At 47.4% G+C, this 140,971-nt stretch overlaps 4 protein-coding genes, 11 non-coding genes and 1 pseudogene across 17 annotated transcripts; 11 read left to right on the top strand and 5 right to left on the bottom strand.

The window, feature by feature from the left end:
• The first annotated feature begins 55,224 nt into the window (after positions 1-55,224).
• On the top strand, positions 55,225-59,436 carry TRIM52 (tripartite motif containing 52). 2 transcript variants are annotated; one of them, XM_065875560.1, is made up of 2 exons: positions 55,225-56,025; positions 59,368-59,436. In XM_065875560.1, exons 1-2 carry the CDS (start codon positions 55,225-55,227, stop codon positions 59,434-59,436), a joined length of 870 nt encoding a protein of 289 aa, XP_065731632.1. The 2 variants fall into 2 exon arrangements, with proteins under 2 accessions (XP_065731632.1, XP_065731633.1); XM_065875561.1 differs by lacking the exon at positions 59,368-59,436 and adding an exon at positions 59,163-59,213.
• Positions 59,437-68,937: 9,501 nt separating this feature from the next.
• RACK1 (receptor for activated C kinase 1) lies at positions 68,938-73,561 on the top strand. The gene is made up of 8 exons (XM_065875559.1): positions 68,938-69,175; positions 70,184-70,355; positions 70,880-71,027; positions 71,278-71,373; positions 71,795-71,905; positions 72,344-72,484; positions 72,988-73,098; positions 73,459-73,561. The coding sequence occupies exons 1-8, from the start codon at positions 69,067-69,069 to the stop codon at positions 73,522-73,524; spliced, it is 954 nt and encodes a 317-aa protein (XP_065731631.1). The 5' UTR covers positions 68,938-69,066; the 3' UTR covers positions 73,525-73,561.
• LOC136121768 (small nucleolar RNA SNORD95) lies at positions 69,438-69,505 on the top strand. Its single transcript, XR_010655779.1, has one exon. It is a non-coding gene; the product is annotated as a small nucleolar RNA SNORD95 (small nucleolar RNA).
• On the top strand, positions 70,641-70,719 carry LOC136121760 (small nucleolar RNA SNORD96 family). Its single transcript, XR_010655772.1, has one exon. It is a non-coding gene; the product is annotated as a small nucleolar RNA SNORD96 family (small nucleolar RNA).
• Positions 73,562-75,232: 1,671 nt separating the features above from the next.
• On the bottom strand, positions 75,233-84,201 carry TRIM41 (tripartite motif containing 41). 2 transcript variants are annotated; one of them, XM_065875553.1, is made up of 7 exons: positions 83,392-84,201; positions 79,320-79,415; positions 77,339-77,569; positions 76,763-76,785; positions 76,438-76,565; positions 75,837-76,012; positions 75,233-75,253 (listed from the first exon to the last, which is right to left on the bottom strand). In XM_065875553.1, the coding sequence occupies exons 1-7, from the start codon at positions 84,199-84,201 to the stop codon at positions 75,233-75,235; spliced, it is 1,485 nt and encodes a 494-aa protein (XP_065731625.1). The 2 variants fall into 2 exon arrangements, with proteins under 2 accessions (XP_065731625.1, XP_065731624.1); XM_065875552.1 differs by lacking the exon at positions 75,233-75,253 and having other exon boundaries at positions 75,408-76,012.
• A 2,140-nt stretch (positions 84,202-86,341) lies between these two features.
• Positions 86,342-86,414, top strand: TRNAV-CAC (transfer RNA valine (anticodon CAC)). Its single transcript has one exon. It is a non-coding gene; the product is annotated as a tRNA-Val (tRNA).
• Positions 86,415-86,802: 388 nt separating this feature from the next.
• TRNAK-CUU (transfer RNA lysine (anticodon CUU)) lies at positions 86,803-86,875 on the top strand. Its single transcript has one exon. It is a non-coding gene; the product is annotated as a tRNA-Lys (tRNA).
• A 3,258-nt stretch (positions 86,876-90,133) lies between these two features.
• On the top strand, positions 90,134-90,206 carry TRNAV-AAC (transfer RNA valine (anticodon AAC)). Its single transcript has one exon. It is a non-coding gene; the product is annotated as a tRNA-Val (tRNA).
• Positions 90,207-97,426: 7,220 nt separating this feature from the next.
• On the bottom strand, positions 97,427-97,499 carry TRNAK-CUU (transfer RNA lysine (anticodon CUU)). The gene has a single exon. It is a non-coding gene; the product is annotated as a tRNA-Lys (tRNA).
• Positions 97,500-97,959: 460 nt separating this feature from the next.
• Positions 97,960-98,031, bottom strand: TRNAA-UGC (transfer RNA alanine (anticodon UGC)). Its single transcript has one exon. It is a non-coding gene; the product is annotated as a tRNA-Ala (tRNA).
• Positions 98,032-100,552: 2,521 nt separating this feature from the next.
• On the top strand, positions 100,553-111,761 carry TRIM7 (tripartite motif containing 7). Its single transcript, XM_065875558.1, has 7 exons — positions 100,553-101,089; positions 101,979-102,074; positions 106,243-106,473; positions 107,298-107,320; positions 107,610-107,725; positions 108,225-108,260; positions 110,164-111,761. Exons 1-7 carry the CDS (start codon positions 100,583-100,585, stop codon positions 110,673-110,675), a joined length of 1,521 nt encoding a protein of 506 aa, XP_065731630.1. The 5' UTR covers positions 100,553-100,582; the 3' UTR covers positions 110,676-111,761.
• Positions 111,762-113,954: 2,193 nt separating this feature from the next.
• Positions 113,955-114,027, top strand: TRNAT-UGU (transfer RNA threonine (anticodon UGU)). The gene has a single exon. It is a non-coding gene; the product is annotated as a tRNA-Thr (tRNA).
• Positions 114,028-114,836: 809 nt separating this feature from the next.
• On the bottom strand, positions 114,837-120,016 carry LOC136120359 (EP300-interacting inhibitor of differentiation 1-like; annotated as a pseudogene).
• TRNAP-UGG (transfer RNA proline (anticodon UGG)) lies at positions 116,523-116,594 on the top strand. Its single transcript has one exon. It is a non-coding gene; the product is annotated as a tRNA-Pro (tRNA).
• On the top strand, positions 116,892-116,964 carry TRNAV-AAC (transfer RNA valine (anticodon AAC)). Its single transcript has one exon. It is a non-coding gene; the product is annotated as a tRNA-Val (tRNA).
• On the bottom strand, positions 117,298-117,379 carry TRNAL-AAG (transfer RNA leucine (anticodon AAG)). The gene has a single exon. It is a non-coding gene; the product is annotated as a tRNA-Leu (tRNA).
• Positions 120,017-140,971: the final 20,955 nt, after the last annotated feature.

Genomic DNA, 140,971 nt, shown 5'->3' on the forward strand with positions numbered 1-140,971 from the left:
CTCCTGTGTGATCCTCCTTCCCTTCCTCTTCCCCTTGGTCCCATGGACCCCATGCTCTCCACGTTCCCAACCTCCCAGGTAGTCAGATCACAGACTTTTGCAGGGGGTTCTCATTGCTCCAAAAAGGACATTTATGCTCCAAGGCTGCAAAGGCCACAAGCATTAGTGCCTGGGTGGGGACCAGAACTGGAGTTCCTGTCTCCTGGTCACATTCCTGACCCTTTGGTTCCCTCCACATGGCCTCCTCCCTCAACACCCACTAACCCCACGTGGGTAGAACTAACATTTCAGAAGATCCCGTGTTAACCGTGGGGAGTTTCCAGGGGGGGAAGCTGTGAGTAAGAGATAAAGGAGGAATCTGGGAGAGGAAGAGCTGAGGATATAGGAACCAGATGTGAGATCAGAAGAGCATTTTATAGCCCAAACCCACCCTTGCCTTGGAAGGGGCCTGGGGTAACAGAGGGGTGGTCAGTGGGAATGTCCCCTCTGAGAATGCTGAAGGAAAGCCCATGTGCCCAGGCTCTTGGTTTCATGTCTGGTTGGCATGGCAGTTGACAATCCCACTGGCCACCTCACAGAGAAATCCTCCCAGCTCATAGCAAGGGTTTGGATGCAGCCACCACTGGGCTTCACAGCCCCAGATAATCCTCTCCCTCCCTAACTTTTAAGCTTATTTTTTTTCTTTCTTTTAAAACTGTTACCAAATTAGGACATATGGACCCCCCACTCAGCCATAGACTTGCCAAGGCCCCCTGTCTCTCAGTGGAGAACGTACTTTTTCCATGTGAGTTTGCACAGCCAAAAACGAAGCCAAAGCTTAGATTGGAGTAGCGCAAGCTTTATTCAACAGCCAGAGAATGGAGAATTGGGAACTTAGTTCACAAATCGACTTCTCACCTTAGTGGCAAAGGGGATTTGCTTTTAAGCTGTAAGAACAATGAGGGGTGAGACTAAAGATGGGAAGGCACAGGCATTAGTTTTCTGGGAAAGAGGCAGGACTTTCCTGGAGCTGGGATGCCACTCCTTTTCTGTCCTTTTTTTGGCCTACGACTTCATGGCCCCCTGTAGGTGTGTCACTTAGCGGCTAATGCAGTAAAATCAGCGTATAATGAGACTCAGGGTCTGTTGAAGGTCAGATTTGGCCCCATCTTGGTTTCAGCTGGTTCCATCTGGTTTTTGTCTTTCTCTTGCTATGGCTTCCTTTCTCTGTGTTCTGACCTTATGACTTAAAGATATATGTTAGTTCTTGTTCAACGGAGGTGTTGGTGGGTTTTTAGCAAGGGTCTGTGGCGACTCTGGTAACCAAATCAATCAACTCTTTTGGGCCTGCTGTCCAGATTAAATTGGCCCTGCTGTCCAGATTAAATTGGCCCTGCTGTCCAGATTAAATTGGGCCTGCTGTCCAGATTAAATTGGCCCTGCTGTCCAGATTAAATTGGCCCTGCTGTCCAGATTAAATTGGCCCTGCTGTCCAGATTAAATTGGCCCTGCTGTCCAGATCATGGCAAGCCCTGTCTTTGTTTTGTGCACAGCACACCTGTTGTTTTTAATATTAGCTCATTAGTGAATCAGGTCCCATTCCCGTCCCATGCCCTCATTCTGCTTCTCTCCCACACAACGGCAATCGCTTCCTTTGATAAAAATTGTTGAATTCAATTTCATCTTTAAAAATTCTGTGCTGTGTTTTTATTTTAAATGTACACAACTAGTGCTATCCTCTGCAACAGATGGTTTCTTACTTTTTCCTCACAGCATTGTGTCCACCTTGCCGTGGGGACAACTACATGATAATCCGCAGCGGGTTCTTGCAGCGTCCTACTCACATCACATCCCTCTCCCGTCCCCCCGGGCTGCCTCCCAATCTCCGCCACCAACTCTGCTGCAACGCACATTTGGGCCATGTTCCCGCCTGGGCCTGTGTGAGAAATTCTGGCACTGATGACTTCGCCTGACTGCTCTCCAGAAAAACTGCGCTACCTGCCCTGGGGCCAGCAGAACCAAGATCTTGCTTCCCTCTATCTCCCCCCACACGTGGCCCTCCTCTGATTTCTCATAGTTGATAGGCATGGAGGGGTGTCTCTCTTTTGTCTTCATTGCCATTTTTACTCATGACACTTGATTTTGAGCAACCTTTCACCTATCTGTTGGCCGTTCATTTTTCAATTTCTATAAATTACCTCTTCACAATTTTATTTTTCCGTAGTGATTCCTGTCCATTTCTTCTCAGGTTGTAGAAGTTGTTGGTATATGCTGGCCATTGACAGCTGTTGTAAATGTATTTTTTCATCGGTTCTCTTCTGTGATGTATGTGGTGACAACCTTTGAAGAGGTATCTTCCTTTTTGCTGTCATCAAAGCTAACGATTTTCTTCCTAGGTTTCTGCTTTAGAGATTTTTTAAAAAAATAATATCACTTATTCTTTTCATAAGACTTTTTTATTGGTAACATCTTATGGAAAAATGCGAACGAACTTTTTGGCCAGCCTAATATTTTGAGATAATGGTATATTCACATACACAGGTTTTTTTACTTGTCACTTTTTTAAATGTAGCAGTGTGTACATGTCAACCCCAAATCTATCCCAAATACCAGTCTATCCATTCCCCACACCCTTTCCCCCCGGTAAGTCCGATCTTTAAGTCTGTGAGTCTGTTTCTGTTTTCTAAATAAGTTCATTTGTATCATTTTTTTTAGATTCTACATGTAAGTGATATCATATAATATTTGTCTGACTTACTTCACTTAGTATAATAATCTGCAGGTCCATCCATATTGCTGCAAATGGCATTATTTCATTCTTTTTTATGGCTGAGTAATATTCCATTGTATATATATGCCACATCTTCTTTATCCATTCCTCTGTCAGTGGACATATAGATTGTTTCCATGTCTTGGCTATTGTAAACAGCACTACAGTGAACATTGGGGTGCATGTATCTTTTCAAACCATGTTTTTCTCTGGATATATGCCCAGAAGTGGGGTTGCTGGATCATATGGTAGCTCTATTTTTCATTTTTTAAGGAACCTCCATACTGTTCTCTATAGTGACTGCACCAATTGACATTCCCATCAACAGTGTAGGAGGGTTTCCTTTTCTCCACACCCTCTCCAGCATTTATATATTTATTTAATTATTTATGGCTGTGTTGTGTCTTTGTTGCTGCATGCGGGCTTTCTCTCTAGTTGCAGCAAGCGGGGACTACTCTTCGTTGTGCTGCGCAGGCTTCTCATTGTGGTGGCTTCTCTTGTTGCAGAGCATGGGCTCTAGGCATGCAGGTTTCTGTAGTTGTGGCACGTGGGCTCAGTAGTTGTGGCTTGCGGACTCTAGAGCACAGGATCGGTAGTTGTGGCACATGAGCTTTGTTGCTCCACGGCATATGGGATCTTCCCAGACCAGGGCTCGAACCCTTGTCCTCTGCATTGGCAGGTGGATTTTTAACCACTGTGCCACAAGGGAAGTCCCCTCTCCAGCATTTATTGTTTGTAGATTTTTTGATGATGGCCATTCTGACTGATGTGAGGTGATACCTCATTGCAGTCTTGGTTTGCATTTCTCTAATAATTAGTGATGTTGAGCATCTTTTCATGTGCCACTTGGCCATCTGTATGTCTGCTTTGGAGCAATGTCTATTTAGATCTTCTACCCATTTTTTGATTGGATTTTCTGTTTTTTGGATATTGAGCCACATGACCTGTTTGTAAATTTTCGAGACTAATCCACTGTGGGCCATATCGTTCGCAAATATTTTCTCCCATTCTGTAGGTTGTCTTTTCATTTTGTGGTTTCCTTTGCTGTGCAAAAGCTTTTGAGTTTAATTAGGTCCCATATGTTTATTTTTTTTCCATTACCCTGGGAGACAGATTTAAAAAGATATTGCTGCAATTTATCTCAGGGAGTTTTCTCCCTATGTTTTCCTCTAAGAGTTTTGTAGTATCCGGTCTTACATTTAGGTCTTTAATCCATTTTGTGTTTATTTTTGTATGGTGTTAAAGAATGTTCCAGTTTCTTTTTTTTTACATGTAGTTGTCCAGTTTTCCCAGCACCATTTATTGAAGACACTGTCTTTTCTCCATTGTATAGTCTTGCCTCCTTTGTTTGTAGATTAATTGACCATAGGTGCATGGGTTTATTTCTGGGTTTTCTATCCAGTTCCTTTGATCAATATTTCTTTTTTTGTGTCAGTACCATACTGTTTTGATTATGGTAGCTTTGTGGTATACTCTGAAGTCTGGGAGCCTGATTCCTCTAGCTCTGTTTTTCTTTCTCAAGATTGTTTTGGCTATTCGGGGTCTTTTTTGTCTCCATATAAATTTTATTTATTGTGGTAAAATAAGTGTAACACCAAACTTACCATCTTCTAAGAAAACTGAGGTATAATTGACTGACAATATTATATCACTTTCAGGTGTACAACAAAATGAGTCAGTGTTTTTATACATTACACAATAATCACCATGATAAGTCTAGGTAACTTCTATCACCATACAAAGTTATTACAACATTATTGACTATATTCCCTATGCTTTACATTACATCCCTCTGACTTCTTTATTTTATCAGCCAAAGTTTGTATCTTAGTCTCACTTACCTATTTCATTCATTCCCCTACCCCCTCCTTCTGGCAGTCATGAGTCTATTCTCTGCAGTATCTATGAGTCTCTTTCTGTTTTGTCATGTTTCTTCATTCATTTTGTTTTCTAGATTCCACACATAAGTAAAATCATATGGTGTTTGTGTTTCTCTATCTGACTTTCACTTAGGACAATACCCTCTAGGTCCATCCACATTGTCACAGATGGTAAGATTTCATTTTTTCTTATGGCTAATATTCCATTATGTGTGTTTGTGTGTGTATATATATATATATATATATATATACACATACACATATATGTAGACATATATAGGTATATATATATATATATATATGCCACATTTTCTTCATCCATTCACCTGTCAATGGAGACTTAGGTTGCTTCCATATTTTGGCTATTGTAAATAAGGAAGCAAAGAATTTTGGGGTGCATATATCTTTTCAAATTAGTGTTTTTATTTTCTTTGGAAAAATACCCAAAAGTAGAATTGCTGGATTGTATGATAGTCCTATTTTTAATATTTTGAGGAACTTCCATACTCTTTTCCATATTGGCTGCACCAATTTACGTTTCAACTCACAGTGTACAAGTGTTCCCTTTCTCCACATCCTCGCCAATACTTTTTATTTGTTGTCTTTTTGATAAAAGCCATTCTGACAGGTGTGAGGTGATAGCTCATTGTGGTTTTGGTTTGCATCTCCCTGATGATTACTGATGTGGAGGATCTTTTGAGGTGTTTTTTGTCCACTTATATGTCTTTGGGAAATGTCTCTTTAAGTCCTCTGTCCTCTTTTTTTTTTTGGTGGTATGCAGGCCTCTCACTGTTGTGGCCTCTCCTGTTGCGGAGCACAGGCTCCGGACACGCAGGCCCAGCACCCACGGCCCACAGGCCCATCTGCTCCGCGGCATGTGGGATCCTCCCGGACTGGGGCACGAACCTGCGTCCCCTGCATCGGCAGGCAGACTCTCAACCACTGCGCCACCAGGGAAGCCCCCTCTGCCCATTTTTAATCGGATTGTTTGTTTTTTTTGATGTTGATGTGTATATTTTGAATATTAAGCTTTTATCAGATATATGGTTTGCAAATATCTTCTCCCATTCAGTAGGCTGCCTTTTTGTTCTGTTGACAGTTTCCTTCACTGTGCAAAAGGTTTTTAGTTTGATGTAGTCCCATTTGGTTTTTTTTTCTTTTCTTTCCCTTGCATGAAAAGACATATTCCCCCCCAAATTGCTAAGATTGATGCCAAAGAGCTTATTGCCTATGTTTTCTTCTAGGTGTTTTATTGGTTCAGGCCTCCATTTAAGTCTTTAAATCTTTTTAAATATCTTTAAACTAAAAAATTATCTACTTTCTAGTTTATTTCTGTATATGATGTGAGAAAGTAGTCCAGTTTGATCGTTTTGCATATAGTTGTCCAGATTTGCAAACATCATCTATTGAAGAGTCTGTCTTTTCCCCACTGTATATTCTTGCCTCCTTTTTTGTAGATTGACAATAGAAGAAAGTGTTCATTTCTGGGCTATCTGTTCCGTTGATCTATGTATCTATTGTACAAGTACAATACTGTTTTTATTACTGTAGCTTTATAGTAGAGTTTGAAACCAAAGAATGTGATATCTCCAGGTTTGTTCTTCTTTTTCAAGGATGTTTTGTTTATTTTGGGTCTTTGTGTTTCCATATGCATTTAGAATTATTTGTTTTAATTCTGTGAAAAATGACATTGGTATTTTGATAGGGATTGTTTTGAATCTGCAGTTTGCCTTGAGGAGTATGGTATGTTAACAACATTTATTCTGTCAATCTATATGTATAGTATATTTTTCCATTTGTTTGTGTCATCTTCAACTTCTTTCCTCAATATCTTAAAATTTTACAAGTCTCTTACCTCCTTGATTTTATGTATTCCTAGGTGTTTTATTCTTTTTGATGCAATTTTAAAATGGGATTGTTTTCTTAATTTCTCCTTTGTATAGTTCCCTGTTAGGTATAGAACACAACAGATTCTGCATATTAATTTTGTATCCTGCAACTTTACTAAATTCATATATTAGTTCTAATAGATTTTTTGTGGTGTCTTTAGGATTTTCTATATAGAGTATCATGTCATCTGAAAACCTTCCAGTTTTACTTCTTCCTTTCCCATTTGAATTCTTTTTTCTTTTCATTTTGTTTGATTGCTGTGGCTAAGACTTCCAATACTATGTTGAATAAAAGTGATAATTGTGGATGTCTTCATTTTGTTTCTGATCTTAGAGGAAATGCTTTCAGCTGTTCCCCACTGAGTATGATGTTGGCTGTACATTCTTCATATGCAGCCTTTATTATGTTGAAGTATGTTCCCTCTATATCCTCTTTGTTGAGAATTTTTATTATAAATATATGTTAAATTTTGTCAAAAGCATTTTCTGCAGTTATTGAGATTATATGATGTTTACCCTTCAATTTGATAATGTGTGTTTCACTTGATTGATCTGCAGATATTGAACAATCCTTGCATTTATGGGATAAATCCCAATTGATGATCCTGCATGATTCCTTTTTTTTTTTTTTTTTGCGGTATGCGGGCCTCTCACTGTTGTGGCCTCTCCCGTTGCGGAGCACAGGCTCCGGACACGCAGGCTCAGTGGCCATGGCTCACGGGCCCAGCCGCTCCGCGGCATGTGGGATCTTCCCGGACCAGGGCACGAACCCATGTCCCCTGCATCTGCAGGCAGGCTCTCAATCACTGTGCCACCAGGGAAGCCCAATCCTGTATGATTCTTTTAATACAGCGGTCCCCAACCTTTTTGACACCAGGGACTGGTTTCATGGAAGACAATTTTTCCACGAACCAGGAGTGGGGGATTGTTCAGGTGGTAATGTAAGTGATGGGGAGCTATGTGGAGTGATAGATGAAGCTTCACTCACTCGCCCATCACTCACCTCCTGCTGTAAGACCTGGTTCCTAACATGCCATGCACCAATACAGGTCCACGGCCTGGGGGTTGGGGACCCCTGTTTTAATGTATTGCTGAATTCGGTTTACTAATATTTTGTTGCAGATTTTTGCATCTATGTTCATCAGTTACATTGGCCTGTAATTTTACTTTTTTGAGTGTCTTTGTCTAATTTTGGTACCAGGGTAATATTGGCCTCATAGAATGAGTTCAGAAGCATTCCTCCCTGTTCAACTTTTTGTAATAGCTTGAGAAGAGTGGGTGTTAACTCTTCTTTAAATGTTTGGTAGAATTCAAGAGTGAAGCCTCCTGGTTCTGAAATTCTGTTTGTTTGGAGTTTTTTGATTACTGATTCAATTTCAATAGTAGTACTCAATCTGTTCATATTTTCTATTTCTTCCTGATACATTCTTGGGAGATTGTACATTTCTAGGGATTCATCCATTTCTTCTAGGTTGTTCATTTTCTTGGTGTATAACTGTTCATGGTAATCTATTATTCTTTGTATTTCTGTGATGTCCCTGTCTTATTGTGTGGGCCCATCCCTTTCCTGAAGTTGATTGATAACTTCCCCCTGTCATTTGCTGCCTGTGGCACATCTATCTGAATGGAATGATTGAGAAGAGCCGTCTGCTGATTCCTGGTTCTTCCCACATTCTGTGATTACTGGTTTTCCACTGAGTGTGGGCAGGAGGGAAAGAGGAGAGATTTTGAGGGAGAAATATGAAGAAGACTTTACATCATATAGTGCACTATACCTTAATGAAGTAATTTTTGTGTGTTTTCTTATTGAGTTGTATCAAGACCCTTTGGAGACTGTATCGTGATTACTTCCTCCCTAGAGATAACGCTAGCTCTGAGGTGGCCACACGGTGTGTCAGTGTCGGAGCCGGTTTTCAGATGGATTCTAGGGTTGTGAAATAATAGAAAATATGTATTGTCCTCTGCCCACTAGTTCCTGGAACAGAGTTTCTGAAATCCTTGTAATTTCCTACGTAATAAGAGCACCAGGAGCAACTCTTGTTCTAATATTTGTCTTTGACCCCATCCCTGACACAGAACTCCTAAATACTTGGAATTTCCTGGGTAATAGCAGCGTCTTTTCTTCTGATGAAGCAGCTCTGGGTGGGTTCCTGGATGGCTCCAGGATGGGGGCTGGTCACCAGAAAGTCCAGGACATGATTAATTTTTCAGTCTCTTTCCTCATCCTCCAGAGAGAGGAGATGGGCTGGAAATATAGTTCATAATTGATTATGCCTACATGAAGGTAGCCTCCATAAAAGTCCCAAAATAATACAGTTTGGAGAGCTCTCAGGTTGATGATCACATCCAAACTGGAGAGCTCCCATTAGTAATCTGTCAGTCATCTTGACTCTCTCCAACACAGGCTTTCTTCCTGCCTCAGTCATCTGCAGACGTGGCAGTTGAATATCTTCCAGGGTTCTAATATGGAAGATCCCCAGGCTACATTCCTGCCAAGGACATTCTCCTTTCTCACATTACCTTAGTTGCAGGCTTTCCCTTGGCTCTGTTTCCTCTTTCACTTCCTCTGACCTTATGTCCTGCTCATGTTTATGTTGCGGAGGCTTCTAGAATAACATGATAATTTTAGAAGGCAGCCAGAAGAAGCATCAGATGGGCACATCATGAGGGACCATCAGGAATGGCCTCTATTGACTGTGGATATGTGCAGACATCAAACACTTACTGAGCACCTACTAGGTGCCAGACATTGAGCACAGCAATTTGCCAGTATGATAACTTCAGTGAGATCAGCCCTGGACACAGAATAGCTGTGTCACAGAGAGATGGTCTCTATTCTCAGCATAGAATTCCTGATCCCCTTCCTTTTTTGTCCCCCTTAGGTAGATTTTAAGTGAGTCTTTAAGACTGATCCCATGTTTTATAAAATGCTAGTCACTGAGGTGGAGGTTGTCCAGGAGTGGGAGCATGGAAATATCTGGGGTCCTTGCTTGGGGCAGTGGTTCAGGCCTGCTTAGAGCAACTCCACCATCAGGCCAGCTACCAAGGCCATCTTTTCTGTGAAAAGCTTTTCTTTTTTAAGGAGAGCTTTAGCATCAAGCATCACTCACGACAATATCAAGGAAGTGATTTTGCAAATAGAAGGTCTTTCTAAATAAGGCCCCCCCAGTGACTGAGCAATGTTTCTCAATATATGTAGCAATTTTTCCCCTAAGGACTCATCACCCTTTTCAGCAGATAACAGGGAGACATAAGTTTGCCTTGCATTTCTCTGCTGACACAAGCAAATCCTTGGCTATGATTTCCAGGGATTTGTCAACTAGCCCAAAGCAAACCTATAGAGGGTTAAAACTTCCTTCAGCTTCTCCACACTATTATCACTGGTCAAGATCACAAAAGGGATGGTGGCCAATGCTTTCGCATTCAGAGCCTCCAGTCAGAACTTCTGCTTCAGAGAATCCCTCTTCCTGTCAATGGCAGCTTCAGTAATACTGGGAAGGCATTGCATGAAGATGTGCTGCTTGTGGGTTGGGAGCTCTCATGGAAGAGTGATATCAAGGTTTGGGAAATTCTAGTCAGACACTTTTATGTTGATGACTATTAAGACCCAACGGTCCCTCACATTGGCCTCCAGTATTTTCTCCAGAGTGTTGTCTCAGGGCTCTTGTAGGATTCTCTCTTTATCCATGGTCTTAGTCTTATGTCTTTGTTCACTGTCTAAACCACTATCTACCTTGGTTCAAGCAAAACAGAAATTCTTTCTCATTTTTCCAATTACTCTGGCCAGTTGGGCATCATTTTCTTTGAAGTGTGTAGCAGAGATAATAATAAAGTCTCTCTCCTCTCAACCTCGTTGTGTGGCCCTGCATATGCTGTGTGTAATCCTCAAGGATCTGTGAATAATTAACCTTGTTTTTTCAAATTTCCCTGAGGGTTGTTATTGAAATGTGTCTTGTGATCATGATAAGAACCCCCAAGGGCCAGTCCAGCCACAACATTAGCTCCAACTGGGGAAATATCCATAGCCTCAGCATATATCCTACTTTTTTTTAACATACTAAAATGCTTCCTTTATTATTCTTTACAATATATTAATATTGTAATTACAATAATAATTACATATATATTATCAATAACACCAGTAATTACATAGATAGTACCAATAATTACATATATATTACACTTTTTAAGCCTAAAAACATTAATCTCTAGTGAAAACCAAGAAGCAAGTAATTGTGAACTATTTGTCAGAGAAGCATTTTGTGATTGGCAAACTTATGAACATACTTTGTAACCTCTGAAAACATACATTGTCTCATAGGGTAATTTCTTTCTTCAGTGTAGTACAAGACATGTGTATAATAAATCCAAACATCTCTAGTTTTCCTCTCATAAGAGGAAAAACATAGGTAAAATTAGACTTGTCTAGGAATCAATGTTTCCATATTTTATCTTATTTTAAAATTATCTAGACATTCAATGAATTCTCATTTAATTGAGAAAAACTCTAAAGTTTCAAGTAACTAAAAATTAATAGACTGTAACTGTGCAGGACCCTGTGGAGCCTTCTGGGAACAGACCCTTCCCCCCACGTCCTCTACTTGCCTCTGGTCTGTAGAAAAACTTTCACCTCCTAGGCCTTCCCTGAGCTCCAAAGAATAAATTTAATCAGAAAAGTGAGAAAAGACTGAAAGAAAGGAAAAGAGTCAAGCAAGACAAAATAATAGTTTAGCCATTAAACAAAGTCAAGGACCCTGAGTTCCTCCTCAAGGGCTGTAGATAATATTCTGAGCCATCTCCTTTGAGCTGTTTTTCTGAGATTGAAACTCCCACCAGGTGGAAGAAGTTTTAACTGCATGATGCCCACAAGCATGCAGACCCAGAACGGTTGGAACCAGAAGGTTGACTCCTGATTACCTCACCACCAACCAATCAGCAGCATGTCCACAAGCTGATCATGTATGCCACAACACCCCTCCCACACCCTGGCTTTAAAAACCTTTCCCTGAAAACCATCAGGGAATTCAGGCCTTTTGAGCACTAGCTACCTGGATTCTTTGCTCAGTGCACTGCAATAAATGCTGCACTTTCTTTTACCACAACCCTGTGTCAGTAGATTGGCTGTCCTGCACGTAGGTGAGCAGATCCAAGTGTGGTTTGGTAACAAGACTATTATTAAGTAGACTTTCCAAAAACATAATTATTCCCAAAGAGTTCACCCCAAAACTCTTCCCTCATTTAGATTTAATTTTTCATCATATCAAGTTATTTTTCTTGCTGATAAATTAGCAAAAAAAAATAAATGAACTTGTTTGACTTTCAATAAACCTAGGTAAAATTAAAGGATTATACTTAACATTGTTGACCCTAAAAACATGTCCATATGAATTAAACCTACAATTTTTTTTTTTTTCCGGTACGTGGGCCTCTCACTGTTGTGGCCTCTCCCGTTGCGGAGCACAGGCTCTGGACGCGCAGGCTCAGCGGCCATGGCTCACGGGCCTAGCCGCTGCGCGGCATGTGGGATCTTCCCGGACCGGGGCACGGACCCGTGTCCCCTGCATCGGCAGGCGGACTTTCAACCACTGCGCCACCAGGGAAGCCCGAGACTTCCCCCTTCTCCTTTCTAACACCCTTGGGGAAATGGAAGTGAATATACAAGGAGAAACAATTAAAGCCTTAATAGATACAGGAACAATCTTTTCAATTTTAAACCCAATCAAAATCAAAGGCTCCCTCCCTCGGAGTAACACTTTAATACAAATGCCGGGGGTTTACAATGAGTCTACTAAGGCTTTTAAACCATTACTTTTAGAATTTTACTTAGGAGAACTTAAAGGAAGGCACTCCTTTTTCCTAGTAGAAAGTGCCCTTATTCACCTGATAGGTAGAGATTTGTTAAAAACTTATGAAGCCCAGATTTCTTTTACTCCTAAGGGAGAAAGGTTTTTTGACCTAAAAGATTTCTTTCATCATAAAATGTTTGCGGCCCATGGTAAAGGTGATGGAGAACAAGAAAAATTGCTAGGCTTAGTATTTAAAAACTTATGGGGACTTAATCCTACTGACATAGGGAGAATACATTCTGCATCACCCATTAATTTACCATACACCCCAATAAACCCCGCCCAATATTAGTCAATATCCATTGAGGCAGGAAGGTATAGAGGGAATAAAACCCTTGCTATTGAGATAGGAGATAGATGGGTCCCTGGGCTGGACAGCTGGTGTTTGTCAAGTGGAGTAAAATTGAAGCTTTGTTCTCACCCAGACACTCCAAAGACAAAGCTGGTGGCAGAAACTGAGCTCTGTTGAAGTAAAGACATAAGAGGCCCACTCCTGAGGTCAAGGAAAGCTTCCCTGTCTGCACATGCTCAGGAAGGCTCCTTGGGGGTCAAAAAGGGAGGGGCCCCCACCCTATAATAAGTGTGGACATGCACCCACAGGCCTCTACAGTGAGATCCATCTTAGCAAAAAGTTACGCAGACATATTGAGGAGGGTCCTGCGACCAGCCAGTTGTGAAAAAAGAAACACGATAATCGGCCAAAGGTAAACAAAGACCTGGAAGGACTGTCCTATCTAAGTGATTTAAATCACCTCTTCACTGCGCTTCTCATTCAGGACGCCTGCACTCCTCTCAAGGTGTGTATTTCTGCCTAGCTTCTAACTTAAATAAACAAATTACTTCTCTGTGTTCTCTCCCATACATTGTGCTGTGTCTCTAATAATAAACTTTGTACCTGTTTTTACAGCTTTTGCCTCCTTAAAACACTCTTGCTTTCAAACAGGGGAAAGAGCTAGGGCCACTTTGCTTCTAGCCTCTGGCCCCTGGTGGTCTAGCAGCTAGGATTCCTGGTTTTCACCCAGGCTACCCAGGTCCAATTCCTGGGCAGGGAACTAAGATCTCTCTTCAGGACGGCTCACTGCTGTCTTTCTGAGATCGCTATCAGCCTACATTAAGAAAGAGCTCATCATGCCTTGCACCAGACCTTGTAACACTCCCATTTTGCCAGTTAGAAAACCTAATGGCAAAGGTTGGAGATTCATACAAGATTTGAGATCTATCAACGCTATTATTATTCCTCGTCATTCTGTGGTACCTATCCTCCAAACCTTACTGTCCCATATCCCTAAAAATAGTGACTTCTTTTCTGTGATAGATCTCTGCAGTGCATTCTTCAGTATCCCTGTACACCCTGATAATCAGTATCGTTTTTTGGTTTTTTGGGGGTTTTTTTGCGGTACGCGGGCCTCTCACTGCTGCGGCCTCTCCCGTTGCAGAGCACAGGCTCCGGACGTGCAGGCTCAGCGGCCATGGCTCACAGGCCCAGCCGCTCCGCGGCATGTGGGATCCTCCCGGACCGGGGCACAAACCCGTGTCCCCTGCATCGGCAGGCGGACTCTCAACCACTGCGCCACCAGGGAAACCCTATGATCAGTATCTTTTTGCCTTCACTTGGAATGAACGGCAATATACATGGACTGTGATACCACAGGGCTACACTGAAAGCCCCACTTACTCTTCTCAGATATTAAAAGCAGATTTAGATGATCTAGTTTTTCCTCATAAATCAGTCTTGATACAATATGTAGATAACTTGCTATTGTGTTCAAATTCCTTAATGAATAAGCAGCAAGACACCCTGTACTTGCTTCAGAAGTTAACTTCAAAAGGACATACAGTGTCCAAAGAGAAAATACAATTTTGTAAAGCTAATGTAAAGTATTTAGGATATATGATATCCAAGGACAGGCTTTTAGTTGATCTAGACAGAGTAAAGAGGATTTTTAGGTCTTGCAGGCTACTGCAGGAGCTGGATTCTGAATTTTTCTTTAGTAGCTCAACCATTATATGATTTATTTAAACAAAACCAAACTCAACCTCTTTGCAGGGAAACAGAACATTCTAAAGCCATGGAGACCATAAAGGGCCTCCTGGCAAAGGCCCCAGACTTAGGTCATCCAAATTATCATTTACCCATTTTCCTATTTGTCCACGAAAACAAGGGTGCTGCACTAGGATAATTAACCCAACAGCGTGGCAGCTACTACCAACCAACAGGATATTACAACCAGCAGCTAGATATAGTAGCCAAGGGCCTTCCTCCTTGTCTCCAAGTTGTCCCTACAACAGCTATGATATGTCAGACCACAGAGGAGATAGTCATGAGTCATCCTCTGTCTTTGTTCCTCACTCTGTGGAAGCCTTACTAAACTCTCTTCACACACATTATTCTACAAGTTGATTAACTTCTTATGAGATTGTTTTGCTCTCACCAAACATAACTCTCCACAGGTGTAACAAACTTAATCCAGCCACCTTGCTCCCAGAAAAATCAGATAATGAAAAGCATGATTGTATTGGGTTTTTTTGTTTGTTCACTTTTGGTTTTTTGTTTTTTAATAAATTTATTTATTTAGGGCTGCATTGGGTCTTCATTGCTGCACACGGGCTTTCTCTAGTTGCGGTGAGCGGGGGCTACTCTTTGTGCCGGTACGAGGCTTCTCATGGCTTCTCATGTTACGGAGCATGGGCTCTAGACACACAGGCTTCAGTAGTTGTGGCTCACGGGCTCAGTAGTTTTGGTGCACGGGTTTAGTTACTCCTTGGCATATGGGATCTTCCCGGACCAGGGCTTGAACCTATGTCCCCTGCGTTGGCAGGTGGATTCTTAACCACTGTGCCACCAGGGAAGTCCCATGATTGTAGTGTCTTAACAATCTTTTATATCCTAAGACTGACCTTCAAGAAAGCCCAATGGCTTTCTTTACTGATTTTATATTATTCACTGATGGTTCATATTTACAAGGACCTCATGGAAAGTACCAGGCTGGCTGTGCTATTGTTTTTCCAGGGTCTACCGTTGAAAATGGTCCCTTGCCTAATGTCTCTTCCACCCAACAGGCTGAATTAATAGCACTCACAAGAGCCTGTCAGTTGGCAAAAGGAAAATCTGCTAATGTTTACACAGACAGCCACTAGGCTTTTGGAATGGCACATGACTTTGGTATGCTTTGGAAACAAAATAGGATTTCTAACATCCTCAGGACAGGCTACCAAAAACAGGAAAAAAGTAGTAGAGTTATTAGATACAATTCTGCTACCAAGTGCAATTGCTATTATTAAGGTATCAGGTCGTTCAAAGGCTGACACTACAGAGACAAAAGAAAACTCTTTAGCTGATCACACCGCCAAGGCAGCAGTCCCACAAATTATCAGCGACCAGCTAACTACTGCCTTTCCCTTTCAGCCTCCCAGTAACCTTAATTAACATGATGTTAAGGTTCTAGAGAATAGCACCAGACAAAGAAAAAGACACCTGGATACAGAAGGGAGAAAGATTCAACTCTAACGGAGAGCTGTGGATAGGCCCAAACGGAAAGCCTATTATTCTGTTTGGAGCTCAATATCCTGGTTTACAATATATTCATGACTTAACTCATTGGAACCCAGATAAGATGGTGTTATGGGGTAAACAGTATTTTTGGAAACCTTCCTTTCTTATAGCTCAGAAGGTCTATTCAGGATGCAAAACGTGTCCAAAATACAACCCAGGAAGGCCATTACATAGTTCTCAGGGAAGTTTTCCATTACCTGCAGGTCCTTTTAAGATATGGCAGATTGATTTTATACAGATGCCTCCCTTTCGAGGTTAGCAATATGTTCTTGTTATGACTTGTATGTTTTCACACTGGGCTGAGGCATTCCCATGCAGAAGGGCCACGGCACAATCAGTAGGGAAGCTGCTTTTAGAAAGAGTGATTCCCATCAGGGGAATCCCCTCAGAGCTACCTAGTAACAGAGGAATTCATTTTACTGGACAAGTTGTTAAGGAAATTTGTAAAATTTGGCCGATTATGCAACATTTCCACTGTGCCTATCATCCCCAGTCTTCTGGGTTAGTGGAAAGGTCAAATGGAACAATTAAAACTCAGTTGGCTAAAGTTATGGATGCTTATTCCTTACCCTGGCCTAAGGCTCTTCCATTGGTTCTCCTCAACCTCAGATCCTTCTGGCAAACATCGTTTGTCTCCCTTCAAGATTATTACAGGGAGACCATTGAGATTGGATAAAGGATTATATCGACCAATATTACTAAAGGGAAATATATTACATTATTGGAAAGGTTTAATTAAATTGTTGGCAGGACATTCTAAGCTTGTTTCTGAAGCTCATCACAGTAATCTATCCTCAGATGAGGATCACAGGGCTTCCCTGGTGGCGCAGTGGTTGAGAATCTGCCTGCCAATGCAGGGGACACAGGTTCGAGCCCTGGTCTGGGAAGATCCCACATGCTGCAGAGCAACTAGCCCCGTGAGCCACAATTACTGAGCCTGCGTGTCTGGAGCCCGTGCTCCGCAACAAGAGAGGCCGCGATAGTGAGGGGCCCGCGCACCGCGATGAGGAGTGGCCCCCACTTGCCGCAATTAGGAGAAAGCCCACGCACATAAAAGAAGACCCAACACAGCAAAAATAAATAAATTAATTTAAAAAAAAAAATGAGGATCAGATGCCCCATGACTTACAACCAGGAGATTATGTATACTGGATGAGCCATCATTTAAAAGACTCCCTCCAATCTAGATGGAAGGGCCCTTATCAGGTTTTTTTTACTAGCTCATGCCCAGCAAAACTGAATGGAAGTGACTCTTGGATTCATATTTCCCACCCAAAAAGGGCTCCTGCACCAGACTGGTCTATAGAGAGAACTGCTGACCTCAAACTCACCTTCCAGCAATGCTCTAATAAGAAAAAAACTCCAGCGCCAGGATGAGAAGAAAACAACATCAGAAATAAGCAGCAGTTTTCCCTGGTGGCGCAGTGGTTGAGAGTCCGCTTGCCGATGCAGGGAACACGGGTTCGTGCCCCGATCCAGGAGGATCCCACATGTCGCGGAGCGATTGGGCCCGTGAGCCATGGCCGCTGAGCCTGTGCATCCAGAGCCTGTGCTCCGCAACGGGAGAGGCCGCAACAATGAGCGGCCCCCGTACCGCAAAAAAGGAAAAAAAAAAGAAGTAGACAGCTATCCCAAGATGCTGGACCTGACCTGTATGATGATTCATAACGTTTTCTTCTTGGTTTCTTGGACTCTTGTGCACAAATCAAATGTTTTTCTATCATGGGCACGATCCTATGCAAATTTTAGAAATCAATCCAATTGTTGGGCTTGCGGTCAATTACCTGCATCTAGTACTTCTGGTTTACCTTTTTGGGTTTCTCCCCTCCAAGGCTCTGATTGGATGGCCCTTAGAAAGTTTATTTTAGAAAAAAGAAATTATAGTTCTCTCTGAGTCACTACAGATATTACTAGATGAGACCCCGTCACTTAGCCAATCAAGCATACTTATTCTGACCCTGGCCAGAAATATGAATTTACCTTAAGGTTACTCAGGCTCAATCAGAACAAGCTAAATTTCAATCAAAAAATGTAAACTCTCGACTATTAGGAAGGACCCTTCCTCAGTTATGGGATGGATATATATGGCTAACATCAGGCTATGGTCGTCTAAGTTTAAAGGATCCCCTACGCTGGGAACAATTAAATCATACTAAAGATAGTCTAATAACACTAGAAAATTAGGCTGGGTACCTTATGAAAAATGCCAATATATCATTTCCCTTAAAGATAGTGATTGGTATGAAACAAATTGGGTCAAGTGACCAGAGATATACTGGTGGCACCTAATGGGACTCAATGGCTTTGTGGGTCCAATCTATGGCCCTGGGTTCCGCCAGGATGGATAGGAAGGTGTACATTAGGATTCCCTTGGGCTCAAGACCACTTACGTACAAATCTAGATGCAACATCAGCAGATTTACCATCAATACGAGCCTGATGGACCAAGAGTGTATTTCACTGGTATGATCACTTGGCAGCTATTTTTGTGTCTTCATTAAGTCTGGAAGATGTAATATCCCACCTTGAAGCCTTAACAGAATTCACTCAAAAGGCCTTAAATGATAGTAATTGTAAGGCCAACTGGCCCGAGGCAGGGGAACACAATCAGATTCACAGGTTGCATCAGACCGAAATTCTCCGGACCACCCAGTTCCAGAAACTGACCTGGGGACTTTGAACCCGGCCCAGCCTTCCCCCGCCTTTCGAGGGGCGGGACTAACGGTCCCCCAGGATACCCAAAAAGACCACCAAATAAGGAATGCCCTGCGCCCTCCCAGATTCACCACACCCCTTTCCCTTCTTCCCCTATAAAATCTTGCCCAACCCTCACCCGGGTGCGACTTCTCTGGCCCCTTTCTCTCGGACCAGTGAACCTCGCTCGGCAGCGCTCCCTAATAAAGCTCACTTGAAGCTTTCCTCTGTTTCGCGGTGCCGTTTAAGATCTGACCTTACAGTAACCAGGCGATTAGCCTACTAAATTCTGAGGTCTCTGTGATGAGGAAAGCTGTGTTACAAAACCACATGGCCCTTGATAACCTTACAACATCTCAAGGAGGCACCTGTACTATAATTCAAACTAAATGTTGTGTTTATATACCAGATGAATCCTCCAGTGTAACACATTTAATGACTCACATGAAAAATAAGATTGCTGCCTTAGATGATCCACTTCCTAGCCTTGGTGATCTTTTGGGAAGATGGTTTGGTTCTGGAAGCTACGGCTTAAATCCCTACTTGTAACTTTATTACCGTTACTAGCTGTATCACTTGTGACTTCTCTATTTTATAGGATTGTTGTCTCTTACATTACCCAATGTGTAACCAGGTCCCTGGCCAAATTAATGATGGCTAAACATCTTTAAGAAATAGATCACATTTATAACATAGAATAATTGTAATAGTGTGATTCTAGGTATGGGAAGAAACAACAAGGGAAATATCTCCTGGATCATAATAGGTTAGTGAGACAGAGGATCCAGATAATCTTTAATTATCAATAGGGTCTAATCCAAAAATTAGTACCTGGAGTGACATATCAACAGGAACTTTCACCTGATCTGGGATGAGCCTCCCAGCGCCATATGACAAAAATTGGTCACGAAATATCTCCCAAATATTGGTCGAATTCTGGACCAAGAGGAGGATCTGAGAAATAGAATATTTCCTGCCATATCAGTAAAAAAAAAGGATGTCACAGCCATCAGCAAATGCAGCCACCACAGAGGGTGAGCAGTGAGCCCTGAGGGAACTCAGGAAGGGAAGAATACCTGCCATCTAGCAGCCGTCAGACTGCAGCCACTCCCCACGGTGAGCCCTGAGGAAACTCAGCATGTGAAAACACAGGATATTGGCCCCAGATGGCTCAGGTGCATATCAAAGGAATGATTTCAGCGAGCCCAGACTCTTGCATCTTCCCATACATAGAAAAGCACTAAATTCCTTAATTTGGGATATCTGGTTTTCTTTAATTAACAATAATCTTTTGATGTTCAGACTACCTCCTCAGAGTAGTCCTCTCAGGGTTATATGAGATGCTGCCTCATGGGCTTAAGTCCTAAAAATTTCCACCGAATAAAACATAACTCTCAACTTTTAGGTTGCACGTATTTTTTCAGTCTACACAGTCAACAAGGGAAACATCCCAAGTTCTATCCTCAGCATTTCCAGGGACAAGAATGTTATAAACAACATCTGTTATAAACAACATCTGTTATAAACAAGTTATAAACAACATCTGATAAATAGCAAGCAAATGCAGTCTCTTTCCATTACAACGATTATTAGGAAACAGAAAGCAAAAGTAGACTCTAGAGCTCATTTCCATGAGAAGAAAATACCATGAGAAGGAGTCCCTAGTATTGTTACTGAACACAAGTTCATGTGCCCCGATGCACAGTGAGGCTAAACAAACTGAAACATCGGAGTTTGGAGCAGAGAAAGGTTTATTGCAGGACCATGCAAGGAGAATGGGTGGCTCATGCTCTAAAAAACCCTGAACTCCCTGATGGTTTGGGGGGAGAAGTTTTTATAGGTAAAATTCGGGCGTGAGGGCTGCAGGGTTGTTTCTTCTGATTGGTTGGTGGTGAGGTAACAGGGCGGTGCTCCAGGAATCTTGTGCTCAGCCTGAAGTTACCATCCTCCAACTGGGTGGGGGCCTTAGTTCCTGAAGAAGGACTCAAAGATACTGTTATGTATATTCCTTTTTTTTTTTTCTTAATTTATTTTTGGCTACACTGGGTCTTCGTTGCTGCACATGGGCTTTCTCTAGTTGTGGCATGTGGGGGTTACCCTTCGTTGCAGTGCGCGGACTTCTCACTGTGGTGGCTTCTCTTGTTGCGGAGCACGGGCCCTAGGCGTGCAGGCTTCAGTAGTTGTGGTGCATGGGCTCAGTAGTTGTGGCTCGCGGGCTCTAGAGCGCAGGCTCAGTAGTTGTGGTGCACAGGCTTAGTTGCTCTGTGACATGTGGGATCTTCCCAGACCAGGGCTCAAAACCGTGTCCCCTGCATTGGCAGGCAGATTCTTAACCACTGCGCTAGCAGGGAAGCCCTGTTATGTATGTTCCATGAGGAGGAACCAGGATCCTGCTTTAATCGCTACACTACAGTTTCTTGACTGTTCGGCAAATGCCTTTGTTTCGGCATTCCCTATTTCCCTGATTAGTAGCTGTTTGAATCTGCCCTTTGGAACTCAGGAAAGGTCTAGGATGCTTAAGTCCTTTCCCGAAAATAAGAAATGGGGGACCTGGAAAGGCTTTTGTGCCCAGGAGGGCCCCACAGGACTCTGCTCAGTTTCAGCATGGAGGTAGATACAGAAGCGGTCTGAATGGGCCTTATTTACATCCTGATTCCAAAAACGTGCTCTAAAAGACATATTTATGGGAGATACAAAATACTGGGTGTAAGATGGGCTGCAAGGATGTATTGTACAACACGGAATATAGCCAATATTTTGTAATAAGTGTAAATGATATGTGACCTTTAAAAATTGTATAAATTTATAAATAAATAAATGCTTTTATAAAAAAAGACATATTTACATCCATTATGAAAATTAAATTATGCATCTGGCATTAAGCAATATGAAGGATAACTGTTAATTTTGTTTAATGTGACAAGGTCCTGTAACCAAGCAGGACTCTGAGGGGCTCCTGGGCATAAAAGCCATTCTGTGTTCCCCATTTCTTGTTTGTAGGAAATAGGCTCCATTCAGCCTCCATGACCTTCCCTGAGTTTCAAAGGGCAGGATCAAACAGTTGTTAATCAGAGAACCGGTTGGGGTGGGGGTTGGGGGGGTGGGGGGGGGTGGGGGGTGGGGATGGGGGTGGGGGGTGGGGGGTGGGGGGGTGGGGTGGGGGTGGGGGGGTGGGGGGTGGGGGTGGGTTGGGGGGGTGGGGTGGGGGTGGTGGGGGGGTGGGGGTGGGGGTGCTGGTGGGGGGGTGGGGGGTAGGGGGGTGGGGGGGTGGGGGTTGGGGGGGTGAGGGGTGGGGGGCTGGGGGGGTTTCCTGAGACAAGGGAGGAGCAGTCAAGAAACAACAGTGCAGCCTTGGGGCAGGGTCCTCATTCCCCATCAAGGGCTATACATAACAATATCTTTAATCTGTTCTGCCAAAAACCCCCACCAAATGGAAGATGTTAACTACTTGATGAAGTATTCTTCACTCCAGAGAGAAGGTCACAGTTTGATAACCTCAAGAACCACAGAAGCTTGTCAAGAGATTACCTGAGACCAGATTAAAGGAGTGCAGGCCCTGCATACACCTTAATCTTATCAGCAACCCCCCCCTTGAACCATTGCTATAAAAACTCCTCACCAGATCCTCCCAGGTTGGGACACACAGTTTTGAGGGGCATGAGCCCGCTGTGCCCCCCTTTGCCTGACAAAGCAATAAAGCTATTCTTTTCTACTTCACCCAAAACTCTGTCTCTGAGATTCGATTCAGCACTGGTGCACAGAGGCCAAGTTTTCGGCATCAGGGTGAAGTAAATGTGGTAGTTATGCAACCTGGGTGATGGGTGTAAGGAGAGGTCATTATATTCTTCTTTCTACTTTAATGTGTTCTTGAAATGTTTCTAAATACAAATGCTTTTGACAAGCAAATGTAGTTTTTAGGAAGGCAGGCCTAGGGCAACTACACAAGTGATTTCTATTTCAAGCTGTAATAAGTTGTTATTCTTCTGCCTCCGGTGCTTCCAGCTGCTCAAAGGATGCAGTTAACACTCTTAAGGAAGTATGATCTGATCCCCTCCCCCGCTAGCCTTGTATTTGTCTCACAGCCCCCAGGGGTTCTGCACCCAGTAGGGCAGGCTCTGGGCCTGGCCTCAGCACACGGTTGAGAAGTGAGGGTGGCCCAGTTTCCTCTAAGATCTTGTCCATTAATACTACAGCAGTACCTGTAGGTCAGTGATAGTCTAGTGTAGTGGGATCAGGTCTGCACGTGGTCTGCCCAGCTCTCTGGGAAGGATTTCAGTCTCAGTCTCTGTCCTCATTAGCTAAAGCAATTCCCATACACAGTGTATTAAAGTAGTAAAATAGTCCTTGCAGTCACAACTGTCATCTCAGGCAGTTGCTCTTACAGTTATTACTGCAGTCACCCACATTCCCCAGGATCCCCTCTACCAGTAGCAATAAAGCTGAACTAGAGGATGGTAAATCCGACCTTGTGTTTGTGTATGTAACATTGTGCCACTTACATTAGCAGAGAGTAGGTTCTTGTCTCATCGCAGAAAGAATTCAGAGGCAAGACATGGAGGCCAAGAAAGCAAAGTGAGGATTTATTAAGTGAAGGTGTAATAGAGCGCTGCAGTGCACAGCCATTGCTGCATGCTGTTACCCACCCCCCTACCCCGTTACCAGGCAACGGTTACTGGGAGACTAATGGCCGATGGTTAGAGCAGTATTAGAGGTCCTGCTCAGCCATTGGTCAGCGCCATTCAGCCATTGGTCAGCGCTGCAGTGGGCTCCGCCCCCAAGTGAGCAATTGTCAATGAGCGACTGTTAGAGAGGGGCATTGAGCAAATGGTCTGGGGAGTGGTTGGTAGGTGGAGAGTGAGGTAAGAGGCAGATCCCAACCTTCTTCCCCAGGGCCCTCCAGCTCACCCAGCCTCCAGCCAGCCCAGTGAGCTGGAGGGCCCAGAGAACAGGCTGTGGGTGTGTCCTGCAGGCCTCCAGAGCCCCTGCCAAGACTGTCCACTGCCTGGGCTGAGGCCCTGAGGCGGCGGTGAACCTCTCCTCCATTCATGTCTCTGTGACCTAATGGCAGTGGCAGTTTGCATGGGACACAGTCTGGGGGACCTGGCACTGTTTGGGTGGCCTGAGGAGGCTGAGGGCCAGTTGGGTCCTGGACACCTGGCTCGCTCAGTGATGACAGCTGGGCAGGGTCTGGGGACCTGGCCCTGAGGGAGCCTCCAACTGAGATCTGCCTCTCCAGCCAGGCCTGGGTGATGGTGGGAAGACCCAGACTGGGTGCTGGACAAATTCTCTGGGGCAGGGTAACCACTGCCCCTGCCCCCCGCAGGGACCTCCTTCTCTTAGCCACGCCTGGATCTCGGAGGATGAGAGGTTGTGCCTTGGGACCTTGCCCTTTCCTGTCAGAACAGAAAGCAACATTTGTTTGGTGGAGATTTACAGGAACATCCTTACCTGACCATAACCTGACCTTAAGAACAAAGGAGCTGGGCTTCCCTGGTGGCGCAGTGGTTGAGAGTCCGCCTGCCGATGCAGGGGACACAGGTTCGTGCCCCAGTCCGGGAGGATCCCACATGCCGCGGAGCGGCTAGGCCCGTGAGCCATGGCCGCTGAGCCTGCGCGTCCGGAGCCTGTGCTCCGCAACGGGAAAGACCACAACAGTGAGAGGCCCGCGTACCACAAAAAAAAAAAAAAAAAAGAACAAAGGAGCCAACACCAAGAAGCTTGCAACAACTAACCACACCTCTCCCTCACCTTTCCTATAAAAGTACTTTGCTGAAAGCTTTCGGGGAGTTTGGGGTTTTTCAGGCATGAGCCACCCATCTCCTTGCATGGCCCTGCAATAAACCTTTCTCTGTTCCAAACTCTGGTGTTTTGGGATTGTTTGGCCTCACCATGAGTCGGGCACACGGACTTGAGTTTCGGTAAGAATCCTACACTCTCAGAAGGGAGAGCAGGCAGGCTCATGTGAATAGCTGCCCTGAATTCCTTCCGCAAACTGGTTCTATGATGTGTAAAAATGTTTGGGCAGAATATTCATTGAGGAGGGGAGGGGGTTTATTGTATCGATACTTCCTGATTTTCATCCCAGCTCCACCTTCCCAAGTGGAGGAGGGATTTTAGTTCTTATTTGGTCTTGATCAGAAGTGTCATGGTTTCAGTGCATGAAGGGAACTTCTTATCTGCAAGGCTAATTTTACTGTAATGAGGGCACAATGAGCAAAAGGTTACATTCTGACCCCCAGAGATTCCCACCTTTGCCACCTTTCTTTGTCTGCCTCTAGGACCCCTGTCACCACAAGATGTATGGTTTCCTGCCACCTGGCCCATGACCGCCCTTTTCTCTGCTCATATCTAGCAATCTGCCTGCTCTAACTTAGAAAACTCTTGCTTACACACTTGCTGCATTCCCTACACCAGCTGCTACCCCTGTTGCATCTACAGCTCAAAGCAGAGACCAGCTAGAAGCAACTTCTTAACAACACCAAGCAAGGAGGGTGATGCTGTTCCTGCTTTTGCCTCATTTACACCACCACCTGGAAGACATGACAGAGGATCCAGTGGAGAAAAGAGGTCTTTTGTAAACCAGAGTAGTGCCTCCCTTACTCCATCCTGGGCTCCTGCCTCCTCTGGCCAGTAACTAGTCTCCGGGGCTCTCTCCAAAATCCCACCACTCTGTCAACACCTGTTCCTAGGTCTCCAGGACACCCCCTGTGGGGAAAAGACTCTTTCCCAGTGTGGATGGATCTGTTACAGAACCGTTGACTGAAACCTCCCTCCTTGGCCAGGAACAGTGATAACCGCTTGCATGAGTTGTCTCGCAACAAGAGGTCCCGATAATGAATGCCGTGCTACCACTGAAAACTAACCAGAAGAATCTGGGAGCGGCCGAAAGGAGGGAGGAGACACCAGTCCCTGTGTCCTACCGACCTCCCAGAATCCTCCTCACTGGAATCCATCTTGACTGAGAGATGTGTGCCACCAGGAAGGACCCTGAGTCAAACCAAATATGGGCCAAGCAAGATGATTGTCCAGAGACAACCCAAAACCTAACCCCATTACCATGCAACCCAAGACTGTAAGCCACGTGGCAGAGCAGCTCTCCTAGGTTCCCTTACCCTGCTGCTCTCAACCCAGGTGCCACTTCCCAATAATGTCTTTTGCTTCGTCAGTACGTGTGTCTCCTCAGGTAATTCATTTCCGAGTGTTAGACAAGAGCCCACTCTTGGGCCCTGGAAGGGGGTCCCCCTTCCTGCAACAGATCTGTCCCTAGAATGCATTTCTAAAGAAGCCTGGCTATTCCCTGACCCTGCTTCTCCTCCCAAGTATAACTCACCTCAGTTAGGTTTCCCGGGCTACCCCTTTTTCGTCACCTCCTGAGGGTTGACAGCACTGCGCACACTGGGAGGTGGAGGACTGAGCAGCTGAAATCAGTTCAAGAGTAGATGGTGGCCTCCGAGAAGGGGCCACCTCTAGGGAAGGAACCTGGATAGACCCCTGTCCTCTGCTTCCCCTTGTCCAAACCCTCCCAGTGTGGTTTCTGTTCCCCTCCCTGTCTGCTTTCCTTCTTACCGGATTTTAGGTGCAGTAAGACGTAGAGGGATACGGAGTCCCGTGTGATTCCCCAGGACTCCTAGTTCCTGGGGAAGCCCCAGAGCCCAGCTCTGCTGCTGGTGACACATCTCCCATTGTACAGCTCTGTGTATACCCATGTCTTCCGGTCCCCAGCCAGCCCTTCACCCAAGTCACTGCCCACCCACCTGCCTCAAAAAGAAAAGAGATTTAGTATTTCAGAGACTGTTGTCCAAGTTACACAGTTAGCAAGGACCAACCCAGGGCTGGACCCCAGGGCTTCTGAGTCCTTGAGGGGTGGAAGTGTGGCGGCAAGATCACTGCGGTTTCCCTCCAGGTTTGCAGGGATCCTCTGTGTGCTCTGAAACCTCATGGCCTGGCTTCTAACCCAGCACTACTGCTTCCCAGCTCTGAGATCATGAGCAGGGGCCTAACCTCTCTGTGCCTCTGTGTCCTCATCTCTAAAGCGGGGATCACGCAAAGGGCTTGAACCAGTGATGTCAGAACCGTTCAGGTCACTTGTGACCTAGAGATGGGACCCTCTGCCCTTCCCTGTGTTCCACTCCCTGTTGTTCCTTGCACATGTGGCATCAGAGGCTCAGCCCAGCATACCTGGGTACATTGCCTTCATGTGCCTGGAGGACCGGATGGTCACCTAGTCTGACACTGAGCCTCAGAACGTGGAGTCCTTGATGCCATGGTTCCGAGACAGGAGGGAGCCTCCTGGGAGTAGAATTGACCTGGGTGCTGGGCTGGCAGTGCTTGTTCCAGGACTACCTGCATGCCATGATGGGCTACCTCAGTGACAACCCAGGTGAGTGATTCACGAGACGGCACAGTGTCCCGCTGCAGAGACCCCAGGCCTGAGGTCCAGGAACTCTCACCTCACCCAGCAGGTCCAGGGGCAGCAATGCGGCCCCTGCTTGGCTGGCCAGTGCCAGTACCCTTGGGAGGGATAGGCTGTCAAGGTTGGGGTGGGGGAAGCAGCCCTGAAAAATGGGCAATTCACCTAAAAGCACTGTGTAGAGGGGAGGATCATAAAACAGACTCAGAGGGCTTCCAGTCAACCACGTTCAATGTCCCCGAAAAGCACAAATACAAAGTGCACGTTTTGAAAAGTTCCTCAGGCATTTTTTTTTTACACTTTAACATTTATTTTGCATATTAAATATACATAAAACCTTTTCAAATAGTAAATATTCTCAATAACAAAATTTTAATAGTGACAATGTGTTTGAATATGCATCATTATTTTTGTTTTTTTAATCTTTATTGGAGTATAGTTGATTTACAGTGTTGTGTTAGTTTCAAGCTTACAGCAAAGTGAATCAGTTATACATATACATATATCCACTCTTTTTTTTTTTTCCAGATTCTTTTCCCATATAGGCCATTACAGAGTATTTAGTGGAATTCCCTGTGCTATACAGCAGGGTTTTATTAGTTATCTATTTTATATATAGTAGTGTATATATGCCAGTCCCAATCTCCCAATTTATCCCTCCCCCACCCCTTATCCCCTGGTAACCGTAAGTTTGTTTTCTACACCATGCCTCTATTACTGAGTTGTAAATAAGTTCGTTGGTACCTGAAAGGGTCCTCAGGCTTTGAGCAGAAAACCAGTGTGTGAGGCAGCCTGCGTGACCCCTGGGTTCTCACCTGCCCCCCACCTCCCACCCCAGAGCACCCTTGATGAGGCTGGGGCCTTCCAGGGTTCACATTTTCCAGCTCATGGCCAGATTCAAGGTCCCGGCTGATGGCGGCGTCCAAGGGTTTTGTCAGTTTGCTCTGATGTGTAGGACTACATCACTTGGAGACTGATGGCTGCCATCATGTCACCCTCAACACCAAGTGCAACTGGGAGGCAGTGTGGCCATTGAAAAGCAAAGGAAGTCTGGTCTGGGGCATGAGTGTGTCTACCTCCTGAAGAGGTTCCTAAAGGACCAGAGCAAGCCCGTGGGTCAGACAGGTACCTGTCCCTCCAGCCTCTCATCCCAGCAGCTCACCGTGTCCACGGTCCCACCAGGTATAACAGCAGGGTTTGGGACCATCAGTGTTTAAGCGGTGCCCAGTAGAGCTGATGGCCAAGCTGTGCTGCTTACTGCTTCTCCCGTGATTAGAGACTATGCATCCACAGTATCAACACCTCATTCAGCAAAGGCGGAAGCACTACCCCGTGCCTGTCTTCTGGGGCTACGAGGCTAAGAACATCCCAGTGCCCACCCTGGGGCTTTACCATCTCCTGGACAGAGGCTGTCCTCCTATAGAGAGGGCTGAAAATTAATTAATTTTGAAATTAACGTTGAGCAAGTGCACATGGCACGAGTCTTGATTCCACATCTAGCAGCACCTGTCTACATCTTTATCTCTTCACTTGGAAAACGGGAAAATTGCATGCACCTCCACACTGGTACAAGGACCACATGAAATTTCGAAAGTGTTCAGTAAGGTGCGAAACACCGTTCACAGGTAAAGTGACGTCATTATTGTCAATGGATGTAGCAGGACACAGGGGCTCTCTGGGGGCATCTTCCTCCCCCTCGAGCGTACAGGCACACCTGAGTTTACCTGAGTGCCAGTGTGAGTGTACAAGAGAGGCTGTGAGGAACTGTCTTTCTCTTGTGTCTCCTTTCAAAATGAGGCTGTGGCGCTGGGTGACCAGAACTCAATGGATTGGAGAGCAAGCTGAGAGATGCTGCCAGAACCTGCCCTGGAGGTGCAAACGCACCCCCTTGTCTCACTTATGGACAAGATGCTTCTGTTTACAAAATGCCTCCTTGACTGGAAGAACAGAAACATGGTGGATTTTGCTAACCCAGCTGGGCTCCATGCTGCCTCTCTCAACCTGCCTCCTCCGATGTGAGTCCCAGTCCCTCCTCCATTTCCCATCCTGTTGCTGGAGGCAGGTGGCATAGAGCAGCCTTAACTCAGGTCTTGTCCTGGGACTAGTAAGGGGGGGTGGGAGGGAGGTCCAACAGGGAGGGGATATATGTATACATATAGCTGATTCACTTTGCTGTACAACAGAAGCTAACACAACATTGTAGAGCAACTATACCCCAATTTAAAATAAACAAACAAAACAAAACAAAAAACAGCTCCAAACATGATGGAACACCTGCTGTGTACCTGCACTCTCAAATGTGTGTCATCTCAGCTAATCAGCCTTCCTTCATTTCCTTGTCTTTTTTTAACATCTTCTAAGCAAAACTCTTTGCTAAACTCTCGGTAGATTACAGTTTACCTCTGTGGTTAGTGAATTTCCAGAACTTCAAAGATCAGATGTATAGAAGAGTCATTTTACCAGCAGTAGAGGCTACCGGGGTGAGCAGATGTAAAGGTGGTCCTCAACTCACAGAAATCTGGGGCTCTAAGGGGAGGGTGCTGGTGAGTGTGAAAACCCAGGTGCTCTGGGTTCCCAGAGCAGAAGTCCTGGGGTGCAAGTATTCGCTGCTCGGGGTTTGCCCCCAGAAACCGGGGTGGGGGCAGGGACAGGGAATGCACCCTCTCATCCTGGAAGGGATCAAAGGCTGGGTACCTTTGATCAAAGCTGGGTACCCCGTGTGGCTCCTCCTGGTCCAAGGTGTGGATGGAAAGACTCTCTGGCAGGAAGCTCCAGCACCCCACATCCCCCCTGTAGCTCTCTCTTCCCCTCCATTAACACCCTCTTCTTGGGTTTGCTGCCATAAGGCAGGTTTCTCAGGATAAGGTTGCCGGGACCATGGTCACTTTAGCTTCACATCCTCACTGGCCAGGAGCCCTCATCCACTTCAACTCCTCTCTCCTTCCACACCACACACGCCCCAGTGTCCTTCCTGACGGTGGACCTGGACCTGGACCTGGACCTGGACAACTTTTAGTATTTCTTCTCTTGCCTTGTCTTTCTCTGAAGGTGAGCTAAGCAGACCTTGGAAGGTGGGGGAAGTGTGAGAGAGGGCAAGGGCTCCAGCTCAGAGAACTTTGTGGTTCCTTCCTGCTCTTAGGTGATGGTAGTCAGCACTCCCCCACAGAAGGAGCCCTGTTTACCATCTTCCTTCCTCCTTCCTCCCCTCAAAGCTCTCAGGCCAGAGCAGTGAAGACTTTATTGGTAGATGAAGCTTACCCAAAGGTTGTGAAGGGTGAGAATTTTTTTCTCATAAATTTATTTATTTTTGGCTGCATTGGGTCTTTGTTGCTGTGTGCGGGCTTTCTCTAGTTGTGGCAAGCGGGGGCTACTCTTCATTGCAGTGCACGGGCTTATTGCATTGTCTTGTTGCAGAGCACGGGCTCTAGGTGCCCGGGCTTCAGTAGTTGTGACACGTGGGCTCAGTAGTTGTGGCTCACAGGCTCAGTAGTTGTGGCGCACGGGCTTAGTTACTCCGCAGCATGTGGGATCTTCCTGGACCAGGGCTCGAACCCGTGTTCCCTGCATTGGCAGGCAAATTCTTCACCACTGTGCCACCAGGGAAGTCCCTCGATTAACTAGATTTTTCTGATGCCCAACTTCCTCTATTATTTCCCCTCCTTGTGTTCTTTTGACAATATTAAAACTCAACAAACGTTGTGCTCTAGACTCAGATCGTTACAATCCAGCTTCTCTCCTGTTGGCCTGGCAGGACACCATGTGTGTGGTGGCCCCAAGACAGCGCAAAGCTGTACTTCTGGCCTTTCCCTCTGTTGTGTAAATTGCTCCCCTCACTCGCCCCAATCAGGATCACCAAAGCTCTTCCTATGAATTTTCAAATATCAGAAAAGGCCCAGCTGAAAACTATTATCCTGAACATGGGAATCCCTGGTCAGAATTCAGGGGGTCTGTGAACCCAGATGGGGAAAATAACCTTTATTTTCACTAACTTCTAGCTGAAATTTAGCCATTCATCCCGTGATGAGTAGAGGTAGCAAAGCTCAGTGGTGTTAGCAGGACCGTTGCCTCGGTCCCAACAGAAACCACAGGTGTTTCCGAATCACATGACAGTTGTCTCAGACACCGCCCGACTTTCCAAATGGCTGTAACTTGAGCTTCACTGCCTGGTCTCGTGGTCTCGTTTAGTGAGGCAGCAAAGAAGCATATGTGCTATATTTCACAATTACCGCAAACAATTGGGGTTTTTTCATGTTTTCTTTTCCCGAGCCCACCAGAGGGCGCCATCAAGGACCTGCGGGCGGGCCCCAGGGTGCGTGCGGTGGAGCCACAGCCAGAGCCCGGCCGGAGCCTGAACCTGAGCCATGGCGGGGTCGCAGCTGCCGCGGCCCTGGGGACACTGAGCGCTCTCCCGCCCGGACCCCGGCGAGGGACGCGTCCTACTGTCGGACGGCGGCCGGCGTTGGCATGAGGCCCCTGCCCCACAGCTGAAGACGGACTCCACCGGGACCGGCACCCTGGGGCAGCGCGTGAGGCTGCCGATCAGGCGGCCGCAGAGTCCCGGGAGTGCGCGGGACCGGCGGTCGCCGCCGCCACCACCGCTGCTGCTGCTGCTGCTGCTGCTGTCGGGACTGGTGCGGGAGGGCGCAGCAGGTAACCGAGCGGAGAGGTGTGGGAGCCGGGGCGGACCCCCAGTCGTCCCCCGGCCTCGCGCCTGTGGCGGTGCTAGGGAGAGATCCACCAAGAACGCGGAAGCTATTCTGGGTTTGGGGGAGGGGGCCGGATGGTGAATTGGAGAGCTGATCCAAGATCGCAGGGGTCGCTGAGCCCCGGGCTAGGCAGGGCCCTTGTTTTGCCGCCTCCCATTTCAGACCCCTGATCGGACTGAGCGGTCAGGAGGGTGGGGACCCTGGGGGACCCAGCCGACGCCACAGCTTCCTGGGGGTCCCTTGGCCTCTCTGGAGGACGCCGCTCGCGCTCAGCTCCCAGGGCTGGGTCCTCCAGGAAGGCCCTGGGGAAGCTCCGTGGAGGCAGGAACCTGAGCGCCGCCTGCACAGCCTCTGCCTGCTAGCTCGGCGAGGCACCTGCCCATCGCTATAGGTCTCCCTGGCTCCTTGGCGAGGTTCTCTCGGGTTGCCCGGGCAACCCCTTGTTGAGGTGGCGGGTGATGCGGAGCAACAAGGATTTTTCTGACCTAGCGGGAAATTTCCATCCTTTAGCCATTTCCGTTCTGCGCGCAGAACTGCAGGGCCGGACCTCCCCCGGGATTCCCGACCGCTCCCACCGAGCACCGCCCACCCTGACCGCACAGATGCCCGAAAGTTTATTAGCACAGGCGGGAAGTGTCCACCATCATGGCAGTAATAATAGCTGATGTCCTTTATTCCAGGCTCTGTTCCAAGGGCTTCATGTCCAAGAAGCCATTTCGGCTCTTAGAACATACAAAATTTACAATTTACAGATTTAAAATAGGGCCCAGAGCGGGTGCTAGGTGGCAGCACTGGGATCCAGAGTCAGAGTTCTTAGCTTTTTTGTGCTTGGACCCTGTCTCAGAATGTTTTTAACACAAAAAATGAAATACATAGGATTCCAAAGGAACCCAATTATGTTTTTATAAAGCTACTAAAAATTTAAATAGAAATATAAGTTTGTGATATGTAATATATGTGCTTCTAAGTTAGCACATTAAAGAATGCATTAGATAGCAACAATTCCCAGAATTTGGAAGTAGTGAGGGTAAAGCATATTTCCAGGTGTCTGCAACAACGGTCACGTGATTCGAAAACATCTGTGGCTTCTATCAGAGACCAAAGCACAGGTTCTGCAAATCCTGCTGAGCTCTGTTGCCTCCATTCAGCATGGAAGAAAGGCCAAACTTCAGCTAGAGGTTAGTGAAAATAAAGAGATTATTTTTTCCCTCCAAGTTGAGGCTCCTGAATGCGATAGGATGCATCTCCAGGAGGATTCAACCCTCAGCTCCCCATGGGAAACACTTGAAGGAGAATCACCCTGGATGTCTGGGCAGGAGATCAGTGGAGAGAATGGCGCCAGGGATGGGGACGAGTTTGGCCAGTGTCCCTGGAACAGGGACCCCAGGGGAGTGGGGCTGTGAACCTGAAAACCAGGACTGGTTACACTGTGTCTCTCGGCCAAGACTAACCAGTCCTGTTCTCAGGTCCACACAGCCCCTGAGGATCCTTCTTACAGCTCCCCCCAGGGGTGATACAGGGGCGCATAGGCGATTCCAGTTCTGCATGGCAGGGATGGTCATGGGTGTGTGTGCATAGACCCTGTAGCCTTGTGAGGGGAATGGTCAAGGCTGGCCCAGGGGGACAGGTCCCCAAGCCAAGGGGGAGGGAAGGAATGGAGGGTGACCCTGGTGCATGCCAAACTGTAGGAAAGAGATGGCACATGGCAGGGAGGTAGCTAGGCATCTCCAGCAAGCCCCCTCAAACACTCCTGGGTGCCAGGCTTTCCCTGCAGGAGGTGGGGAATGAAGAAGTGGATTTCAAGGGGCAGATGTCATGAGTCATGCAGCAGGGAGTTCTAAGCCTCGTAGCAGCACCCTATGACAAGGATTCAATTATTATCCCCATGGTAAAGATAGGGACACTGAGGCTCAGAGAGGTTAACTGGCTACCCAGGGTCTCACAGAGTCTCACGGCACGTTAGGATTTGGGTTCCAGGCTGGCTCTGGAGCCCATGCTGCCTCAGGCAAAAGCTGAGGCAGGGAGTCCTGGCCCGGTGAGAGGAGATGGCAGAACTAATCTGTGGCCCTTGGGATCAAAACTGTGAGAGACAGATTAAGTAGAGATAAATGATTACAAAGCTGGTTACTACAGCAAAGCTGGAATTAGGGCCTGGGGAGTGGGGGTGAGAGCAGGGTAAGGGCCGTCCTCTTGGGTATCTGGCCTGGGCAACCAGCGGGCACCGAGACAGGAGCAGCATCGAGGGCAGGCTAGGGGAGGGACTGCAGAGGCCAGTCCTATAGAACTTCAAGGGCCACGACCACTGAGACTGCTTCTGGTCTCCCTCTTCCCTTTTCCACCCTCCTCCTCATGTGCCCTTGTTACTCTGCCTCCCGCTTCCTGCACTCCATCTCAGGTTCATCTAAGCCAGGGATTCAGGGTCCCCTCCCTGCTGTCCACAGCCACACCCTTTCTCTGGCCCAGACCTTGCCCTTGAACTCCAGCCCATAGGACCTGACCCAATTTGGCCTCAAGGAGAAACTGAGGCACGAAGAGGCAATCTAGCCCTTTTTTTTTCCTCCCCAGACTCACCTCTTGCATTTGTAGTCGTCCCTTGACCTTGGTTTTCCTGAACACACCACACTCTTTTTCATTCCAGGCATTCCCTTGTGCTAGTGCTTTTGCCTAGAGCAGTTCTTAAACCTTAGAATCACCCGGAGGGCTTGCTGAACTACAGAAAGCTAGGACCCCCCCCCAGAGCTTCTGACTCAGTAGGGCTGGGGCCCAAGAATTTGCATTTCCCCAGGTGGGGCTGATGCAGCAAGTTCTGAAACTACACTAGACTCACACGAGCCCAAAATTTCCTTCCCTCCTCACCCACCCTACTGCCTGGTAACTCACACTGGTGAGGTCTCCTCCAGGTTTCAGCCTACAAGACCCCTGACCTCAGCACCCTCCTGCCCCAGGACGCCCCCGGCACCTGGTACTTCTGCTCCCCGACACTTGTCAGCCCCCACTGGCCTTACTGGATCTGCTTGTGTAATTGCTCAGTTGTCCCCTTCCCTGCCGGACCTGAGCTCCCTGGGGGCTATGTCTGTCTCTCTGTCCCCACACACACCCCCACCTGGCTCAGTGCCTGGCTTGTAGTAGGTGCTCAATAGATGTTTGTCAAATGAGTAATATTGCAAGCGGAGAGAGGTCAGGGCTGGCACAGCTGAGCAGGTGGGCAGGGCAGAGCCAGGTAGAGCCAGGAGTACCTGGGCAGCACATGAGTGCTGGGAGTTTTCAACGCCCGCAAGTGTGCAGCCCTCCGTTACCCCCAAATCCTCTAAATCCATATCAATGGCAGGATAGTCAAAGCAGCGTTGGGCAGCCGGATCCTGGTTTCCCTCCTCTCTAAGTGGGAACAATCAAGACCTGCCTTACAGGAATGCGGGGAAAACACCACGAATCAATACTTGGAAAGCTCAGGAACCACACCTGGCACCAAGGCCCAGACCTCAGCCCTGCTGGCTTTGTGCCTGGGTGCTGGGGGGAGCTTCCAGCCACTCCTGTGGCAAAGGCCCCACGTCCCTCTTCCCTTTCAACGTGCCTCTCATTGTCATTCCGTACTCTCTCTCCCAGCAAACATAAGGATGCGTAGGATGTTTATACCTTGAGATTCATACTTCCCTTTTCCATTTCTCCCTTGCAGAGAGTCCCTGGGGGCTGCCCTTGGTGGCCGATAGCCCGGCGGCCAGGGCAAAGGTGGTGATGGCAGAACTGGAACACCTGAAGTTGGAAAAGAAGCCATGGCCTACAAGTAAGATTGTGCCTATCTGCTGAACAAGGAGTAGGATGGCGGAGGCCAGGAGCCCCCAGTCTGCAGGAGGCCGTGTGCACAGTCTGGGAATCTGGTGGACTGTCTTGGGGTGGGGGAACTCTGCCAGGGTAGAGGACACAGAGGCCAGAGCCTTTGGAGGGTGTCCCAGGGGATGAGACCTGACCTCCAGTGAGCTGGCCCCTCACTCAGTCATCTTTCCCCGCCCCCGACTCCAGCTCTCTCCTTCCCACGGCCACCTCTCCCTTCAGAATAGGAAAGCTCTAAGACTAAGAAGATGAGGTCTCCGTGCCTGTACTTCTTCCTTATTTTCATTATCTCACCGAATGCTCTAGCACCCTGGAGCAGGTCAGTTAATTGCACCCACTTACAGATGAGGACCCCAAGGCTTGGAGCTGTGAAATAACTTCCTCAAGGCCACGCAGCTAGGAACTGGCAGTGCTACGTGGATTGTGGGGGAAGTGAGGCAGACGCACAAAAGTCTCCTGGGCAGAGCGGGAAAGGGGCTGGCCTCCTCCCTCCTCCACCACAGTCAGAGGAGAAGGTAAAAGGCTGGGCCAAAGCGGGTGCAGGACTGCTCCTTGTTGGGGGCTGGCCACATGGCCCAGTGACCAGGAAGTGGCAGTGGAGGGGGTCGGGGGTGGGAAGCTGATGATACAGACAGGCCCTGAAGCAACGATGGGCATGTAGCCACTTCCTTAGGCCGTGTCACAGCAGGAGCAGATCCCCCTGGACGCCTGCTGTGTGTCCCCCACTTCCTCCTGCCATGGTCCCACAGTGCGTGGCACTGACCCCCCAGCCTGGCAGCTGGTATCACCTCCAAAGCCAGGAGGTGGCCTCCTTCGGCTTCTTTTGCCACACTCTGGGCTGCAGCCCAAGGCACGATGATCCCCCCTGAGCCCAGTTAGCAAGTGGGAGTCTAGTCCCAGCTGAGACGGTCCTCCTGGGGAAAAGATGGGAATGGGCAGGGTGTGAGCCCCTGCAGAGAGCCGGCTGGGCTCTCAAGACCATCTGGCAGGCAGAGCAGAGAGCAGTGGGATTTTCAGAGAGGAAGGGATGGCAGGCCCCTCCCTGGATACATGGGAGGCGGTACCTGGAAGTCAGCTGAGGGGGGTCACAATCACGAACTTGCCCTAAAAGCAGGTCCTTGACTCTCAGGATGGGTACCAGATGCCAGGATGTAGGCCATGGTGAAGCAGTCCAGGGCAGAGCAGATGCCAGGAACCAGAGCCCTCGTGGCAGGGAGGGCTAGGCCAGAGGGCTATATCCAGGCCATTCCAGACACCATCTGGACAAGCCTGGGAAGGATTCAGAATTCAGCCCCTTCTTTCACCCCTTCACCTACTACACTGAATCACACCACCATTTTATTTTCCCCCTGCATTCCTGCAGCAGCCTCAGAACACCCCAAGCATGCCCCTGCCTCAGGACCTTTGCACTGACTTTTCCCTCTGCAGACCTGGAATTCTGTCTCCCAGATCTTTACGTGCTGGTTCCTTGAGTTCTTTAATAGTTTCCTTTCTGGGAAGGCCTTCCCTGCCCATTCGATCTAAAATTTTCAACTCCTCCCCTGACATTTTGTATGTCTCTTGCTTTATTTTTTTCCCTCAGCACTTATCACTATCCAGCCTACCATACCTTTTACTCCTTTATCTTGCTTATCCTACATTCATGTAAGCTTCCTGACAGCAGGCACTTGGGGCTCTTTGGGTTATCCCAGCATCCCCAAGACCTCGGAGGTAGCCAAACGGTAGGTGCTCAGAAAGTACTTGCTGAGTGGGGTGGCAGCGTGGGCCCTGCTGGGCCATATGATCTAGGCTGCCAGGATAAGCAGAGCTGAGCCATCTTAAATTGCAGCCAGGATGGTGTCTTGGGAGGGCAGAGGGTGGAGAGATGCCATGGGGAGGGGCCTTCTCATGTGTCCCCAGCCACTCAGTGTCACCCAGAAGTGGGTTCACTAAAGGGCGGGTGCAAGCCAAGGATCACCTTGAGAATCTGGGTGCTCAATCTGTTCCTGCCTTTCACTACTGGTGTGAGCTTTGCAGGTGGCTTTGCCTCCCTGTGGCTCAGTTTCCCCATATGTCATAGATAGGTACAAGAGTACCCCCCTGATAAAGTTGTTATGAGGGCGACCTGGCCAACATCTTATAAAGTGCTCAGGACAGGGCCAGCCCCTAAGTGCTTTAAAAGTGTTTCGTAAATTTTAAAATATATGTATACATATTGATCGACTTCCCTTCATTTTAACCACAAATAACTGGCCACTAAAGCAGCTAACATTAATAAATAGTAACATTACATAGTAAGCAAGGTCGTGCACCTACCCTAACAGAACGACCAGGTGTGTGTTGCTCCCTTTCCCATCAGGCCTGACCTCAGGATCGCTTGCTCTTTCCTGCATTTTCCACACCTGGGGAAGAGCACATCAGCCCCTTCACGGCCTCTTTGCTTAGGTGATGGGAGCACCAGGGTTCCTGGGCCTCTACTTCTGTGTCCCTCAGTCTTTGGCACAGCTTTCAGAGGATGTCCTTGCTCCCAGATGGTGCATTCTCCTCCCTCTCTCTCTCCCTCCCCCCTCCACTACCCTCCCCCGGCCCCAGGACTCACTGGCCACCAAACTCTCAGGACCTAATGGGCTTCAGTCGAATACTATGTGTTTCCTGTAGCTGCTGTAACAGATGACCACAGCTTGGTGGCTACGAGCTACACATTTATTCTATTTCAGTTCTGGAGGTCAGAAGTCCAAAATGGGTTTCACTGGGCTGAAATCAAGGTGTTGGCGGGGCCAGCTCCCTAAAGAGGCTGTAGCGGAGAATCTGTTTCCTTGCCTCTTCCAGCTTCTAGAGCTGCATTTCTTGGCACGTGGTGTCTTCCTGCATCTTTCTCTTCTCCATCTTCACATCACCTTCTCCTCTGACGTCATGGACTCTCCCTCCGCCTCCCTCTTCTGAGGACACATTAGGGCCCGCCTAGACAATCCAGGATAATCTCTCCATCTCAAGATCCTTAATTTCATCTGCAAAACTCCTGTTACCATATAAGGTAACGTTCAAAGGTTCCAGGGATATCTTGGGGGGCCATTATTCAGCCTACCACACTATGCTTCCTGAGCTGTGGAGACAGAGGCAGGACAGGAAGCCCAGCTGGCATGGCTTCCTCACCACCCAGGAGGCCAGCAGCTACCCAAAGACACAGGATCTTTGCCCTCCCTCACTTCCAGGGCAGGTAGAGCTGCTGCAGATCAGAGCCAAGGAGTGGGTGGGTCACCTTGACACAGAGAAACCGTAGCCTCTGTTCTCCCCAACGCCTTTGTGCCTGTTCACAGCTGCCAGCCAAGGAGCACCCCACACTGATCTTAACTCAATGGTGTGCAAGCAAACAGCACCGTGAGAGGCCCACACCAGCCCAGACCCGATGTTAACCCTTCACTCAAACACTCCTAACACGGACCCCTCTTGCCTCCCATGAGGAGGTTTCTCCAGCCGTGAGAAGAGAACACCTCTTTCCTCAGCTTAGAAAAAGGCAGCGAACCCTGGGGAGAGAATCTGGGCTGCCCTCTTTCTAGTGCATGCCTTTGAGTGCTATACGTGGCCTCCCCTGGACCTCGGTTCCTTTATCTGTAAAATGGGGCCAACCACACTGACCTCTTAGGTTTATTGTAAAGATCAACTGAGATAGTGAGTGAGGAGCCGTTAAACCAGTGCACACAGTGGTCATTCCAAAAATGGCAGCTGTGATTATTGTCACTGCGATTCATGTTCTTATTTTTTGTCCAGTTCAACAAAGGCCAGAAGTAAGTGCTCACTGTGTGCCAGCTGTGCTGCTAGGCCCTGGGGAAACAGCGATGACAGAGACATATGTATTGCCCACCCTCATGGAGTCCACAGTTTCACAGGGAGCACAGGACACTATTGAGACCCCTCTGAGGGACATCAGGCTGAAATCAGGAGGACTTCCTGGAGGAGGGGACACCTTACTGCAACCTGAGTAATGAGGAAACTGGCTGAGAGAAAACAGAGAGGGGAGTGCCCAGGGCAGAAGAAACAGCAGGTGCAGAGGGCCTGGGCGGAGTTTGGTGTGGCCTGAAATAACAAGAAGGCAGTAAAAAAAGAGCTGTGAGTGGGGAGATGTGTTTGACTTCTTTCTCACTTGAATGTTCAACCATCGACCACCTACTGTGTGCCAGAAGCTAATCTAGGTGCTGGGGAAACAGAACAATCCATACAGGAATCGCTGCCCTTAGGGAGCTGACATGGCAGAGGAGAGACAGACCATTAACAAGACAAACAAAGTGCATATTCTCTAGGAAGTGTAGTGCTATGGAGAAAAATAACAGACAGGAGTGTTGAGGGATAAAAACTTCTGAGCAAGAAGTTTTTAAAAAATTAGGTAAGAGAGTAAGCCAGAGATATCTCTGAGAAATGTGGCCTGAGTTTCTTAAGATACAGCATTTGTTTTAATAGCTTGAGTCAGGACTGGCTGCTAAGTAGATTTCATCTCCAGCACCAAGTTTAATTGATGAGTTGGCGCTTTTGGAGACATAGTAGAGAGGCAGCATTTGGACTCAAAGAGAAAAGAGATTGACTAGTAACGTCTGCTGTGGGAGCAGGAGGGAGTGGGGGATGGAGTCAAGATGCCACCAGCTTGGCAGCAGTGATTCAAGCTAAGAATGATGGCCAACCTTTCCCTGGTATGTCTGGGCAGTGAATAATTCCACATACATTAAGCTTCCAAACAACCAACTCTTAAAAAGAAATCTTTTTAATTTGAAATGGGAAACCAGACAATCATACTTATTAGAGATGAGTATAAAGTATGAGTAAGTAGGCCCTGAGTGAAGAGCTGAGAAACTTTCTGGGAAGAAAATCCATAAGCCTTAATGCATGAACTTCGTTCTCAGTGTTTGACTGATTCTGTCTATATTTAAACTCTTTGGATGCCCTTATTTTTTCCACTGAAATTCCCAGTTCTTGCTGATAACGAATTCTCTGGATACATTTCCACTGCCAACCCTACCCAGCACACTGACCACACCCCCTCCCCGACCCCCACCCAGTGCAGACCCAGGCAGTCCATGTGAGCCTGAGACCGGCCTGTGTTTCCACAGGGACACACTCGCTCCACTACTACTACCTGACCCTATCAGAGCCAGGCCCAAGCCTCCCTAAGTTTCTGGCTGTAGGCTACGTGGACGACCAGCCCTTCATCCGGTTTGACAGTCGTGTGGGCAAGGCTGAGCCCCAGGCCCCATGGATGACGCCAATGGATGCCCAGTACTGGGAGACGGAGACCAGGAAGCAGGAGAAATGGGCGGAGGTGCAGCAGGTGGAGATGTGGACGGTGATGGGCTACCACAACCACAGCAGCGGTGCGTTGGGCGGACTCCCCGTGCTTCACGCTCTGCACGCTGACCCTCGAGGCAGCCATGCCTGTCATAGGGTGTGGGACAAGCTTCTGATACTTGGCTCTTCTCAGTCTCCTTCCCCCACAGGCCAGTGCAGCAAGCATCCACAGGAGCAGAGGGCCCATGATATCTCCCCCTCTCCCCTTGGCTACCCAGGGTTCTGGACCTCAGCATTCTGGGAGAGGCTTTTCCCTGCCTCACGCACCACCCTCAAATCACACCTGCCCACCCCAGGTCCTCAAGATGCCATCTCAGCTTCCCCATCTCAGCGACAGCGAGCTTACAGCTACCACCAAGGCTGCTGCTAATTCTCCATAAAGCGCTTGTGGAGCACAGCTCGTTCACACAACACCCTCCTGCTCTGTGGCCAGACACACCCAAATGACCAGACTAAAAGCCTCGGGTCCCCAGAGGCCTCAGAAAGAGTAGATATAGGGCTTCCCTGGTGGCGCAGTGGTTGAGAGTCCGCCTGCCGATGCAGGGGACACGGGTTCGTGCCCCGGTCTGGGAAGATCCCACATGCCGCGGAGCGGCTGGGCCCGTGAGCCATGGCCGCTGAGCCTGCGCGTCCGGAGCCTGTGCTCCGCAACGGGAGAGGCCACAGCAGTGAGAGGCCCGCGTATCGCAAAAAAAAAAAAAAGAAAGAGTAGATATAAAGGACTGAGCCTGGGAAGGGCTGTGCACCAGCCCAGGGCCCCCGGGATAAGCATGGCATGACATAGTCTTAGCACTGAGGACATTATACACCCATAAGTAGTGTGGGATATGAAATAAGGATGCGTCTAAACTTGAACTTGAGTGTTCGTCCCACATGAGAGGCCCAGCAGGTTTCTCAGCCCAGGCTGCTTATCAAAATTACCCGGGAGATTTTTTTAAATAAACTTATTTATTTTATTTATTTATTTTTGGCTGCATTGGGTCTTCGGTTCTGCGCGTGGGCTTTCTCTAGTTGCGGTGAGCGGGGGCTACTCTTCACTGCGGTGCACGGGCTTCTCACTGCGGTGGCTTCTCTTGTTGCAGAGCACGGGCTCTAGGCGCACGGGCTTCAGTAGTTGTGGCTCACGGGCTCTGGAGTGCAGGCTCAGTAGTTGTGGTGCACGGGCTTCGTTGCTCCGTGGCATGCGGGAGCTTCCCAGACCAGGGTTAGAACCCGTGTCCCCTGCACTGGTAAACGGATTTTTAACCACTGCGCCACAGGGAAGCCCCAGTTTTTGTTTTTGTTTTTTAAATGCTGACACCCTGTCCCTCCACCCTTTGGAGGCCCCTCTGGGTGGTGGGCTTCTCCGTGCCTCTCAGGGACTTGACACCCCCGGCCACCACTAACCAAAGCCTTCTTACCTGCACACACAGGGATGCACAGCGCTCAGCGCATGTTCGGCTGTGAGATCCAGGAAGACGGCCGCTACAGGGGCTTCTGGCAGTTTGGCTACGATGGGCAGGACCACCTGTCGCTGGACCTGGAAACCCTGAGCTGGGTGTCAGCTGAGCCCGTGGCCATGCGGACCAAGCACTGGTGGGAGACAGAGCGCTGCTACGCAGAGTACGACAAGGCCTACCTGGAAGGCCCCTGCCTTGCCTCTCTGCACAGATACCTGGAGCTGGGAGGCCAGAGATTCAGCCGGAGAGGTAAGGCCCACCCTGTGGCAATGCAGAATGGCCCCATGCTCCCATTCTCGAGAGCCATCCCATTTGACAGAGAAGCCTTTGGGGGGGGGTTGGTGAGGAAGCAGGCAGTGTCCCCCTGGTCCCAGACAAGCCCACTGGGACCCAGAAAGATGGCCAGCTAGCCAACAGCTTTTTCCTGCAGAGGAGGAAGAAAGCCCAGACCACAGGCCTTCAAGTGAGGTGGAGTGGGGAGTTCTGGAGTCTCCACTGTCCCAGTGTGGTCTTGGAGAATAAACCCCCTTATTCTGGGCCTCATTTTGTTCATCTACAGAGCGAGTGGGTTAAACTAGGTGCTGATAAAATCCTTTTGGGGTTTAACATCCTTTGGCTCTGCTCCTTGGGAAACAGACCCCAGGCCCCAGGGGATAGCATCCCTCACCACTCCCTGGACCACTGGGGACTGCCAGGGAAACTGAAGCCCTCTGCCCCTCTCCTCCCTCATACCCCTCATGCTAAACATGCTCCCCAGACTCCAGGTGCATCGCAAACTTCTCCTGAACCCAGTCAGCAGGGCTGGTGACACAAGGGCTGGGATGGACACTAGGGAAGGTGGGTGCTTTGGGGTGCCGAGGGTGAAAGCCTTGCGGCTGTGGTGGTCAGGGAGGCTGCTGGGGGTGGGGCTGATCAGAGCACCCAGCACACCGTCTGGTGATTGAGCAGTGGGATGTGAATCAGTTGAGGTAATGGGGAGGATATTCCTCAAAGGGAGGACAGGACAGGTAACATCAGGAGCAGAAGATGTGATTATGAGAGCAGAGCGTGGTGGTTCAGGGCTCAGGCACTGGAGCCTAGCCTCTAGATACACAGCTCAGCTCCAGGATTTGCTGGCTGTGTGACCTTGGGCAAGTTACTTGCCCTCTCTGTGCCTCAGTTTCCTCATCAGTATCATGAGGATGGTAATAATACCTGCTGCCTCCCCAAAGCAAACATATTGGTGTGCGTTAAATAAGTAGTGTGGAACTCTCGTTCAGCACCAGGTGTTGTCCTATGTCCTTCACCTGGTAGATTAGTCAGGATTCTCCACAGAAACAGAACCCACAGGATGCACAGAGAGAGGAAAAAAGAGATGTGTTCTAAGGAGTTGGGTCACATGACTATGGAGGTAGAAAAGTTCCAAGATCTGCGGTCAGGAAGCTGGAGACCCAGGAAGAGCTGATGTTGCAGTTCCAGTCTGAGACCAAAGGCCTGAGAACCAGGAGAACCAATGTGTAGTTCCCGTCCGAATGCTGGAAAGTTCAAGACCCAAGAAGAGTCAGTGTTTCTTTTTTTTTTGCGGTACGCGGGCCTCTCACTGTTGTGGCCTCTCCCATTGAGGAGCTCAGGCTCCGGATGCACAGGCTCAGCGGCCATGGCTCACGGGCCCAGCCGCTCCGCGGCATGTGGGATCTTCCCGGACCGGGGCACGAACCCGTGTCCCCTGCATCGGCAGGCAGACCCTCAACCACTGCGCCACCAGGGAAGCCCAGTGTTTCATTTTTTGAGTCTCAAGGCAGGAGAGACCCGTGTTCCAGCTCAGTAGTCAGGCTAGAGGAGCTCCCTATTACTCAGCCTCCTTGTCCCGTTCAGATCTTCAGCTCAGTGAATGGGCTCACGCACATTGCAGAAGGCAATCTGCTTTACTGAGTCCACTGATTCAAATGTTAATACCACCCAGAAACACCATCACACACCCAGAAAGATGTTTGACCAAATGCTTGGGCATCCCGTGGCCCAGGGAAGTGGATACAGAAAATGAACTATCAACCCTGAATTACGTCATTTGGAACTCGAACTCTGAGCGGAAGGAATGATGAAGGAAGGCCCTGAGCGCTGGCAGAGGGCTGTGGACCAGAGTCAGACTGGGCTTCACGGCCAGGATGTCCAGCTCCGGAGCCCACAGTCATAACCATTCTCATTATAGGGTCAGAGAAGTATCATCCTTCTTGCCCTCATTTAACAAAGTCTTATTAGGCACCTCCTGTATGCAGGAAGTCACAGGGGGAAGTATGTCAAGCCTCTGAGAAAACCCTAGAGTCTCTGTAGGGAGAAGGGGGAGGGTCAGTCTAGGGCCCAACAGCCCCACCCAGGACCCTCCTTGGAGGTTGGGGGCAGGAAGTCATATCCCCCTCATGGAAGTTCCCGGGACAGTGCCCCTCTGGAATGGTGGGCAATGGGTTGTCCCTGCTTGCAGCAGTAATTGGGTGCCTCCCCTGGAGAGAGACCCTGTCCCTATTTCCTTGTCCTCCACCCTGGAGGATGCGGGAGGAGCCCGGGATTAAACATGAGGGATGGGCAGAGCGCAGGCACTCACCAGCCTTCCTCGCTCCCCCTCTCCCTGCAGAGCCACCCACAGTGCGGATAACAGAGCACTCGGCCAAGGATGGCGGCACCATCCTGAGGTGCTGGGCCCTGGGCTTCTATCCACACAACATCTTGCTGAGCTGGTGGCTGGGGGAGAAGGAACTGGACTCCGAGTATGCGGAGACACGCCCCAGTGGGGACGGCACCTATCAGACGTGGGCGGCTGCGTGGGTGCCGGCGGGGAAAAAGGCCCAGTACACCTGCCGCGTGCAGCACTCCAGCCTGAACCACACGTTCACTGTGTCCTGGGGTGAGGAGCTGGGGCTTGGCCCGGAGCGGGTGAGGAGGGGCTGGGGAGGGCCCAGGGCACCTGGAGACAGTCCCATGGACTGGGGGTGGGGGGGCCCCTTTTCTCTGTCTTCTCTTAGAGTCCTCTCATCCTGGACTTACTGCCATGGTTATCTCCCTCGTCCTGGTCTTGCTGGTGGTGGTTGGTGGTGTGACCTTGACCAAGTGCATTCAAGGTAGGTGGGGAAGAAACAAAGGAGTGGGAGGCCCTCTGGCTGGTCCAGCCTTATGGGGGGGAAGAATACTGTGCTCCCATCCCTGCAGCTAGAACCGTTCCCTCCTGGGGAGCAGCAACTACTGCTGAGGTCCTGCCCCCTGTCCCCCACCTGTGGAAAAGCTCAAACGTCCCCACCCCACAGCTGCACACCACTCCGAGGACCCTGCAGATCCCACAGTCAGGGGAGACCACTGGGCCTGACTTTGGGAAGGGCCCAGGGCGGGAGCGGGAGGGAGAAGGTGGGGACACACCACCCACCTCCTCTCTTGTGTTCTCTTTCCCCACAGCCAGGAATAAGGAATCTTACGAGCAAGCCCCAGGTGACTGTGGGATGGACCGGTTGGGGAGAGAAGTCCCAGGTGTTCTCAAGCATGGCGGGGATGCCTTGGAATTCAGGATGGGGGCGGGGCATGGGGTGGGTGCTTTCCCTGGCCTCAGCCTCCTGCCCTATCCCACCATCCTGGAGCCGGGGTCACCTCCCTCCTTTCTCCCTGCAGGTGGAGAGGACCCCCATAATTCCCAAAGCCCAGCAAGAGCAGGGGCTACTCCACTCATCTGCTGACAGAAGGTCACCGCCACAGATCAAGGAGGTGTTTTGTGGGGTGTTTGGGGACCTGAAGGCCCCCGGCACTGGCTGGCTGGTATGAAATCTGACTGTGAAGGGCCCACCCCACCCCAAAACTGAGGCGTCCTCACCCCTATCAGTCTTGTTACAAGTGGTCTGTACCACTAGGATGGCTTTGCCATCTTCCTGAAGTCCTTTTAAAAGTCTAATTATTTCCTGTTTAGGGGATGGGGAGAAGGGCAGTAGTAATTCCTCAGATTGTTTTACACTTGACAATTTGCAAAATGGTTTCATGTTAAGTGTAAATCCCACTTGAGCTTCTCAGGCACCCTATGAGAGTCTGGCTATGTTATTCTCATTCCCACTTCCCGAACGTGAAAACCAAGGGTCTGGGCAGTCAGGGAAGAACCAGAATAGTCAAAGAGTTACAGGGGCAGCGTCCTTCATGCACCTGCTAGCGTCAGGAAGAAATGGCTGAATGCCTGCCTCATTTATAAGTGTGTTCTTTTATGTATGTCTGATCCGCTTTTGGGAAGATTAGAGTGTTGGGGCTGTGAGGGTGTAGGGGAGGCGGCAAGGGTGGGAACATGTGTATGTGAGGGTGTGTGGGTGTGTATGTGTGAGGGTGAGAGGATATAGGGTGTATGTGAGGGTGAGTGTATATGTGGTGTGTGGGTGTCCTTGTGTATATGAGGAGAAGCTCAGAGAGACAGGTGCCTGGGGGCCTGTTCGTTGGTCCCAGGCAGCTGGAGGATGAGAAACAACACAGGCCATATTTTCCATTATTTCCTGTCCTTTTGAATGATTTGAATTTTTACAATAAGCACGTGTTACTTTTACAAGAAGGGAAAGACCCCTTTTCGCTGTGTCCCGTGGAAATGCTTGTGAAGGATATGTCTGGAGAAGGCCCAGCCTCACCTTTGCATCTTCAGTGGAGCAGAAACCCCATGTCTCCTCTGTGAACAAGAATCCAGTCTCACGGCCATTTGATGTGCTAAGGGGCTGGGACTCCAGAGCCCTGGCAGAGAGAGGGAGTGCTCATAAAGGACACAAGGCCAGACCCCTCCCAGGGCACCCTCTGCCTCCCCTTCAGCTGACCCCAAGGTGTGACAGAGCCTCCCGTGGGGACTTTTGAAACCTCCGTGTCTGCAGCCCTGGGAGGCTCCGAGCCTGAGGATGTGAACGACTGTAATACTAGAAAAAGATTCAGCCTGCGCTGGTGGCCTGCAGGGCCTCAGCAGTGAGCTTGTAATTATCCGATTGTCCTGAAGACGTGTCTTAAATGTCTGTCCTTCTCCGTGATGATGTCATGTTCCATATATGCTGAGCAAACCACATGCTAAGCAGGGTGCTAAGCACTGCACTGTATACTAAGCTGTTTAAGCCTCAAAGCGCACCTGTGCGGGATAATTAATGCTCCTGTGCTACAGGTGAGGAAACTGAGGCCCAGGGTCCCACAGCTGGTTCATGCCAGAGCTGGGATGTGAGGCCAGGTAGTCTGGCCAGTGCACCAAAAGTCTCAATGACAACTGTGCTATTCTGTAAATAGGCAAGCAAGTACAGGTCTGCAATCCTTTATCCGCAATTCTGAAATCCAAAAAAAAACCTGCCAAAAGCCAGAAGTTTCTTCCTAACTTTGTCGTCGTAACCTGACCTGGGGGACTTCCCTGGTGGTCCAGTGGTTAAGAATCTGCCTTCCAATGCAGGGGACGGACATAGGCTCGATCCCCGGTCGGGGAACTAAGATCCCACATGCCGCGGGGTAACTAAGCCCATGAGCCGCAACTACTGAGACCGTGTGCCACAACTAGAGAGCCTGTGCGCCACAACTACTGAGTCTGCTCGCTCTGGAACCTGCGCACCACAACTAGAGAGAAGCCTGTGTGCCACGAGGAAAGACCCCATGTGCCGCAACTAAGACCCAACGCAGCCAAAAATAAATAAATAAACATTAAACTAAAACTAAAAAAAAAAAAAAAAAACTGACCTGGGTGAGAGGTGGGAAGAAAAACAAACAAAAAAACCTTAAAGTGAAGTCAGGTTCTGTGCTTCCACTGCAGGGGGCGTGGGTTGGATCCCTGGTCGGGGAACTAAGATCCCATATGTCGTGTGGTGTGGCCCCCCAAAAAAAGTGTTATTCATGTTCATTTATTCCTCTAGTGCGCCTTTTCACAATTTTCCACAGAAATATTGATCTGGGGGATTATGGGGTGTCACCCCAGACCCCTCTGGTAGTATTATGTAATATTCAGCATCCATACCTGGGTAGCTTTCTAAAGCCCAAAGAATTCTAAATTCTGAAATACATCTGGCCCTAAGGGTTTCAGGTAAGAGATTATGGACCTGTATTAATAAGGTTTTGCAGCAATAAACATGTTTTATTTTTACAGTTGTCTGACTGGTGAGACAAGTTAGGAAACAGGGCAGGTCTGGCCCCTACAGATAAGAGGCACAAGTGCCCAGGTGGACCCTCAAGGTTCCCTCAGGTTCCCTCAGCCCTGGATGCACTTAGGTCCTCCTGAGCAGAAGTGAAACATTCTTCCCTGGGGAAGGGGTAGAGGCAGAGTGTGTTTGGGGAGAAGCAGATTGGAGGAGGCTTCTGGCCATTCTCTCTGAATTGGTACAGCTGTGTCACCTTTCTGTACCCTACACATATCGCCAAGGCTTCAGGCTCCTCTACACACCTCCCAGACCCACCTCCTCAGCTTTGGTCCTGCCCAGCCAAGTGTAGACCTTAAGACTGGCAATTTGCATGGCTTCTTTTTTTTTTTTTTTTTTTTTGTGGTACGCGGGCCTTTCACTGTTGTGGCCTCTCGCGTTGCGGTGCACAGGCTCCGGACGCGCAGGCTCAGCGGCCATGGCTCACGGGCCTAGCTGCTCGGCGGCATGTGGGATCTTCCCGGACCGGGGCACGAACCCGTGTCCCCTGCATCGGCAGGCGGACTCCCAACCACTGCGCCACCAGGGAAGCCCTGCATGGCTTCTTTGACGCAAGGGCATTGAATATTCAGGGAGCCTTAGATAGAGGGTCCGGCTTCTATTAAGTGCAAGCCCTGGGCAGAATGGGCCGGAAGTTCCTGTCCAGGTCTGTGCTTCTCTGTGTCTAGGACCCTGAATACCTCTGGGGCCGCGGGATTATAGGACCATCCCTCCAGATGAGGAAAAGGGGCAGAGAGGCCATGGACTGGAACAGTCCCACAACAGCCCCCTCTAGGACAGTAGCAGGGCCCCAGGCACCTGCCACCCAAAGGCTACAGTCATTTCGCTCTTCCATTAGCCTCATTGGCTACTTGGTTTAGAAACTACCAGAGGGCAAAGGCCGAGCGGTCAATATCTGTCCTGGATATCCATCAGCAAACCCTAGTTTTTGCACCTCACGGCCTTTTCCTGCTGGCTTTCCTCACCCTCTGTCCACACGGCCTCCTGCCTTCTCACCAGAACACGACATCTGCAAGAAGTCCTGGAGCTCCGGGCCCAGGGGACTGGTAGACGGAAGTGCCTGAGGTGAAGAGACAGCCGCTATGCCTACCCTGGCCTGGGGCCCCTTCCTCCCCCTTCCTAACCCTTCCCTGCTGAAGCAGCCCTCACCGCAACTTCGCACCCCAGGCAGAACCTACCAGCCTTTATGCTGCCAATGGCACCACCGTCCTGACGTTCAGGAAGTGCCTGCCTCATAACTGGATTATGAGATCCTTGGCAACTGAGCAACTTCAACTTTATTTTGTTTTAATCATCTTTCCCTTAGAGGCTAGTTCAGTGTTTTGCCCATGGAACCATAAAATACATTTTAGGGGAAAGAAACAAAAAGTATATAAAAATAAAAAATAAAATAATAGATTTAAGACCTAAAGGGATCCTAAAGCATCTCTAGGAGCCCCTGATAATTTGACACTCTCACTAACTACCCCACCCCGTCATGTGACTCCCCTCTGCTGAGGTCTTGAGGCCTCTCACATTAGAGTCCTTCCTGTCCAGGCTGTGAGCTCTCTCAAGTGTGTCTCTCTCTTACCTCCCACCCCCTCCCCAACACAGATTGGTCTAAGTCTGGTGCACCTGCAAAAACTGAAGCAAAGGCAGATGCTTCAACTAGCACCCGCCAACCAGGTAGGAGGTGAACCTAGGGGTCCTGAGTCTGATTCCACAGAGGAATGAACAGGCCCAGAGAGCATGGCAGTTTCCCCTCACCCAGGCTTTACTCCACCCTCATTTTTGTTTCTCTGCGTAGTAGCAGCTTGTCAGTGGTTTCAACCAAAGTCCGGGGCTATGGGCCCAACTGGACCAGCCCGGATGCTGGCCTCTCTCCTGGGTTCCTTCCTCAGCCACCCCTACCAGGTGAGAAACTTGTCAGCAGGGCACTGACTTTGTGTCCTGAGGGTACTGCCACAGACCTCTCCTGGGAACTGCTTCCCTCTGTCAGCCAGACCGGGCTGGCTGGGGCTCAGAATTGTGGGATCTCCACCCGAAGACCCACCCCTCGCTCACCCCGTGGGTAGAGTCCAGACTTCAAGGCCTCAGGCCACCCTGATATCCTCCGCACCCGCCTTTGCACAAATCTCACATGCTGACCACTCACTCGGGAGTCCTGCCCCAAACCACAACTTTTCAGGGGCCGCTACATTCAGAGCAGAATCTCTGGCTGCTCAGTGTGGCCTGGTGCTTTGTGATTATGTGTCAAATGAATGAGGGAATTCATTAATGAATAATAATGAATTATGGGTATTCAGTGAATGCCATTAGAATCCAAACTCACCGAATGGCAAGCCTTTCTTACAAGCCATCTTCGATGCAGCCTCACTCCCCCAGTTACCCTCACTGTCCCAGCCATGCCTGCCCTCCCCCAGGGCCTTCCAGAATCCTGGAGACCTGGCCATCCCTGCCATGAGTACCATGATGAATAATGCAGGACGTATCCAGGGAGCCAGGGCCTGGCCAGATGGGAACATACGGCAAAGGCCAACAGGAAGGCCCAGCCCTGGGCTGGTCGTTTTTTTCTCCTCTAATTTCCTAGCCCCTCCAGGCACCTTTGCTCCACAGTGACAGAGCCAGGACAGGGAAGAGACCCAGGAAGCCAGAGCTATCTGCACTACAGCAGGGGCAGAGGAGAAGCTGGGCCTGAGTTTAAGGAAAAGCAAGGCTGACCCACTGGTCATACTCACTCTGTCCAGCCAGGACCTCTGGAATCTGACTGGGAGGAGAGAGTGCTAGGGTGCTGGGGACGAGCCTGAGTCTTGAACCCAGAGGGGAGAAACAAGCCAGAATTGTAACATCAGAAGGCATTCTGGAGGTCCTCCATTCCAGCCTCCTAGCACAGGGGTCAGTAAACTTTTCCTGTAAAGTGTCAGATAGGAGATATTTTGGACTCTTGTGGCCACATACAGTCTCTGTCCTAATATTCACCTTTGTTTTCTATTTTTACAACCCCTTTAAAATTTAAAAATTGTTCCTTGCTCTTGGGCCTTACAAAAAGAAACCGAGGGCCAGATTTGCCAACCCCTGTGTGACCAAGCCCGTGCTAGACCGCCTCTCTGATACCTCTGATAAGTGGTCCCCAGTGTCTGTGTGACAGGTACCTGCCTCCTCACCGTAAACTGGAATTTAATCATCTGCAGTTGTGTGGGGTTCTTCAGCCTGAAAAGGCTGATGTAAGTTTCCATGGATACATTTTCTGAAATCAGAGTCCTGAGAAAAATGCACTGGCAGCCACCACCGTTGCTGAGCCCTCATTCCTGAGTGCCCTCCGCTGTAGCTGTTTTCCCAGTGCCCCTGGGACGATGGCACCTGAGGTCCTGTGTGTGCCGAATGGTCTACTCCAACAGCCCACAGCTCCCAGCTGAGTTCAGGAGAAGGCTAGCAGTCTTCCTATGAATAGAAGAGTGTGCCTCGTTGCCGAGGATGCGGAATTTGCAAGAGGGCTTAAAACCAAGCCTCCCGTATACCCTGATAAATAGCAGCTAAGCCTCACAGCCAGAGGGAATCTAAACAAAACCCCTCTCCCAGCTGTCACTTGGATTTGAGGAGAAGTAATTCAGAGGAAAAAGAAGATAAAATAGGTATTGAACTTTACAGGTCTTTATTCACCTAGGTATTCTTGATAATGGGTGTCCACTCTATGTTCCTTTTAAGTCTCAACAGTTCCTTCAGGATGATCCCACAAGCCTTCTCTCACCATCTTCTTCCACCCATTCCCCCTTGCTCTTTCTCCAGCTCTCCTTCCCACCTGGGCTCTGCTCCCTGGGGCAAGCAGGAACTTGCTTTTATAAGCAGCCCCCTCTTCCCTTGGTCTGCTCCCCAGCTCTTTGCCCACCCTCTTCCATGTGCAGGGGAGAACCTGCATTCAGAGATGGGGAAGTATTCCAGTCTTGAAACTCAGTTCCAGTTTTCATGGCTCATTTTCCCCGTGGCCTCTCAGGGTCAGTCATGACCTCCAGGATGGTTCCCAGATTGTATATGGGAGTTTACTTGCTAGTTTTCTAACAAACACCACCAATAGGTGTCCCACCTTAGGCAGGTCAGACCTGGGTTTCAACTCCCTCCCTCTCCAGACAAAAGGCTCTCAGAACCACTAGCATGACAGGGAATTCCCTGGCGGTCCAGTGGTTAAGACTCCGAGCTTCTACTACAGGGGGCACGGGTTCGATCCCTGGCCAGGGAACTAAGATCCCGAGCACTATGGCCAGGAAGAAAAAAAAAAGCCTAGGATGACAGATGGCATATTATTTTTCCCCTCAGCATTCAAATCACTTGACCCTACTCAAAGTGGGAGAGAATAGGAGATAAGGGAGAGTTTCTTCTAAGGCTTATCTACTACAGGAAAGGAATATAGTGGCAGGTGATGAGGATAAAAAGATAACTCCAGGGCTTCCCTGGTGGCGCAGTGGTTGAGAGTCTGCCTGCCGATGCAGGGGGCGTGGGTTCGTGCCCCGGTCCGGGAGGATCCCACATGCCGCAGAGCGGCTGGGCCCGTGAGCCACGGCCGCTGAGCCTGTGCGTCCGGAGCCTGTGCTCCGCAACGGGAGAGGCCACAACAGTGAGAGGCCCCCGCACCGCAAAAAAAAAAAAAAAAAAAAAAAAAAGATAACTCCAGTGGGCACTGTTCAAACCATTTTACAATTAATCCAACTTCACAACAACCCATGACGTGTGTGCTACTATCATCTTTATGTTGCAGATAGGGAAACTGAAGCACAGGGATGTTAAGAAACTAATCCAAGGTCATACAGAGAGTGACAGAGTTGGGATGTGAACACAGCCTGGTGCCAGCCTCAGGGAAGAGTCTCCTTCAGGAGATTATGCCTGGGCAGAGACTTGAAGGTTAATTAGGGATTATATCCAAGTGAAGCAGTGAGGTGAGAGCCTTCTAGGTGAGTGAACAACATGCCCAAAGACATAGAGGCAACAGCTTGGCTTGAGTGTCAGAATTTCATCTCAGGTGAATGGTACTGGTGGCTGAAAGATGGACTTAAATGAGGCCAAGTGACCCTTCAGGAAACTTCTTGTCCATTTGGAAGCTATGGGGTCAGATGTAGGCTGGAAGGAACAGAGATAGAGAAGACCTAGATCTGAGGAGATAAAAACCAGCAGGACTTGATGGTAGCAATTTGTTGGGTTCCATTTATTTACTCAGCAGATATGTAGGGAGTACCTCCTATATGTTCAGCACTATGACAGAGGAGCTATGTGTACAATGTTGAATAGCACGTTTACCATTCTTGCTCTGTGGGACTTAAGAGTCCAAGCTTGGGCCCAGAGAGGGAAAGGAAGGGATCCAGGGCTCGTTGAAGTTTCCATTAGGGCAGGTGGAGTTCCTCAAACCAAAGTGACCAATTATTGAGGGGTGCAATCACTCCAACGGGTGTTGAACAGCATCTTATTGAAGCAAAACAGAACATATCAGAGTGACTTGAACGCCCTAAGGAAAAGAACAATTTCCCCCAATTTTGTTTCTGTCATATATGTGCAAGTCTATATTGGATCAGTACGTGCAATGTAATTCTTACTGAGGGTCAAGTTAAAAAAAGAAAAAAATAAACCTTGTGAACGTTGGGTGAAGGATGACCGCTCGCCTATAACTCTATACTCCTTGAAGGAACAATCATGCCTTACTCATTTTTTTGTTCCTATAACGTGGATAGATGAAAATGGATGGATAAATGGATTGATGGGTTATGCATGCCTATGATGGATGGATGGAGAGATAGAGGGATGGATGAAAAATGAATGGTTATTTGGGTGGATGGATGCATGCATGCATGCATGGTGAGTGGATGGTGAATGGAAGGATTATAAATGGAGGTAAAAGGATCCACAGGCGAAGCTGGTGTCTGCTGAGGGCAGGCAGCAAGAAAGGGGTGAGTTGGTCTGAGGAAAGTTGGAAGCACCCAAGTCTTCGCGCGAGATTCTTTGATCGTGATCACCGCCACCCAACTGCGCAGTGAGCTCGATCCCGCCAGGTTGCTACAGACCACGCCCTCGAGCGCTGCAGCAGTGCAGACAGAATCCTCCCTACCACAAAGGCCTCTGGTTAGAGGGGCCGGAAGTGCACGAGAGTACCAGAGGTCAGCCACCGCAGTCCCCACCCTTTTGGGTCCATCTGGGGACGGGCTTTCCTGAGCGGCTGTTGGACCCTCTGCGTCTGGCTGATTAGAGCGCTCAGTGGCTTAAACTGATTCTCTCGCCGCCTCCACCCATTCTGACTAGGCCCTCTTTCCTGTCTGGGGCAGCTGGATGGGCTGCAGGGGTTTCCGGGGGTCGCGTCTCCGGCTTCCGGGGGAAACCATAGAGAGGTGGCCCTCCGTCCGCCCAGTGCGCCCCCTCCTGAGTGTGGATTAACGTGCTTACGTCATTTTCGGTCACCTCTGGCTGGGTGAGGAGCGCCGGCTTCTGAGGCGGAAGCTGCCAGGTCAGGCAAACCGGAAGGGAGGCGAGAAACGTGAAGGGATCCGAGTTTGCACGCTGAGTCTCAAAGGGAGGTGGGGGCCGCATCCTGGTTGCGCCCCCACTGCCTTCCGAGGTCAGCTGTGAGTTCGGGCCTGGGGCTTTCGCGCTTAAAGCTGGAGAGAGTCAGAGAGGGGCGCAAGGCTTCTCTGAGAGCCCGAGTAGGCAGAGCAGGGTTGCGGACAGCTTTGGATCACCAGCGTCGCTTGGAGGTAGGCCTGCCGGTGTGTCCCCCGCTTCTCAGCTGTGAGCGGACGCATCCATACCAACCGGCAGCGCGTTAAGATGGCTGGCTATGCCGCTGCTCCCAACGCCTCACAGACCCTTCAGGAGGAAGCGGTATGTGCCGCCTGCCTGGATTACTCCAAGGATCCCGTATCCATCGGCTGCGGGCATAACTTCTGCCGTGGGAGTGTGACGCAGCTGTGGGGCAAGGAAGATGATGAGGAAGTCAGGGACGAAGAGGAAGGTGAATGGGAGGAGGACGGCGAGGCGGTGGGGGCCATCGGTGGATGGGGCAACTCCATTCGAGAGGTTTTATACCAGGGGAATGCTGACGAGGAGTTGTGCCAGGACCAAGAGGATGATGAACTCTGGGACGGTGACGGTGGTGTAAGGGATTGGGACAACGTGGATTATGTGTGGGACCAGGAGGAAGAAGAGGAGGATACGGACTATTACCTGGGAGGCGTGAGACATGACCTGAGAACTGACGTCTACCCAGAAGAGGAGATATTGGAAGAATACGATGAGGACGACCAAGAGCTGTATCCTGACACTCACCTGCCTCCTCCCCCAGCCCCTCCACCGCAGTTCATCTGCCCCCAATGTCAAAAGAGCTTTACGCGTCGCAGCTTTCGTCCCAACTTGCAGCTGGCCAACATGGTCCAGATAATTCGCCAGATGTGCCCCACTCCTAATCGAGGGAGCCAGGGGAATGATCAGGACATCTGCTCCAAACACCAAGAAGCTCTGAAACTATTCTGTGAGGTGGACAAAGAGGCCGTCTGTGTGGTGTGTCGAGAATCCAGGAGCCAAAAACAGCACAGCGTGGTGCCAATGGAGGAAGTGGTTCATGAGTACAAGGTGAGCGGCGTGAGGGAATGTGGGGATTTGAAGGGAGTGGAGGAGAAACCAGGGGAGCTGGGGACTTGGCAGTTGAGCCTCTTCTTTTGTGACAGATGGGGCACAGGGTGGAGAGAGATGGGTATATGTGGACGAAGGAGACATTGGCTGAGGCTGACTGGCTTCCCCAGAGGAAACTGACAAAGACAGTAACTGGGAGCTGACCATTGTTGTTACTCCCTTTCAATCTACCGAAGTATATAAGGGGGTAAGAGTGACAGGACCCCCCCACCCCCAGTACTTAATTTCCCTCTGATGTGAGTCCTGAGTCTATACCTGACCAAGACTCGGGGATCCTTAATATATAGGAATGGAAAGCCACAGTACTTGTAGATAACAGACATTCAGGACGTCAGCACAAGCAGTGTCAAAACAGAGGACTAATACCGGTTAGACCAAAAATCCAGGTGTGATTCCTGGACTAATAGAGCAACTGGACACACCCACCCTCCCAAAGTCTGGGGTCACTTTCCCACCTTCAGTAGGGCCCATTTTCCCTGTAGAGAAAGGCAGAGGGCATAAACATCTTTGATGGTTCAGAATAAACCTCTTGGCCTGATCACTTTCCTTACCTGGTATTTTATCAGAGTGGAAGAAGTGAAGGATTTAGGATCAGATGACCTGGCTCTGCAATTGACTGTCTAATCTTGGGCAAGTCTCAACCTCTTAGCTTTACTTTTCCCTTAGGCTTGTTAAGATTAAAAGAGATCATATATGTGAAAGTATTTTATAAACCATGAAGCGCTGAACAAATGTTTCTTTAGTTTGACTTTCCTCTAGTTTCCTTTCATTTCTTTGGGTTCTGATTTGGTTAATACCTTGCTTTCTAGGCCTGATCTGAGTATTAGAAAATTGTCTCAATGACAGCATGAATACTGTCAAAAAGCCTAGATGGATGTGACTGCTAGCAGTACCCAAGGAGGGAGAGGTTGCCTTCAAGTCCATAAGTCTTATAATCAATAGCAACTGCTCACGTCTTAGTAGTGCTTTAGTTTATAAAATGTATTTCCTCATGTTCTTCTACAGCAGTGACTTTCAAACCATAGATTTTGACCAATTAGTGGGTCTTAAAATAAATGGATTATGCCCAGCATTATTTTTAAATGAAACAGAAGAGAAAATATCAGAGTGCATGGGAGCACAGTAAGTATTGTTTTATGAAACTTTTAAATTATATGTACACAGGTGTATACTTGGTTTCAAAACACAAACATAACACTGCCCTACAGGCATTACATATTAGATAATATCATCACCCCCCATTTCACAGTAACTATTGGCAAGTGCACAGTTAAGACTCAAATCTTCACTACAAACCACTGCTAGTTCCATCATCATATTAATATGATTTAAGGATAAACCCTACTACCATGCTTTCCCCCCAGGGTAATAATTAAGTTTGCTTATAGAAGAAACTATGTCCTATATTTCTGGGTTTTGGTACATTGAAGCTGAGGAGAGGAGGTAACCTTTCATTCCTCTGCTAGGATTCTCTAGAAAGGATTTTGAAACCGAAATTTTAATTGAAAGCCAATTTAGACAAGAGAAAAGAGGTGGTCTTTTCATCTGGGGAGACCAGCTAACACTCATTTGAAACCTCAGAAGTTATTTATAAAGCACCTTAGTAAGTATAAACAGCAAAACCAAGTTAAACAAATAGGAGATAATCCCTTTCAAATTATGTAATATTTTTTTAAAAAATAAAACTTATTTTCAAACATATACCAGAACTTAGGTTGATGGTGTTACCAAACATAGGAGTTACACTGAAGACGTAAAAATTATGTAGGCTATGTGTAAACTGATATTAACTGACATAGTCTTTCATTCTTTATACAGTTTATAGTTTTGTCACTTCCTTTCATTGGTAAACATGCACCTTACAGTAGCATGATTTAGAACCATAGTATACAAAACTCTCACAATACTCTCACAATAGTTAACATTATATGGAACTTTTTTTTTTTTTTTTTTGCGGTATGCGGGCCTTTACTGCTGTGGCCTCTCCCGTTGCGGAGCGCAGGCTCCGGACGCGCAGGCTCAGTGACCATGGCTCATGGGCCCAGCCGCTCCGCGGCATGTGGGATCTTCCCGGACCGGGGCACGAACCCGCATCCCCTGCATCGGCAGGCGGACTCTCAACCACTGCGCCACCAGGGAAGCCCAGAACTATTTTTATATAATGGTTTATTTAGTATGCTATACATTAGCCACCACATAGTTCTGGTTACGTTAAATTCTCTGTTGTTGCCTACTAATTCAACAAGATTTTAATCTTACTTTGGAGGTGATCAAGCTTTTTTAGCTTTAGGGGCTATGAGTCGGGAGTTGTTACTCATAGACTCAAGGAATAGGTCAGTGATTTTCAGGAATAGAAAAGAAAGGCATTCTCGCCCCCTCCCTTCACACATAGCAGCATTGCAGGGTATGGGGAGAGTTATCATTTATAAAATCATATTTAGTATTATAATGTTAAAAAGAAAAAAAGATTTAATTTTTCATAATATAAGAAATAAATTGGAAAGAACTCCTTGGCTGGTGGGAATACAAAGATGGAGCAAGAATCATTCAGAGTAAGGCCTATTGTCAGTGGGGTGCATAACTAGTTGGATACCCAGAGATGTTTGTTGTGGATATGGTGCCATTTATACTGCTATTCCTTAAAGTTTAATTTTGTATAAGAAGAGGCTTTTTAGCTCTGAAAAGTTTACTTATTTACATCTTCCATTTTGTCCATCCCATGAGTTAGAGTTCGTCTTGACTCTTCAAGCTAGAATCAGAGGATTATGAAAATAAGATCATTTAGATTGACCAAGGGCACCATTAAATGGTGTCAGGTTTTAGGCGGCAGACGGGTGTATAAAAAGAAAATGAACAAAGATTGCACTTGTTGAGGCTCAGGCATAACTGGATGCCTGTAATTGCCCTGCCACCCAGCTGCCGCTGATAAAGTCATTCATTCATCACTCTGCAAGAGGGACCAGATGCTTCCATCATCAGTACTCCTTGTTTTTCTGTTTTCTCCTTTGAGGTAGCTAAAGATGGCAGCCAAAAATTTTTTGAGGCTTTTATCAAGTATGGATTCATGTATTATGCAGAAGATAGGGTCAACTTCTTCGGCTGAGTTATCTGAAAGTGTTGGGCAGTGAAACATGCCAAACACTGTTAAAGTTATGCCACTAAAAACAGTATTCTGCAGAGCACAATTCTCTGCAGTTTTAAGATTGGACAGTATTGGAATATTAACAGGAATCTTCAAAGGCAATGAAAGCTTACTATTAAATAGCCCTTTTAACTGCAAAGGAGAAAAAAATGGAGAAACCTGTGAAACCTTGCATTCCGAATGCTGCCACAACTTTGAGAGGAAATTGAGGAATTCCAGAATTTCTTCATCGACTTCTGCGTCTGAACTCTGAATTCACTGACTGAGCATATCAAACGTCAGGTTTTAAAAAAAACAGCTCATCCTTCTTTGCTATTAGTTGAGATTAATCTACTGATGAAGAAAATTGTGCTTTGTTTATGTTCAGAATAAGGCTTTAAAAACTGTGGATGTGCTATTTTCACTAAGCGAGCACTAAAGACAATATTTTTGAAGTTGTATGAAATGAACTTAGTTGGAAGAAAAAAATGATAGGAGTATATGTTGGTAGTGCTACAGCAATGACATGTTTTAGATATGGGTCTTTGTCAAAAATTCAAGAAAACTGGCATTCAAGATGTACTGCAGGGCTTCCCTGGTGGCGCAGTGGCTAAGAATCCACCTGCCAATGCAGGGAACACGGGTTCGAACCCTGGTCCAGGGAGATCCCACATGCTGCGGAGCAACTAAGCCTGTGCGCCACAACTACTGAGCCTGCGCTCTACAGCCCGTGAGCCACAACTACTGAGCCCGCATGCCACAACTACTGAAGCCCTGCGCCTAGAGCCTGTGCTCTGCAACAAGAGAAGCCACCACAGTGAGAAACCTGCACACCACAATGAAGAAGAGTAGCCCCCGCTCACCGCAACTAGAGAAGGCCCATGCACAGCAACAAAGACCCAACACAGCCATAAATAAATAAATAAATAAATTTATTTTGAAAGAAAGAAAGAAAGATGTACTGCAGCAGTCACCATCAAGCATCGACTTCCATCAGTCTGCCCATAATCTACTGGAAATCTTAAGCCTTGCTGTCAGCATAACTGTTGTGAAAAATAGTACATTTGATCCCAGTTTGCCTTGGTTTTCGAAGATCTGAATGCTGTTGAGAATGTTTTCTGTCATATACTGAGGTTCCTTGGTTGTCAAAGAACTTAGTTCAGCTGAATTTATGGACAGAACTGATTTTGGGACGCCTGTGATAAAGAATCTGTACTTTAAAACTTCAAAAATTGGGCTTCCCTGGTGGTGCATTGGCTGGGAGTCCGCCTGCCGATGCAGGGGACACGGGCTCATGCCCCGGTCCGGGAAGATCCCACATGCCGCGGAGCAGCTGGGCCCGTGAGCCATGGCCGCTGAGCCTGCGCATCCGGAGCCTATGCTCCGCAATGGGAGAGGCCACAACAGTGAGAGGCCCGCGTACCGCAAACAAACAAACAAAAAAAAAACTTCAAGCATAATTTAACACGTTGAGGCTTAAAATACATTGACCCTGAAATGTCAGGGGGCAAACACCAACATCACTGCTCATTACGAAATACTTTAAGTACTTGCCAAAAATCTAGCTACAGATAGCAAACTCATGCTAAAAATGTCTTAATTTTCTTGGTCAATCTTTAGAGAATGGGATACATGAATGTTATTTCCAGGAAAGGAAGAAAGAGAGAAGGAAGGAAGGAAGGAAAAGGAAGGACGGAAGGGAATCTAAAACTATTTTGGGTGATGTGTTCTTGACCTTGTTCTTGAAACCTACCTGCGGTAGCTTTTGGGAAGAATGTTTCACACTGATGTTCAGTCCTCACTGGAAAAACTTCAGGACGAGTTTGTGGAACTCAAAGTCTGATTGTTTTGACTAGAAACTTTCAGACTTTAATCCATTCGTTATTCCATTTTCTCCTTATATCTTAAAAGCTTTTTTTTTTTTTTTTTGGTATAACTAACTGTGGGAGAAAACACTGCAAGAGTTGTCAAAGCAGCTTGTGTTTTGTTGCATCTTCTACACCATCCAGGAAAGAAAAGTTAAGGCTTAATAGTGACATGGTTATTACATCATCTGAATAAATTTTTGCCTTCCAAAATTTACTATTGCTTTGATTAATTTTAATCATGAAACTTAATTTTGAAATTTTAAATAACACTGAGGGAGAGAGAATGTGAGATGTGAAGGTATATGGAAAGTAAAGGTGTGGGTTACAAAAACATTGAGAAAAACTGATATATATCTACATGCACCAGACGCTTATCTGCTTATTCAATGTCTTCCCTACTGGGTTCAGCTGTTGACTGCTGTATCACAAGACAGACTGTTTAAGCTTGCTCCTCTCTACTCCTGTGGCTGTACCCTGCACCTCATCTTCACACAGACTTGCTACACATCTGAAATCCTGAACTCCAATTGCACCATGACCTTAGCTCTTAGCATTCCAGTGCAGTTAAACACACTCCAGTTATACCTGCCCTTCATCTTTATGGAGGTCACTGTTGCACTGACTCCTAATTTTTTTCTTTCCCAATTTATCAGACACTTGTTAGCCTCACTTACTATCCTTCTGACCCTGGACCGCACGATTAGTCTTGGCACGAAGAACTGATCCATGTTGTGGTCTAGACCAGGGTTTCTCAACCTCAGCACTCTTGACATTTTGAGTGAGATAGTTCTTTGCTTTGGGGCGTGGGGTATGTCCTGTGCATTCAAGGATGCTTAGTAGCATCCGTGGACTCTACCCACTAGATGTATGGAGCACTCCTCCACCATTGTGACAACGACAAATGTCCCCAGACCTTGCCAGATGTCTTGGGGAGGGGTGGTGCAAAAGCATCCCTGGTTGAGAACCACTTGTCTAGTCTCAGGGAAGTGGTCAGATCTACGGACGTGCCATTACTAGCCTCACTTAGGCCCTATAGCCAGTGCCTAGCACAGGTGTTCAAAAGTGTTCAGTGGAAGAACAGCCTCACCTATCTGGAATTTTATTAAACGTAGCCTTAGCATCAGTGGATTAATTGATATGACCCCCACTTCTCCCAGCTCTTGGCATACAGGTGGCAGGGTCAACAGGCCTTTTGTAAACATTAGAGCTGTCTGTATCACTGCCATCAAGGGCTAAAACAGATAAAGCAGTATATGAAATTGAGATCTAGAAACAATTAGCAAGAAAAGGCAATCACTTCAGCTATCCCTTAGTTTCAGCAGGGCCATAGGGCAATTGTTTATTTTGTTTTTTTAAGTATTATTCAGAACTTATAGATAAGACCAGAGCCTCTCTGTTCCTGTCAGAGTGGAAGAAGCCCTGGGCTGATACATATTATATAACATCAGCCCTTAAAGCGCTTCCTTAAAATCTGAGGCTCCTCCTTAGATTGGCCATCAACCTCTGGTCCCTATGCCATCCCTTCTGAAACATTTATAGGACCAAGAGATTCTATGCTGTTTCCCACCCCTAATCCCTGACCACCTTTGAAAGCTATCCTATAACAGTGAAGTTAGCACAAATATTTATTGACTGATAAGACAGGATTACAAAAAGGGGGAGACAGGGACACTAGCCCTCTATACCAGCTCTAAAAGGACTTTCTGCAATGATGGAAGTGTTCTAAATCTGTGCTATGCAATGTAGTAGAGGTACCACAGGCTACATATGACTTGAGCTCTTTAAACGTGGCAAGTGCAACTCAGGAACCGAATTTTTCATTGTATTTAATTTTAATTTAAATAGTCATATATGGGTAGTGGCTGTCAAATCATGTTGAACTGTACAGTTCTATACAAAAAAGGCAGGTTGAACTCTGGTCCTTCCTAGGACCTTCAGGAGTAGTCAAGTCCAAAGGGAAGAAGAAAAAGGAGAAGTAAGACAACTTTCTTTTCTCAGTCAGGAGAGAGACGGCTGTAAGGTGATATTTTTAGGTATAAAAGGAGAAAAGGCAGCTCTTTTTTTAAAAATCTGACCAAAATGGCCTTGAGCCAGTTACAGTTGTGATCCGTGTGGATCACATGTAAGAGATGTGACAGGGGAGAACTCTAGTGAAAAGCAGCTAAAAAAAACCCCATTACCCTCTTCCCAAAAAGAGCTGGGGCTAGAACCTCAAAACAGGAGGAGTATAAGTATAAATAAGGTTTTATTTCATGCCTGACTTTTTGAAAATGGGATGAGGGGCAGAACCTAGTATTTAAGCAGGTAAATAGGTTCTTCCCTTTCTCCTTTCATACTAGATCCTGACAGAAGGTGGTGAGGAGGTCTTGGAGTCCTGGAAGGGAAAGCAGTGTGCACTGGCAGTGTTAATGAGAGAAGATGAAGTGAGAGGTTCTAAGAATAACAGGGCTGAAGAGGAGGCTGTGAGAGCTAAAGGTAATGATAAATTTAACTTTTAATGATAGTGTTTGCCCACAAACCAGAGTCCTCAGAGGTACAGTGTGAGAATCTGGGGCTTGGCGAAACAGCTCATCTGTGCATGTGGGAAGTATAGGAGGAGATGCCACAAGGCTCCTGTTACTAGGAGACCTGCTACTCTTCTCCCCAACTATCCCCCTTCCAAAAAGGGGGGAAAATGGATACCTCAGGGATTTGAATTAGATATAGCCTTAAAGAACAGGGAGGTTCACTCCTCCACAAATATCTCACTAACTGAGGTTCATGCTTAGGCCTTCCTTGCCTTTTCTCCCATCCTAAAGGATTCAGATCCAGAGTTGGTCAGAGGCTTCTGGTCGAAAATTCCACTTGGCATCTAGCAGGGCCCCTGCAAAGATAAATGGGGATCCAGGTGGCCTGCAAGAGGATCCCTGGAGGTCACACCCCCTTTTTTGTCTACCATTTCCTAAGCACATAAAATCCCTTCTCTCCCTCTGTAGCAAAGGATGGAATTTCTCAGCAGGCGCTGGCTGTTTAACCCAGGTGTGAGCAGGGAAGGGTTATGAGAGCTGAGGGCTGTCTCCTCAGCTGTCATATCTTGTAGTGAGCTAGCTAGCTTCAACGTTCCATTTCAACATAATCTCCTGACCCTGGTTCATATGAAATCCTCTTCCTGGTAAAAAGCCGAGAACAGGCACCTTGGGCCACCTTTTGTCTCTCCCTACCACCTAATGCTGCTTTAAATCCTTTAACAAGGCAAGAAGCTTGCCTTCTGCTGGCATTTCTTATAGTCCTGCCTGGAATACACCTGACCAGATCATGCCCACTTTCATAGCCTCTGACTCTGCACATCTGCTAAAGCACCCAGGCCCTGGGGAATCCCACAGTCCCTCTCGCAGGGAAGACCCAATAGAATGCCTTAGCAGCTTTCTAGGCGACTGTTAGACCTCAGATTACTGGCTAAGATGGACAAGGAATCTTTTTCAAGAGACATTTAAAAATGGCATGTGATTTCTTTCTAAGATCTGTTCCCAGCATTGATTTAATGCCACATCCCCACCTCTCACTAGGAAGAATGGAACAGAACCTATAATTACAGTCTCACATTTCCTTGTCTCCAGCCTTTTTGAACTTAATTCTTTAGGCCTCAATCATTAAATAGCTTCTGTATTCAGAACCCGAGTCTAGACCCTGGAGTAAAGGAAGCAGGGTAGAGATGGATTGGAAGAGATGGTCAACCCCTCATTCATAAGGCCTTTGGTTAAGTCCTCTGTCCTTTCCTTTGTAAGACTCTCACGATCCTCTAGGAGACCCTCCTGTCCAGCTTCTGAACTCTACTTGTTTCTAGTCTTACTCCTCCAACCTAGCCTTCACTCTGACTACAGATGCCTTTCAGTAAAATCAAGGCTAGGCAGGAGAGGGATGAGATAATCCTAAAGAGACTGTCCTGGGCTTCAGGACAAAAGCACTAGGGTTCCCTGCCCACCTTGGATTTCACTCTACTTTCCTTCTTGAAACCATCACTCCCAAACCTGTGCATGCAAACCACTTGCACACCTCGTCCCCCAAGCTGATCCCTCTGCCTGGAGCGCCCCTCCCTTTAACTACTTGCCCCCAACTACTCAGCCTGTGAGGCTGGCCACCATGATTAGAATCTTCCTCATACCAAAGCCTCTACCAGGTGCTGGGAATGCAACATGTGAGCAGAAACAGCCTAGTCCCTGTCCTTAGGGCACTCAGAGGAGTCGGTGGCAGAATTTAAATGAGACCCAACAAACACTGCACCACCACTATGACAGCATGAAATAAAGGAGCCTCACCTACATCTGAGGGTCACAGAGCGCTTCTCAGATGTGGCAACCGGAGCTGAGACCTGAAGGAAGCTTAGATTTAACTAAGAAAAGGGGGGTTAGACACGGTGGGCCTTCCAGGCAGAAGAACAGTGTGTGTTCTGTGTGGGAGAGAACGGATGAGTTGGAGGAGCAAGGGAGGGCCAATGTAGTCACAGCAACAGAGCATGGGGCATGCCAGAGCCAACCACACTGAATCCGCAGAAGGACAGTAAAATGATGAAGGGAAACCGCCTGCCCAGGGCTGGCAGTCAGCAGGCCCTCTGGTCCTGGCCACACACCTTTCCCTCCGTCCCTTACCCAGCACCTACAGAAGCCCTCACCTCAGCATTCAAGGGAAGACCTCTCTCACCTCTTGAATGCTGGCAGGAGGGGATGGAGGCCTCTGCTCCCGGAGATCACGGACCTCTGGCAAGAAGCCTAAGGGGCTCTTTCCAGCTGTGTGGGTCCTGGGGGCTCCCTTCAGAAAAGGAATAGTGAGACAGACTTCCTTAGAAGAGCCTCTCCAGTTTCTTCCGTGGGATTCGTACCTTGCGTGGAATGGAGGTGGTGCCTGTCGGGACGGGAAAGATGGGGCAGCCCAGGGGCTCAGATGATAAGTGGGTGAGACAACAAACACTAAACTCGGGGCCAGGACCAGTTTTGCCTATAGGGCGTGGGCGGCCTGGAGAAGTGAGAAGATGGCTTGGAGGAAAGTTGAATTTTCCCCAAAGGGCAGATGAGAGCAGGCTTCCACCTCCCTGAGGTTGGAGAAAAGATGCCCTGGGTGAGAAGGAAGAGGCCTGGAGGCCCGGCTCAACCTGGCTAGAGTAGTTAGTAGACTTCGTTGTGAAAGGCACAGCTGATTCTCAAACTATCCAGCAGCGGAGGGACATCACTCTATGTCCCTTTTTCCCAAAGGCCAGGCTCCCTTTGCTAACTGAGAGTGAACCTACAGATTCCTACTTGAGAGGAGTGAGGAGACCAGGTGGACCCTAACCGGGCCAGGCGAGGACCTGGATGCCCAGCAGGAAGCCACGGACACCCTTGAGGGAAGTGGGCGTGGATGGGGCTCAACTGCAGCTGGGGCTGAGCAGGAAAGGCTGCTCCACCACCACCACCCCCGCCCCCGCCGGAGCTACTGCCAGAGGTCCCCAGCGTCCGCAGGGTTGGGGCAAGGCCTCCTTCGGCTAAAGATTGTCTTTCAGTGGCATTATGGCCTGCTGGCCTACCCTCCAAGAAAGGATAGGCCAGGTGGTGGTTGGAGGAAAACTCTAAAGTGGAAAGCCTGAATCCTGCAGGGTCTCTGGTCAACAGGAAATTCCACTACATCCCATTTCTCTCTCTCCTCCACTGGCATCACTGGCTTAGTCCTGGTGGGCTCCAGGGCAAAACCTGAATTCCCTCCTTGGCCCCATAGGAGGCGGCACTGCGAGAACGTCTCAAGAGTAGAGACAAGTGTGGGGAGGAAAGGCACCTTCAAGGGTCTCGGCCCAGAGGCAGGGCAAAGAGGACTTGGGAGGGGCTGGGCAGAGGTGGGCTGGGGAACCCGGGAGGGCAGGGCTTATCTGGGAGGCTTCTGGAAAAGAGCCTATGTTACAGAAAGGTCCCATCTTTGAGCCGGTGTGAAGGACCTGGCTGGCTTCTTTTGAACCTAGTCTCCTGGTGGCCTACCTCAGGGACACGGATTCCACAGGGGTACCCCGGGCAAAGTTCAAGAAACAGAGAGCCGAATGAGGTTTCTCGAGGGGAAAAAATGTAATAATGTGATTGAGTGATGGCGTCTTTGGAGAGCGGAGGTAGGAGGTGGAGGAGCCAGTGTTCTCGAGGGCAGAGGAGATGCTGGGCAACACATCCCACATTCCACACTGAGATGACAAAGAATCGCTAACCTCTCCACTGTGCTGAGCGCCCAGTGGGGCGCAGGCACGGCGGGAGTCATGGGCAGCGAGCTGGATACTGGGGTGAGTAAACACAAGGGTCTACCACGACCACAGGAGAAACAAAACGCGTGGGTGGGGGTAGAGTTCAGTGTTGGAAAAGCGACAGGATAGCCAGGTGGGGGCGCCATGGAGGCAGGTGATGTACAAGCCTGGAAGCCTTAAAGGACAGTCGTTAGGCTATGGAGGAGCCCAGCGTGGCTGCGGAGGAAAGCAGGGGTCTGCAAGGGACCAGGAGAGTAGCTGCTCTCAAGGGACAGATTCTGGCCTTCTTCGCACACTGGAGTGGCCATAACCCACAGCAGCTTTGCCATTGCCCCTTGCCTTTTTTCCCCAAAGGCACGCGTTCTAGCACGGCTTTCCAAGGTCCTTCCCCCAGACTGCGAGGCCCTCAGTCAACTGCCCCCCACCTCCATCTCATTGTTTTGGTCCCCACGGCCTCCAACGCTCCAGCTCTGTACTTTTGCACTGACTCTTCCGTCCGATTGGAACATTATCCCCCCATAAATTCTCAGGGCTTTCTCCCACATCTTCCTGTCTTTGTTATAATCTCCCCCTCGAGCTCTCTCCTCTCCATCCCATCGTATGTAAACTCAAAAAGCAACAAAGAAACAGGTATGTTTTATCTTGTTCACAGCTGTATTCCCAAGACCTAAAATAGGGTCTGGTACCCAAGAGGCGCTCACTAAGTTGCGTGCATTTACTCTGCCAGGCATTTTTCTGGGCGTTTTACCTATCTTAACCCACTTACTCTCCACACCATGTGAGGTAGGTACTATTATTCCCACCCTCATTTCACAGATGAGAAAATAAAGTTAATACATGTTACAAACAGGAATGAAATACTTGGGCACGCCTGGACCCGCAAACCCCTCACCTTTCTGTGAGTGGTTTGGCCCGAGTACGGAGAAGTCAGAACCCGGAGGTCCTTCCTCTTGAGGCCTTTCAGTTTCTGCGAGAGCTCTCCGCGCTCTTGCCTAGGAGGGAGCGGGCTACTGTCCAGCAGCCCACAGACTGATTTTTCCTCCATCCCCGGTTTTCCGCTCCGTAACCCATTCCTGCCTTAGTCCTGGGTGGACTAAGTCCGGGCATGGAGTTCCTCAACCAAAACCATCAGAGCATCAATCTCTTGAGGGAAGAGTTGCCCCCGCCCCCCGCGCGCAAGGAAATGTGAGGGTTTAATAGTTTACCTGACAAGGTTTATTTTTAAAATTTAATACCGTATTTTTCACATTGCCCACCGTTACTCACAGTTGCGCCCACGAAATTACGCTCCCTCTCCGCTGCCCTCCAAGCCACCAAACGGAAAGGGCCGGGTTCGCGCTGAGCCACGTAGGGAGAGTGAAGACGCTAGGCGATCCTTACGGGAATGGGGCGTGCACTTTCTCTCTTCCGCTTCTTAGACCTCATGCCCCAACCGTGAGGAGCCTTTTTTAAATATTCGGGCGTGTTGGTTTCGGAATGTATTTGTAAGGTGTTGCCGAATTATGTTGCGCGGCGGAGGAGACCATGAGGTCTTCTCATTTTACATCCCACCGTGCACTACACGGCGCCACCATCTTGAGCAGAAGTGAATTATAAGGAGGGCGCCATTTTGCTCGGGAGGTCGGATATTTCCGGTTCCGGCGCAGAGCTGCTCGCTCTTTTTCTCCGCAGGGCCGCGGCAGGAACGTGTGTGTGTGGGTCGTCTCTCTGAGCTATCCAGTTCCATCCTTGTCGCTGCGGCGACACCCGCATCCGCCGCCGTCATGACTGAACAGATGACCCTTCGTGGCACCCTCAAGGGCCACAACGGCTGGGTGACCCAGATCGCTACCACTCCCCAGTTCCCGGACATGATACTGTCCGCCTCTCGAGGTACGGCTGAGGTGTCAGGTAGAGGACTGAGGGGTAGGGGGCGTTGCGCGCGTCGCATGACTGGGCCTGTGGGCCGCGAGGTGGGGTGTGAGTTGACCCCTGCCTACTTGTCAGCACGGCTAAACCCATGAGGCGTCCCCACTTGGCAGACTCCGAAACACGGATGGCTGCCGGGAGGGTTGCACGGTTGGGGGCTTTTTTAAAGTCTCTAGCACCCTAACCCGCGTGTGTGGCTGTGTGCCTAGGAGCCTACGGGTCGGGCGGCGCGGTGATGAACCCAACATGCCATCTGAGTGCCCATGCTGAAACCCAGAGGCTGTTTCTGAGCTGCCGCCCGGCCGTCTACTCGGTGGGAAGTGGGGGGACTCCACGGAGAACCTCGTGACATCAGTCTCACGGCTAACCCGGGTCTGCCCATTCTGCTCTGGGTTTTTCTTATTCACTGTGTACCTCGTTGCCTTTGGAGACTTCTTGTGCCTTGCGTTTGCGCCCACGCTATTTTAAAATGGATCATCTAAGGCTAGGATCATGTCTGGCACGTAATAGGAAAGCTTGTTGAGTGGAACACGTTGCAGGGAGAGCAGGCAGTCCTGTAGCGCCTAAAGTGACTTCTAATTCCAGCACTTCTTGCAGCCCTCAGTAGTCTTTGGAGGCCCACAGCTAGTCTTCCCACACCCAGGCTGCTGTGTTAATGCACTAGATCTCAGAAAATACTTAAAAATAGACGTTGAATCGGTCTGAATCGCCAAAAGGGGCATCCATAACCTGGTAAAGTTCCACACACCTGAGTTAAATTCTCAGGGTACCACTTAGCTCTACTTGACTCTTGAATAGAGAGTCACTTGGATTTGGCTAGTAACTGCAGTCATAGCCTGTAGTTCCCCTACCCCCTAAACGCCCTTAATTAATCTTGTGAGCCCACCAGTCACCTTGAGGCATTATCCAGCAGGTCAGAGGGTGGGCTGTGGGGTTTCTGACTGGGTTTTCTTTTGTTTTACCTGCCCTTAGACAAGACCATCATCATGTGGAAGCTGACCAGAGATGAGACCAACTACGGTATCCCACAGCGTGCTCTTCGGGGTCACTCCCACTTTGTTAGTGACGTGGTCATCTCCTCAGATGGCCAGTTTGCCCTCTCAGGCTCCTGGGATGGAACCCTTCGCCTCTGGGATCTCACAACGCAAGTAGCTCCTCTGGGGCACTGGGGGAAAGCTGGGTAGAAATGAGGTAGATAATATCTGGAAGTGGTTTCCCAGGGGTGATGGGTTCGTTGTGGGAACTATAAGGCAGAGAATACCTGGAGAAGATAGTTGTGTGGCCACCCTCCTTGTTTTTAATGTTACACAGAATTGCTGAGGAGTGGTCTGGCCGAGCAGTTTTATCAGATATTGCACTTGGGAGTAGGCACAGTTTGACTGTGTTGTGTGCTGGTAGCTCAGTCTTTGGACGGTCAGGCATAACGGAGGATCTTGGTGATGAGAGGTGACATTGTCAACCAATCCCCACATGGGAGTGAGGACATGTCCTGCAATTCTGAAGGGATTCTCCGGCATATTCTCGGCCAAGGGCCTGCTGTTATCAAAGCCATGTCCAGGGTTGTGTGAGTGATGCCGCTCCACTGGGAGAGGAACCAGGCCAGGCAAACAGTCTGTGTAAGAATGTTTGCAAAGTCGGTCTAGAGAGTAACCACGTCCTTCCTTTCAGGGGCACCACCACGCGCCGGTTTGTAGGCCATACTAAGGATGTGCTGAGTGTGGCCTTCTCTTCTGACAACCGGCAAATTGTCTCTGGCTCCCGAGATAAAACCATCAAGCTATGGAATACTCTGGGTGTATGCAAATATACTGTCCAGGTAAAGTGAAGGCACGTGTAGGGAGTACATGTTGAACACTTTCTCCCACCCTTCTTAATGGGGCCTTTATATGGTGATGATTTCAAGCCTCATCTGGAACCTAAAGGGGTTCTGTCCATTTTAAAGGTTTGGATTCTGAAGGTATGAACACAAGACTGTCAACATCCCACGTAACTGAGGGGAGGGGTGGGGGGTCTACAGTTTCATGGGACAAGACAGTTTCTCCTTATTTCCTTTCCATCCTTTGCAGGATGAGAGCCACTCAGAGTGGGTGTCTTGCGTCCGCTTCTCACCCAACAGCAGCAATCCCATTATTGTCTCCTGTGGCTGGGACAAGTTGGTCAAGGTGAGCTTGGACCCAGGGTGTAAGGCCTTTGCCAACCAGAATGTGTTCCCACTGCCTCCCAGTTGGTCACTCTGAAAGCTTTGTTCCTCAAGTGACCATTTTCTTCTTGATATTTGCTCATTACAGGCCATTAAATTTTGATATTTGGTCTGAAGTAGCTAATTGGGAACCCAGAGTCCCTTGTAAGATGGCAACACAGAAAGCTTTTTTTTTTTTCTTCCCCTCCCCAGTTTTAATCCTCATTGTCCTTACGTTGCCAAGACAGATTCTTTGACCTTTCTTTGTTACTGATAGAATGGAAATTGGCTATCCTATCCAGGAATACTTTTAAGCACGGTGCCATGCCTTTTATTTGAGCTGAGCCCTCTTGACCCTGATGGATCCCCAGGCCAGGTTCTTCACCTGTGACCCACAATTCCAGGTATGGAACTTGGCAAACTGTAAGCTGAAGACCAATCACATTGGCCACACAGGCTACCTGAACACTGTGACCGTCTCTCCAGATGGATCCCTCTGTGCTTCTGGAGGCAAGGTATTCAGAGGCCGGGAGTCTCCTACTCATTGGGGGACAGTGTCTTAGAATACCTAAGATAATGAGATAGCAATTTAAGAGTAAATGTTTCTGAAGAATATTCTGAAAATGACATAGATATCGTATGCTCTTTAAAAGAGATCCTTTTCTGTGAAGCTGGTTTCTTAAAGTTGCTGATGAGATTAGGATCCTGTGTTTTTGGAGCTTATAGTGATGCATTTTGAAGTTGTCAGAGACTCTTGATAGGGTTAGTGAGGTGTCATGTATTAAAGGAAAAGCATACAGAGATAAATGTTTGATACTTGAGAAATTGGCTTTGGGGAGGTCAGGGTACTATGATAAGCAGTTAGGAATTAAGGCAGAATCTTGAGACAAGGTGGATGGGATTAACATCCTGGAAGAAGTCACACTGCCCTCACTTGTGCCTTGTCCACCCAGGATGGCCAGGCCATGTTGTGGGACCTCAATGAAGGCAAGCACCTTTACACGCTAGATGGTGGGGACATCATCAATGCCCTGTGCTTCAGTCCCAACCGCTACTGGCTCTGTGCTGCTACGGGCCCTAGCATCAAAATCTGGGTGAGTGTGGGCTGCAGTTGAGGCCAGATACCTGGCTCTGCAAGCCCTGGCAATGTTATTTCCCAATGTGTCATCTGGCTCACTGGTGGGATTTGAACTTCCTGAACAACTGAACCATCACACTGCCAGTGGATACCTGAGAAGAATGAGTAAAACTTCTTGGGATTGGGATTTGCAGTGGTGGTAGATCTTTGCCTACTGAAAAAGAAGGATGACCAAGTGTAGCAATTTACTCAACCTCAGCACAATTGACACTTCGGGTAATCCATTGTTGGAAGAGGCAGTCTTGTGCACTTTAGGATGTGTAACAGCCTCCCAGGCCTCTACTTCCCACAAGATGCCTGTAGCAAACTAGTGGCAAACAAAAATGCCTCTCGGCATTGCCAACTGTCCCCAAGGGGGAAAAAAAATCATTCTCTTTTGAGAATTACTGAATTACAGATCAGAGAGGCTTTTGAGAGTGGCATTGAAGTGCTGAGTGTCCGGTTTTACCCCTTCCCCAGGACTTGGAGGGCAAAATCATTGTAGATGAACTGAAGCAAGAAGTTATCAGTACCAGCAGCAAGGCAGAGCCGCCTCAATGTACCTCTCTGGCCTGGTCTGCTGATGGCCAGGTAAGTGGGTCTGTCCTCAGGTGATTCAGCTTTTAACCTTTCACACTTTCTGCTCGTCAGCCATTTATAAAACCAGTGTCTTTGACATAGGTAAAATGATGGCTTATTGTCATTTTACTGACACAGCATCAGTAGGAAGATTGTGGTCCATGGGGCAGTGGTTACCTGTCTTCAATTAAGACCTTGATTAACTTCACCAGTTTACAAACCTGTGTGTGCTTACTGCCAGCTGTTGCTTCCTCTAGGAATACATAATCACCCGTGAATAGTAGTGGGTGATTAAAAAGGGCCATCTTTGTTGCAGTAGCAGGACTGTAGAACTCCATGGCTCTGATTTAACCTGTCATTTCTCCCTTGCAGACTCTGTTTGCTGGCTACACAGACAACCTGGTGCGAGTGTGGCAGGTGACCATTGGCACCCGCTAAAAACATGGGAGAGCTTTAAAAATTAAACTGATTTTCTTTTATAGTGAGTGTCTTCTCTGAAAACTTCCTGAAACTCATGAGGTTTGTGCAGTCTGCATCAGATTGGGGCTCTGGTTAAAAAGGTTTTGCTTTTCTTGTTTTAATCCTTTAAGGCAGTGCTCCCCGACCTTTTTGACAGCAGGGACTTGTTTCATGGAAGGCACTTTTTCCATGGACCAGGGTTTGGGGAGAGGTTGGTGGTTTGGGCGGTAATGTGAGCGATGGGGAGCAGCAGACCAAAGCTTCCTTGCTCGCCCGCCACTCACCAGAGGTTGGGGACCCCTGCTTTAAGGCAAGGCAACTCACCAGAAGAGCTGCTGCGTAATGACTCCTTTGCACTTCTTCCATAATTGAAGATTTAAAATAGTGTGGGGTGGTCTGGAGGTGTTAATAAATATAATCACAGAGATGGCTTTTCCTCCAGTGGCAGCTAAATGGCAGATGTGCAGCATATAGAGGTCTCTTACGTGCACCCTCCAACTCATAATGGCAATGAGTCCTTTCTTTGACTTCGATTTAGTGGGATTTCAACTAGATATAATGACATATAAAAAGACTTTGGAGATGTAGTGTGCCTGAGTCTTGGGCTCGAGGGCCATGGTATGGTATAAAGTCTCATAGCAGTGGTAGAAAAGAAGTGGCAAATGTTCTTCAAGTAGGTATTCTGAGGGGCCTGCCAGTAACAGGATGGAGGGGGGTAATAAGACTTATACGTTAGTCTGTTGAAACAGAATCACACCTGATAGGGAAGGTACAATTAATCTGTCCTCCATTTGGTGGCATCTCCTTACTTTTACTTTTCTAAAGGAGTGGACTCCACAAAAGCAGCAAATAAACTTTTTATTTCCGCAACACAACCCATCTTCCCTTTCCCCCAGGAGCATAAATTGACCCCAGCCATCAAAGCAGAGGACAAAAGCTGATAAGTGACAGAAGGCAAAGGGTTACTAGAAAAATAGATTCTGCCCAAGGCTCTCCTCCCAGGGATTCAAATCCCTGTCCCCAGGCTCCCCTCCAGGGCTCACCAAATGGAGGGAACTAAGCAAAGAAGAGAGGCTGGAACCCTGACCAAAGAAACTCCACTGAACAAAAGGGAAAGGAGCCTGGCAGTGAAAAGACCTGAGGGTTTGGGGAGGGGAGGAGCTTTGCTCCTAGATTAAGTGCTGAAAAAAAGGAAGGGGGCGAGGAATAATTTATTGGGTGATGTGATGTATGGAGTTTTGATCATGTCGACCATTCCAGATCTCTCACTGAAGCTAAATTCTGGCCAGTCTATGGAGGTAGAAATTGGGGACGGAAGAAAAATTAGAATCCTTCGTACTTCCCCCAGAGAGTAGACTGTTAATTATCCAGGTCTACCCTTTTCCCAGCCTGCTTCCCCCAAAAAAGCTTCCAAATCCCTTAGCTAAAATCTGCATCAGAAAATGGAATTGGAAATGAGGGCTGTCATGAGTCTTGCCCAAATCCTCCAGTCTCAGAACTGACATGAAAGTTGAACAGGGATGGGGAAAGGGAAGTTTATAATGAGATTACAATCTCCCCTCATCCCCTACTCAAAAACTCAGATCCCTGGGCGGAGGGAGGGAGAGAAGACCAGGCAACTGTTCTCATCAGGGACCCATGCAGACCTGTTGGACAAACATAGTAGGTGAGAAGACTGAGCTGGAGGCTAGGGGAGTTCATTAGGCTCCTAAGGGATCAGCAGGGGCCTGGGGTCAAGGAGGAGCCGGAAGCAACGCAGTAACAAATAGAGGAGCCTTTGAGCTCCCAAATTTATGGGCTACTTTCCACCACCACCCGCCCCCCAGTGCTAACCAGAGGGGCCCCTGCGGGTGGCAGGTTGATCAAGGGCAGAGCTTGATACGGGTACCCTTGGAGAGCACCCGGAAGAAAGGGAAGACACGCTCGCCCAGGAAGGCAGCCGAAAAGGTGTGCACATGAGCCAGAGTCTCTGCATTGTAGAAGCCCAGGCGCCCGGCCTCATAGTCCAGGTACACACCAAAGCGCCTTGGTTTCTCACTTGGGCTCAGCAGTGTCTGCTCCGTTGAGCTCTGTGCCTGGTAGCGTTTGCCATTGGTGCCCACACACCACACTTCCCGCTGAAGCAGGGGCTGCTGGGGCAGGTGGAGCCGGCGGCGGCGGTGGTGATGGCGAGAGGAGGAGCTGGCATCACCGCTGCCCACAGAGGACCCCCCAGAGCCCACCTTCTCCTTATGATGGGTTGATTCACGGGCAGCACCCACTGCCCAGCCCCGCCGCCCGCCCACCTCTACCTCCCAGTAGTGCCGGCCAGAGCGGAAGCCCTGGGCCCCCAGCACGCAGCAGTCTGCCGAGAAGCGCTTGGAATGGTCAGCAACCTCCTGCCGCCGCTCTGCCAGGCGGACCCCCCGGCGGTCAGGGGACAGCATCAGGGCCGGGTGAGCCGTGTCAGGGTCCAGCGTCAGGTCCACTTGGGAGGAGGGAGGACAAATATGCCAAGGCTGGAACGACTGTTCCCTGTTAGCAGCTAACTCCAAGGTTTGGCCTTTCCTGCTGCCCTGCCCTTCACCTCTCTCCCTCCCCACCATCCAGCTGTCCTCAGCTCCCCACCCCAACCTAGAGTCCAGGCTCAAGTTCCTAGGGGCTCTCCTTTCCCCACTCTGTTTTCAGGACACCAAAACACCATCTGTTTCCCTCTGGCCCCAGCTCTTATTCCCCAACACCTACCTGGGCTAGGACAAAAGCTACTCTTGGCTTGAAGCCCCCCCCAGTTGGCCTCCCTGTATCCTGCTCCATCTCAGTACCCACTATTCCCCCAGGGCCCAACTTCCCTCAGAACCCAATCTCAGGTATGTGAAGAAAAAGGCAAAGGAAGGTCAAACGTGACCTCCCTACCTCGGGCAGCCTGACAGAACATCCGGCTCATTTTCCTCACGATGGCGTCTGTCAGGAAGTCATGGCTATGGGGTTGACACGGGTCAGGGGACCAGACTTCTGGGGGCTGCAGCTGTACCTCTTCACACCTGGAGGAAGGGGACCGGGCAGGGGGTGGGACCATGATATTCCCAGAGGGAAGAGCAGAAGCTGAGGGGAAGGAGAGGGTCCAGGAGGCAGAAACTCGGGTCCTGGGGAAGGAAGGAGAGGAGCAGGATATCCAAGAGAGGCAGGGATGGGGAACCAGATGCCACTGGGTCACAAAGGATAAAGGGTGGGAACACACCTATTGAAAGTCTCCTTGATGTCCTGGGAATAACAGAAACAAAAAGAGGGAGAGGGAGAAAGAGACAAAGAGAGAGTCAGCTGCACAGGGATGGCTCCCTTCTCCCCATCTGATTCCAGCCAGAGAAAGAACTGAACTTGAACAAGGGAGTAAGAAAAAGGACACAAGGCCCTCGGTGAACATGCATCCATCTCGACCACCCCTATGCCTCAGTATGCCTAATTTAACTCATCCTACTGTGGGCCCAACAGAATTTTCAACCCCAGTAAAAGGATTTTCACAATACGACTTGGTTATATTTTTCAGGATGTCACTGTCAAAAATTCTTTCCTCAACTCTTAAAACCCTCCTTCTACGAACAGAATCTTCGTTCTTTTCATTGCGTATAATCAACACACACCACATTTGGCATCCACTACTCTGCAGCCTCAAAAACCTTTTTGGTCTTCAGGTTAAATCACTGTGGGTTCCTCCCAATGAGAAGAGAGGCAGCTCTGGACAGGTGTTTGGTAAGCACCGCCTGACAGAGCAGACACAGGGTTCTGGAGGGTGGACAGGGAAGGGGCCATTGCTCACCTGGAGCAGCCGCAGGCCCCCCTGCTGGCTCCGCTCCTGGGCCTCAGCCAGCAGGCGGCTCAGCTGGGCAGCCTGCTCCGAGAGGCGGCTGGCCGCTGCTCCCGCGCGCCCCAGCTGAGCTTCGTGCATCTCTCGGAGGCGCCGCTCTAGCCCTGCCTGCTCTTCGGCCAGAAACCGTGTCAGCCGCCCAAATTCTGAGGCCACAGCTGCCAGCTCTGACTTCATCTGGCTCTGGGATGATGCAAAGGGGATGGTGGATACCACCTCAACACACAGAAACATAAACCTCCAATTTTGCAACTGCTGCCCCTCAATCCAAGGCAAAGGAGCCCTACATTCTGAATGGAAAAAGGGCCCTGTCCCCTTCCCCATCTCCTGGCTTTAGCAGGCACCACTTCCATGCTCCTGGCACACTGGTCCCAAACTCACCAACCAATGCCTGCAACACTTATCTCCACCCTGGCTACCTAACTTGACTCGTTCTTCAGGTCTAAGCTTAAACATTCCTAAGAGAAGTATCTCTCTTCCAGATCTAAATCAGGACCACCCTCATAAATATCATTGTATCTCCTCATGGCATATATCTCAATTTGAAATGTTGTATTTACAGTGGAGTATCTTTTAACATTGTCTTCACCCACTTCTTTGTAAGCGCTGCTGCCACAGGGTCCTCGGACCCTGGCACAGTGCCGACCACAGAGTAGGTGCTGGTAAGAAGTTTTTGAAATGAATAAAAAATTCAGGAATCAAGATATGAAATTAGGGTCCTGGCTATACCACTAAGGACCTTGGGAAAGTCACCCAATACTTCTAGATCAGGAGTCAGCAAACTTCTTCTGTAAAGGGTCAGATAATATTTTACACTTTATGGGCCAAGAGGCAAAATCATGGATATTATTATGTAGGTAACTTCTATATATAATGAGAGAAAACCTCTGCCCATTCCCACCCTATCTGCCTGGGCTGGACAATCCCAGATGATGGGCACACTTTTTGCCCAGATATAAGATGGAGACATTCTTAGGAAAAAGAGTAACAGGCCAGAGTGGGGAGGAAAGTCCTGGCTGGCCAAGTGGGTGAAGGAAATAGTTTCACTCTCTGTCCCAGTGAAACTCAGATCCTGACACCTCTGCACTCCAGGAGCCCAAAAGTCTCAACTTGGGCAGCTGGCTAGAAGCAAGATAACTCCCCAACTCCCAGACTCAGATTTCACCACTCAGTGCCTAGCAACTGCCAGCAACAGAGTCCCTAATGTGTAGGTGGCAATGAATGAGCACGGCCCCGGGAAGCGGCAAGGCTCAGCCACCCTCTCAGGGTGGCAGGCATTGGAGGGATGGGGGAAGAGGACAGACAGGAAGGATGCCCTAGCTTGGTCTCCAAAGCTCAGTGCCAGGCTATTCCAGTGCCTCCCGGCCTTACAAAAAGAGGCAGAGGTAAGGGGTGGGAATTCGGGGGAAAATATCTAAAAATACTCCTTGGGGAGGGGTGAGCAATAATTTTAAAAAGGCTTAGAAACACTGGACCAGAAGATACTAGGTCTCTGCAGTGCTAACATTCCTCCCCTCATGCTCAGTGCTGCTTTGCCCACCATTTGCCATCTATCCTGGAACCTGGAGCTTCTCTGATAGCTGATATCTGAATTTTGCCTTGCCCTCTTCTGACCTCTGTGTTATCTGGTGTGGCGGGCACAGCAGTATGGGGCAGCAGCTCTTGGGTTAGGGTGTCTGGGGTGGTAAACCTGCTCTGCAGCCTTGGGCCAGGCACCAACCCTCTCCAAGCTAAACCTGTTTCACTCCATTTTGGAACCTAGGAACAAACATGCCTCTTGATCCACTAAGGCCCCTCTCTCCTCACAACCCTGGGAAGGTGTCTACCTCTCTCCCAGGCCTCGGCTGCCCCTCTTCAGCGGATCTAGTCACCCCCTGTGAGAGCCCATCTTCCCTGCTCTGACCACAGAGCCCTGTCAAGGACATTCACTCACCTTCAACTCTGTCACCCGCCTCTCCTCCTTGGCCTTCATCTTCTGCACAGCCTCCAAGTGCTTCCTCAGTGGTTCCACATGCCCCTGCAGTTTGGCCTAAGGGAACGGGGAAAGGAAGATTAGAGGCCTGGGATGCGAGAGGCACCTGTTCTCAGAGCCCACATACCCCATTCTCCCATTTGGGGTTGGGGCTCAAAGCCTGATCACCATCACAGGTATCAAAGGAGCATCACACTCCCTTCCTCCCCTTTCTTCTCTTCAGATGATGACAAAGGCCTCCAACCCTCCACCTGCTCTCATGTACAAAGGCCTGGGTGTGCTCTTAAGGTAGGATCCTGGGACTTCCCAGGCAGTCCAGCAGTTAAGATTCCACGCTTCCACTGCAGGAAGCGAGGGTTCGATCCCTGGTCAGGGAACTAAGATCCCGCATACCATGCAGCACAGCCAAAAAGTAAAAAAAAATAAAATAAAAATAAAGGTAGGGGGGCTTCCCTGGTGGCGCAGTGGTTGAGAGTCTGCCTGCCGATGCAGGGGACGCGGGTTCGTGTCCCGGTCTGGGAAGATCCCATATGCCGCAGAGCGGCTGGGCCCGTGAGCCATGGCCGCTGAGCCTGCACGTCCGGAGCCTGTGCTCCACAACGGGAGAGGCCACAACAGTGAGAGGCCCGCGTATCGCAAAAAAAAAAAAAAAAAAAAAAAAATAAAGGTAGGATCCTGATGACTACATAGCCCCACACTCAGAGTTGGAGTAAACCTGGCTTGAGCCCCTCACCACACAAAGTCCTCCCATATGAATGTTCCTACCTATAGTCCCTTCCCCCTCATAAGCAATCTTCCTCATAATTTTCATCTCTAAATACTCTTATGATGATTTTATGCCTGTGCTAAAAATCTTTCAACAGTTCTCCATGACTTGCAAAATATGAGGCTCTCATTGCTTCTTCATTTCTTGCCTCCCCTCCTACACCCCCTCAACATAGACTCTTAGTTTTAGTCACATAAAACTTGTCTTTTCCTGAGCATAATTCCATACCTTTATCCATGCCGTTCCCTCTGCCTGGGGCTGCCCTTCTACACTGAGCCCAAGGCATTCTTCCTTTAAAACCCAGCTACCTGACCATGTCCCTGATGGTCCCCAACTTCCTCTGTGATCCCAAGGAACGTGAATATGCCTTTACAATACTCCCCTGCACTGCAATCATTTACAAGTGTGCTACCCCCAGGACACACAGACTCATGGCAGCAGGAACCCCGCTTTACTTATTGTAATTTCTATGCTTCTCTCTGTCCACTGGCTTTCTCTCCTACTCAGTTACTTGCTAAATGGAAAACAAATACCCTCTCCTCCTAAAGTTTTAACTCTCTCAGCAAATATGCTCTTGAGCTCTGTGTTCTAATCATCTGTAGCAAAATCTTTTGCTTTAACAGGCTGTTAGACTAGAATGGATGAGATAAGCCCAACTTTTGTGCTCTTTCCTTTTTTATGCCATCTACTCCTTCTGCCTTCTATGCCTTCTCCTTTTCCTTGAGGGGTAATACAGCATAGAAGAGCTCAAGCCTAGACTATGATCTGAACCTGAATGCAGCCCGAGGCAAGCCATGCTTCCAGTTTCCTCATCTCAAAAGGGGAACTGGGAATAACAGAATCTGCCTCACAGACACGATGCTTAGCACAGTGTCCGGCATGGAGCAAAAGATCAGTACTAAATGTTATCTAAAATTCCCTACCCAAGCCTCAGCTGCCAATGACAGCCTGACAATGACCCTTGATCCAAAGAGGTGAGTGTCCCAGAGCACAAAAGGTAGTTGTTGCACAGGTTAACTGGTCGAAGAAAAAAATCATAATAAAATTACAATCAATCCATAACATAAAAATAACATAAACTACACAAAATTTTGCCTTTCGCTATTACTATCTACTTTTCTCCACAATAATTTCAACTCTATTAAGTCAGAATTCATGATGCATAAGTTTCTCATTTAATATTTTTCCTAAATTGTTGACAAAAAATTCATACACACAAATCCAAATAGAGTACCATTTAAGAGAAAGTTTCAAGAACGTTTAACTTTTTTGAAGCTTTATTTATACATCATTTGTGCATTATTACCTATTCAATAAGGAAATATCTCTACAAAACAACAGTGTGCCAAGCTAATGCTAGTTAGTGTACACACCTGAAAAGAAACTACCTGCCTGTAAAATACCCTGTAAGTTAGAAAGGGAGTCACTCAAATTATCGTTTGACATAATGAAACTTATGTATTTGCATTTGCTGATCAGATTATTTGTGTCTATGTGGCCTCTCCAAATTGCACAGCTCTACTGGCCTGGCATTCAACAGCTATGGCTAACACAAATTAAAATCCAGTTTCAGAAGCTCTTCAGAAGAGTTCTGCAAGGGAAGGGTGGAGAAGGGGTGGAATGCCCATGGATATTCCGCCCTGGGATCCAGTTGACAAAGTGACTGCACATTGTGTGGTGAGTACAATTAACTAGAAACTGAGGGGATACAAAATGGAAGGACAAAAGGAGCTCACAATCTCCCCCAATAATGTAGGGCCTAAAAGGCAGGCGGTATTACCAGTTCAGTGATTCCCATACTAGCTTGGGCTTTCTAAAGATATTCTCCCTGTCACTGATTCAGAATCTCTAACGGTAGGGCACACTGTACTTCTGAAAACCTCCACTAATAATTGGGACAGTCAGCCACGTCTGACAATCGCTGTGTGCAAGGAATAGTTACTTGTCATGAGGGGTATAGGTCTGTATTAGCTGTATGTATCACTCACAGCTGAGAAGCTCTAGACATCTCACTCTAAAACTGGGGTAATGATAATAATACCTAAATAACGTTACTGTAGGAATCAGGGGAAGGTGTGGAAATGCAAGTCATAAAACAAAAAAGCTCTGTGCAGACTACATAGAAGAAGCTACCCTCTCCTCCTGGTTCCACTGCTACAAACCCATCTGGGCCTTTGCTAAATAATGTTATTTCTACTGGCTGTCTCACACACAAATCTCCTTTATCTGTGTCCAAAGAATCAGGATCAGAAGTAGGAGGCAAGATATTAACTAAACTAGAATCAGCCTCCAAGAAAAGTCACATGTCAGAAAAGTCAAACAAACAACAGACATCCAAACGGCGGTGACGCTGTTAACAGTATAGGCCGGTGGGGGGGGGGGGGGGGTCATAACCAAGTCCACCAGTTACTAGTAGCTGTGTGGCCCTGTGTATATTACTTAAATCTCTCTGTTTCCCAATCTGTAAAACAGGAGTACAAACCATATCAAACTCACAGGATTTTCTCAGTTTTAAATGAGACAGTCCATGAAAAGTGCTTAGTGCAGTGCTGGGGTACACACTAAGAAATTAAAGTTCAAAGACATTCAGAGACTAAAAGCCAGGTCTTCTGACGTAAAAACTTCTCCCTTTTTTCTGAATTCCCAGGAAAGGTAAGAAGCCCTGGCCACGACACCAGAATGATGCAGATCCACGGAGAGAACCAAGCCGTATCTTGGAGTGGGTGGGGAACGCCTTAGAAAGCAAGTGAGGAGCGTATGGGTCTGATACGAGTAGTCAATACTACATTCCTGCCCCTCAGAGCCCCTTCTTATTTGAGCCCCAAGTTCTTTCCATTGCTAGGGGTTTCAGTCCAAGACACATTTAAGAGTCACCCAGAGTTAAATGAGACTGGTAGTAAAGCCCTAGGGGCTTGTCACTTGCATTCCTATTACTTAGGGACAGTGGAAGTGTAAAAGAAGACAGAAGACAACGCCCAGAAGACAAAGCCCAGAGATATGGCATCACCAATTTTGCCAGATCTCCTTTGAGGAAGCCAGTCTTCCCTGGTCTTCTTCACTGTGTCTACTTTGTCTGTGTCCGGGATCCTTCTCACTCTAACCCATCCTGGTGCCAGTAAGTGCTTAGGTAAGGAGAATCAGCTCAACAGTACATGAGGTTCTTCGAGGGGGAGCCGGGGGGAGGGGGGGGGAAGACATGTTTCCTTTTCCCAGCTCCTCTTACTTCCTCTCCACCCCCACTCAACTCCCATCTTCTACTTCTCTCACCTTGTACTCCTGCACCACCTCCTCCAATGGCACCACGCTGTGCTGTTTGTGGCTCCTGGATTCTCGGCACACCACACAGATGGCTTCTTCATCCACCTCGCAAAAGAGCTTCAGGGCTTCTTGGTGTTTGGGACAAATGCCCTGCTCGTTCCCACGGCTCCCTCGACCAGGGGTTGGGTGCATCTGCCGAATCACCTGGACCATGTTAGCCAGCTGCAGGTTGGGGCGGAAGCTCCGCCTGGGAAAGCTCTTGCGGCACTGGGGGCAGGTGAAGCACCTCCGAGGGGCTGGAGGCGGGGGCAGTGGGGTGACGGGATCTAGCTCCTCTTCCTCATCCTCCTCCAGCACTTCCTCCTCATCCTCCTCATCCTCCCCCCTCAGGTCCCCCTCCACGTTCCCCAAGTAGTAGTCCAGGTCTTCCTCCTCGTCCTCCTCCTCCCACACGTAGTCCATGTTTTCCCAGTTGGACCCGCCCATGCCACTGGTCCAGAACACACCCTCCTCTTCCTCCTCGACTTCCTCCTCCATGTCGCCCTCATAGTCTTCATCCCGCATGGGGGTGTCCCACCCCCCACCGGCCCCCACAGCCTCCACTTCCTCCTCCTCTCCGTCCTCCTCCTCTTCCTCCCGGTCTAACTCGTCCCTGTCCTCTTCATCCTCCCCTCCCCACAGCTGGGTTACACACACTCGGCAGAAGTTGTGCCCGCAGCCGATGGACACAGGGTCCGTGAAGTAATCGAGGCAGATGGCGCACACCGCCTCCTCCTGAAGGGTCTGCACAGGGTTGGGTGCCATGGCAACGGCAGCCATCTTAGTGTCCAGTCAGCCAGTGTAGACGGGCGGTGGGGAGCTGGGGGGCGGGGGGGGTCTTCCCTCTCAGACGCCCTGACGACCCAGCCCCACCCCCAGCCCTGCCTCTATACACCTTGCCTCAAGCGCAGCCAGAGAAATGTCCTCCCTACAACCCACCCCTCCGCACAGAGTTCCCTACTGCCAGACAACAACCGTGTCCCTGAGAGGGGAGGGGATACAGCTGAGCGATACCCCCAAGTCCCTCAGGTGGCCCTGAGTGCAAATCTACCCCAAAGCTCCCCTGGCCTCCTCATAAACCCCCGCCCCTCCTCACTTCCTGGCTCCGCCCCCTCATTTCCGTCCCCCCAACACTTCCGGTGCTGCGAGCCACCCAAGCTCGCGAGTTCCATCCGCGGTCACGCTACATCCCTTTCTATCCCTCTCCCCGCCCTTACCCGCCCCGGGCCCCTGGGTGACAGAAAACGGTGAGAAGACGCTCTAGCAGGCACTCGGGAACAGGGCGGGAGACCTAGAAAGACAGAGGCGCACGCCTCTGTGATGCGAGGGAGCAGGGAACGCAGACGAAACAGAAAGCTCGGCCTCCCCCATCGCCCGCCACTGGGGATAAACTTCGGGGGACGGTGGAAGGGCCTGGCGCCCGTCTGCTCTCAGTGCTATGACCGCATCGGCCCGGCGCCATCCTACCGACCGGACACAGAGAACTGCAGCAGGGACTCCGCACCGCCGATGCCGGAAGCGGAGGGGCGGCGGTCGGTGAGCGCCCTGAAGTACTTCCGGCCCTTCTAGGCGAAGGACTTTGTTGTTTGAGGGCTCTGAGCGTCCCTCCGAGACTAGGGGGCGGGGCCTGTAGAAGTTCGGTGGAGGTGGGACCGGAGACCCTCCCCCTCCTCCTCCCCTCTGTAGTTGGCATTTACACACCCATTTTAGAAACTGCGGTCGGTCACTATCGCATCGTTTAGATGAACTTTCCTAATTGCCATCAGTAAAGGAACGGTTGCAAATCATGACATGCACTTTCACACATTGGAACACTTTAGATATAAGAAGGGAATCCTCTTCAAAATGTACAGTATTCTGAAGTGAAAAAAGCAAGGTGCTGAATAGTGTGTAGAGTATATCTGTAAAAAATGGGGGGGGAATAGGATGTTAAATGTATGTAATAGCTTTATAGTCTTGTGTTTACTCATAAAGTAAGGGCAGTTCCTATCTCAGAGGGCTTAGTGAAATTAATGTAATGCAAAGCTATTAGAATGTTGCTTAGCACATGGTAAGTGAGATACAAGTTTTAGCTACCCATTATTATCATCGTCGTCGTCTATCTCTGGAAGAATACTAGTTTCTCTGGGAAGTCTGAGGATCCAGGATAGGAAGGACACTTTTCCGTAAATGTCGTTGTGTGTGTGTTGAATTTTGAACCATGTCAATGTATTGCCTTAAAGAAAAAAAAAAAAGTTTATTTCCCCAAGTGCTGTCGATTCATTTAACACTTTCTGAGCTGTGCCCCACGCGTGCTCCACGCCCAGAAAACCTCGAGGTCTGTCTTCGTGGAGTCTCAGTCTAAGAGCAGGGACTCGGAATGGGTTTGCGGAATTGATTTTACTTGAGAGAATCCTAGGGGGCATGTAGAACGGCATCAGTAAAGATAAAGATACTGCTGTGGTACTCAGAGCAACTCTGCCAAATAGATTATTTGTGCAATAGAAATAATACTTGATGCTTTAAAATATATATATATATATTTCAATTAATTAAAAAAATTTTTTAAAACTGCGGGGAAAGTTACAGGACCTGTGTCCATGTACAGAATCCCCAGCGAGTGTCGGACGCTGCGCGATAGAATTGACCCTGATCTCGAGGCCCTTCCCGCCTCTTGGGGACGCTCCAAATGGACGTGCTTTCTAAAGTGGTGGTCCGAACGCGCCAAAACCACGAATCCTCGTGCGTGAACAGTACTAGGCCGTGCCGGGAGCTGCGAGCGCTACTGTGGCAGAAAAATGGGGCCACAAGACCCGAACACGGTTCAGCCGGCCCCTGATGGGAGCCCCTTGTTCCTCTGGATTTGTGGTGTTTCTCAACCCTGCCAGTTCCGGCTACGTGTAGATTTCAGGGTGTTATCAGTGACACTCTCGCTGTGGGTGTTTCCGTAGTGTAGTGGTTATCACGTTCGCCTCACACGCGAAAGGTCCCCGGTTCGAAACCGGGCGGAAACAACTTTTGGTCCTAGTCACCGTCTCTCCGGCATCCCGGAGAGTGAAGGCTGTCACATGAAGGACAAGTGTGTGTTTATCTCTATTTCTGTTTCTCGGAGACTGGCCGTGAGGCGGTACCGTAGCAGTCTATATTCTGCATAAGTGCTCCAACGTAAATTCAGGTCTCGTTACCTCAGCTAATCTCTTTGCTCTTCCCCCCGGACGCCTGCACGGCCACCTCTTCCGTGTCGAGGGGGCGTAGACTTCGGACCCCTCGGCCCTAGTCATTAGGGCAGAGCCAGGCGCACAGTTGGCGCTCTATAATACTTCTGCGATTGCGTAGCAGTGTGCCTGCATCCTTGCTTGTGGATCTTGGTCCGTTGGGACAGAAAAGGTGCTTTCAATAGCCGCCCGGCTAGCTCAGTCGGTAGAGCATGAGACTCTTAATCTCAGGGTCGTGGGTTCGAGCCCCACGTTGGGCGCTGATTCATTTTGGAAATGAGGATAATAAAAGAGCTTTTGATGCAAGGGCAGCAAGGTATTCTCCAGACCAAGACCCGCACTCGAGATGGAGTGCACCCAGCTGTAAGGCCTATTGCTTCCCGAAAGGGAGAGTGAAGGGTGACTGCCGGCCAACAAATTCCTAGGGGCCTGTTCCTCAGACCACATTCCGCTTACTGAAATCCGCCTATCAGCGCTCAACATGTATTAGGCGCCCTCTATTTAAGAGACGACCTGCCCGCGTGTCCCGGGCAAGCTGCCCTGGGAGGGAGGGCACTGAGTGACCCCCGGAAGCTGCGGTAGGACCCCAGGGACCCCTGATTAGCGACCACCTTACCAGGTGATTTAGAGGTTAGTATTCCGCGCTCTCACCGCCGCCGCGTTTCGATGTCCGAGACCCTCATGTCCAGTATACTCTCTTTATGGTCGGTATTGAGTCGATCTTTTGTGAAATGTTACCCCACACATCCCAGCCTCCACATTCCCCCTACACGTAAAGGAACGTTAAAATGTCCTTTCTTGGAACACCCTAACATGAACATCTTCCGTTTACCGGTCTTGTCACGAAATTCTTCCTTAACTTCACTTGAATTCATTCTTTTCCATTTATTGTTCCTTAGTCCTGTTAATTCAGCCCATTTTCTATTTTCCGTCTGTAGAAGTCTCTCCACATACATACCAGACCACGAGAGAAGTCTGTTGGTTATATAAAGCTGGTTTATTAAACTTGCTAAGCGAAGGATAGTACCACCTTCGGTCTCAGAAGTGTATCAAAAGGGAGCGTTAGGGAGGATTTAGCATGACACCCTCTGAGAGCAGTGTGGACAGGAAATGGGCAGAGTTGGTAAAGTAGGCAGAGTTGCTAGTACAGGCCTACCTCACGCGTCCCTGGGGAGTTAGTGTTATTATGGTCTTTTCTTGGAACGTTTGGGTCTAAACAAGACGGTGTTAGAAGAGTTTGAACTTTGGCATTTCGTCTTGTCCAAATGCTTGTGGATTCGTTTGCAAAGTGGTTTCAGGGTTATTTTTTTACCACCTTTAGTGGGACTGGAAAACATTCCTAAAAGATTCTGGCTTTTTCATTAAGAGAAAGCCGAAGTGCACGACAGGAATAAAGATGCAGACGTAGAGAATGGACATGAGGAAACGGGAAGAGGGAAGGGTAAGCTGGAACAAAGTGAGAGAGTGGCATGGACATATATACACTACCAAATGTAAAATAGATGGCTAGTGGGAAGCAGCCGCATAGCACAGGGAGATCAGCTCGGGGCTTTGTGACCACCTAGAGGGGTGGGTTAGGGAGGGTGGGAGGGAGACGCAAGAGGAAGGAGATATGGGGATATATGTATATGTATAGCTGATTCACTTTGTTATAAAGCAGAAACTAACACACCACTGTAAAGCAATTATACTCCCATAAAGATGTTAAAAAAAAAAGAGAGAGAGAGAATCTTAAGTGGACAAGCTTCTCTTCCCTGTCTCCCAACAAGCGCAGGGCACGCCCGCCCGAGGTTTTTGCTACAATTCCTGCTTTTCTTTCCTCTCCACCCCTTCCACCGCTGCCCCTCCGGCCGGGTCTGGTTTAGAATCCTGGTGCTAGTAAGTGACCCACGTTGCTCTTGGCGTTCATAGGTTCAGACGTTAGGCAAATGCATGGTAGGATCTTTGGTCTTTTCCTCGAGCTGTAGTAAAAGCTGCAGAGGCAGAAGGACTCGCACTGATTTACGTCTTGGATTCTTTCAGGAATGATGAGCAGGAGGTGTGAGGGGGCTGAGACCGCGTCAGGGAGAGGGGCCGGAAGGAAACAGTCACGGTCCAGACAGGAGGCGGCTGGCGCCAGGGGCAAGGCAGCAGCCGACCGGAGAAGCGGTGAAGGAGCTGGATGTATGGTTTGTACTCGGGGCAGGAGAGGGGTCTCCTGGATTTCTGCTTTCGATGGTTTAACAACCGAGATCGGATACTGAAGATTGGAAGTGGTGGGGGAGAGAGGAGAGAGGAGTAATGAGTTCAGTCTTGAACAAGTTGGGAGACGTCTAAAGGGACATGTGCAAGACAGGGAAGAGCAGTCTTAGCTGGAGTCTCAGTTGCAGGGATAGAGTGTGGGTCAAGCTGTGAGCTGGGATCTGACCCTCAGGGAGATGGCCTCAGGTACAAGAAGGAGGAGTCGGAATAGGAGGAAAGCCAGCAGCGAAGCTTCCATTGAAGCCAAGGGAGTCGAGATGTGCAAAAAGGGACGACAAGTGGGTAGAGTCAAATTATAGTCTAGGAAGGGAAAATGGTTAAGCGTCCATGGATGGGGCCACTTGCAGGCCCCTTGGTAACCTTGAACTAGACTTGGACAAGAGGGCCTCCTGCCCTGTGCTCTGGGGCCGAGGGCCTTCCGTGTCACAGACACTTTAAGGATCCCTACTCAGTAGGACTCAGCCTCTGTTCCAATTCCTGGTTACCTAGGTCTTTGGGAGCAAGCATCGGCAACAGAAAAACATTTTGCAATATTATACCATCGATACTCCTCTTAAATTTGCATACAGGTAGATACATATAGCATATCTACATAGAGCATGTGTTAAACCTCATCCCAATCCTGGAAATTGAATGGGTTTTATTTTTATAAAATACTTAAAAGATTTCACTACGTTTTCAAAATTTTAATAAATTTTTTTCAGCTTTATTTAAATAACATCGACTTAAAATTTGATATTCACTAATTTCAATCTCCCGTTTATTCTTAATAATTTTGTATAATTTCTAAGAAATATATAATTATATTGAAAGCATACGTAAAATTAATTTCATTGTTGCTTGTTCATATCTAATTTACATTTTGACGAAAATATATTCAAATCTCATATACTTTGAATGTATTTGAACCCTTTAGATCTAACTGTCAACAGAGCACAAATTATCTGAAAATTTAAACCTGGCAGCTCTCTCCCTAGAAGACAGAGATAATGGAGAGGGTTATCCAGCCTCAAGCCACATTTTACCTTCCCTCCCACGAGGCCCGCTGCTTTCATTCACACTTTTTTTTTTTAATTGCTACACTTGATTAATTTCACTACCCACTAACGGATCGCGCTCCACAGTTTGACAAACACTGTTACCCAAGGCCACCAAGGGACCGGTATTCCAGGGCAGAATGGTTCCGGGGGCTCTGAGCCAGCGGATGGGTAGAGGGTCCTGGACATTGACTATGATCATAAGTCCTATAAAAGGTATGGGAAGCAGAGCAGTCATGTGTTTCCGTAGTGTAGTGGTTATCACGTTCGCCTAACACGCGAAAGGTCCCCGGTTCGAAACCGGGCGGAAACAATAATGTTTTATTTCTTTTTTTTTCCCCTGCTAAAACAGTTTCTTCCAGTTAACTTGCCTACTTCTGTCATTTGTTGCCGGAATGTATGTGTATAAAAGTACGCATAACTTTTACAGTTTTATCCATACTCCTGTCTTTTCCAATCTATTACCAGTTCCCTTCAAGCTAATATGTTCCACATCTCTAGGTCTGTAGTGCAAAAGCAGGTGGTCTATGTCATTAGAACCAGACTTCACAGAACTTAAAATCCTAGATTTAGAGGCAGCAAAAGGCAGGAATGCCACTCAACGACAAATGAAATATTAAAAAAAAGTACAAGAAGGAGTGCGTTGGAAACGTATAGTGGAAGTCAGGCCGGGGAATTGTTCGCAGGAAAGATAGCAGTAATAACCACACCATCTATCACATCATGTTGACTGTGTCTGGTCCTGTTGTAGGTGTCTCCCTCTACTGTAGGTGAGGCCACTGAGGCGCAGACACATCACATAAGGTGAGCAAATGTGGGGTAGAGGAAATAGTAGACGGTGCTAAAGAACGGAGAATGGGGGAAGAAACAGGGCACCGAGAGAAATTCAAGTTAGCACAGCCGGAAAAGCACCTGGTTCTGCCAGTGATCTGCTGGTGACTGGCTCCCGCTCGGCGCTGCTGGCTATCGCGACAACCTCCACCTTACGGACAACACCGTGAGCGAGTCTGAGTTTTTCTACCCTGACTGGTTTCACTCCCATCCTGCGCCTCCTCGTCAACCTGTCCTCAGCGGCAGTGCAGAACAGTAAAAAGAACCATCGGTCTCTCCAGAGGTGTCTCGGTCAGCCGCCTTCTTCACCGATCCTCACTTGCTGCGCATCTGTTTCAGGCCTGTGAGAAGTGACAGGTGTGTTGAGAAACGGGTTCCAGAGATCAAGGGGAAAAGGCAGCGAAGGCTTCACAGAAGCAGACCAGCTGTGCTTGGAGTCCCCCAAACAGAGTTCCCGGCCGGAGAGATGTCAGTAGAGAAACACACGATGTGGACTTTTGCAGTGCAGCCTGGAAAATGGGGTTCACACTCTCATACACCTGACGGTACACCAACTTACACGTGAGAGAAACAACTTCTTTCCCAGGACTTCTGTCAAACTTGAAAGTCGAGTAGAGAAAACATCAAAGTGGTAAATCAAATTCTCAAGTTTCACGCATTTTTTTTTTTCTTTTCTTTTTTGGCTGCGCTTCGCAGCTGGCGGGATCTCATTTCCCAGACTAGGGATCAAATCCTGGCCCTGGGAGTGAAAGTGCCGAGTCCTAACCATTGGACCTCCAGGGAATTCCCTAAAATTTCACACATCTTAAATGCAGACAAAACATAACCAAAAATAGCCCAGTGATGGCAAAACTTGTTAGGCCACCTGCATTCACATAACTTACACACACACAGAATCAATATCGGGCCCATCTCTTTATCATTGCTCTTTTATACTTATTTGTATGCCTTACCTGGGTTTACAGATGTAAACCCAACCAAGAATGACAGGGCCCTGTCATGCAACTTAGAGCCCTAGAAGAGTGAAGAATTTTGGACCCCACTTGGAAGAATTCTCCCAGACTTTCCCCTGCTGACCCAATTTCTTTTTTTTTCCTCGTGTTTTTCATAGTAATTTGAGATGAGTCAGTACAGTCCCTGCATCCGAGGCTCCGGACCGCCAGAGGTTCTCTTGCAACCCCTCCAAGCCAACCCAGGACTCTGGGAGGCCAGGACCATCACTCAGTCCTGTCACTCTTCTCCAGGTGGATTTTGATCTGTGCCTCAGCTAACATAAGAGTTGTCATCTGACTTCCTTGGGGAGACAGTAAACAAATTCAATGCAACACAATTAACACCAAAGAACCAGCTGGACTGAGCAATAAGCTCCACAGAAAGCTGTCTCACGTGAGTCGTATTTCTTTTGGGTTACCTTTAATGCTAAATCGTCAATAGGACTTGACAGCTTTCCTAGATTCATCTTGTTTCAATTAATGCTAAAATTATTCTCTTTCTGATCCTTAAATTGTAGCTGCTTGTCAGTGGAAGCCCCTTTAAATTGGTCCCTTGGTCCTTTCAGCATTGCCCTGGCAATTTGAGAGCATCCTTGTTTCCTGGTAGAAGTTCACACTTCGGGCCTATCTATAATTTTTCCTGGATGCAGGAGAATGTTCAGGGAGCTTGATTGATTGATTGATTTTTAGTGAAGAGTAAAAGAAAAGAGCCAAATCTGGGTGTCAGGACAAAAGTCCCTGGCTCCCCCACTTCTGACGTACCCTAGGGAAATCCTTTAAAGGATGTAAGCTTACACTGAGAGCTCTATTCAATTGTAGCTTTGCTAGATCTTTCCTTTTTATTTTTTTCAAATAAACCTCAACATCATTACTCTACAAAATTATTTACCTAAATCTCTCACTCAAGAGTAATTGTATTCCTTTTTGCTTTCATGTTTTAAACTTTTATTAGAAAATTTAAAGTAGACAGAATGGTATTAGGAAACCCCAAGTACTCATCACTCAGCTTCAACACTTTTCTCTCTTCCACCATTTCTGTTTTATCTCTACATCTACCACTTCCCATCCCACTGCCTCTTTTCTTCATAATCCTCATAGATTTCATGGAATAGCCTTCTATCGTCACTCTATTGATCATCTCCCTTTCCCTCTGGTTCTTTTATGTATAAAACTTCAAGGTTAGGAAATAATATTAATAGCTACAAATCTCATGAATTGGGTCCTTACCGTGGACTGGAAACTGTTCTAGATGCTGGGCATCATTGACTCCTTTGCACCCTTGCAACAAACGTACCGTGTGCCACTATTAAAAGGAAACTTCAGGGCTTCCCTGGTGGCGCAGTGGTTGAGAGTCCGCCTACCGGTGCAGGGAATACGGGTTCGTGCCCCAGTCCAGGAAGATCCCATATGCCCTAGAGCGGCTGGGCCCGTGAGCCATGGCCGCTGAGCCTGCGCGTCTAGAGCCTGTGCTCTGCAACGGGAGGGGCCGCGGCAGGGGGAGGCCCGCGTACCAAAAAAAAAAAAAAAAAAAGGAAACTTCATTCACTCGTTCACTTTCATTGCAGTGAAAAAGACAGAACGGGTCCCTGCCCTCCTGGTGTTTACCTTCTGATGGGCAATTAAAATAACAAACAACAAATAAACAGGTAGAAAAATAATCTCAGAGAGCGATAAGGACTGTGAGAAAATTAATGAGGGTGATCTGATAGAATGTCAGGCAGAGCACTGTATTAGAGAGATAGGCCAGAAAAGATGCATCAGAAGAGGTGACAATGAGCTGAGGCAGGAAGATAAGAAAGAGCTAGCCTTCCAGATATCTTGGGGAAGAGGCCTTTGGGAGAGGGAGCAGAGAGTTCAAAGGCCCTGAAGTAGGAGTAAACTTGGTGGGTTCAAGGACGGAAGACCAGGGGCTTGGAGGCTAAGGAGCCACACCTATACCTCCTTGGCTGTGCATTCGGATGACTGCCTCCGCACCATTTGCTGGTTTTGTTTGCAGGTGGATAGAAAAATGAGTGGAGGACACGGGATCTTATGTCTTTGAGGACTCCCAGGCAAATGAAGAACAGAGTAGAGTTTTTAACACAATGTGGAGTTTTTAAGGACAAATGAATTAACACATAGGTTCATTCCGAAAATTTCAAATAAACACCAGCTCTAGATTCCAGCTGTGACCTAATCACTGCCTCCCCAGTGCCTCCCTCGCCTCACCACGAATTGAAGGTTCAGATAAATTCTGTAATTGTCATTTAAAATGTCTAAGAGAATATCACCAGTGGCTTAGATGTTCAGGAAGATGCCTTTTGGTAACCTTAATTCATGAAAGAACCAGTGAAAGGGATTGTTCCATTTGTTTCAGAAATTTCTAGCTTCATAAGAAGAACAACAATATTTGTAAATTAAATTTAAAGCCTTGAGGAAAACTAGACTTTAACATTTGCAACTGTAATACATTGAATATTAATCACAAAAGAAGTATGTATTGAAAAGAATACATACTTTTCCCTATTCAAAAGACTCCCCCTTGCCCTTAGGCGCTAAACATCTCAAATGATAGCAGAGAGGGTTTCCCAAAATAGCCAGTGATTTTAGTTCAGTTGGTCCTGACACAGAATAGAGGAGCAGGTCATTCTGGGTCGTCTTTTTTGGCCACTCTTCCTTTTGCAGGCAGTCCTCCAGAATTAGCTTGCTCTGGTTGACATTTTGTCTTCCTCCTTACCCACAATTCACATTCCCCATGACACCAGCATGTGACTGAGACGTGCCTTTTTCTTGGGGGGACTTGCACCCTTAAACCAATGTGATATGACATAAACAGCAATGAAATAATGGGTGAGCATTTGATAGTGATTGAACCTTCTCTCCTGATGCTACACAGACCATAGAAGAATGATTTTCTCAAGTTTAGTAAAGGGAAACCAGTGGCTGTTAAAGAAAAAGATGATACTGGAGTATTTTTAGACTAGTTAGAATATAGCCATGAATATATTAAACCTGGAAATAATCTTCTGCTTCAAATGAGATTTTTAAATAAGAATATTCGTGTGGATGGTTGATTAATAATTTACATATAAATTATATATAATCATTGTTTTAGACCACTTCACAAACTACATGCATGATCTAATAATTTATATATCCCCCATATGACACCAAGACCTTGTATAACATCACATACAAATTTTTTTTTTTAAATTTATTTATTTTATTATTTATTTATTTATTTAGGCTGTGTTGGGTCTTTTGTTGCTGTGCACGGGCTTTCTCTAGTTGCGGTGAGCGGGGGCTACTCTTCGTTGCAGTGCACGGGCTTCTCATTGCGATGGCTTCTCTTGTTGCAGAGCACGGGCTCTAGGCACATGGGCTTCAGTAGCTGTGGCACACGGGCTCCAGAGCACAGGCTCAGTAGTTGTTGCGTACGGGCTTAGCTGCTCCGCAGCATGTGGGATCTTCCCAGACCAGGGCTTGAACCCATGTCTCCTGGATTGGCAGGCGGATTCTTAACCACTGCGCCACCAGGGAAGCCCCACATACAAATTTAATGTCTTATATCTGGTTGGAGTCTCCTTGTCCAAGGAGAAAATTTGCTGAGTAAAAAATAATTGAGCAGGCCTTTCCAATGATGTCATGGCTTTGCAAGTGAAGAAAACATGATGGCCTCCCACAGAAACAGGACTGAAAAGAGAAAAAATAACGTTGTCCTATAGAACTGGATTAGAAACCATAAATTAGAGTGACAATGTGATCTTCAAAATCTTTTGTCCAAGTATGTGCCTGTGAGAGGCAAAAGGAAGGTCCCTCTCCCTGCTGGCCCTGCAATGGTTATTATCCTATAGGACAGACAGTGAGGGGCCCTGTTAATTTTAAGGGGGTAGGGACAGTCACATGTTAGGTTTGCTGTTAAAGCATCCCGACGCCACCAAGGCAGTGAAGAAACAGTCAATCTTATTCATGACTGGTGGGAGGTAAGATCACCCTGTAGGACCCATAGCCTGGTGATTTGTCTATTTTACATTACAACTTCATCTAAACTTTGACCCAGGAATCTTACTCCTTGGGAATTTGCCTTACAGATATAAGTTCAAAAGCGCAAAATGACAACACGACCTGCTTATTAACTGCAGCATTGATTGTAATAGCAAGAGATTGAAAACTATGAATATCCATCAGTAGGTGATCTGTTAAACTAGGGTTCATCTACAGTGGAATATTATGCAGCTGCAAAAAAAGACTGAGGAAAATTTCTATGTCTTGAGATGGAAAGATCATCAAAATATAACAGAGCTGTAATTATATTTTTGTGTAAAATAGGAGAAAACAAAAATATATTTGCATTAAAAAAACTCTGGAAGAATATGTACATAGATACAAAACTTGTTACCTAGGAAGGGAGGATGGAAGTTAGATTCTTTTCACTGAATATCTTTATAGATGGTTCAATTTTTGAACAGTACAGTTTATTACCTACTCAAAAGATGTTTTAAAAACTCATTTTGGGGCTTCCCTGGTGGCGCAGTGGTTGAGAGTCCGCCTGCCGATGCAGGGGACACGGGTTCGTGCCCGGGTCTGGGAAGACCCCACATGCCGCGGAGCGGCTGGGCCCGTGAGCCATGGCCGCTGAGCCTGCGCGTCCGGAGCCTGTCCTCCGCAACGGGAGAGGCCACAACAGTGAGAGGCCCGCGTAACGCATAAAAAAAAAAAAAAAAAAAAACTCATTTTGTGGTGCAGCCTCTGTGGAAAATGGTATGGCAATTCCACAAAAAAGTAAACAGGGAAATACCATATATCAGCAAATCCACTTCTAGATATATACCCAAAAGAGGTGAAAGCAGGAACTCGAACATGTGTACTAGTAGTACACCCGTGTTCATAGCAGCATTATCCACAATCGCCAAAAGATGGAAGGGACCCAAGTGTCTATCGAGAGATAAATGGACAAACAAAATGTGGTATATACATACAATCGAATATTATGTAGCCTTAAAAGGAAGGAATTCGGACACATGCTACAACATGGAAGAACCTTGAAGACATTATGCTAAGTGAAATAAGCCAATCACAAAAGGACAAATATTGTATGGTTCATCTTATATGAGGTCCCTAGAGTAGTCAAATTCATAGAGACAGAGAGTAGAATGGTGGTTGCCAGGGGCTGGAAGAAAGATAGTTAGGGAGTTAATGTTCACTGGGTACAGAGTTGCAGCTGGGGAATATGAAAAAGTTCTGGAGATGGATGGTGGTGATGGTTGCCCAACAATGTGAATGTGTTTAAAGCACAGAGCTGTGAACTTTAAAATGGTGAAAATGAACAAGGTCCTACTGTATAGCACAGGGAACTATATTCAATATCTTGTAATAAACCATAATGGAAAAGAATCTGAAAAACAACCTATATATCTATATATATTATCTTTGCTGTACACCAGAAGCTAACACAACATTGTATATCAACTATACTTCAATTTTTTAAAATGGTGAAAGTGGTACATTTTATTATGTATGTCTTAAAAAATTAAAAAAAAAAATTTTTTTTAACCCCCCAAAAGTTTTAAAAACCCACTTTGTTAGTAGGTAAAGGATAGATTAATCAATGAACCGGAGAGTGACAACAAAACGGCCTCGTGAATATCACACACACGGAATTTCCCGTACAGGATTTCTTCCGAAAGCGGGTCAGGCAAGGAAGTGCTTCGTGTGACCAAAACACACACTTCGCCCAACGTGGGGCTCGAACCCACGACCCTGAGATTAAGAGTCTCATGCTCTACCGACTGAGCTAGCCGGGCAGGTATCTCCCGCCTTTCAATAATTCTTACTTCAAGGTAGGATTCGGGCTGTATCTAGCTCCAGGTTTGAAGTTAGTTGGGACAAGATTTGGCCACTAAAGACAAGATTCTTAGCAACCCAGGAAACTCAAACTCTACCGACCGTGCTTGACTGACCGTCCCTCCCACTTCCGTCCGTTTTCTTCTTGCCCTTTTCTGCCAGGGACCTCGCCCTTTTCCATCCCTGGAAAACGTACGGCTCAGTGCAGGGAAAACCTGCGCACGCTGATGCCATCGACGAGCTCACCCTGTGATTTTTCAGCCGGAAGTTTAAAGGCAGAGCCACGGGCTTGGGCTTGTAGTGGGTGAGGGCCGCCGGCTCCTCCAACCTGAGCAAACTCCACTCTTTAGGAATTTTCCTAGTGTTCTGCGTTTCGAAACTTGGAAGGAGAGGAAGCAAAACGGTCACGCATACCTGCGCTGGAGATGCCGGGGATCGAACCCGGGGCCTCATACATGCAAAGCATGCGCTCTACCACTGAGCTACATCCCCACTCTCCGACACCGCATTTTCCATGTTCCCTTAGTCCTTTATTGGCGAAAGGCAAGGGTGAATGAATAGCATCGCCAGTCGCGACAACCCAAACGCAGCAAAGCTCGGCGGCCAGCGCCGGGAGCTGTTCCAGGGTCCTCTACTGATTCTAGGCGAGCGGACCTCTACCGAGGGTCGCCCGGGGGGAACACAGGACCGGGATAAACCCTTGGAGGCAGCGGGGAAAAAGAAGGGAAAGTCATCCGGCACGATACCCAAAATGAACTGTGAGCCGAAAAAAGGAAAGTTAAGACTGGGTGCAGGATGTTACTTTTGTTAAACAAAAAGAGGGGGGAGTGTAGCAAAATATGTAATATTTGTATAAAGTAATTCAGAATTGCAAAGTTGATTGGGACGTAGGTGATGGGCAGATTTTTCACTGTTAACCGCTCTGTATATCTGAATTTTGACCCACATTTAAATCAATTCAATCCAAGAAAAGTTTACCGAGCTCTACTGTGTACCAAGAACTGCTCTAGAAAACTGGAGGTTCAACCGTGAACAAAACTGACATAGTCCATTACATCTATCAGCTCCTATTCCAGAGGAGGTAGAGTGCTAGAGAGAAAACAGAGCCAGCGTTGAGGGAGAGAATATAGTAATGTGTGATTCTGAGAAGGTGACTTTTGAAAAAAGGCTTGAAGGAGATGGGACCTGAGCCATGCAGGTATCTGAGGAAAGAGAGGTCCAAGTAAAGGTTAACAGCCAGTTTAAAGGCCCTGAAGTAGGATCTTTCTGACTTGTTATTGCAGGAATAGTAAGGAGGTCCATGTGGCAGGGGAGAGTGATAGGAGATGAGGGTGGAGAGGTTGTGTGCAGGGGATGGAGAGGAAGAATGGGTAGGGCCTTTAGACGATTGTGAAGACTTCGACTTTTACTCTGAGAGAGATGGGAGCCACAGGGGGATTTCAGCAAAGGAGAGCCCCTATCTGATTTAACATTTTAACAGGATTGTTCTCACAGCTGGATGGAGAAGACAGTGCAGGAGTGGGGCAGAAGGGGAGAAAACTGTTGTGATCATCAAATTATAGGAGATGATGCGGTGGAGGGGGTGAGAGAGTGAGGAGATGCTGAGGACTGTGAGTGGGGCCTTCTCATTTCCCCTGTGTGTCAGAGGACTCACCCCTTTGGGCCTGAGCACCTGGAGGGGTGGAGTTGTTAACTGGGATGGGGTGGGGAAGGCTGTGGGCAGAGTAGGTAGGTGGAGGGGCAGAGCAGAAGTGCACTGTGGAAACGGTGAGTGTGTGCCCTTAGAATGCTGCATGTGGATGCTGCCCAGTGAGTTGGATGTGGGAGCCAGGCATCCTAGGAAGAGCTGGGCTGGGGCTTTGTACTGTGGGGCAGGGAGAAGGTCTTTTAAGCAAGAAAGTGAAAGAGATCACAAGGAAGTGAGTATAGACAGAAGTCCAAGGGTTGAGCAAGGGCAGGGAGAGGAGGAGGAAACCACCGCGGTGGCCAAGAAGTGGGTAGGAGGCCATGGAGGTGGGAGGAGAGTCAGGGAGTACAGCATCCCAGAAGGCGCTGAGAAAGGGTGTCTGGAAGGGGGAAGCATCAGGGGAGAGGGGAGGTAAGGCCTGAGAAGGGGCCTGCTTTCACCTTTGGGTTAGGATCGCTGTGGTGACCTTGACAAGAGCAGTTTCTGAGGAGGTTGGGGAAGAAAATCTGCCCCAAGTGCCCTCCAGAGGGAGTGGGGTGAGAGAGGGTGTGAGCAAATACAATGGCAGTTCTGGGCGGTGGGTAGGGGGACTGTAGAAATGAGCTAGAGAAACAAAGGATTGGGTTTTGGAGGGGTATAACACCGAATAAAGTGGGGGAATTGACTGTAACTGTATTACTTGCTTAAAAAAACAAAACAAAAATAAAGAATAAACGGGGAGGCGGGGGGACACAATCGCGGGAGAGGTAGCTACAAAAGTGGATACAAGGCCACGCTTGGGGGTCGGGGACAAGAGTCAGGTTCCAGACTCTAAATTTAGCTCAGCACAGGGCCGGACAAACCTGAGCTCCGGGAACCTGACACTGGTCCGGCGCCAAGCCCTCGGGCTGTGCTGGCTGGGCCTCGGGCGGCAACTGGGAGTGGCGCCCAAGTGGGCGTGTGCTTCCACCTGTCCCGGCCCGTTTCCCAAGGCTGACTGGGTCAGGCTGGGGCGGCCTAGACAGGCTCGCGTTAGGGCTGAGAGAAGGGAGAGACGGAGAGAGGGCGCCGCAGGACCCAGGAGGCCGCAGGCCAAGGCGGGATATTGAGGGGCCCAGAACTGGAGCGCAGAGCACTGGCCTGCACTGAGATCCCCTCGCCCTGTGCTACCCGGTCAGCTATCAAAACGCACCCTCCCCTCACGTTTCCCATCCTGGCGCACCCTCAGCTCAAGTCTCTGCCAGCAGGCGTCAGCCCCGCCCTTCTTCTTCCCGTGGGCGCTCGGAGGCCCGCCCCGGCCGCTACGCTGGGAGAGGCGTACCGTAGGGTAGGGTAACCTCTCCCGCGCCGCCCGACTTGGGTGAACTGAGGGTGCGCATGGCGGCGGTGGGGCCGTGGACTGGCCCGGGCGCTGGGGCCGAGGCGCTGGCGCTGGCGGTAGAGCTGCAGGGCGAGGTGACCTGCTCCATCTGCCTGGAGCTCTTCCGGGAGCCGGTGTCCGTCGAGTGCGGCCACAGCTTCTGCCGCGCCTGTATCGAGCGCTGCTGGGAGCGCTCGGGCGCCGGGGCCACCGCCGCGTCCCACATGTTGTCCTGCTCGCTGCCCTGCCCGCAGTGTCGCGAGCCCGCGCGCCCGGGCCAGCTGCGGCCCAACCGGCAGCTGGCCGCGGTGGCCACGCTGCTGCGGCGCTTCAGCCTGACAGCGGGCGCGCAGGGGGAACGCGGGCCTCCGGAGGCGGGGGCGGCCGGGTGCGCGCAGCACCACGAACCGCTCAAGCTCTACTGTCAGGACGATGGACGTGCCATTTGCGTGGTGTGCGACCGCGCCCGCGAGCACCGCGCTCACGCCGTGTTACCCCTGGACGAGGCGGTGCAGGAGGCCAAGGTGAGCGCCGTCCCCACCCCTACGCGTCCCCGGGACCCCCAGTCCCCGTTCTGCGTTCCCGCGCAGGCAGGAAGGCCCAGGTGAGCCCCTGCTTCTTTTCCCTTATCCCATGCTGCGCGGCATTGGCTTCGGGACTGAGCGCGGCTCTCCCTCTGTCACCCCCGACACCACCAATACCACCTTCCCAAACCCCTCGCGTTTCCCTTTGGGCCCCTACTGGGCCGGCGGCGTGATGCCCCACAGATTTGGAGATTTTCTTTCTGTCGGTACCTGGCTTTGAGCGGTTTCTCCGTCACACCCACACATTCGCTACCCCCACTCTTCAGCCCTTTCCCTGGACATAGCTCTGTTCGGTGTTCTCACCTTCTGTGGCCGAGTGGGACGACCTTCCCAAGAGGTCGGGGTAAGGGGGTGGGTGGCTCCAGGGCTGAGTAGAGAGCCAAGAGCCATCTGGGATTCTGGCACCTCCCATTCCTGCCAACTTGCTAGGGTGTGCGCGGACGCCTCTGGCACAGTCCCCAGTCTTTCTTTGCTCTTACCCTGCTCCAGCTCTCCCACCCAGAGGGCTTTCTGATGGTGGTGAGGAGAGCAGAAGAGAGGACTAGGCAGGTTGGGCTGCTGGGGGGCTTGATGTCAGCCTGGATGGTGCACAGATGGTCTTGAGGACGGGAGGCCCTGAGGCCTTTGGAGTCACCCAGCAGCTGTCCTGTACCCTTATGTGCAGCCTGTGCAGGCTGTAGCCATCCCGACGTCCAGAGGTGGCTTCAACCCTGCCGCCTCTTCCTCAATGAACAGGGCCTTCCCTTTCTCCTGGGTGGCTTCAGGAAGGCACAAGTGGGAGTTGCCAGAATCCTCTCCCCACAGTGTCCTCCTTCTCACTCTTCCGCAGGAGCTCCTGGAGTCCAGGCTGAAGGTCTTGAAGAAGGATCTGGAGGACTATGAGGCATTTCGTTCCACCGAAGAGAAGGAGAGCAAGGAGCTCCTGGTGAGCATGGCAACCCCCAGGTTGGCTCCCCTGGGTGACAGCAGAGGGCCACCCACCACTCTGGCTAGGTGTGTGTGGCTTTGGAGTGTGTGCCTGGGGAACAGCAGAGGTGGAGTTTAGAAATATAATGAGATGCATATTATATAGGGTGACCGTGTAATTTATTATATAACCAGAGCTTTTGAGAGTGAAAGGGAGGGCTAAAATAATTATTTTAGGACAGCTGGCTTGAAGTGGAACTGTCCAGGTGAATCAGGATGTATAGTCCCCCTAATATTACATAACACCCCAGTTAGGGTCTGTGGAGCATCTTGTAATGGAACACATGAATATTTCTATAGAGAAACATATGAATATTCATACTAAGTGGGAGCCTTCTGTCAGTCTATGGTATATTTTACCACCAAAAGAGTTATGAAAAAAACTTTCATTTTTAGAGTTTTTTCGATTTTGAAATCGAGACTAGGGGAGCGGGGTGGGGGGGATGGGGGAGGGGATGGCAGAGCTGCTCCCCACCCAGCAGAGGGCAGGAGGTTCCGGGACTTGGGTTTTCAGCAGCCGATTGTGCTAGCACCCCCGCTGCCCAGCGCTTGGGGTGGTATTTTGTCTTCCTTGAAGTGGAACAGGAAAGTGAAATGGGGTTCATTTTGGTTAAGGTGGGCAAATGTGGGTCACTGTCATTTTCTATCTCGAAAATTCAGTTCCTAGCTCAAAAACTAGGGGTTAAGAGAATGAAAGGATCCACTAAGGCCTGTTAGGGCAGGGCTCTTAAGTCCTAGAGTTGGAAAATGGAGGGAGAGCAACCTGAGGGTCGCCCCCTCCCCTTAAGGGAAGGAGGTGTGGGGTGAAGGGGAGGACCCTGTGTACAGGTGCCCCAGGGTCCTTTCCTGACCCTGAACTGCACCTGGTACACCTGCATCCCATGCACATCTCAGGCATTCTCTTCTGAACACTCACTTCCCTCCACAAGGAAGGGCTCACCCCTCACCCCTCCAGATCTCCACCCTGCTCTGCTGGAAAAAAAGAGTAAGCATGTGGGGCTTCCCTGGTGGCGCAGCGGTTGAGAGTCCGCCTGCCGATGCAAGGTACGTGGGTTCGTGCCCCGGTCCGGGAGGATCCCACATGCCGCAGAGCGGCTGGCCCCGTGAGCCACGGCCGCTGAGCCTGCGCGTCCGGAGCCTGTGCTCCGCAACGGAAGAGGCCCGCGTACCGGGAAAAAAAAAAAAAAAAAAAAAAAGAGTAAGCATGTGGCTCTTCGGCCATTGCTGTACAGCCATGATCCAGAGGGCCTTCTCCAGCTTGGGCAGCGTCATGCACTTTCTACTCTGTCCTACCCCCACCCAGCCAACCCCCCTGTGGCCCACACATCCTTCATGATTACGAAATGCCTGCTTAATGAGACAACCATTGGTGCTATGAGAACAAGGAGAAGGAATATTTTTATTTGAAAATGCTCTTACCATTTAGAGGAGTAGTTCTCAACTGGTGGCAGTTTTGGGCCCCAGGGGACATTTGGCAATGTCTGGAGATATTTTTGGTTGTCAGCACTGGGGCAGGGGTGCTACTGGTGTTTACCGGTAGAGGCCAGGGTACTGCTTAAACATCCTGCAATGCATAGGACAGCCCTCCACCACGAATAATTATCTTGCCCCAAATGTCAATAGCGCCGAGGTTGGAAACCCCGATTTAGAGTGTTTTGGTGAAAATTGTCCCACTTGTGTTATTTCCTTGGGAGACCGTATGCTATAATTGCAAGAAGCTTGGACTCTGGGGTCAGACTCCCTGGATTAGAATCCTGACTTCCCACTTCCTGGTAATGCACCTCTCTGTCTTGGTCTTCTCATTTGTAAATCAGGATGAGAGTGTACCCACGTCACTGGGTGGTTGTCAGCATTGAGGGAGTTAACGCCTGTAAAGTTCCCTGTGCTGTTGCCGCCTGCTTGCCCAAATCCTGAAGACTGGGGAGCATCGAACTGAACCCAGGTCTCCTAACTTCAGAACCCACTTATAGTCTCCTCTTCCAGCCACCCCCTCCCCACCTAGAATTTTCAGGGAAGAGGAACTTTGACATTTGAGCTTGTCCTGGAGGGATGGAATCCTTCTCACTGGCCGCGAGAGGCCTCACTTGTTATATCATGCAGAGTCCCTCCCAGGTGTTCACGTAAAGACTCAAGAGGGTCAGGAGCGAGAGTCTGTGTCTGAAATCACAGGGGTGAAAATCCTGTGGATAGTGGTCATGGAAAGAATAGGATGGAAAGCTTGCACACAGCATACTCTTACTTAGGTCGTTGTGGGTGTGCTGTTACCTCTGATCACTGGCATTGATTTTCCTTCCTTCTTTCTACTTCCCTGCATTTCCAGGTTTTATATTATGAACTTGTGTTGCTTTTACGATTGCTAAACAGAAAAGGTGCCCTTTAAAATGAAGTAAAGTGAAGAGTGAAAGTTGGAGGGGTGACCAATGCTAAAGTACAAAATTCAAATGAGTAAAACTTAAAGATCTTATTGGCTTTATTCAGTGGTTCATAAATCAGCCAACATCCCATCTTGCAGAAAGAAAGAAGTTCTGAAGAGCTATACAAGGCGAGAGACTTTACAGGCAGAGGAAGCAGGAACAAGGAAGTTGTACTAGGCAAAAAAGTGGGTTGGCCACAGAGGCTCATGAGTAGAAGAGTTGTTTTGACGGTTAAGAAGGCTTTTCATTGGCCCAACAGCACGGGCTCCCACTCACCAAGAATGACCTAGCAGCTGCTGCCGCCCAGTGTTCAGCCTGGCAGCAGCAGAACCACTGCAGAGGCCTGATACAACATCATCCTTGAAGGAAACCAGTTACTTGGTAGCAGATGGATTGCACTGGACCTCTTCCACCCTGGGAGGGACAGCATTTTATCTTGGCTGGAACTGACAACATTTCTGAGTAAGAGTTGTCTTTTCTGCCTTCAGAGCCCAAGCCAGCACTACCAAGGACTTATAGACTGATTCATCAACATGATTTATGATCCCAAAGTAGTTTGGGTGTCCGATTAGAGAGGGAATTTAAACATAAGAAGTGCTGTGAAGGTAGAAGTATTTTAAATTTATTTCCAATCTTGCAGTTTTGGTATCCTATTAGTACATGTTTTTAATGCTGTGAATGTGCTTCTTTAAATGTGAGACCCGCCATCATCTCTCCATGTAGATACTTGCGTCACCCTCGCAGCCTAACAATGAATTAGGGTACTTTGTTGGCCTGCTTGTCTGACAGCCAGTGGCATCAATGATTTACTTTAAGTTTCTATGTCTTAAAATGAGTTTTCAGCAGCAGCCCCCACTCCACCCCCAACTTCCACAAAGCCACACCTTAAAGTTGCCTTATAAATCATATATTAAATCATTGCTGAAAATGTTGAACTAAGCCGAAGTGAGCAAAAGTTATACGGCGTTATGTTTGAGATCTCAGTGTGTGCTATCAAAGATGTTTTCCAACTCTACAATAACTTGAAACCATCGTGTGTTTGGATGCTCTAATTTCAGCAGAATAAAGATCACAAATCTGGTCACACGCACAAAAAAGTGGGTTGGCTATTGCAAAGTTGCTTTCCCTGTAGGGGATGGCAGGGGTTTATCAGGCAGATTACTGAACAGATACTGATCAGGCCGTTCCTTATAGGCTGGTTTAAGATGACATTTGTGGGAGAGCTGAAACTGTCATTAGGTCTCGGTTTGGTGATGTGGGGCTTAACATAAGCGACTCCATTTGGGGCCTGTTGTCTTGCTTTGAACACAAAATAAATGTGTTTGGGGACCTCAGTTTAATCCTTACAGTGATTGCAGGAGGCACTATTTTATCCCTCCCACTTTTCAAATAAGGAAACTGCAGGCCTGGGGGTTTCTGGGGTGAGTCTGAAGTTGCCCTAGGTTGGTGGGAGAGCCCAGGTCTAAAGAGACACATGGGCGCAACTGTGACAGGGAAAGGGAAGGCACGTGTTGAGGCTGCCGCGTGCTCGGAATTGGGACATTTAAACTAGAGCGTGTGCACGGTGGGCATGCACGCGTGAGTCTCTGACCCCTGAGCAGTGAGTGGGATGCACCCCTGCCCTGTGGGATGGCTCAGAGGTTTCTATCCAAATGCTGTGTCTCAGATGCCCACATCCCTTTGCCCTCTTCAACTTCACCTCTCCTGGGACAGAAGCAGATGGCAGCCGAGCGAGAGAAGGTTGGGGCAGAGTTCCAGGCTCTGCGGGCCTTCCTGGTGGAACAGGAGGGTCGGCTCCTGGGCCGCCTGGAGGAGCTGTCCCGGGAGGTGACACAGAAGCAGAATGAGAACCTGGCCCAGCTTGGGGGTGAGATTGCCCAGCTCTCCAAGCTCAGCAGCGAGATCCAGGAGACAACTTGCAAGCCTGATCTTGACTTTCTCCAGGTGAGCCTGGCTTGGCCAGGGTATGAGTCATTTATCCTAAGGCAGTAGGCATGAATTTATCCCTCCCACTTTTCAAATGAGGAAACAAGAATGGCGGCGAGAACAGAACCAGATCCTATGAGTTTAGTAGAATCACACATCTGGAGCCAAAGTGGACTAGAGAGAGGAGCGCTGATTTTCCTGGGGTTAGAGGTCTAAAGGGATGTGATAAAAACTTTCTTGACCATGATCCACAATAATATCTCTTACAATGTATTCTATTATATACGTTGTGACAAAAGTCTCAGAAAATGAATGACACTTACCCGTACTACGTGTGACGCACTTCGATGTTTTTTATTCTGTCTTATTTCCTTCTAAAATAAATAGTCACAATCCATGAAATAAACTTCACAAGTCACAAATGGATCAAGAATGGTCATTTAAGTGAATTCCCTGGACTCTGTACTTCCACTGCCGGGGGCCTGGGTTCAATCCATGGTCAGGTAACTAAGATACCACAAAGCCATGAGGCCAAAACAAAACAAAACAAAAAAGGTCGTTTAAAAGGCGCTAATCTGAGTGATGTCCAGTTGTTGCATAAGAGCTGTCACTTGTCTTGGGTGATGTTGAAAGCAGAGGCAACATTGGGTCCTAGCACTTGGCTCCAGTGATGCTGCTGTAATAAATGGGAGCATCGGGAAACTCTTGCCACCTGGGGCCCATGCAGGAGGTAGGGGGTGATACACCTGCTTATTGCTTATTCCCCTGGAAGGAGGGAAGGGGCCAGTTTTATTTTCTCAAAGGTGAATGCTGATTTGGTTTTCTCTCATTGTTCTTTCCAGGAATTCAAAAACACACTAAGCAGGTGAGTGGACCTAACAATACCTCGGGCCTCTCTAAGCTGGCTCTTCTTTTCCACTTAGCTTCCTGTCTTCATTCCCCACCCCTGACCTCTCACCTCCCGATGCCCTCCCTGCCTTACCTGGGTACCTTCTGAGGCAAACATCTACTGCCTGCCCGTGGGTATTCGGCACGGGGTCAGGCTCTCCTTTTCACCTCTCCCCACCCAGAGGACCTCACCATCCTAATTGTCAAGTAGCCCAGTGGGAGTGGGACAGTGTTAGTGGGCCTTCCTCAGGGTCCTTGTCCTGCAGGTGCAGCAATGTGCCTGCCCCCAAGCCAACCACAGTCTCTTCTGAGATGAAGAATAAAGTCTGGAATGTTTCTCTCAAGACCTTTGTCTTAAAGGGGCTGCTCAAGAAGTTCAGAGGTAGGGACTTGTGTGTGGGCCTGGTGGTGACGGTGTGTTTCTGGTGGTTTGGGGTCCTGAAGATGTGCCTTTCCAAAAGCTGTATGATAAAACAGGAACTAGGGTGTATCAAGGCCAGACTGGTGCGGGGAGGCGGTGGTGGCTAATTTATTTAGAACCCCCGCCCCTACCCCAGGGCATGAAGCTTCCCCTGGGGACAGATGGAGTAGAGGGGCACTGGGGGCAGAAAGAAGGATGAAGAGGGAGAGCTCAGCTCAGAATGGCTCCAGACAAAAGAGGGGGAAGTGGGAGAGGTAGAACTAGAATACAGCCCCTCCCCACCCCCATGATCCGCCCAGCACTTGCCCATCAACTCTAGGGTATCTGGGGAGTGAGTGAACCCCCAGATATTTAACATTTACAGGGGGGCTGTCAGTGTCAAGAGGTGGTGTCACCGTTGTTGCCAAATAGAAATTTCCCATGGCATTCACACACAACCTGCTTTGTTTCTCCTCTTCAGAGGATCTTCGGGGAGAACTGGAGAAAGAGGAGAAAGGTATGATGGCTGTTTTAACAGTGGGTGCCCGTCATTTGGCCATGCAGAGATCCAGTGACTGTCTCTCGGGGCTCTGTGCATGGGTGGTTCCTTCTGCCCATCCACCTCAGCAACTTTGCCATCGACTGCCCTTTCTTCCTCATCCTCACAAGTCTGATTCCTTCAGGCCACAGTGGGGCCCATAGGCCTATAAGTTGTTCCAGAGCAGGAGTTCCCTGCACCTTGAGATACTCAGATCAGGGAGTGCTTGTCGGTCACCTGGACAAGCCTCTCTTCCCTGTTCCCACTCCCAGAGAGATGGAGACCTCTCCTGGGGACAGGGATTGTGTGCAGGGGTCGGGGGAAGCAGGGGGAGACTGAAGACCGGAAGGGAGGTGGTGATCACTCCTGCAGGGCTCTGGGGTGAGTGGGATCTAACCCCAAGGAGAAGGGAAGTGGGGAGGGGAGGACACATATTCCTGAAGCGGATGTGACTGAGCTAAATCAGATCTTACTCGGGAAGAATCTAAACCAACCGAGTCAGACTATGTCCTCCTCTGCTCAGAACCCTGCGACAGCCCCGCCTCTCTCACTCAGTAAGGGCTGGAGTTCTTGCAGTGGTCTTGAAGGCCCTACGGGATCTGGAGCCTCACTGCACACTCTTCCCCTGGTTCACTCCGTGCAGCCACACACAGTCCTTGCTGCTCCTGGAAGGCACCAAGCACACAGCTGCTTAAGGGCCTTTGCACTGCACCGGCTACGCCAGGGCCTGGAACACCCTTCCCCCAGACAGCTGCAGATCTGACTTCCTATCTCCTTGATGTCTGTGCTCAAATGCACCTTTTCAGTAAGGCCTTCCCTGGCCCCTCTAGTTGAAATTACAGCCTGCTCTCCTGATCCCTCTATCATGTGTTGTCTCTCCTCCTTCTCCTCACAGAAAGGAAGCTTCAGGAGGGCAGGGATACTCCACTGTGGGATTCTCAGGGCCTAGAACAGACCTGGAACATAGTAGCACTTGCAGCAAGTGTGCATATTTTAACTTTTTATTATGGAAAATTTCAAACATACACTAAAGTAGAGAGAAGAGCATGACGAGTATTATGTACTCATCGTACACCTCCATCAATTATTGACTCGTGGCTAGTATTTTTCATAAACACCCCTACCCACTTCTTCCCACTGGATTATTTCGCAGCAAACCACAGATAGCTCTCATTTCCGTAAATATCTCAGTATGTTGTCTCTAAAGAGATAGACTTTAAAAAAAACATAAACACAAAACCATTAAAAAAGCAAACACAAAACCAACATCATAACTAAAAAATTAATGATTCTTTCCAGTATCTAGTGTCCGAAATCCCCCACTTGTCTTTTTTCTTAATTTTATTTTTAATTGAAGTATAATTCATTTACAGTGTTTTGCCAATCTCTGCTGTACAGCCCCAATTTTCTTTTTTTTTTTCTCTTTTGCGCTGCCTTGGGTCTTCATTGCTGCATGCGGGCTTTTCTCTAGGGGTGTGAGCGGGGTCTACCCGATGCGCTGCACGGGCTTCTCATTGTGGTGGCTTCGCGGGCTTCAGAAGTTGTGGCTCGCGGGCTCTAGAACGCAGGCTCAGTCGTTGTGGCGCAGGGGTTTACTTGCTCCACCTGTGGGGTCTTCCGGACCCAGGGCTGCAAACCTGTGTAGCCTGCAATGGCAGGCAGAGTCTTAACCACTGTGCCAGTAGGGAAGGCCACCCCACGGTCTTTTAAATTGGATTTGTCAATCTGTTTGAATTGAGATCCAAATCAGGTCCATAAATTGCCTTTCTGTGATTTCAACACCTACTTAATGAGGGGGCGGTGGGAGTGGGGCTATGGGAGCCGTGCAAGGACGCTGCATGGGACGTCTCTCCCTGTCTTCCCTCCTCCCCATACCCCGCAGTGGAGCTGACCTTGGACCCCGACACGGCCAACCCCCGCCTCATCCTCTCTCTGGATCTTAAGAGCGTGCGCCTTGGACAGCGGGCCCAGGACCTGCCCAGCCACCCGCGCCGCTTCGACACCAACATGCGAGTTCTGGCATCCTGCGGTTTCTCCTCCGGGAGGCACCACTGGGAGGTGGAAGTGGGCTCCAAGGACGGCTGGGCCTTCGGCGTGGCACGTGAGAGCGTGCGCCGCAAGGGCCTCACGCCCTTCACCCCCGAAGAGGGCGTCTGGGCGCTGCAGCTCAACAGCGGGCAGTACTGGGCGGTGACCAGCCCTGAAAGGACGCCCCTCAGCTGTGGGCACCTGTCCCGCGTGCGGGTCGCCCTGGACCTGGAGGTGGGGGCCGTGTCGTTCTATGCTGCGGAGGACATGCACCACATCTACACCTTCCGTGTCAACTTCCAAGAGCGCGTGTTCCCCCTTTTCTCTGTCTGCTCCACTGGGACCTACTTGCGAATCTGGCCTTGAGGGGCACTGCTCGGCCTCCCTGAGGGGGTCAGTCGGTCATGGGAAGGCATGTTGCCCTCGGATGGAGCCTCCTGGTCACTCTGGGTATGCCCTCCAGACTCTTGTCCCAGGCTGCCTTAGAGGGGCTTCTGCAGACTACAGCATCAAAGACATGAGAATGGGCTGTTGGGGAAAAGGGCTCTGAGGTCAATTGAGCAGGGGAAGAGATGCTTTGGACCCTCCTGGCATGTCTCCTGCCTGTTGTCCACGTGTGGATTTGGCCTGAGCTGTGAGGAGGTGGAGGTGGATGAGGACAGGAGCCCAGCTCCACCAGAGGTGCTTCCTATCACTGCCCCAACTCAGCAGGGCTTCTGGTTCCGTGGAACAAAACCAAGCTCTGGTCCTTTCCCATCCTCAGTTGCAAGGGGGGCAGGTTCGTGCCAGGCCAATCAGGTTCATGATCCCTTCTGCTCTGCCTTCCTGTCAGCTGCCAGCTCTGCCTTCAGAGACCTGAATCTAGCTGGCCTGACGAAGTTGTCTACTCAGGGAGGATCACTGTACTTCCAGCTCAGTGGAGAGTTTGGGCCGGAACTGGTAGGAGACCCTTGATCTGTACATGAGGGCAAAGCCCAGGGTAACAGCATCTAGGCATAGCTGCCGTCCAGTGTGGCTTAGCCTGATGACAGAGTGTATGTACAACACATCCTTGGCCACAGTGACTGCTCCGTGTACTCAAGTTTGCCTAAACCCTTTTCAAGTGCCAAAGTACAGTCTCCCTTGGGTAAGGAGACCAAAGATTCTGGAATTTTGAAACTCAAGGCGGCACGTATAATTTTCCAGAAGCAACTAACACCAGCATGGAAATGCACAGAGCACAGGCATGCCCCTGACAGACACTTCCTGGAGCTTCTCAATTGTATGCCAACAGCAGAAGACCCTGCTGCCACGGCCTGCTCAGCCTGTACCCTGGAGGGTGTTATTCCCTTGGCTAATGGTTCCCCAGCTTCTGCATGGCTGGGCTTCTGGGAGAGTGGAGGTAGGCTGTTCCCTGCTTAGTGTGCTCCGGGAAAGGGGCATGGGGAGATGGAAATACAGACTGTGAGCTCATTTCTAGGGTGTCTTGGCTCATTCTTAACTCCCCCAGTCTGAATGCAAGAGCACAGTTACGAGCAAAGGTTTCTGCCAGACTAGGTGAGCACGTGTGTTTATCTGTGTGAGGAATGTTTGCATGTGTGTTTATATCTCAGGTCTCAGGAGGAAGAGGAGAGGGCGTTTATGAGCATGCGTATAGGGTTTAGGTGCAAACAGACATAGGTCAGTATGGTCACACCCTATTTTTGATTTGTAGTTGTAAAATATTAGCCACCCCATATTTAGGTGAAAGCCAAAGGTTTCCTTCCCCCACTACCTAGCTGCCCAGCTAGATGAAATCCAGTCTCAGACCTAATTCTGTCCTGCACACATTGTTTATAGATAGACGTGTTGGCATGCAGGGGCAGTGACCATCAAACAGTCTGATCTGCAAGCATCTTGGAGTTTCCATGCTCTGTCCCTGAGATACTTCAAGCACACTTTGCATACAAGGGACGGTAAGAGAGATGTTCTTGTCGGGGCAGGCATGACCCTTTTCTAGAGGCAATCTAGAGAGATAGCACTAGGGCAGTCAGAATCCAGTGTCCTGTGGGCTGGGGACAGGACCATTGAAGAGTCCAGCCTATAGCAGCATCCCAGAGGGTGAACCCTGTGTGGTGTTCATACATGGAGAGTAGCTCTAGAACACTGTAGCTAATCAGTGTATTTGAATACCACTGATTTCCACAAGGAAAATCCATTTGTAACATTCACTTATTAATTAAATTGCCTAATGCTATCATCAAGCCTTAATGTTATCCAGGCTTGTATGGCTTTTGGATTGAGTAGCACAATTACCCTTTATATCATCTAACAACTGTGCTGAAGTATTGCAACACATTACAGGTCACAGAAGGTAGGGTGACTAGGTTCAGGTCTGGGCACTGCAGGGGTGGCTGTGTTTATATTTTCAGCTTTTGTGTTTGTGAATGTGATTGTGTGTCTATCAGAGTTTGCAGAATAACAATGTAGATATATACATATTCGAAGAGATGTAACAACAGTTACATAACAATTACACGTGGACAGTACGACAGATGTTCTCTCTTGGTCACTAGGGTGGTGCAGTGACTTAGGATGTCACAAGGCTGGTGTGAGAGTATGCCTGTGTGTGTGCATTTTCCTCTCCCATCCTTTGACCATCATAAGATCTCTGAGATGTCTGGGCCTCTGAGAACAATGACTGGCCTAACTTGGGTTCCTTCTGACTCCATCCATTCATTGGTCCTAGATCCTTGTGAGCTGCTGAGACATAAAACCCCACATCCTTGAAACCAGACCCTCACACCACTCCTCAGCATCCAGACAAGAGGGCACCTAGGAACCTTCCTCTGGCCTGGCCACCCAGTGACCTAAGTCATCTGGCCTTGCAGGGACCAAAGGGTGGGTTGGGCCATCAGACCAAGTTCCACCAACTACAGCCACAGTTTCTGACTATTTCTGGGCTAGGGCTCCTGTCCCTCACCTGGGCTCTCAATCTCTTCCCTTTGTCCCGTGGGTGCTTTGGGGGGCCCCGATGGAACCAGCTCCCCCAAAATTCAAGACGGGCCCCTAAGGATTTCCTTTTCCTAATTTGCCTTAAGTTGCGGTAGGGGCTAGGGACCTCCTGTCCCGTTCCAGTCCTTCACACATCGACCTTTTGATTTTCCCACCTTTCTCTACCAATCTTTCCCTCCTGATCACCAACCTAGACCAGACCTGGATTCCTCTCAGGACAGGCATACTGACACCCTTTCTCTAGCCCTCCTCTCAGAGCCCCGACCTCGGACCCCTACTGTCATAGGACCTCTATCCTCAACAAGTTTTCGCCCCAGACCCCAAAGCCGGGCGGAAGACCCCGGGCCCTCCTCGTATTCAGCCCATTGGTGGCCCCGCCCCCTCCCGCAGCGCGCCCCGCCCTCACCAGATCTCTCACAGCTTCCGCTCCCCAGCGGGCGCAACTCTCTTCCTCTAGCCTCTGGGCTCTCTCCCAGGATTTGCAGCTCGGCCCGCGACACTGACACTGACACTGACGCCGCAGCTGAGGGGGCGGCAGCCGGACGGGGCGCTCACTGGCCGAGGGACGTGGGCCCCGCCTGTCGTCAGTTAACTCCTGCATGTTGGTGTCTGCGGCTGCGCGGTGACCAGAGCGGTGTCAAGTACTCGTGCGCAGAGAGGCGACTCGCAGTTGGCTCCATAGCTCAGGGGTTAGAGCACTGGTCTTGTAAACCAGGGGTCGCGAGTTCAAATCTCGCTGGGGCCTACGCTGATATTTTTCCATCCCTCTCTTCTGAAGAGCTGAAAATGCACACCCCAACACGAATTTCCGCCATTATGTGTTTTTGCCTCTCAAGTGCCTCTTAAATGCTTGCCACCCTTCGGTCCCTCCCTCCCGTCTACTCTCGCGAAGATCCAGACCCACTGCGTCCCTGGCTTTGAGATCACAGGTTCTGCTGGCCCCGCGCGCCTTCTCCCCCCGCGACCCCTCTCTCGCTTCCTTATGCGCGCCCTCTCCGCGAGTTCACGGCGGGTCTTTCCGTTCCCCTCCTGTCGCTCCACTCGGCCAGGGGCTTGCCCTGGTCTCTAATTCTTTCTGCGTTGCTTGGGGGCTCACCTGTGAAAGCCCTCCCGCCCCCGCCCCCTGGGAATCTACTATTTTAGTCGAGAGTGGAGCGATGTTTAAGACCCCGCGTAGCTTGCCATTGGTCCCCGCAGGGGCTTCTTTAATGAGGTGGCCTTCCAGTAGGGCAGTCACATAGGGGTTGAAGAATCCCGGGAGTCCGGGACGCGCAAGTGCCTCAGCGTGCCCGCGTGGGGCGAGTCCCTTCGGGTCTTTATGGAAAGCCTGCCTCGTTGGATGGGAGCTGGTTTGTGTGAGGAAGGGAAGTGTGTGCCTCCTCTGCCACCCCCCCCCCGACCCACCTCATTCACCCCTCCTGGGCGTCTACCCAGGTTCCCGCGAGCGGTTTTCTCTCTTCTGGTGAGAAGGAGACCCGGGTTCTGTTATCGAACGCTGATCCAAGCTAGACCTCACGTGGGATGGCGACTCGCTCAGGGCTTTTCTGAGGGTCCTCATCCGCTGGAGAGAGGGCTCCAGCGGTCTCGGATGATGCGGCGGGGCCTAGTCAGGGCTCTGCTTCTGCCAAGGCCCCCCGGATGGGTCATGCCCGCGAAGGCCACGGCGGGCGGGCGGGCACCCGAGACCTCCAGCGGGCCTGGTTCTGCCCATTGGGCAGGGGCCCCATGTTCACTGAGGATTTAGGGTCATTTTGTACACTTGACTTCCGTTAACAGAAAAAATAAGTCAGAAGGTCAGCATGTATTACTGTTTTTTGTTTGTTAAAAGGAAAACTAAATAGTTGTTTTAAAAAAAGACTGGAAGCGAATGTGACAAAGTTACACTTTTTAGGTCCAGGTGTCACGAGTGTGGACATTTGTTTGCACTTCTCTTTATATAATTCCACAGAGAAGAGAAGCGAATGCTTGCAACACGGAGGCGGTAGTGACTGGGAGGCCAAGGACGCACAGCCGCCGGAAGCAAAGGAGAGCCCACCTAACGCTGAGTGCGCACGGGAAGAGGGGAAGCCCACAGCAGGTGGGGATGGAGTGCGTTAGCCTCGTGGTCTCCAAGGAAGAGGCCGAGAGGAGGAGCGGCAGCGAGTAGAGAGGTCAGGTCAGAGGGCTGAGCAAGATCTCGGAGAGTGGCAATGGAAAAAATAGCACTTTTTCCCCCTCGGAGTAGTTTAACCACCATTTGTCTCTCTCTTTTGTAACAGCCATCCGTGTAGGGAATTTCTCTGCTGGTGGCACAAAAATAAACTTTTGGGTCCACTCTGAGTGGATTTTCGTGAACTTTGAAAGCAGGGATTCCGAATCACTGCTTTGTACTACTAAATAACCCAGTGGAACTGGAGGAGGAAAGCGCCCGCACAGCCCGGGCCTCCGGTTCACTGGGCGCGCGACTGTTCTGGGGCGATCCCGGGAGAACGCAGCTAGGGCGGGTAGCCAAGACACGCGGCCTGGGCGCCGCGTGTGTGTGTGTGTGTGCGCGCGCACCGATGCTAGCCTCGGGGGGCTGTGCACCAACTACCTTGGTCGGTCACCCTTTGAGGGAGCGGGGTTCCTGGCCATCTCATTTATGCTTCTCATTTCTCACTTCCCTACACTTTCTGAATATTTTGCAAATAAGTATATGTTGTTTTTAACATTTTCATAAAACGATAAAGAAAAGGGCCCCTCCCGCCCTCCCTCCTGCCCTTACCAGGCACTTCATAGGAAGGAACTACCCAGGTTTCATTTCGTCTGTCGCGGCTCGGGACCTAGTCCATCCCGCGTCCCCTACAAGCCCGGCTCCCGGTTCTCTCCAGGAGCCCCCCGGCTCTCCCGGCTTCTGTACCCTGCCCTTGGGCCTCCAGACTTGCGCCTTATTTGGGCTCCCCTGGGAGAGGAGGAGTCCCCAAAGTGGAAGGACGCCCCTGCCTGCTGCCCGAGTAGCCTTAGCAATGAGGCGCTCATTTGGATTCCAGGAGATCTCAGAGGGGCCAGGGGATACCGAGCTTTTATGCTGAGCGAACTATCTACTGCTGAGAGTTAACAGCTGACGCGAAGACGGTCGAACAGGGATAGGTTGGGCGTGAGAGACTCGGAGATCCAGAGAACGCTTTCATTATACCAGAAAAAAATGTTTACTTTCTCAGCGATTAAACGACTCCACCTAGAAGCATATCAAGGATTGAATCAGCGGTTACTTTACCGGGTGGCTCGTTGGTCTAGGGGTATGATTCTCGCTTTGGGTGCGAGAGGTCCCGGGTTCAAATCCCGGACGAGCCCCATTTTTTTCTTTTTTCATTTACCTTCTGATAATTTCTTGTTATGTGGACAGGTTTCGTCCTGGACGGGCAGTGGGCATCACCAAGAGTTCCGGGATGGGAAAGAAGTGCAGGTAGAAGAGTGGGTGAGCAGCTTGCCGGTGAGAGATTGGGTGGAGAGCCTTCTGTGGGCGTTTCCAATGATCTGGATCGTGGGACCGTTGTTTCACCACCATAAAGCTGTGTATGCACCGTACTCACAAGAAGTTTTCCTAACGAGAGATTTTCAGTAGTATTACGAAGGAGGGTTGACGGGCCTGTTTCCGTAGTGTAGTGGTTATCACGTTCGCCTAACACGCGAAAGGTCCCCGGTTCGAAACCGGGCGGAAACAGCGTGAGCTCCCGACTGGCTTTCCTTTTTTGCTTCTTGAAATTTATTACTTTGGAGTAAGTTTGGTCCCAGTTCAAGACATCCCATCATCACCTCTTCCGGTTTTCCAGGGAGGGGAGAACCAGCATCTACAGCGCTGGGTTCCCCGACTCATCCTCGGGCCCACCCAATTTGCGGTCTGGGACTTCGGCGCGCCCTGGGCTGAGATATATCTCAGCAGGCTGGTGAACGCAGTCCCATGCTCCGAGTGAAGGCGGGGCCCGCGGTTGAGCGTCCAATTTGCATAATCCTTTTTGTGATGAATGGGGTGGGGGAGAAAAAGGGATAAACAAGCTGGCAGCGGTGGGATTCGAACCCACGCCTCCGAAGAGACTGGAGCCTTAATCCAGCGCCTTAGACCGCTCGGCCACGCTACCCTGCCTTTGGCCACGTCTTGGGTGTTATTTTTCAATTTAGATAACACCCGCAGGGTCCTGTGGGAAATCAATTGTTGAAGTGGGTCTACAGGTCAGCAGAACCACACTCCAACTAGCAGAATTAGATTGCCCAGAGCCACCGGCGTGGAATCTGCGCTCTGCGAGCTCTCTGACAAAGGAGGATTCGCGAAGCACAGACGCACACAATGTTTTTGGGAAGGAAACTCAAGAAGTCACTCCTGCAGTTCACTTTGGGGGAGTGGGCGTGGACGCAGGGGAAGCCTTCTACACTATCACTTGTTTTGTTTTGTTTTACCCGTGAGCTTGTGTTGTTTTTACGAATTAAAAAAAGGAAGGGGAAACACTGCACTACTTCCTCCCAATTCTTTTTTGTTTAACCCATAACATTTTTTGGCAAATAACACCGACACATTCAGAAGTGGTTCATTAGTGACTACCTTGGCGGTCTCAGAAGCCTCCATCCATGCAGCTCTGTTGCCTGATGCTTCCACCCTTGAAACAAAGGTTCCAGCTGGAGGTATGGAGGTATGGGGTCTTGACAAAACACGCCTGACTGCACACTGTACGGAGACAACCCCCCCCCCCGCCCCTCATTATAAAAACCCACTTCTTAAAAAATAGCAAATCCAAGAAAAAACATATAGAAAAAAATTAATCTACAAGCCCCAAACTCAGAGACAACCATCACTATTTGGTGAACTAATCTCCAGTTTGGTTTTCTGTTGATTTTTACCTGCATCAGCGCGTGATTTTGCTTCAGATACACACTTGAATTGTGCTTTAAAAAGAAAAAAATTACCTCGAATGCCAGTGCATAACCAATAACAAGCTTAACTAGAGAAGGAAACTTCAGATACTGAGGGGGATTTCTGGACAGGTTTAAAACCTTTAAGCGTTGACGGACATGAGTGTTCATAAAGTCTCTTTTAGATGTTAGGGCTTTCTTTTTACTTGACAATTTTCACTTAACAGTTCTTACATTATGACGTTGAAACAGTCTTTTGCCTGTAAAGTTAAATGAAAAACAGAGAGCAAGTAAAACAGACACTTGCTCTAGAGTATAAGGATGTTAGAAATAGTTTGTTTTCTTGTACTTTCACATACATTTTAATGTCTCAAATTTGAAACTTTATTAAGGACGTCTTAAATTTTACTTTTAAAAATAGTCAAGGCAAGGTATTTTCTTGAATTATAGATCACAGTAGCTATCTAAATGATTAAGATACAGTAGTACAAGCAAAATTTCAGATGATCTTGGAAACACATTTTAAGACATAGCACACACAATACATATTTCTTTGGGGGCTTGATTATCCTTTAGGGATACTGAAGAATACTCAATTTATCTTACACTAAAAATTTAGCCTTTGATAGCCACAGCTTGGATAGATCACAAAGTGGAATCTTCAAAGTTTTCTCCTTATACTTTCAGACAAGGGAATTCCCTGGCAGTCCAGGGATTAGGACTCGGTGATATTACTGCTGAGGGTGCGGGTTCAATCCCTGGTCGGAGAACTAAGATCCTGCAAGCCTCGCGGTGTGGCAAATAAATAAGTAAATAAATAATTTAAATGCTTTCAGTCCAAATAACTCAAAAAGATCGTGTCTTTAATTGGACAAATTAGTTACTCTTTGTCATGCAACAAATACAGTGGGCTCTTGTGCTGGTAGTTTGTCTTGGTCATGACTTATTCTTGCAAAACCATCCCTTACATATGAAAGATATTTTCCCCAATGCAAGAAAAATAATCTGGATCAATAACAAAGTCAAAACCATAGGTGTTTTAGGACATTCTTGAAAACAGGATTCAACAGTACTAACAGCCTATTTCTTTACCAATTATCTTCCTTTTTCATAACTGTGCTGTCCCTGCCCTATTCTACTCTGCAAAAATTAATTAATTAATTAAATTAAATAAGAAAAAAAAATCTTTTTAAGATCAAGTTTTCCATTGGCACAGACCTATTTGGAAAGAACCCGAGAGACGGTGGAACGCTGGGTCTCTCCCAAATCACTTAACTACTCTGTATCATATCAATAATCTAATCACAGCCGAGTTCTTCGGTCAAACGATTGCCAACCATAAGTGAAAAAAGCTTTTCCATAAAAGCCAACTGATCAAAAGAGGTGTTTTCATAACGCATTTGAAACCCGCCATCCAGAGCTGCTTCTCTTACTCTGGAGGTTCTCAGAAGCACGTTGTCTCCTCCAAGGGCTGCTGAAACTGCAGCCTGCACCACTCAGCGGCTCCTCTGCCAGATAGTCGCAGTCGTCCTCCCAGTCATCAAATTCCTAGTCTTTCTCGTCGTACCCCCTCCCCCCTCCCCCACTTTCTCCAAGCCATGGCTGGCGATCTGGCCTGGCTACTCCCCAGAGCTGGGCCGGTTGGCAAGGCCTCTGTCCCCCTGGGGCTCCGCCGTTGGCTGGGCCGCCTCCTCCTCCATTGGGCCGTCCTGGTCGGGCTGTGGCAGGGCTCCGGTGCGGGGGTTCGGGGATGGCTCCCGGCTCCCGCTGCCTACCTGCATCTGTAGAAGGTCACTCTTGCCAGGCATCAGGTCCATCTGCACGTCATTGCTCTCTTCATAGAGCTGGGACGGCTCATTCATTCCCAACATTGTGCAAGCAGCTCAACCTCCCAAAAGGCGTTTTTAGCAAGATCGGAGCTACGCCTTGAATCACGTTTTTTAAACTTAGATTTTTATGTTATTAAATTTTCCAAAACCTCATTTGAATGGTTGGCTCAAATTCTAGAAGACAAAAGTATCCTGATTTCTGTCCCGAGGGCTCTGAGTTTAGATGGGAGATTCGAAGAGAAGAGGGTAACCAATACTCTGGAATTACTGCTGCATTCGGTGGCTTTATTCCTGGTGCTTATGTTAAATCTTAATGTAAAGATTGTGGTGTGATTTTTATAACTTTGTATAGCTGTCTGCTTTTCAACCAATGTGTGTGTCTTTCAGGCCTCATGGGCCTGAAGAGATTGGCCTTAGCTGAGTATTTCGTGTTTTAATAATAATAACACGAACTTCCACTCAGTCATTTTATTAACAGGCCCTCCCACTGCTTCACAGTGAGGTCCTCAGTGTGGATTAGAAAATGTATCTGTAAATCCACATGGAATCATGAACTGACCACAGCCCCTGACATTAGCAGGGCTCTTACTATCTACACATTAGAGCATTAACTTCTTAGAATGTTAATTTGGAACCTGGGCTCAAAGAAAGAGAGAAAGAAAGGAAGGAAGAAAATATTTTGAAATAATTGTAGGTTCACATAAAGTTGCAAAGAAATGTACAGGGAGGTCTCATGTACCTTTCACCTGCTCTCTCCAATGATGACATCTTGTATAAGTATAGTGCAGTAACAAAACTGGAAATTGATATTGGTACAACCCATAGAGTTTTCAGATTTCTCCATATCTCTATATAGCAATTTTTTTCCCCAGCACATTCATTTTCTCATTCTTTATTTACACTGGAATCAGCTCACTATTTAAACTTATATAATTTCCATTAATTTAAAATGTACATCTTTTTTTTTCAATAACAGAAGTAAAACTTTAATTCACTAATTTGTGGAAACTAAACAATACAATCTTAAACAACCAGTGGATCAATGAAGAAATCACAAGGGAAACTGCAGAACACTTAGAGACAAATAAAAATGAAAACACAGCACACCAAAACTGCATGTTTTTTCAATGTCATGATTGAACATTGTCTATTAGGCTACCCAAGATTTAAATTTACCTAGTTCTCAAGGGGCATGATTCTTTGTTTGACTCACTACTTCTCATTTTTTTTTAAGGGGACAGGGGAGAATCTAAGAGATGGCACCGGGCCACAGTCGACCCCCAGTGACAGATAACAGCTGCACTGCTGCCCCTTCCTGCCCCAGGACCTGATATATAGCAATTTTATCACATGTGTACCTTCATGTGTCACAATCAAGATACAGAACTGTTCCATCACCACAAGACTCCCTTGGGCTACTCTTTTATAGCCACATACAACCCCTCTAATTTCTCCTGTCTCCCATCCCTAACCCCTGGCAACCACTAGTCTATTTTCTGTCTCTAATTCTGTTGCTTCAAGAATGCTATATAAATGGAGTAAGACAATATGTAGCCTCTAGAGACTGGCTTTTTTACTCTGCATAATTGCCTTGGGATCCATTCCAGTTATATCAATAGGATTTCTTTCTTTTTTAATTGCTGAGTAATATTCCATGGTATAAATGTACCACAGATTGTTTAACCATTCACCTGTTTACTTTTACGCCTAGTCTGTTGAATGTTTTTATCATAAAAGGGTACTAAATTTTGTCAAATACTGTTTCTGCAGCAATTGAGATGATCATGTGATTTTCCCTCCCTTGATTCTGTTAATGTGGACAACTTTTTAAAATATTAAGTTTTGATAAGTTCTTTATTTAGTCCAGCTACAAGTCCTTTGTCAAATACGTGGTTTGCAAATATTTTCTCCCCAACTAATCTTTTAGTCATCGTTGTTGCTATCCTTTTTGCTGCTTGCCTTTTTTTTTTTTTTTTTTGAGGTAACGTTGGTTTATGGCATTATATGTTTCATGTACGACATTGTATTTCTACTTCTGTATACACTACATTGACAAAGGGGCAAAAACAATTCAATTTCTCAGAGAAAGGACAGCCTTTTCAACAGATGTTGCTGGAGCATCCATAGGCAAAAGCATGTATGTTCTGCTCTCCCTGGAATTTCCTCCACTCAAGTCTCACTGGCCTCCCTTCCGTTCCTCCAACAGAGCAGGCGGATGTGAGGCTTGCCCTTACCTCCTCATATAATACTCTCGCCAGGTGTATTCCACCTTGTTCCCTTACCTGCTCCTCACCTTCTTAGCTAGGCCTTCCTCCACATCTATTTCGAGTTGAAATCCTTTTTTCCTTCTCATTCCTAACCTGCCTTATGTTTTTCATTGCACTAAACACCATTGGGCATGCTACATTTAATTCACATGAATTTTGTTATACTCCTAATTTCTCGACTAAAACCTATATTCACTGATGCCACTTTTGCACATGGTGGGATCTCAGGCTCTTAGGACAGGGCCTGGCATATATTTTGTTCTCAGCACATATTTGTTGAATGAGTAATTGTATTATGCAAAACAATTCAAGAAATTATTCTGGCATCTCACATGCTCATTTCTTGCACTGTAACTATGGGTGTTTAGTTAGCGAGCTCATTTTTCTGCCTAGAAATGACACCATAAAACAAGTGACCTTTTGGGGAAAAAACGACTCAACATCCCCTCTCCTCCCTGCCTCTTTACCTGCATCTCTCTCCACTCATCCTCTGTCTTCCTGCTTTAGAAAACTCTTCAACCCATCACTGTGGCCCCCCAATCCAGACAGAGGGAAAGAGAAAAGAAAAAGGTCAATGAGACACTAAGTTAAGAAAAAGGGAGAAGTAGATCAAGGGAAGAGGACTGGAAGAAAGAGTGAGAATAGGCATAACACTAGAAGATATATGCCCACCCCCTCATCCCCACAAAAGAAAATAAAAACTAACAGAGGCAGAAAATAACAGGAAGAGAAAATGCTGATAAATAGAAATGCAAAATGACCAGCAATCAGTAATAGGAACTGCAAAAAGGAGAGAGGCAGGTAACAGGTAAAGACCCTCACCTAAAGGTGGGTTCCCTGGAAGAAAACAAACTCAGCAAATACCCTGTGAAGGAGATTCCAGCCTCAAAATCATTTCATCCTCCTTTCTTTGTTTGCACTTACTGGGTCAGAGGGGTCAGGGAGGAGCCCCCCAGCTCTGACCTTCCTCAGCTCCCACCAACCTCTCAGCCCAGCTGTGGGTGTCCACGTCACCCTCAGCCTCCCTGTGACTCTCTAGCTCAGACAGTGGGCCTCAGACAGGCAACAGCCTCCTCTCAGCAAAAGGGGTGTGGAGAAAGTGAACTTAGTCAAGGAGACGGTGGTGGGCAGATGGGGACAGAGCCAGGACCCGTGTATCTGAGCCCACTCCCTGATTCCCATCCACCTTCCAAGGGCTGCCTCCCAGCCTGGGCTGCAGAACTGTCCCCCGCTGCCCATGCAGGTGCCTAACACTGAACCTGAGTGAGGAAGGGAAAGCTGTGAAGTCCCAGGGGACCCACAAACTCCAGCCCTGGAGCAGAAGCTCCCAAGTTTATAATTAAAGAAAACCAGACAGGGAGCTTGGGGACAGGACCAGAAGAAGGGCCAGTGGGACAGTGTGGGGAAATCTGGTCATGGGAGGGGCACAGGGCACAGGAATGGGGGGCAGGTTTCTTGGTGCTCTACCCCCCACCACAGACACATTTCAATGGTTCCCCAGTGACCTCCCAGGCCCACATGGGGTCTTTACCTGTGACCGCCCCAATTGGCTCTCCCTGCACTGCGCCATCCACACCTGTCCTTTTCCTGCCCTGTGAAGTCAGCCTGCGTCTACTGGAGGCCTATGGTATGCAGAGCACTGGGTGAGATGTTGCACTTGAATCAAAAGTGGGAACTGAACACAATTCTGTCCCTCCTAGTCGGAGGGAAAGAAAAGCACCCATCTTTGAGAGAGTCGGATGGTGGCATGGGAGCTGGGTGTCTTCCCAAACCCTGTTAGATGTTTATTTAAGCTCAGTGCCCTTCACGTTTTTCTGTGGACAAGCCTGTGGTCTAGTTATTATGCCTGTTGTCCCAGCGTAATCCTGGATAACACTCCCTTTCACTCTCAAGAGTGTCTCATGTTGAATGATAAATTTTATGGTTTCTCTATTTTGGGCTTTATGTCCTACAGAATTAATTAATTTTCTCACTGACCAGTATGGTGGCATTTTACCTGCCACATGGCTAAGTCACCAAACTTGTTTCTTCTTAATCCTTATATTTTCAGGTGTCTGTAGTATAAGCTCAGACAGTGGCTTTTTTTGTTTGTTTGTTTGTTTGTGTTTTTTTATAAGGCAAGTACCTGACTTAAGTTTTGATTGCCACTTCTTTGAAGGCATCCACTTCAAAGAAGACTGTGTGGAATGAACACATTGCCAGCCACGTTGCCAGGCAAAGAGTCAGAGACTGGCTGCCTCTCCCCACAGAGGCTCCTTTGTTTTATACATCCTGGTTGATTTCAGTAATTGGCCATTTGGGCTGCTTGTTTTTTTTCCCTCTTCCTGTGATTTAAATTCATGGTCTTATGTTTAAATTAACTAATGAAGAGTGATCCCCTAAAGTCCTAGCCCCCCATCCTTGACCCCTGTAAAAGCAGGACCCCAGGCCCACTCTCTTTCTTTCTCTTTCTCTACTTGCTGCCTCACTGTGTGGTCCCCGGTGTGTTGTGTATGTAATAAACCTCTATTTTTTCAAAGTTTCCTGATGGCTACTGCTGAAGGGTATGTTGCAATCATAATAGGAACCACAAGGGCTGGTCCAGCCACAGCATCGGTTATTGATAAGATGAGACCATCATAAAACAGTGTCTTTGTTACAGGTTTTTTTTATGTACACCTTTGTGTGTTCTTGCTTCCAGCTCCTTCAGCTGGAGGCAAGGAACACATTGAGGGAGATGCTTAGAGGGAGAGGCAGGAAGACCAGAGAACAGAGAATGGAATTGGGTTCTAGCAAATTGGTTTTCAGCACATTGGCTGCTGAGGACATGACTTAGAGCATTTACCACTCTTCTCCCTTTTCAGCCTATTCCTCTTATCCTCTTTATACATCTGATGGTTTTCAATGTCTACACTTTTGCTCAAACCATTTTTCCCCATCGGAGATTACAGTCAGCCCTCTGTATCTCTGGCTTCTGGATCTGCAGAGTCAACCAACCATAGATTGAAAGTATTCAGGAAAAAAAAAAAACTCCAGAAAGTTCCAACAAGCAAAACTTGAATTTGCCATGCACTGGCAACTATTCACATGCCATCTACATTGTATTAGGTTAAGTAATATAATGATGATTTACAGTATATGGGAGGATGAGCACAGGTTATATGCAACTTAACCATTTATAAAAACGACTTGAGCCTGCAGAGGTTTTGGTATCCACTGGGGAGAGGGGATCCCGCAGTAAATCCCCCATGTATACCTGGGGACGACTGTACTATGTCTGTTTCCTCTAGTCTTCCTCGGTCATTACTAATTCTCCAAAATCGAGCTTGAGCACATCTTCTCCTTTCAAACTACCCCAAAACTCAATCCACCATGATTTCAGCCTCCCACGAATCACTGCAAGCCTACTGTCTACATCCTGGGAAACATATACTGTACTGCCATGTGACATCTCCTATATTACCATTCATTATACTGAACAGGCTCCAGTTGATCTTGTACAAACAAGGAAACGCCTTTATTTTTGTACAACCACTGCTTTTAAATAGGACATCTCAATTCTTTCATCCCCATTTTTTCATGATATCTCATGCATATTCAAGAGTTGGGTGGTTAGACTAAAACTCACTTAAGTATTCTAAATCCAGTCCATTAAAAATCACACTTGAATCTCATATTCAAATTCAGTGTTTTTCTCCTTGATCCATCCTAAATCAAGATAGATTGAGGCTTGAAGACCCACAGTAGGGAAGCGAGAAAAGTCTATTAATAGCAATTATTCCTTATCTTTAAAAATTCTAAAGGCTATAGACGTAGTCTTTTCTCAAATAATTTTTTTCTCAAATAAATTACAAGGAAGTCTGAACTGATACCTTCTTTTTTATTTTGAAAACTACCTCGAATAAATAGAAATATTCTGTTTTACTTTAATGCGTAAGTGTAATTTTCTAAAATAATTTTTCAAGTGTCTCAGGGTATTCAAATTACTCCCCCAAACTTTAAACACTATAAAGACAGCAGTAACTGTGACATAAATGTCCATGAGATGTCAATATCAATATTTCTCTGTTAGAAATTCTTTTAAAATGTTCATTCTATTTTTTTTAATTTCCTTATCTTTTAGAGAAACACACTAATATATTTACATGTAATGAAGTTATATGATTCCTGAATTTTTGTTTCCATATAATCCACAGATGAGGGAGGCAGGGAGAGGTGGGTGGAAGAGCAGATGAAACAATATTGGCCATTAGTTGATAATTGTCAAAGCTAGGTGATAGGTACATGGACATTTATTAAACCATTCTCTCTAACTTCATACGTGTCCAAATTTTTTTCATAATAACAAAAATTGAAAGCTCACTAAAGGTGGTCTGATCAAGTTATAATATAGCCACACGATGGAGTACTATACAACTGTAAAAAACAACACAAAGTATTTCTATCTGCTATGCTGAAGTGATCTTCAGGATATAATGTTGAGTGCAAAACGGTGTACATAGTATGCTATCTCTTGTGTAAGAAAGGAGGATAATTATATATGTATATATATACATTTGTTTATATTTTCAAAATTGAAAAATGAATGGATAACCAAAAACTAATAAAAATGTGTTTCATATAGGAAGAAGGAAGAAATTTTGGAGAAGACAGAGATAGAAACTAGGCATCTTTGAATGTACTTTTGTTTATAGTTTGGTTTTGGCAAATGTTTCACACAATTAAAAATAAAAATTAAATAAAGAAGAAAAAATTTCTAGCTATAGTGGAGTAATTTGTATTAGAGCAACTTTCACAATGAGAACAATTATAGAAGTTGGATAAAATACAAGAAAGCAAAATTTTTTGAAGGCATCATAACAATAGCAAAGCAACCATGACTTGAGAGGCTGAGGTCCCAGATAGAAGGGAAGTATTTTGAGATGAGGTGGATGTTCTGTGGTGCTTTTTCTTTCAAGGAATTTGTTGATTTAAGCAGCAAAGGGTCTAATGGCTGGAAAGCTGAGCAGAGCTTTCAGTAATCTCATAGATCTGGGAGACAAAAATTGGAGTTCAAAGCCCTCAAAAATATCCCAGGTTTCCAGCTAAGACCACAGAAGGACTATACCCTAGGAATAATAATTAATCAGAAATAGACAAAGTCTCATAAATACTGACCCAGCTTCCTTCAGGTCACTCATAGGCTAGATTAAAATCTGCTGACATTTTAGCTGCATGACAGAAGGAAAACATTATCATCCAGAGCTTCAGACTATCTCTTAATATGTAATTCACAATGTTTTCCATTCAAGAAAAATACAACGTATTCCAGGGCAAGGATAAAATGACCAAAAATCAAGAGAGAAGAAAAAGAAACAAACTCAAAGGAGATCCATATATTGACATTACCTTTTAGAGACTTTAAAATAACTATTATTATTATATTCAAGAGAAAAGAAAAGAAGATGGATAATTTCACCAGGCAGGTGTAATCTATGAAAACATTCAAATAAAACTCTAGAATGAAAAAAAATCAAAAACTAAACTAAGAACTTAATAAATGGATTTAGGAGCAGTTTAGACACAAGTGAGGAGAGCAGTAGGTCGATAGAAAAATCAAGGCTGAAACACAGAAAAAGAACATAAAATATGGGAAAGAGCATGAGAAACATATGGACTCAGTGAGGTCTAACTTAAATGTAACTGGAGTCTCAAAAGCAGAGGGGAAAAAGAGAATAGGGCAGAAACAATATTTGAAAAAAATAGTGGTAAAGATATTTCCAAAAGTGATGGAAAACCTCAAGTCATAGAAGCTCTATTTGTCAAAAGCAAGGTGAATAAAAAGAAATACATAGTGTAAACTGTGGATAATCAAAACAAAAAGAAAAAATTTAACAGCATCCATTAAAAAAGACAGATTACATTAAGAAGTGCAGTAAGAAGACTAAGAGTTGCCTTTTACAAAAAATAATGGGTAAAGTGTTCTGAGGTCCTCATGTTAAGCAGGAAGTAGCAAAAATATTTATTTGGATTAGACACTAGTAACCAAGTATGCCAGAAGTTATTAAAGAAAAAGAAAAGAATGAAAAATATTACCTAATTAATAATAATAACAATAATAATAAGGCAGGGAGAAATTAGTACAAGTGGAACAAGTGAAAAACCAAATAGTAAGATTATGAGTTTAAACTGAAATATATCAGATATTGTTAGGGGCTGAATTGTATCCCCCCTATATTCATACACTGAAGCTCTAACCCCCAAGTACCTCAGAATGTGACTATATTTGGAGATAGAGCCTAATAAATGTGATTAAGTTAAAATGATGCTATTAGGGCAAGTCCTAATCCAATCTGAGTGGTGTCCTTATTAAAAAGAGGAAATTTAGACACACAAAAGAGACATGAGGGGCAAAAACACACAGAGGAAAAGACGTAGTGAGAAGGCAGCCATCTGCAAGCCAAGGAGAGAGGCCTCAAAAGAAACCAAACCTGCTGACATTTTGATCTTGGACTTCTAGTCTTCAGAACTGTGAGAAAACAAATTTCTGTTGTTTAAGCCACCCACTCTGTGGTACTCTGTTATGGCAGCCTTAGAAAACTATCACAGACATCATACTAAATGTAAGTGGACTAAATATGTCAAAAAATGATGAAAATTGTCAGGCTCAATTTTTAAAAAAGCATAAACTGTACACAAAATATTCTCTTAAAATTAAGGGTATTAACAGTATAAAGCAAAAGAATGGACAAATACATGCTATGCCAACAATGTTAAAAAATGTTGATGAAACTATGTTAATATCAGGCAAAACAGACATTAAAGTAAAAAGCAAAGCTAGAGATATAGTGAGATATTCCATAAAAGGGTCATTCAACCAGGAATGTAAAATAATTTAAAATTTATATGTACCTCAAGCAACTATATGCCAATAAAATGGCCAAACTGGAAGAAATGGACACATTCTTAGAAAGGTACAATCTCCCAAGTCAGAACCAGGAAGAAATAGAAAATATGAATAGACCAATCATAAGTACTGAAATTGAAACTGTGATTTTAAATTTCCCAAAAAACAAAAGTCCAGGATCAGATGGCTTCACAGGCAAAGTCTATCAAACATTTAGAGAAGAGTTAATACTTACACTTCTGAAAGTATTCCAAAGAATTGCAGAGGAGGGAACACTCCCAAACTCATTTTATGAGGCCACCATCACCCTGGTATCAAAACCAGACAAAGATACCACAAAAAAAGAAAATTATAGGCCAATGTCACTGGTTAACATAGTTGCAGAAAGCCTCAACAAAATACTAGCAATCTGAATCCAATAATACATTACAAGGATCACACACCATGATCAAGTGGGATTTATCCCTGGGATGCAAGGATTCTTCAATATCTGCAAATCAGTCAGTGTGATACACCACATCAACAAATTGAAGAATAAAAACCATATGATCATCTCAATAGTTGCAGAAAACTCTTTTGACAAAATTCAACACCTGTTTATGATAAAATTCTCCAGAAAGTGGGCATAGAGGGAACCTACCTCAATATAATAAAGCCATATATGACAAACCTACATCTAACCTCATACTCAATGGTAAAAAGCTGAAAGCATTCCTTCTAAGATCAGGAATAAGACAAGAATGTCCACTCTCATCACTTATACTCAACATAGTTTTGGAAGTCCTAGCCCAGCCAATTAGAGAAATAAAAGGAATCCAAATTGGAAAAGAAGAAGTAAAACTGTCACTGTTTGCAGATAACATGATACTATACATAGAAAATCCTAAAGATGCTGCCAGAAAACAGCTAGAGCTCATCAATAAATTTGGTAAAGTTGCAGGAAACAAAATTAATACACAGAAATCTGTTGCACTTCCATACACTAACAATAAAAGATCAGAAAGAGAAATGAAAGAAACAATCCCTTTTACCATTGCATCAAAGAATAAAATACCTAGGGATAAACTATAAGATGCTGATGAAAGAAATCAAATATGAAACAAACAGATGGAAAGATATGCAATGTTCTTGGATCGGAAGAATCAATATTGTTAAAATGACTATACTACCCAAGGCAATCTACAGATTCAATGCAATCCCTATGAAGTTACCAATGGCATTTTTCACAGATCAAAAAAATCTTAAAATTTGTATGGAGACACAAAAGACACTGTATAGCCAAAACAATCTTGAGAAAGAAAAACGAAGCTGGAAGAATCAGACTCCCTGACTTCAGACTACACTACAAAGCTATAGTCATCAAAAAAGTATGGTACTGGCAGAAAAACAGAAATATAGATCAATGGAACAGGATAGAAAGTCCAAAAATAAACCCACACACCTATGGTCAATTAATCTATGACAAGAGAGGCAAGACTACACAATGGAGAAAAGACAGTCTCTTCAATAAATGGTGAGGGGAAAACTGGACAGGTACATGTAAGAAAATGAAACAACCATTCTTTAACACCATACATAAAAATAAACTCAAAATGGATTAAAGACCTAAATGTAAGACTGGATACTATAAAACTCAGAAGAAAACATAGGCAAAACACTCTTTGATATAAATCACAGCAACATCTTTTTCAATCTGTCACCCAGAGTAATGGAAATAAAAACAAAAATAAACAAATGGGACAGAATTTAATTCAAAAGCTTTTGCAAGCAAAGGAAGCCACAACAAAATGAGAAGACAGCCCATAGGATGGGAGAAAATATTGCCAAATGATACTATGGACAAGAGATTAGCCTCCAAAATTTACAAACCACTCATGCAGCTCAATATCCAAACAACAAACAACCCAATCAAAAAATGGGCAGAAAACCTAAATCGACATTTCTCCAAAGAAGACATGCAGATGGCCAAGAGGCACAAGAAAAGGTACTCAACGTTGCTAATTATTAGAGAAATGCAAATCAAAACTACAATGAGGTATCACTTCACAACAGTCAGAATGGCCATGATCAGAAAATCTACAAACGATAAATGCTAGAGAGGGTGTAGAGAAAAGGGAACCCTCCTTCACTGTTGGTGGGAATGTAAATTGGTACAGTCACTATGGAGAACAGGATGGAGGTTCCTTAAAAACCTAAAAATAGAGCTACAGTATGAGCTACAATCCCACTCCAGGACATATATCTGGAAAAAAACATGGTTTGAAATGATACATGCACCCTAATGTTTATTGCAGCTCTGTTTACAATAACCAAGACATGGAAGCAACCAAAATGTCCATCAGCAGATGAATATATAAAGAAGATGTGGTACCTATATACAATGGAATATTGCTCAGCCAAAAAAAGAATGAAATACTGCCATTTGCAGCAACATGGATGGACCTGGAGATTATTATATCAAGTGAAGTAAGTCAGACAGAGAAAAATAAATATCATATGATATTGCTTGTATGTGGAATCTAAAAAAAATGATACAAATGAACTTATTTACAAAACAGAAACAGACTCACAGACTTAGAAAATGAACTTACGGTTATGGGGGAAGGGTGGAGGGGTGGGATAGATTGGGAGTTTGTGATTGACATGTACACACAGCTATATTTAAAATAGATAAACAATAAGGACTACTGTAAAAAGTTTTTAAATAAAAAATTTTTAAAAACTAAAAAAATTAAATGTATGTAACAATGTGGCCTTATATAAAGGGAAACTTGAAAGAACTAAACGTGGAAATAGACAAATTCACAGCATAATGTGAGATTTTTGCACACGTGTCTTAGTAACTTTAGAATACAGTAACAAAAATACCAGTAAGGATATGGAGGATTTGAAGAACTAGAGTAGCAACTTGATCTAGTGGACATAAGTAGAAAATTGTACCCAACTACCACAAAATACACATTCTCTTCAACTGCACGCCCAACAGTTGTCAAAATTGATCACATGCTGTTCCATAAAGCAAGTCTTGACATATTTCAGAGCCTTGAAATCAGACAGATTTCAATATTCTTCTAGTATTACACTAGAAATTAATTGACAAATAGACAAAACTAGAAAATCCATTTATATGTATTATGAAAAATTAGTAAACAGAAAACTCAATAAAATAGAGCTGTGAGACAAGAAGGGGGAGCTCTCATGCCCTTCCATGATAGCAGAGCCCAACAGGAAGAAGAAAAACTTCTTTACTGACAAGGACTCAGCAGATGAAAAGCTGTGGATTGTTTGCTCTACCCCTCCCAACTTGTGACCACCTGGAGAGGTGGGATAGGGAGGGTTGGAGGGAGACCCAAGAGGGAAGGGATATGGGGATATATTTATACGTATAGCTGATTCACTTTGTTATACAGCAGAAACTAACACAATATTGTAAAGCAATTACACTCCAATAAAGATGTTAAAACAAAAAAAGGTTCTCCTCCCCTTGCGTTAGGGCACTTGCATATGGCTCCCCATGGTAGCAGACCTTGAATTGCAATTTTCTGCTGATCCTGAATAAATCCATCTTTGCTGAAGAAACATCTGGAGTCTATTTGTTTCAGGTCAACAGTATATTCGTATATATGGAAATTAAGGGATAAGCTTCTAAGTAACCCACGAGTTAAATAAGAAATTACAATGGAAATTTTAAAATATTTTGAAAAGAGAGATAACAAAGATATGACATGACCAAACTTGTGGAATATAGGTAAAGCCATGCTTAGTGGGAAATTCATAACTTATAATGGATATATTTAAAAATGAAAAAGGCAGAAAATCAACTGTCTAATTTCCATCTCAGGAAGTTAGTAAAGAAACACTACAAATATAAAAATCTCTGGTATACATTATATATATTTTAAAATAAAAAATTAGAAAATCAAGGTGTAGAACATTGTTTATAGTGTTCTAACTTTTGTGTAAATATGGGGAACGAATTCATGTATGTACTGGTTTTTAAATGCACAAAATATCCCCAGAAAGATACATTCGATACTTGGGAGAGAATTTCACTCTACACCAACCCCCTTTGTTTTTATTGGGGTATAGTTGTTTTACAATGTTGTATTAGTTTCTACTGTACAGCAAAGTGGAGTTCCCTGTGCTATACAGCAGGTTCTCATTAGTTATCTATTTTATACATATTAGTTAGTGTATATATGTCAATCCCAATCTCCCAGTTCATCCTACCCCCCAACCCCCTTTCCCCCCTTGCTGTCCATATGTTGTTCTCTATGTCTGTGTCTCTATTTCTGCCTTGCAAACTGGTTCACTTGTACCATTTTTCTAGATTCCACATATATGCATTAATATACGATATTCATTTTTCTCTTTCTGATTTACTTCATTCTGTATGACAGTCTCTAGGTCCATCCATGTCCCTACAAATGACCCAATTTTGTTCCTTTTTATGGCTGAGTAATATTCCATTGTATATATGTACCACAACTTCTTTATCCATTTGTCTGTCGACAGGCATTTAGGTTGTTTCCATGAGCTGGCTAATGTAAATAGTGCTGCAATGAACATTGGGGTGCATGTGTCTTTTTGAGTTATGGTTTTCTCTGGGTATATGCCCCATAGTGGGATTGCTGGGTCATATGGTAGTTCTATTTTCAGTTTTTTAAGGGACCTCCATACTGTTCTCCATAGTGGCTGTATCAATTTACATTCCCACCAACAGTGCAAGAGGGTTCCCTTTCTTCACACCCTCTCTAGGATTTATTGTCTGTAGATTTTTTTTAACATCTTTATTGGGGTATAATTGCTTTACAGTGGTGTGTTAGTTTCTGCTGCATAGCAAAGTGAATCAGCTATACATATCCATACATCCCCATATCTCCTCTGTCTTGCATCTCCCTCCCACCCTCCCTATCCCACCCCTCTACATGGTCACAAAGCACCGAGTTGATCTCCCTGTGCTATGCAGCTGCTTCCCAGTAGCTATCTATTTTACATTTGGTAGTGTAAATATGTCCATGCTACTCTCTAACTGCGTCCCAGCTTACCCTTCCCGCTCCTCATGTCCTCAAGTCCATTCTCTACATCTGTATCTTTTTTTGTGTGTGTGTGTGGTACGTAGGCCTCTCACTGTTGTGGCCTCTCCTGTTGCGGAGCACAGGCTCCGGACGCGCAGGCTCAGCGGCCATGGCTCACGGGCCTAGCCGCTTCACGGCATGTGGGATCTTCCCAGACTGGGGCACGAACACGTGTCCCCTGCATCGGCAGGCGGACTCTCAATCACTGCGCCACCAGGGAAGCCCTGTCGACTTTTTGATGGGGGCCATTTTGACTGGTGTGAGGTGATACCTCATTGTAGTTTTGATTTGCATTTCTCTAATAATTAGCAATGTTGAGTGTCTTTTCATGTGCCTATTGGCCATCTGTATGTCTTCTTTGTATAAATGTCTATTTAGATCTTCTGCCCATTTTTTGGTTGGGTTGTTTGTCTGTTTGTTTGTTTTGATATTGAGCTCTATATATGTTTGTATATTTTGGAAATTAATCCCTTGTTGGTCATATCATTTACAAATATTTTCTCCCAGTCTGTAGGTTGTCTTTTTGTGTGTTTGTTTATGGTTTCCTTTGCTGTGCAAAAACTTTTAAGTTTAATTATGTTCCATTTGGTTATTTTTGCTTTTATTTACATTACTCTAGGAGACAGATCCAAAAAAATATTTCTGCGAATTTATGTCAAAGAGTATTCTGCCTATATTTTCTTCTAGGAGTTTTATGGTCTCTGGTCTTACATTTAGGTCTTTAATCCATTTTGAATTTATTTTTGTATATGATCTTAGAAAATGTTCTAATTTTATTCTTTTACATGTAGTTATCCAGCTTCCCCTGCACCACTTATTGAAGAGAGTGTCTGAATGAGAGCCTTACTGAGTAGTATATTCTTGGTTGTAGGTTTTTCCCTCTCATCACTTTAAATATGCCAAGCCACTCCCTTCTGGCCTGCAGAGTTTCTGCTGAAAAGTCAGCTGAAAGCCTTGTGGGGGTTCCCTTGTATATAACTTCTTGCTTTTCCCTTGCTGCTTCTAATCTCTCTTTATCTTAATTTTTGCCATTTTAATTACATCGTGTCCTGGTTTGTTCCTCTTTGGGTTAATATTGTGTGGGTCTCTCTGTGCTTCCTGGACTTGGACGTCTGTTTCCATTCCTAGGTTAAGGAAGTTTTCATCTATTATGCCTTCAAATATGTTCTCAGCCCCTATTTTCTCTCTGTCTTCTCCTTCTGGGATCCCTATAATGGGAATATTAGTGCACTTGATGTTGTCCTAGAGGTCTCTTAAAATGTCCTCCTTCTCTTCTTCTTTTTTTTGGTTCAGTTCCAGTGATTTCCACTACTCTGTCTTCTAGCTCACTGATCCGTTCCTCTGTATCATTTAGTCTACTGTTGCTTCCTTCTAGTGTAATTTTCATTTCATTTATTGTGTTCTTCATCTTTGGTTGTTCTTCATATTTTCTAACTCTTAAAAAACTCTAACTTCTCACTCTGTGCTTCCATTCTTCTCTTGAATTCTTTCATCATCTTTATGGTCATCACTCCGAACTTTTTCTTGCGTAAATTCCCTATCTCCACTCAATTTGTTTTTCCTCACAAGAGTTTTATCCTGTTCCTTCATTTGGAACATGTTCCTGTCTCATTTTGCCTAAATTGCTATTTTCTATGAACCTCCTAAGTTAGTTATGTTTTTTGACTTTGGATAAGTGGACTTTTGTAGGAGATGTCCTATGCATTTCAGCAGTGCACTCCTGTCTTGTCACCAGAGCTATATCTCTAGGGGTCCCCCTGTGTGAGCTGTGTGGGTTTTTCTGTACTGATGAACTGAATACTGGGTCTGGTAGTCTTGGTTCACTCCTGGCCTAGCTGGTTGCCAGACCCTGCTTTGTGCAGATGCTGCATGCTGCTGGTTGGCAGGGCCAGGTCATGAGGTGGCTGGTGCGTAACCTCAATGGACCCCAGGGCTATTTCTGGTTAACTGGTGGGCAGAGTCAGTGTCCAGGAGATCCCAGGGCTGGTGTCTGTTCACTGGTGGATGAAGCCAGGCCCTGGGGCTAGTGCTGGCCCACTGGCAGGCAGAGCTGTGTCCTGGGGTCTTGCTGCAAGATCCAGGGGTCCCAGGGCTGGTGCCAGACAGCTGGTCATTGGGGCTTGTTCCTGACACAGCTGCCTGTAAGGTCTGGGTTGTCCCAAAGCTTGTGTTGGCTTGCTGATAAGTGGATCCAGAGCCCAGCTAGTCCCTGAGCAAGATCTGGCCTGATGGTGGGTGGGCTGTGTCCACAGGCTGCAGGGCTGCGATTGTCCTGTTGATGTTGTTCCCTTGCTCTTGGGTGAGACTTGTCCTGAGGCTAGAGCAGGTTTGCTGTATTAAGTATCCTTTTTATATTTATGCTTCAGTCTGAATATTTTCTATTGGTGCTAATCCTGTATTCAGCTGTGTCTATTCTGGAGGTAAATTCATATGTTGGGTTTGTGATTTTATTTAATGTATTTTTCAGTTCTCAAATTTCCGTTTAATTTTTTTTTATTGATTCCAAGTATCTAGTAAAATTCTCCACGGTGTGATTTTCCCCCTTGAATATATAAATAACAGTTATTTCGAAGTCCATTTCTTATAACTCCTAAGTCTGAATCTCCTTTATGTCTGCTTCTATTACCTATTTTCTTTGTTTGTTTGTTTATTTGGTCTTATCTTCTGAAATGCCTGGTAATTTTATAAACCATAGAAATAATTTGAAGATTGTTACTTCCTAAAGAGAGGGTTTGCTTTTGATTTTGCTTTTGGATTTTGCTTTAAGGTGGACATTCACCTTAATATGATCTATGATTTAACTGATTTAAAGATGTATCATGGTCTTTGTGAGAGCTCATCTCTTTCCAGCTCACCATTGCTTCTAGGGTGTGTTCTTTTCAACATTCCACCTGAAAAGTCTCTTTTTTTAAAAAAAAATTTAGAGGAGAATAACTTCCTATTGCTAAGCCTTAACACCTATTTTTGGATCTCCAGCACATCAGACTACCAAAAGGTCTACTCGACTCCTAACCTTTTAGTCTCTGTTTTATGCTCAGTTTCTCACCCTCTGAGCCTTATGCTACTTATTAATCAACAGACACCTCAAGGGGAAAAGGTCAGATAAAACTGAGTTCACCTTAGCACGCTTCCTTTTTCTCTGTGATTCTGGCCTCTAAGTCTTGGCTGTCGTTTCTTTCTGATGCTTTCAAATTTCTCTTTTATCTTATCTAGGTCTTCCCATTTTTTTTTGACAAACAGAAAGCTTCAACATGGAAAAAATTTTTAATTTAATTTTACTTAATTCTGTTAAACATTTATTTGATACCAAAGTAAAAAGTATCATTGGTGCCTGTAATTAAATGAATGTTTGTCTCCCCCAAATTTTTGAGTTATGCCATAATACTCAGTGTGACTGTATTTGGGGTAAGGAAGTAATTAAGGTTAATGGAGTTTATAAGGATGGGGTCCTTATCTGATAGGATTAGTGTTCTTATAAGAAGAGACACCAGAGAGCTCACTCTTTCCATGCACATGCTCAGAGGAAAGAACATATGAGGACAAAGTCACTGTCTACAAGCCAGGAAGAGAGCCCACACCTGAAACTGAATCCTGCCAGAAACTTGATCTTGTACTTTCCAGCCTCCAGAACCGTGAGTTAATTAGTTTTTGTTGTTTAAGCCACACAGTCTTTGGTGGTTTGTCATGGTAGCCTGAGCAGATGAATACAATGTGCATCACTCAGAGACCATCAGGAACACATCAGTCGTCAGAGTTGGAGGTTGCATTTTTGATCCAGGATTGATGTGTTTGTTAGGATTTCGTGTGCCTCAAGTTAACAGAAAACCATTCAACATCAAAATAGAAGTCACCTTATGTGATAAGTTTCACAACAATCTTATAACAAGCTCCTCTTACACCCTCCCACTAAACATCCCTTTGTTCTCCACGCTGCATCAAACATTAACTAGTCTAACTCAGTTTGACTATAGTGACAATTTACTTCTCTGCTCCCTGATTGAGAAGGGATTCAAAAGTTCCCCTCCTTACACCCCTAGAAAGGGGACTGGCCCCTCAACTTCTAGATGGAGGCTCACTAACTACAGACACTCATGGGCCTGATTGCATGGAGTTGACCAGATGAGGGATCTCCAAGGAGAACCTGGCATGTGTTTCCAAGGAGACTGTATAGGTAGGTGAACGTAGAACTTGTGCTTGGAAAATTCTGAAGTAGTGAGACAAGACAGAGCAGTTCATGCTGGCAAGAAAAGAGCAAAGTGCAGCAACAGTCCAGGGTCAAGATGACTAGATTGTTTATTTGTCAAGTAGATGTTTTGTGAGGCTACCATCTCAAGCCTTCTCGGAAAGCCCTCTCTTGAGAGTGGTCTGTGTGAGGGGCTGAAAGCAAAATGCCAGGGTCAGGAAATGAGGGGTTCACAAGAGGTCAACTGGAGAGAGCCTGCCCTTGTCAGGGAACTGTCACTGCAGAGTTCTCAGAGGGTGGGGAGGGCATTCAACATCTATCAACATGCAGGGATGATAGATAGATAGATAGATCACACAATGGAATTTGGATATCTCACTGCAGATGACACTGATATATACTACTCAACAGGGTGCCCCATTGCCCCCCACATCCATAATCCTTCCTTAAATCCTAGAAAACCAAAGAAGGAAGAGAGATCTCGAAGTATCAGAATGAAAGGAGCAGGAGAAAGAGTGAAAAGACAGAATCTTTCACCCTTCCCTGTGGTAGGTCCCCAGACTCCCAAACAGATCTGAACTAGACAGAGGCCACAGGGGAGATTTTGAATTTGGTGAGAGATTTAAGTCATGACTTGTATCAGGCTGGATCTTATCCTACCTGAAAGTTGGTCTTGATTAGCTAAGTGGGAATAGACTTACACCTGAAGCAGACCAGACAGCTCTGAGATCAGCCTGATCTCCATCAAAGGTGGTGAAGGATTTTCCAGGAGTGAAAGTGGTCCTAGCTAAACATAAAGCTCTTTCTTGGGGCTTCCCTGGTGTCGCAGTGGTTGAGAGTCCGCCTGCCGATGCAGGGGACACGGGTTTGTGCCCCGGTCCAGGAAGATCCCACATGCCATGGAGCGGCTGGGCCCGTAAGCCATGGCCACTGAGCCGTCGCGTCCAGAGCCTGTGGTCCGCAACGGGAGAGGCCACAACGGTGAGAGGCCCGCGTACCACCAAAAGAAAAAAAAAAAAAAAAAAAAAGCTCTTTCTTGGTTGTACGCAATCAAGTTTCACCCAATCACTATGTAGGTTAAATAAATAGTAATGTAACAGATTTCACAGAGCAGAACAGAATAAATTGTCAGTTGTACAGACAGTAGACTGTAGGAACTCACAGAGGCTGAAGGGATGTGGATTGAATCTTTGGAAGGTGAGAATAGTAATGATGGGCTTTAGATGGGTCTTTATAGAATAAATTGAGTTTCAGTAGGAAAAGACAAAGTAGGCAATGCAAGTTCTAGTGGGAGGTTAACTTGAGAAAAATGCGGAAGTGGAAAAACTTTAAGTACCTATAGGGAAGCAGAGTAGGTCAGCGGGATGCGGGGAATGACAGAGAAGTAGGCTGGAGCAGAAGAATGTGAGGTGGCTGTAAGGAGTTTCTTCAAAAACCGGTTTGGTGTGCCTGGAACTAATTTGACAGAGGCCTCTATTTTCTAGGTCCCTCTGTCTCCACCTCCTTGTGTTTTCCTGCCTCTCCTTTCAAGTCCCCTTCTCTCAGCCCTCTGGTCTAATCTGTCCTCTCTGAGCATCAGCCTCCAACTAAAGGCCCCAGGAGATTTGTATGGCAGGAAAACATGTTTTATTGCTGCTGTGAAGATAAAATAAAAACCAGTCGTATATCAAAGAGTTAAAAGATCAACATAAATTGATGATCTGAACATTTGGTTTCCAACGAATTGGCCATTTTGAAAATTGACCTCCGTCCATGGGATATAAAGTCAAAATTAAAGTGACTATTAAATTATCATCAAACCCAGGATGGGACTTCCCTGGTGGTCCAGTGGTTAAGACTCTGCGCTCCCAATGCAGGGGGCCCGGATTTGATCCCTGGTCAGGGAACTAGATCCCACACGAGAGATCCTACGTGCCACAACTAAGACCCGGTGCAGACAAACAAACAAATAAAAAATATTTTTTTTAAATCCTGGGACAGCCTTGAGAGTGAAAGGGAGTGCTATCCATGATTACACTGGGATGAGGGGCATAACTGAAGACCACAGGACTGTCCATAGCAAACTGTGTAAGGCACTGAGCTTATAGATATGACTGACCGGGATTGGGATGACACCCAGTCCCATGCCACCCTGTGAGCCTCGTGAATGTGGGTGCTCTTCTTTCCTTCCCATCAGGTTATAAACTTCTCGGGGCCAGGACTGTGTTCAGTCTCCACCTTTGATTCAAGTGTAACAGCTCACCCATTGCTCTATATATCACGGGTTCTCAATAAATGTATGTTGACTTCATGGGGCCAGCAAAAAACATGTGTAGATTCTGGGGTGCAGAGAAAGTCTATCAGGGAACCCAAGGGTAGAGACCCCATGAAGGCCCTTAGGGTCACTGGGGAAGTGTGGAATTTGTTTGTGGTGAGGGGTAGAGCACCAAGAAACTTGTTCCCCATTCCTGTGCCCTGGTTGCTCTGTGCCCCTCCCATGACCAGGTTTCCCCACACTGTCCCACTGGCCCTTCTTCTGGTCCTGTCCCCAAGCTCCCTGTTTGGTTTTCTTTAATTATAAACTTGGGAGCTTCTGCTCCAGGGCTGGAGTTTGTGGGTCCCCTG

Source organism: Phocoena phocoena, chromosome 3, assembly GCF_963924675.1.
Source record: "Phocoena phocoena chromosome 3, mPhoPho1.1, whole genome shotgun sequence".
NCBI classification, from domain to species: Eukaryota; Metazoa; Chordata; class Mammalia; order Artiodactyla; family Phocoenidae; genus Phocoena; species Phocoena phocoena.

Bases quoted from the DNA above. Each gene is read 5' to 3' on its own strand.
- TRIM52 (XM_065875560.1), top strand. From the start codon at position 55,225: ATGGCTGGCTATGCCGCTGCTCCCAACGCCTCACAGACCCTTCAGGAG. The intron at 56,026-59,367 runs GTGAGCGGCGTG...TTAACTGCAAAG, and splicing joins AAGTGGTTCATGAGTACAAG to GAGAAAAAAATGGAGAAACC.
- RACK1 (XM_065875559.1), top strand. From the start codon at position 69,067: ATGACTGAACAGATGACCCTTCGTGGCACCCTCAAGGGCCACAACGGC. The intron at 71,374-71,794 runs GTGAGCTTGGAC...CCACAATTCCAG, and splicing joins GCTGGGACAAGTTGGTCAAG to GTATGGAACTTGGCAAACTG. The intron at 72,485-72,987 runs GTGAGTGTGGGC...CCCCTTCCCCAG, and splicing joins GCCCTAGCATCAAAATCTGG to GACTTGGAGGGCAAAATCAT.
- TRIM41 (XM_065875552.1), bottom strand. From the start codon at position 84,201: ATGGCTGCCGTTGCCATGGCACCCAACCCTGTGCAGACCCTTCAGGAG. The intron at 79,416-83,391 runs GTGAGAGAAGTA...CCGTTCCCTTAG, and splicing joins AGGTGGTGCAGGAGTACAAG to GCCAAACTGCAGGGGCATGT. The intron at 76,566-76,762 runs GTGTGTTCCCAC...CCCTTCCTCCAG, and splicing joins ATCAAGGAGACTTTCAATAG to GTGTGAAGAGGTACAGCTGC.
- TRIM7 (XM_065875558.1), top strand. From the start codon at position 100,583: ATGGCGGCGGTGGGGCCGTGGACTGGCCCGGGCGCTGGGGCCGAGGCG. The intron at 102,075-106,242 runs GTGAGCATGGCA...CTCCTGGGACAG, and splicing joins AGGAGAGCAAGGAGCTCCTG to AAGCAGATGGCAGCCGAGCG. The intron at 107,321-107,609 runs GTGAGTGGACCT...CTTGTCCTGCAG, and splicing joins TTCAAAAACACACTAAGCAG to GTGCAGCAATGTGCCTGCCC.